General features: G+C 42.2%; 1 pseudogene; it reads right to left on the reverse strand.

The window, feature by feature from the left end:
- Positions 1 to 2,089: 2,089 nt before the first annotated feature.
- LOC136128649 (small ribosomal subunit protein uS2-like) lies at positions 2,090 to 106,679 on the reverse strand (annotated as a pseudogene).
- Between the last annotated feature and the right edge of the window lie 37,500 nt (positions 106,680 to 144,179).

The raw sequence follows: 144,179 nt of genomic DNA on the forward strand, positions 1-144,179 counted from the left end.
GTAGTGCCTGTGAAATCTGTATTATATTGCTCTTCTGAAGTAAGATTTTTCTACACCGGTAGCCTTCGCTGTCTGTCAGTCAGGACCTTCTGGTATAGGTGATGTAAAATAACCGTACAATATTAATGCATGCTATTCCATAATGCTTAGTGAACTGTATGAATATCCCTCAAAGTTATGTTAGTCTTTTTTTCTGACTTGGTTCTTGTCAGCTAGGTTTAAAGGTATTTCACTGAGAATGCAAATTCTGTCTTTTCTTGATTTCGGCTGTTTTCAGTATTTTGGAGGTATACATTTACTTAATTCAGTATTACTTGTGTTTTTGTTTTCGTTTTTGTTTTTTGTTTTCTTTTTCCTAGGGGACAAGCATGGGTGTTTGATTTCAAAAATCAGTCCCTGGCAAGACTTTTGTCTCAAAACGACCATTTGAATTTCAAGAACTCTGCTCTGAAGACACCGAGGACATTTCCAAATGAGGGACATTTTCCTTCACCCTCGACTGAAGCTTTGCTGATCCTGAAGCGTTTTCTTAATGGACAGTGTTCAGCCAGGTACCCATGCTTGATCCGTCTTCACACCAGACTTCCTCATGTAAAAGAAAAAAAAAGAAAAAAAAGAAAAAAAAATCTTTATGAGATCACGTGGCTATTTAGTTTCACGCACAGTTGCAATATTTTCTTCAAAAATAAAACTGTACAAACTTTGGGCCCGATTCATAAGAAAAAGAAATTGGCTATTAACACGGGATTTTTAAAATACAACTTTTTTTTTTTTTGGTCTAAATTTGAAATGACTTGCTTCCCAAATGAAATGTTTCATCTCATTTTTTTTTTTTTTTTCCTAAGCCAGCACTGATCTGCCTTTTATGCCCCAAAGGGTTACATAATCAAATTAGGCGGCCGGGGAAATGGGGAGCAGATACCAGAAATGCCCAGAAAGATAAGGGGGACCACCTGCCCTTGAGCATGGTAACGGGGGAGGCAGCAGCATGTAGGGGTCAGGACCTTGCCTGTGTGCCATGCATCATGAATTTCCACTTGTGGACTCCTGAATCTATTTAATTAAAATAACACAATCTCCGAAGTATGTCTGGACCACAAGCATATGTGGTGGAAGTGCCACCTCTAATCCAACCAGAGCACCTTGAGGGTGGAAAATACTCCCCAGCGTGTGCGATGTGAACTTGTGTCTCTCCACGGCGGTTTCAAGGACAAATGGTGTCCGATGAATGGGGCTGTTTTTACGCTCAGCTTCTTAAAATAACACGAGCTTTCTTCCCTTTTTGATTCTATTTGTGTTACTCTTATTATTTTTAATTTTTTTTAGTAATAGTCTATAATTTAGCACTTTTTTTTTCTCAAACATCTCAACCGAAGGCCACAAGGCCACTGGCTACGTTGGGATGGAGGCTTGAGAGAGCTGCCCTTTCTCCCTGGTCTCCGACTGCCTTTCTGCACTGCAAAGGCATTTGGTAGCATCACCACTGAGGTACTAGCTAGACTCAGAGCTGGAGCTTTATCAGATTCTAGGAGGTCCATAAGGAAGACTTTCAAAGGCAAATACACGACCCCCTCCCCTACTGCCCTGACCTTTTACCAGAACATAGTTCACCGGGGGCTTTTCCCACCACCCTTAGTAATCTGTCTGCTCAAGATACCTCGGTTTTTTTTTTCATTTCAAATTGTGCGGGGAGGGGATTAAACACTTCCAGTGATGAGAGAGCTGTTGTGACACTAAACACCCCCGTGTTAATAAGTTGGCTTGACATTTGTTTTTTATGAGCCGGGCCCCCTGTGCCTCTAGTATACTTGTATTGACTCTCATAGATACCCTTTTAGTTTGACTGTGTTCTGTGAAAATTTGTAATTGGTTGAGAATCACTGTGGGCGTCCATTCTTATTCAACTAAATCTCCACAGGTTTTTTGAGCTGGTGTGGATTAGTTTAACTCTTGTATTCAACCATTAGTGCTACCACCTTCTCACATTACAATACAATTACTGGAAGCAAGTACTGCATTTCCTATGCAACAAAAAAGGAAAATAAAAAATTGCTAATGCTATGCAAGCTGTGTCATCATTTGCTTTAAGTCATACCTGGGTGGTAGTGTTTGAGTGACAGTTACGGGTGTGGATTGGAGTTTCCGCGGAAGACAGACGGTCTTTCTGCACCGTGCCGTTTGCATTATCCTTGACGGATGTCAGGCACCTTGCGCCCTTCACAGGGTCCTCATGGGCCATACTGGCTTTTTTACCTACTTAGGCAGATGCAAAACTTCACACTCACAGAGTGCTTACTGCGTGCCTGATACTGTTCTAAGTGCTTTAGATATTCCGTCAGTTAGGGCCCCAGGCAGGCACCAGGAAAAGGGTTTTCCAACACAAGTATAGCCACCACCCCTGAAGTTAGGGAAACAGAAGTGAAAGGTCGGGTTACTAGAACCTAGGAGCTCCAAGGAGGGACCTCCCACAGATGATGTTTGGATCTTTACCGTGAAGGTCGGCGGCACCACATGGCTCGTACTCGGACCTCTCAGAGGACGTGGGCAGCTGGTGACCGGCGAGCGGTTCACAGCCAAGGGTATCAGCACTTCTGAGGCAGTAAAGCCTGACTGGTGCTGGGAGAATTGAAAGGAGCTGGGGCTGATGGTGCCTCCGTCCTTGGCAGCTGTCACATTGCGGGAAGGAACTGAACCCAGAAGGAAGTCCCTTCTTGCTTTCCTTCCTACTCCTAGGCTCCTGCCAGGGTCTCTCACTGGCTAGATCTAACCGGAGCCATCTGGCAAAGGAGTCTGGGAAATGTCGTGAGAAAACTACCAGCCGCACAGAACAGCATACGGAAGGGTGGGCTTGGAGACCAAAGACAAGTAAATAAATACATATCTTAATCCGTTTAATCCTCACAAGCACGCTGTGGGATCGCTACTATTTCTAATCCCCCTTGTTCAGGTGAAGAAATTGAGGCAGAGAGAGATTCGCTGATTTACCCAAAGTCATTCAACAAATACGTGGCAGGGTAGGATCTGAATCCAAGAAGTCTGGCTCCAACTTCCATCCTGTAATCACTACAATATATTGACTCAATTGTTTATTCAACAAATATTTTTTGAGTACCTATTACGTACCAGGGACTATGCAAAGGGCTGGAGATAGTAAGTAAGTAAAGACCGGGCAACAATTCTTCGGAGGTGTACAGCCTAGGAGAAAAATAAGCACTATTCAAACAAACAGCAGCAAAGGTAAGCATGTCGTTGTGTTAAGTGCTATAAAGGATACGTACACATTGCTGTGAAAGCCGATTGAGACTGGTAAGACAGAAATTAACCAAGCAAAGGGGTGGGCAGCGGGGGAGAATGCTCTGGGCAGTGGCAACAGCATGTGCAGAGAGCCCGTAGTAGCCCTAGGAGGGGGTTGAAAGAAGGCCTGTTTGGATGAAGAGGAGAAAAAGAGAGGAAGTATGGTACAAGGTAAAGCTTCATGTTTAGGTCACAATATTGCAGGGCCTTGCCAGCATATTAGAGATCTTTGTCCTGCCCCCTAAGAGCATCATAAAACATGTATCAGTCAGATTAGGCTAGATCTATGCTGTGACACAAACAGGTCCCAAAGTGCAGCAGCTTACAACAAACAATGAAAGTTTACATCTTATTTTGCTTGTCTGACGAGGGTTGCTGGGACTTCTGTATAGAATCTCCTCATTCCAGGACCCAAGGCGAAAAGCGGCTACCATCTGGACTGTTGCTGGATGTCACATGGGGGAGAAGGAGCATGGCAGGACACACACTGGCTTTTAACAATTCCGTCTGGAATTGACACACACCACTTGCGCTCACATGTCATCAGCCAGAGCACGTCACGTGGTTCGACAGGACCAGGAAGGATAATCCATTCTCAGGGAAGGCTGGAGAACACCACTGCCGATTAGTTGGGGTGGGTGTGGGGATGCAGTGTGGGGAGGGGGCTGAATGGAGAAGGCCAGCGAGAACATACTGCAGCAACCAGAGAAAGGACGCCTGGGCTGTGGCTCCTGTGATGGAGTGGAAGACAAGTGAACAGATCAGAGAGGTTAATGAGGGTGTTAATAGCTACTGTGTATTGACCTCTTTTATGTGCTAAGTGCTATATGTGATTTATCCCATTAAATTTAATATTTTCTCCCTTACTATTGCAGCTTTCAAAAAGGTACAGTCCGTCCTCAAAACATATTTCTGACTCAGGTGAATAGATCAATTTCTCCCATACACACCTTAGAGTCCAAGTTAGAATCAGTTACTACCTTTCGGTTATTACTCTGGCCAGTAGCAGAACTTTGGTCTCTATTATCTGGAGTTAAGACTTGGAGTTAAAGTCACTAACACTGCTCCCTCACTGACATACTCTAGGACAGATTGTTTGTAGGTACCGAGTGGGGGGAAGGCAATGTAGAGATCAAATACAGGGTCAGGCGTAAGACTGCCAGGGTTGAATCTTGGCTCTGTATTTTGTTAGCTCTGTGGTGTTGGCGAGTGCCTCAGTTTCCCCATTGGTAAGATGGGAAGAATAACAACAGTACCTGGCCACCTCACAAGGCTGCTGTATTTGATGAGTTAATATTTGATGAGTTAACATTTGTAAAATGGCCAGCAGTGGCCTGGCCCATTGTAAATGCTATGTGAATGCTGTAACTAAAAAAATAAGTGATTGCAAAATTGTAGAGCTAAGACATTCTTTCAGCTCACTGATGGCATAAGTCTTCTTCCTTGTCATTTCCAGGTCTCTATTTGGTTGAAAATTCTGAGAAAACTTTCATCTAACACCTGCCTCCACTAAGTAGGAAGAAGTAGCATAGAAAGTATTGTTGAAGGTTTGAGGACAGACACACTCGGGTTTAAATCTCGGTTTTTCATTTTATTAGTTCTGCAACACTAGGGGCCTCCGTTCTCCTGCCTGTGAAATGGGCATAAGGATAGTCTCTACCTTATGAGATCATTTAAGAGGCTTAAATGAATGAATGCATGAGAGCACCCAGTACAGTACCAACCACATAACAACTATTATTATTTGCAGCCTGGGGTTGGTGCATCCTCAGGAGAGGAACCCTGACACGGGGAGGGCGATATTGTGTAGTGTCTAGAAGCCTGGGCTTGAAACTAGAGGACTTTGGTGTGAGTCCCACTTTCACCATTTGTGGGCCATATGATATTAAACAAGTGACTACACCTCTCCCTGAGTCTCAGTGGAGAGAAAGGCCCAAATGGGTCAATGACTATGGATGAGAAGGTGTGGGGAAGCACAGTTCCAAGCATCAGGCACTAGGCTACATTGAATAGAACCCAGCTAGAGTCTAGGCCCACCTGGCTCTGGTTTCTGTTTCCCTCAACAGTGTGAATGGCCAGGGAAATCCATTCTCATCAGGCAGGGGAGTTGGTCAGGAGAAGTGGAGCTAGGCATCTTTTTAACCCTTCAAGTTCTAGTTCTTTGTTTTTTAAAAATGGCTAACGTGTAGCGGTCTTACTGGCTTCTGGAGAGAAATAGTTCTTCCCTTGACCTATGAGGAATGAACAAGTTTCCATTTATCTCTGAAACATATAAGGCCATTCTATATTCACTTATTTTTTTAAATTGGGGTGACATTGCTTTACAATGTTGTGTTAGTTTCTGCTGTATAGTGAAGTGAATCAGCTATATGTATACCTATATCCCCTCCCTCTTGTACCTCTTTCCCACTCTCCCCACAATCCCACCCATCTGGGTCGTCACAGAGCACCGAGCTGAGCTTCCTGTGCTTTACAGCGTGTTCCCACTAGCTACCTACTTTACACATGGTAGTGTATATATGTCCATCCTAATCTCCCAGTTCATCCCACCCTCCACCTCCCCCCAACCCTGTGTCGACATGTCCGTTTTCTACATCTGTGTCTCTATTCCTGCCCTGCAAATAGGTTCATCTGTACTATTTTTCTTGATTCCACACATATGCATTAATATACGATATTTGTTTTTCTCTTTCTGGCTTACTTCACTCTGTATGACAGACTCTAGGTCCATCCACATCTCTACAAATGACCCAATTTCATTCCTTTTTATGGCTGAGTAATATTCCATTGTATATATGTGCCACATCTTCTTTATCCATTCATCTGCTGTTGGACATTTAGGTTGATTCCATGTCCTGGCTCTTGTAAATAGCGCTGCAATCTGGCACATTCAGTTTGAATTTCAAGTTCATTTCAGGGAGCCTGGTAAACAAGCAAACAGTACATTTATTTCTATCACATTTAAAATTTTTTCTATTATAGAAGAATACCATTACGTGCAACATAGACAGAATTGATTAATGAACTCCCGTGTACCTGTTATTCATCTCTTACAATTAACTCCTAGGCCCTCTATACTCCATCCACTTCTTGACCACCCCCAGATTATTTTGAAGCAAATCTCATATATTTCATCCATAAATATTTCAGAATACACCTCTAAAAAAACAGACTTCTGTGAAATGTATTCACAATACCATTATCACACCTCAAAATATTAATAATAATTCCTTAATATCAAATAACCAATCAGTGTTCAAATACTCCCAAGTGTCTTATGATATTTTAAATAATTTGTCCAAATAAGGATCCAAATAAAGTCCCTACACTAAGCGGTTGTATGTATCTTAAATATTTAAAGAGAAGGGTCCCCTTCTCTTTTCTTTTCCTTGCAGTTATTCGCTGAAGAAACTGGGCCATTTGTCCTGAAGAGTTTTTCACAGTCTCCATTTTGTGGATTGCATCCCTGTGGCATAAACATGTTCCACCACTAAACTGGAAGCCTATTCTTGACCTTGGAAGTTGACCCAATGGGATTCAATCCCAAGGCTGCCTCATACACTGTTATGGGTTGGATCAAGGAATTCACCTTGTGTTTGTGCCTTGACTCTGGAAGCTGTGGCCAAAATAACTGGGGCAAAGTGAAAGGTGCCCCAGGAACTGTTCTCCACCAACTGCATCCCTAACTGGTTTTTTTCTCTGACAGGGACAGTGGAAGCAAAGGAGAGTCCACCTCAATGGCAAAGAACTCTGTCTCCTTTGCCACTCACTGCTGACAAAAAAAGAAAGAAAGAAAAAAAAAAAAAGCCAGCTTGCCACCTTAAGAACAAAATGAATAATTCTGGTTGAAAACTCAGATAAAACTCTTTCTGTTCTTAGCGCCCTGTTCAGTGGGCATCCTCTTCCCTTGTGAATGTATGCCCCTGGGATAGAAGTCGGTCCCAGGGCAGGGAGGAGGGGCTTCCAATCAGGCTCTATGGGGCAGTGGAGCTGGATTCTTAGAGCCCTGAGATTGCTTCATCTACTTCATCTGCTACCTTCACTTCTACCATCCTGGATTCTGAACACTGGCCTGGGCCACACTCTGGTTCCTAAAACTACAAAAATCTCGTCGTGCAAAGTCATTCAAAACAAACTCGACCACCATTATTGAGTTCCTCTCCTGTGCCAGAAATCGGGGCTGGAGAAGGACATGTATCTGAGATCATCCCAGAGGAACACAGAGTCTAGCAGAGGAAATAGACATGCAAACCAAATGGTTGCACCTTGGCCTAGTAAGAACCAGGGAGACATCACGTGCCAGGTAATGTGGGGTCAGGTATGCCCAAGGGAGAGGGAGAACGGAGAGGGAGCCCAGGGAGGAGATGCACAATGAAGGAATTCAAGGAAGAGAAAGAGTTCAAGACACTGGCTAAAAGATATAAACAGCCATAGCATAACAATAGTGAGAACAGCAACACGTGCCGGGTGAGCCCTTACTTCATACCATACACCTTTCCGAGGGCTTTACATGCGCTCGCACACATAACCCAGCCCCGTGAAGGGGACGCAACTGTTATTCCCATTTTACAGATGAGCATATTGGGGCACATAGTTTCAGTAACTTTCCTTATATTAACGGCTGCCTGTGTGTGACCTCAACGTGCATACAGGGGCTTAGGGGTGGGGCACACTTCTAAACGGCAGTTAGCTCCAGATGTGTCTGGTCCACTGCCCTCTTCTTAGTGCCTAAAACACTGCTTGGCATGTAAAAGGCACTTTGTTGTGTGACAGGACCAGCAATGGATGTGTCAATCAGCTGTCCTTGCCCCTCCTGGTCTACCCTTCACCCTCTCCAAGTACTGTCTGCTCAGGAGGCAGACTGTGCGACCTCATCAATGGGCCTCCTCGACCTCAGGTGTCCAGGGATCAGCCAATTGGAAGCCCAGAGAGCAGATGGAGGGGGTGGGGGTGGGGTAGGACAGTGATGTCAGGGCGTTTATTTCCCTGGCTCTCTCCCCAGGTCCCCGCTGGCCAGCGGCATTCCTTAACAGAAGGTCACAGCCCTTCTCACAATGGCCCTCATTTCTCCTTTTGGGTTCTGATAACGTCTCCCTCTCCTCATTCCCTTCGTCAGGAGGTGGTAAGAGGGCACTGCTCTGTCCTTTGTAATTTCTCTACTTATTGCCCAAACCTTTGTCAATAGCCTCTTTATTAAACCTCTCTCAAATGATCTTGCGCTGAATATGCCGTCTGCTTCTTGCTGGAATCTGGACTGATAGAGTGGTCAAGCCAGAGCAGGCTTCCGGAGTCTTCTTTCTCCTAAACTCCAGCAGAGGCTCAGATTTATTCACAGGATGGATGTCAAAACCATAAATTTTCCCATCTTAGTTTATCCTAGCCTCAGAAGGCTGGACTCAACCTTCAAAGGTCACTAAAGTCCATTTCCCTGCCTCCAGCAAGGAATCCTGCCCCCCCACCATCAACCCCGACTGCTCCTGTCAGAGAGAAGTATATCTTACTTTGAAGATCTCCAGGTAAGGAGATACCATAACTCACTCGAGTGTCTCCATCCTCCCTGCCTGATAAATCTCCCTTCTGTCTAACACGAACCCCTCCTGTTACAGGTGAAGCCCGCTTCCTTTGTCTGCTCCTTGGCAAGAGCTGAACAAAAGATCCTTCATTCTTTGAAAATAGGCACTAAATCATCTTTCCCTTCCTGTAACTCTCAAGTGCAGATCAATGAAAGCAGATATTCTGCCCATGCTGGTCTCAAGTCATTCTAAGAGAACACTACGCTGTAACGAACACTTAGAATAATGAGTTCTAAAAGGTTTGTCAGGGGACAGCGGGAAAGATGGAGCCCAAACCTCCACTGAAGATGGCTGACTGGGCTCCCGACAGGAGAGATGGGGAATTCTTCTCCTTTGATTTACTTGTCTCCTTGGCCATTTATCCTCTACATATTTTCCTCACCCTGAATTCTGGAGGGCGCTGGTTTGCGGGTAGTTACCATCCCTGACAACAGCGGCTGCTGTATAGACAGCTCTTCAGGCCTCTGCTTCTTCCCTACAATCTCCACCCAACTGGGCTTTCACTGGGCTTGAACTGAGCCAGGCAGGAACCAGCAGCAAGAATACAGCCAGGATCTGATAAACCTCAATGCCCACAAACCACTGATTGCAAATGAATTTTTTTTCAAAATTTATTTCAAAAGTTTTCAAAATGTTCTTCCCCAAAACCTGATTTTTAAAATCCCAATTACATATTTTAAACCACTTACCTAGATCTTTATAGTGCTCTTCAGTCCAGCACATTGTGTTTACTCTCATTCCTAGACTGGTAAACATACGTACACAGGGCCTCTGTCTCATTCCCACAAAAACATAAATGATGGATATATGGGCCCTTACTTATTCCTACGTCATTTAGATGCCCAGCCTGAAACCTGAGTCAGCAGGAGAGTAGGTGCTTGGCTTGTGTCACTGGGTCATCCCACTTAATCACTAATCCTCCCAGTAACCCAGCAAAGGAGATGCTATTAGTCCACTTAAAAAGTGAAGAAATTGGGCTTCCCTGGTGGCGCAGTGGTTGAGAGTCCACCTGCCAATGCAGGGGACACGGGTTCATGCCCGGGTCTGGGAAGATCCCACATGCCGCGGAGTGGCTGGGCCTGTGAGCCATGGCCGCTGAGCCTGCGTGTCTGGAGGCTGTGCTCCACAACGGGAGAGGCCACAACAGTGAGAGGCCCGCGTTCGGGGGAAAAAAAAAAAAAAAAGTGAAGAAATTACAAGTCACAGAAAGAGGAAAGTCACCCAGCTAGCAATCGTGAACCACAAGGCTCACCTCTGAACCCTAAAAGGGGTGTGAAGTCTATTTAGAGGAAGAGAAGTGCCAGCAACTAATACTGTGGAATATTTATACCTGAAAGGTGCTCATAATTAGGACTTGTAGGTGCCTTACAACCCTTAAGCTCTTTCAAAATAATCAAAGAGAAATATGAATAATTTTAGCACCACTTGAGCGTGCTAAGTTTTTTAAACAATTCTTGTCCTTTGAGAGTGGGTGGTCAGTACAAACCTTGTCAAGGGAATGATTGGTTACCTCGAGCACCGTTTAGAGTGGGCTGAGTGGGGAGCATGACCCACTCAGGTGTCACTCGTGAGGACACACAACCACATCCATTACACAAGGTGAGAGGAGTCTTGTCCTCACAACGGATCAGTCCTACAAAACTCCCATGAAGTTAGGACTGGGTGAATCCTCAAGCATGGCACAGAAACCCAGGTATCTGCAAATGGCACAGCAAGAGGAAGTCAGAGAGTCACACTCTGTGGCTCACTGCCCCCGCGGGGGACCTGAGCCTCATGGTCTCCAGGGATGGAAAATACACAGGATCTGGACTCAGGGTCGAGTCCGGAGCTGAGAGGTCATGCATTGATGCCTGGTGCAGCAGGCCTCGGTTTGAGTTTCTCCTCTGACACTTTGACACCCCGATTCACCTTAACCATCACATCTCAGAATCTCAGTACTCCTTATCTGTAAAAGGCAGGGGGGTGGTTCTCACAGGGTGATAAAAGTCCTTGTTAAACAAAAGAAGATCATATTAAAGGTTGACAGTTGGATTTTAAGGGCTGAGAGAAATGGAGCAGAGACGTTGTGCCTGAATCTGCCTCTGCCCAGGGGAAAGAAGTCGTCAGGTTCTTCACCCCCACTCCCTGCCATCTAATGACCCAGAAAATACGAGAAAGGGCCTCCTGCCCAGAGATGTATCTGGCTTGCTTCTACTGAGATTAATTGGCCAAGCCCTGGTTTTCCCTTCAGAGAGTGGTGCCTCCAGCCCACACTGGGCCTGGGACTCTTGAGCTGAGACTTCAGGCTGTGATGCCCAGAGTCCAGCCCCCTCTGCACCGCAGGCAACATTCCTCCCTCTGAATGGTTCTGCCCGCATGACCCAAGTGTCACAGAACATTCTCTACTCCTGCTTTCTCAGGTTCTATAAAAAGGTCACTTTGGCGTCTTCCACCTCCTCAACTTCCTGCCTTAACCCATCTTATCGAGGCCGTATTCCCAGTAAATTAGTTCGGTGGAGGTGCCTGGGTGCCTGTTCCTTGACCTTGAAACATAAAAAATGGTAATGTCTCTCTGAAGCAAGGGAACTCGGAACATGGAGTCTCTGCTAGCCTCTTGGGATGGAAGAAGCAAAAAATACCATCCTTATTTCTGGATCTACTACAATAATGAGAGCAAACCTCAGACTGGTATCTCTATAAGTTGGCCTGCATTCATGACAACCAAGTGCCAATAACTGTGCTAAGGGGTTCTTTTGAAAGTATCATCTCATTTGAATGAAAGGTAATAAAATAAAATCTCTGCATCCGAACAGAGATGCCACAGAAATATTAATGACACATGCTCCATTCTGCTCCCTGGGGCCACCCGTTGTTTGTCACTCCTCCACCTCAAAAAGAGACAGCCGTAAATTAAGCTAGAAGTGGATTGATTGCTATGAACAGAGCCCATGACTGAAGCCGAGACCTGGTCTCTTACACATAAAACTCAAGGAGTACAGCTGCCCTTGTCCAAATTCAGGAATTTTCTGAAGAGATCAACCGTTTTCTTCCCTTGTCCAGGGAGAAAATGATATATAAGCTCTAGAAAGGGAAAGGTAGAAAGAGTTTTAGAAGAAAGAGAAGTAGCATTGAGAATTTGCCCATTTGGTGTCCCCATTTGTTTTGAAAGGTTGGGAGGGGAGGCCGGGAAATAAGTACAAGAAAGTCCTGAGGGAAGCGGGGGGCACAATTTGAGAGTGACAACCCTATGTTGCCCTGACGAAGACATGGACATTGGGAGTGTGGGCCTGTGTGCCATCCACAAGAGGCCACCTGGTGAGGCCAAGGGATGCACAACAGAAATGCCGGCGAGCAGGCCCGCGGGAGTGAGAGAGGAAGAGGCATCCTCCATGTGAATCACTCATACTGGGGACTTCCCAACAGCCCAAGGTGCCCCTAGACAGAGCAACCCCCAGGCATTGTCTGTGACAAGAGAGGAGACCATGGGGACAGTAGCATCTCTGGCAACATGAGAACAAGATGCAGGAGAGACTGGAGCATTATGCCTCCCTTTACCCACTGCTGCCCAGCTGTGGTCCTCTCAGTGCCCCTGACATTGGAGCCAACTCCAGAGAGGGAGAGGGGAGAAACTGCAAGTGGTTTTGAACTGGAAGTGGACCTAATCATTCTAAACTTGACAGAAATCACCGATTGGCCTGAATTTACCCAAAAGTGTCTAGATTGAGTTGCTGGCCAAAAAACAGCTTAGAAGCCAAGAATCACAAATGAAACAGAGTTACATTTCTTTTTTACACACCCAAATGATGACTGGGAAACTGCAGACCCTCCACAGCTGTTAGTCACCATGAATCAAGGGAGCCTTGACCTGGAACATGGAGGCTGACTCCCTTCTTGGGATGGGAGAAGAAAAATAATCTAATTGTTTTGATTTTCCTGTAGCAGCAAGGACAAACTACAAACAATATCTGAGTAAATTGTCCCCCAAAATAATAAAGATAATAACAACTGCTACCAAAATTGAGAGCTGTGTGCCAGGCATTTACCAATGTTATTTTGTTTAAACCAATGAAAATACTGCCGGCATTACAATAGAGATGTTGTTCCACATGATTTAGGTGGCAGGAAGGAGCAGCCATCCAATTGTTCTTTCCTAGTAAGCCCTGTAGCTCAGAGTCCCTATCAGCTAAGGTGAAGAGAAAAGGTCATGACTGGAGACCAGGAGTGTGGAGGTATAAGATTCCTGACATGGGTACTGCCTCATCTCCTTATTCTGCTCTTCTGACAAACAGGACTCCAGAACTCTGGCTCCCAATTGAGGTAGAGTGAACCAAGGGCCAGGGCTTGGACATGGCAAGTCAGGCACTTGCTAGGGTGCAAAATTTAAGAACGTGTCCAAAAAAAAGAAAAGATGCTCAACATCACTAATCATCAGGGAAAAGCAAATCATACCCAAAATGAGATATCACCACACACTGTCAGAATGGCTATCAACAAAAAGAACACAAATAACAAGTGTTGGTGAGGGTGTGGAGAAAAAGGAACCCTCGTGCACTGTTGGTGGCAATGTAAATTGAAGCAGCCACTGTGGAAAACAGTATGGAGGTTTCTCAAAAAAAACTAAAAAGAAGATTACCATACAACCCAACAATTCCACTCCTAGTATATTTCAAAAAAAAAAAAAAAACCCAAAAACACTAATTTGAAAAGATACCTGCACCCCAATGTACATAGCAGCATTACTTATAATTGTCAAGGTACAGAAGCAACGTAAGTGTTCATCAACAGAGGAATGGATACAATGGAATACTACTCAGCCATAAAAAAGAATGAAATTTTGCCACTTGCAGCAACATAGATGGACTTGGAGAGCATTATGCTAAGTGAAATAAGTCAGAGAAAGGCAAATACTGTATGATATCATGTATATGTGGAATCTAAATAACACAACAAACTAGTTAATATAACAAAAAAGAAGCAGACTCACCGATATAGAGAACAAACTAGTGGTTACCAGTGGGGAGAGGGAAGAGGGGAGGGGCAATGTAGGGATGGGGGGAAAAAATAAAAAGGGTTATTATAGGATTATATGAAATCATGTGTGTGAAACTTTTGAAAATTGTAAAGCACTATAGAATTTAAAGAATATTTCATTCAACTAAATAAAAGTTAAAACTAGATTTGTGACAGTGAATGCACTTTTTCCTTGAACATAAGGTCAATAAACTTTAAGAAATTTAAGGACTTCCCTGGTGGCACAGTGGTTAAGAATCTGCCTGCTAGTGCAGGGGACATGGGTTCAAGCCCTAGTCCCAGAAGATCCCACATGTCGCAGAACAACTAAGCCTGTGCTCCACAACTACTGAGCCTGCGATCTAGAGCCTGCGAGCCAGGACTACTGAGCCCGCATGCCTGCGTACCTACAGCTCGTGCTCTGCAACAAGAGAAGCCACTGCAATGAGAAGCCCACGCACCGCAAGGAAGAGTAACCCCCAGTCGCCGCAACTAGAGAAAGCCCGCACGCAGCAAGGAAGACCCAACAAGCCAAAAATAAATAAATAAACAAATTTATTTTTAAAAAAAATAAAAGAGGGCTTCCCTGGTGGCGCAGTGGTTGAGGGTCCACCTGCCAATGCAGGGGACGGGGGTTCGTGCCCCGGTCCGGGAGGATCCCACGTGCCGCGGAGCGGCTGGGCCCGTGAGCCATGGTCGCTGAGCCTGTGGGTGCGGAGCCTGTGCTCCGCAACGGGAGAGGCCACAGCATTGAGAGGCTCGCATACCACAAAAAAAATAAAAAAGACAATTAAAAAAGAAAAGAAATTTTTAAAAAGGTGCCCCAAAACTCAGTAATCAAGATAATATTCTAATGAAAATATTTTTAGTAAAAATTAATGCAAAAATATTCAGAATAAACAAAATATCAACACTTCAAATAAAGACAAGGTCAATATTATTGATTTTTCTTTTTGTTTCAGGCTCCAGGATGGCTCAACATGTTACTATTACTGACCCTAAAAAGAAGAAAGAAAACTATATTTATTCACAGGCTGTATGATTGTCTGTGAGGAAAATCCAAAGAATTGATGAAAAAAAAAGTTCCTACAGCTAGTAAATGAGGTTAGCAAGTGCATTTGCCGGCTCAGGGTGCCATAACAAAATATCATTATTTCTCACAGTTCTGAGGACTGGGAAGTTAAAAATCAAGGTGCCAGCAAGGTAGATTTTGTTCTGAGTCCTCTTTTCTTGGCAACCTTCCCTCTGTGTACTCACGTGACCTCTTCTTTATGTGAGTTTAGGAGAAAGAGAGAGAGAAAGCAAGTTCTCTGGTGTCTCTTCTCATAAGGCACTAATCCCGTCATGAGGGCACAACTCCCAAATATCACCAAATGGGTATTAGGCTTTCAACATATGAATTTTAGGGGGACACAAACATTTAGCCCATAACAGCAGGGTCACAGAATATATAGTTAATATGCAAAAATCAGTTATATTTTTATATAATAGTAATGAACAATTGGCATTCAGTTTTAAAAGCATCAATTACAACAGCATTCCCTCCAAAGTACTTAGGTACAAATCTAACAAAATATGTTCAGGATCTGTATGCTGAAAACTATAAAACACTGATGAAAGAAATTAGATAAGACCTAAGTAAATGAATTCACCACGTTCTTGGCTTGGAAGACTCATAGTGTTAAAATGTCAATTCTCTCCGAATTGATCTGTAGAGTCAGTGCAACCTCAATAAAAATCCCAGCACAATTTTTCGGTAGATATCAACAGTCTGATTTCAAATGTTTTGTGGGAAGGCAAAATGACTAGAATAGGCAAAACAATTCTGAAAGAGAGGGAGGACCAAATAGGAGGTTTCACACTGATTTCAAAACTTACTATAAAGCTGCAGTAATCAAGACAGCACAGTATTGGCAAAAGAATAGATACATAGATCAATGGACCCGAACAGAGTCCAGAAGTAGATTCACACGAATGTAGTGAACTGATTCTTGACAAAGGCAAAGGCAACCCAATGAAGAAAGTATAGTTTATTTCAACATATGGTGCTAGAAAATTGGACGTCCACATGCAAAAAAAAAGGGGGGAGGAGGGAGAACCTCGATGTATACTTCACACTTTGTACAAAATTTAACTGAGAATGAAGCAAAAAACTAAATGTATAGGGCTTCCCTGGTGGTGCAGTGGTTGAGAGTCCGCCTGCCGATGCAGGGGACACGGGTTCGTGCCCCGGTCCGGGAAGATCCCACATGCCGCGGAGCGGCTGGGCCCATGAGCCATGGCCGCTGAGCCTGCGCTTCTGGAGCCTGTGCTCCGCAGCGGGAGAGGCCACAACAGTGAGAGGCCAGCATACTGCAAAAAAAAAAAAAAAGGACTAAATGTATAATGTAAACCTCTAGAAAAAAATAGATTTTGAATTTTGCAAGAGCTCTTAGATACAACAGCAAAAGCATAATCCATTAAAAATAATATATTAGTCTTCTTTAAAATTAAAATCTTTTGCTTGTCAAAATATACTGTTAAGAGAAAGAAAAGAAAAGCCACAGACTGGGGGAAATATTTTCAAAGCATATAGTCTAACAAGGAACTTGTGTCCAGTATATATAAAGAACTTTCAAACAGTAATAAAACAATCCAACTAGAAATAGGCCAAAGATTTGAACAGGCACTTCATCAACAAAGAACAGTAAATTTTACTATATGTAAATAAAAATGCACTTCTTAAAATGTAAGAGATTTAGCTAAATCATACTTATATAACATTTTATACCTTTGGATGCATATCTTAGCAAATAAAAAAGGATGAAATCAATGCACTAAGGATCCAACTCAAGAATTATTTGTTTTTTAGTTTTTAATTTTATTTTATTTACTTATGTATTTATTTTTTGGCCTCACCACACGGCATGCAGGATCTTTGTTCCCTTACCAGAGATGGAATCTGTGCCCCATTAAGTGGAAGCATGGTGTCTTAACCACTGGACTGCCAGGGAAGTCCCAATAATTTTTTTAAAAGATCACTAAATTATGCCCAAAGATAGTGGAAAGAAGGGAAAGATAAATAGGAAAAAAATTGAAAGACGAAGCAAACATACAACAGAGGTCAGCAAAGCCATAAATTGGTACTTTGAAACAAACAGTAAGAGTGAATATTCTGAGGAAAATGACCCATAAAAGAGGAGTTTAAATGCACAAATAAGCAACGTCAGGAATGAAAAGGGGGACATAGCTATAGATAAGGTAATTATTAAAAATAATATAGTAAGAGAAGTTTGTGAAATAGTTTTATCCCAACAAACTAGAAAGTATGGGCCAAATGGGTAATTGGACAAATTTCTTTAAAATCCTGACACTAGATAAAATAGAAAATCTAAACTGTCTTATGAAGATGAAAGAAATTTAAAACCTACCCACCAAGAAGAAAACTCCAGGACCTAAATCTCCCAACAGTGACTTCTACCAAACACTTAAAAGGAAGAAATGATGTTAATAGTTCATAATTCTTTTAGAGAAGAGAAAAAGAGAGACCCCTCTATTTTACCTTGATACCAAAGCTTGAAAAGGATATTAAGGGAAAGAAAAATTACAGGCCAATCTCATTCACGAACATAGATGCAAAATTCCTAAACAAAATGTTAACACTGAATCCAGCTTTATAGTAAAAGGACCTATAACACAATGGGTTTAATTTTATTTCAGTAATGCAAGGTTAACTTAGCATTCAAAAATAAAAGTAATTCATCATATCAACAGAATAAAGGAGAAGGTTTGTTTATGATAAATCATTGAGCTATAGATTTTTATTTTGTGCACTTAACTGTATTTGTGTTATATTTCACAATTTAAAAAAATTAGCATAATGAAGGCATTTCAGGCAGACCAGGCTACCTTGAAATTACAACTTACTTTACAGTTAAATTACCTTACAGCTAAAGGTACTGGACAATATGCAATTTTTAAAAGTTCATTGTATGGCTGAGCTTGCAAGGAAGAAAGAGAAATCCTCAGGTTCTAGAAAGACAGCAGAAACTGAGAACAAAGTGGCAGCACCTAATGAGTCTCAGGTAGCCTGCTGGTGGGCATCGGGGGCCTCGATGCCAGTACCAGTGTCGGTGCTAGTTCAGGGTGTGTGAAAGATTAAGAGCTCAATTTTTTTTTTTTTTTTTTCGGTACGCGGGCCTCTCACTGTTGTGGCCTCTCCCGTTGCGGAGCACAGGCTCCGGACGCGCAGGCGCAGCGGCCATGGCTCACAGGCCTAGCCTCTCTGCGGCATGTGGGATCTTCCCGGACCGGGACACGAACCCGCGTCCCCTGCATCGGCAGGCGGACTCTCAACCACTGCGCCACCAGGGAAGCCCAAGAGCTCAATTTTAAGCCATATATGCATGTGAGACATTGACGTCAAGAAGGAGGTAGGTTGTTAAATGTTTGAAGCACAGGATAAAAAAAGGTAGGCTAGAGATTGAAATTTGAGAATCTGGCATATTTGTTGGGTTTAAAGACTGTCTTTGCAGCCTTGAACCCCACAGCACTCTGTGTTTTTTCTCCCCCCATTAATATTGGCATTTTTCCACTTTATGTATCTGTCTTTCCCTCTAGACCCAGGATGGGAAACATTTCTGGGTCCTCAGTGCTGGATACAGAAAAGATACCGCACAAACAAGCTGTTGAACTATTGGCTGTCAAATGGCAGGAAGCCAAGGGAGGAATTTGGTCAGGCTCCAGACACCATGGAAGAGCAGGTGAGCCTGGAAAGTGGGCAGGATGTGCTGGAAAAGGGAGAGCTGGGCCTCTAAGGAGCCACCTGGGAAGCCTCAGAGGAAGGAGTGATGTTGGGCTTCAGAGAAGAGGAGGTTGGTGCCATCTGGGTCCAGACTGCCTCTTCCTTCTGGGGTCTGATTCTCTGGAGGTTTTGTTAATGGACTGGTTAGGATAATCCCTACGCCTCCTACCACCCACCCTCCTGCACTGGCCCTGCGTCCCCAAGGGCATGCCCAAGGGGATATGGTATCAATAACCCACACCCTAAAGTATGATGGAAATTCGCACCTCTTTCGTTATCAGAGCTTCATCTGCTGGAGCAAGTCAGACAGTCTTGGTGCCTGAGACCATAAATATGCTTTCAAATGCCCAGAGCTGTGTATCTCTGGATCTGTGAAAGATACCCTAAAGTCCCTCCTTCCAGAGGAAAACAGCCATTCAGCCGATGCCAGAAACATCCCCACTGCAACCAAAGCCCTTGCGCATGCCAGCTGCTTGCTGCAAGAGCTGTTGCCCGACTCACCCTTCTTTCTCAGTGGCATTTGGCATCATTGCCAACTCCTGAAGAGCCTTCAGTCACACACCTGGACATCTGGGGGTGGCGGTGGCGGGGACACACTAGGCTCCCAGTCCAGGGGGCTGCTTCTTAACCTATTTACTTTTAATCTTTATGGAGGCCACGGCACCACCAGAAACAGCCCCAAACCTGACTCTTTGAAACTGAAGGGAGAATCAGGAAGATCAGTGAGCTACATCCTCCTTTTAAATAACCTGAATATAGCTGGAGGAGGCACCGTTATAATGTTCCCTAAAAAGGAGAAGGATGGATAAAAATAAGCCTACCAAGAATATGTCCCAGACTATAGCAATCAAACAACCTCTGCATAGAGAAAAGAAAAAAAAAAAAGGACCTGGAAGAAATTGATCAAGGTATCTTCCAAAGAATCTATAGTGGACACAGCTCTTCTATTTTCCAAGTAAGTCTATTGTGTGTATGTATGTCTCTTCCACCTATGTCTTGAAAAATGCCAATATGCATTTTGCGGAGAACTAATATGGGCATATTTATTACCCTGTTCTCTAATTTGCCAGACTGAGCAGCACCTCTTACTCAAGTGATTACAACAGCAACAGCAACTCCTTCTACACCAGCCCAGTGCCTGTCTGCGCTAGGCAGGGCGTGGGCTGGGTTGGTACTGTGGAGGTTGTTTGTAACCTTGGTGGCAGCTGTCTCTTGAAGTGCGGGCAGAAGCCAGATTGCCATGGGCTGTATGGCGAGATAGAGCAAGAGAATGAAGGGTAAGTTTGTTTAAGGACAGCTGTAGAAAAGGTTTTCTGCAAGGAGGTTGCATGGCTTTGCTCTGGCTGCCATTAACAAACACCGCAGACTGGGGGGCTTAAACAACGGAAATTTATTTTCTCATAGTTCTGGAGGCTGGAAGTCCAAGATCAAGGTGTCAGCAGGTTTGGTTTCTTTGGAAGCCTCTCTCCCGGCCGCCTTCTCACCGGATCCTCGTGTGGCCTTCCCTCTGCACACACACATCTCATTGTGCATTCAAATTTTCTCTTCTTAGAAGGACACCTGTCACACTGGCTTATGGTCCACCTCAAAGGCCTTGTGCTAACTCAGTCACCTCTTCAAAGGCCTCGTCTGCATATGCAGTCAGGTACTGAAGGTTGAGTCTTCAACATAGGAATGTGGGTGGGCACAATTCAGTGGTAGCAGAGTTCAAGGAAATGTTTTTCTTTTACTACGCAAGTGACAACATTTTTCATGTGGAAAGAGCTCACAGAGGAAGAAAGGACAGTTGGTAGAGGAAAAGTGCTGAGGCCAGGGGAGGGCTGGGATGTAGAGCTCAGGGGAAAGGGAGCCCTGGGCAGGAGGAGGGAGGACCTGCCCCAGTAAACGGAGGGAAGCAAGAGGGTGGAGCAGGTGCAATCTGTGTCTCTATAATCTGACTGTGAGAAGCTGGTGAGTCTTCACATGACAGAGGAAGCAAATGTCTGGGAGCTTAAACTGGAGCCATTTTGTGGACAGTTTGGCCACATATGTCAAGAACTTCAAAAATGTGCATGTGAATTGACCTAGAAATTCCACTTCAATGCATTCATCTTCAGGAAATAATTAGGGATGTGCACCAGGGTCTAGTAATACTAATGGGTAGACAAAAGAAACTACAGTGTTGTTTATCATTTTAAAAGGGCAGAAAACAACCTCAGTATCCAAACATGGAGGGCTAGGTAAGCAATCTTGTGTATGCTCTTAAAATGTAACCTTGAGGGATTCCCTGGTGGCACAGTGGTTGAGAGTCCGCCTGCCGATGCAGAGGACACGGGTTCGTGCCCCAGTCCGCGAAGATCCCACAGGCCACGGAGTGGCTGGGCCCGAGAGCCATGGCCACTGAGCCTGCACACCCAGAGCCTGTGCTCCGCAACGGGAGAGGCCACAACAGTGAGAGGCCCGCGTAACCCAACAACAACAAAAAATGTAACCTTGAGAGTGTATGCAGCCATTAGTTATAGAAGTGTGTTTATTAAGATGGGATGAGGGGCAATCACACAAAGAATGATCATGCTTTTTTAAAAAAGCGATGGATATATATAAAAAAGAAACGAGAACCCATGTGTGCAGGAGGCGGAGCTTAACTGTGGTGATCTCTGGATGGCGGGATTCAGGGGGTTAATTATTCTCTTTTTCTTACCTATAGTTTCTAATTTTTGCCACAGTGAACGTATTATTTAAGCAAGATGGGGGGAGAAACAACCACAATTTTTTTTTTTCAGCACGCAGGCCTCTCATTGCTGTGGCCTCTCCTGTCGCGGAGCACAGGCTCTGGATGCACAGGCTCAGCGGCCATGGCTCACGGGCCCAGCCGCTCTGCGGCATGTGGGATCTTCCCGGACCGGGGCACGAACCCGTGTCCCTTGCATCGGCGGGCGGACTCTCAACCACTGCGCCACCAGGGAAGCCCCCTCAAATTTTTTTTAATGCACCACCTGGATTTCTTTTCAGGGCTATTTTCCACAAAGAAACGAATTTTTTATTACCTCTTAAGAGTTGTGTAAATGATGCTGGCAGGTAGAAAATAATAAAGCTGATATGAACATTCTCCCTGAAGGTCGAGATCCTGTGCTGCGTCCCTGGGGCCTAAGACAGCATTTGGCACACAGTAGGCCTGCAAGTGAATGGTTAAGGACAAAAACGGTTGGATGCGGTGCTGGGGGCAGGGAGGGTTACTAGGCTTCCTCCAAAGTGAGAAAATCACTCTGACAGCAGCCTCAATGTGAGGTGTAAAATCATGCCTTAGTAAAATAACAAACGACCACAAGCCGTGAAGCCCTGATGTGGCTCCAGAGTTGTCAAAATCTAGACTATTCTTTCTATGTAGGTTTTGAGCCTGTGGGAATGTGGGCTCCAACTTCCACCCACTGCTCAGGCTGCTAACCAGCGGGGACTTCAGCCCCCATCAGAGGCAAGGCATTTGCCTTCCAGAAAGCCTTCAAGGCCAGAAGGCTTTGGTGTTGGAGATGCATCGTCCTCAGATATGTTCCATCTTCTTTTTAGGTCTATTGTCATTACCACTATATCCTGAAGGCATTACTTAGGTGTTGTGAACCAACAGCCCTTTAAATTCATGTTATGGGCTGATATGGCTATTTAATCTCATTCTTAGATGTAAATGTTTCTGATGCTATGGAGAGGAAGAGAATGAGAGAATATTATTACAACAGAGGATGAGTCTAATGTCTTCTATCTCCCAGAGACAAGCCAAGACTGGAGATATTTATCTGCTCAGTATTCAGCAACATGGTATTAATTGTCTCTGAGTGTTTTGATGGGTAGTTCGTGCAAGGGTATTAATGAAAACAGCCCCACTTCATTTTAAAATTAACTACTTGTCCATTGAGCAACAGGAGTTGATAAATGATGGCAATAAATTTGTGATGGAAATTTATGTCCTCGTAACTCAGAGCAGGGCCATGGACATGCTCAGATGGGGTGGGGAGATGAGCACCCAAAAGTAGCTTTATCCAAGAGAGTATTTCTCCCAAATACTTACTGAGCCCGTTAGCTGATACCTTCTTTTGGGATGTCACAGGTTGGTAGATACTTGGCTTCCCAGGTGCCGGGGGCAGGTCCCAGGGGAGGTCTCAGACCATCCTGCTGGATGAGATGCTTCCTGATCTGTGAGGAGGTGTTTCCTGGGTGCCTGTTCTGACTCTGCCCATTTCATCCTGATAACTGGGGAAAAGAGCTTTCATGCACCTGCGCTTCTGTAAAGCAGCTCCTCCCAGGTTGGCGCGGTTGACACAACTGCTATTTCCTCAGAGCTGCCCCTTGCTAAGACAATGGGAAAATCTACCCAGACGGACATAGCAAGGCGGGAAGGAAATATTTCTTGCATATTTGTTGTCAGGCTCTGGGCTAGGTGCCTAATTTACATAATTCCATTTAATCTCTACAACCATCTTGAGAGGTGGCTGTTATTAACCTATTATTAACTCTGTTTTAGACAGAAGGAAGTTGGAACTCATAAAACTGAAGTGACTTGCCCTGAGCCCGTGCATCGTGCTTGCCTGGAGACCATGCAACAGGCAGAACGTGAGTTTTGACATCACAGAAGCCAAGTTTGAATCCCAGGTACCCCACTCGCTAGATCGGTAATCTTGAGAAAATTATTTAACATTTCTGTGCCCACAGGTTTTTTGGTTTTCTTATGCTTTTGCCTGTCTACAAAAGATAATAACACAGTCATCATGGGATTCTTGAGCAGGTTAAATTAAATAATAAAATGAAAGTCAACCAGGCTGGGATTCCAAGCCAGGCTTTTCAGAGTCAAAGTTCTTGTCATTAAACCACAGAAACTCACAACCTTGGAGAGACACAGAAGCCAAGGCAGGATGTCACCGCCAGAGCTATCCAGGAGGTAGGCAGGGCACTGAGTATGGGACCCACTCAAGGGCCATGTAGGGCTTGGGTCTGCTGAGAGACAAAGCTAGAGAAGGGTTATGCTTGCCGGGGGTGGGGGCCATAACAAGGTAAGCATCCAAGCATATGGACCAATATATACCTGTCACATGGGAATGACAGAAAAGTACCCCTGAAGAAATTGAGGAACCTCACGGTCTGCGAGAGGAGGAGTCTCTGGAAGGAAGATGAAGGGATAATAGAGAGCCGAAGTTGTGGCCATGGGACATCCCAAAGAGCGTATCCTTGGGGTAACCAGAGGACACTGTCTGCTACCTGAGACTCTGCTGCAGGAAGTCATTGACAGAAGTCATTCTCATTGGAAGTTTTCTAAAGCGGAAGTCATCCAGCTGCTGGAAGACGGGTGGGGGACCGTGATAACGATCAGGAAAAGGAAGTTCATTTCCAGGCCTTGGGATTAACTGAGGGCTCTCAGCGCTAAGGAAGCTCCTGACAGTATGGTTAGGGCCTGGAAGTCCATCTGGAGGTCGAGTACAATCTCGAAGCAGAGAGAATATGGTCCAGTGGGAGATCATGGATGCAGTACCCACTGGTGCAAATATTTAGGATTCAGGAAAAGCAGTGTGTAATTGGAAGCTGCAGTACAGGGTGCCAAAGAAATGATTCCTACCCTCAGGAAGTCCCTTGGGGGAAGACAGTGAACAGGCATTTATGACACAATGTGGTCAATGTTTGTTCCCAGAGAAGCCCGGAGGAAAGGCCCCCAGGCCATCAAGTAGCAGCTGGTTCCTGGAGGAGCTAGGACCAGAAATGGGACTTCAAAACAATGGCAGCTTATCTGGACAGCAGAGAGGATGTCCCCATCATTGTCCTGCTTCAAATCTTGTTCTATTCAGTAACGTGGCTTATATGACGATCCACATTCATGATTCAGCTCCTACCTCAATCCCCAAGCTCCTTTCTCCTCATGCCCTACTTCCCACTTGGTCTACAGCCACATCAATTGCTTGTGGTCACCAACGTAGCCAGACTGCTTTTTGCTTTTGACTGTACACTCCCGTTTGCCTGAAACACTCCACCACCTCTGAGGGCAACTAAATTCTATTCATCCTTTAAGAGTCTCTTAGGACTACTTCTCTACCTTCCCTGTCTGGTATTAAATGTCCCTCGTGGACACCCCTGTCTCTGTCATTGTCTTCCCTACATTGTGTTAGATTTAACTATGTGTTTCTCCCTCACTGGACAGTGCGCTAGTTGATATCAGGAACTATATGTTCTTTTTTATTGTCAAAGTATCCAGCAGTTAGCTATTGCTTCATAAATACGTGGTGCCACAGGTCACCCAGTTAAACTGGAATTTGTATTCAAATTTCAGTTTCAGACAAGCAATGAATAATTTTTTACTGTAAGTATGTCCCAAATGTTACATGGGATATGCTTATACTAAGTAGCATGTGTCTCAAGTATTTCCTGGGACATACTTATACTAAAAATGTATTTGTTATTTATCTGAAATTCAAATTTAACTGGTCATCCCGTGTTTTTATTTGCTGAACTGGGTAGACGTATTTCTCCCATTAAGTTTCTAAAAAGATCAAAGGATGTGGGCAGGAGCATTTTTACTCTGCCGATGGAAAAATGTTCAGTCTGGTGGGGAATTTGGCAAAATATTTTCAAATATGATTGGATAATTGTACAAAGATACTGGGAATTAATTCCAGTATTTTCAATGACCCAAAGTTTGAAACAACTTAAATGGACCACAATAAAGGCTTTGGTAAAATGAAATAGAATTTTCTGTGCAATATACCATCAAGATTAAGAGCACAAGGGGACCAGTGGTTAAGACTCTGGGCTTCCACTGCAGGGAGCGCGGTTTCTATCCCTGGTCAGGAAACTAAGATCCCACGTGCTGTGCGGTGCGACAAAAAAAAAAAAAAAAAAAAGATTAAGAGCACAGGGGGGTCTGGAGTCAAAATGCTTGGGTTCAAATCCAGGCTGCACAGGCTACTATGAGATGCTGAGGAAGGTTACTTAACTATTCTGTGCCTCAGTTTCCACACTTGTAAAATAGGAATAATACAAATGTCTACCATAGAGTTTGGGGAAGATTAAAGGAGTTAAAATATGTGCAGCCCTTACAACAGGGTCTAGCAGATAGTAGTGATCAAATGAAGATCGCTATTATCACCATCACCATCCTTATTGTAGAATACTATGGTACCATTGCAAATGACCCTGTAGATTGGTGTTTATTGACGCGAAAAGATCTTCCCATTATACAAGTGAGGAAAAATCATCAGAGCAGCATACAGCATCCATTTAGCAAATAATTTTTGAGCAGCATCTCTCTGTTAGGTCCACTGTCCAGAAGTTAGCTGTAAACACAGCAAGGAACAAAGCAGAAATGACCCTTCCCCTCATGAAACCTAGAGGATCATGAACAGAGAGACATCACAGAAAATATACACAAACTAAAATGTAACTAACATTCTGATAAGAGCTATAGAGGAAAATAAAGAGAAGAGTGTAATATAGGAAAGACCTAATCATAAAGGGCTAATTTACCTGAAACCTGAAGGATGAGTGGGGTTAGCCAGGCCAGAGCTGGAAGACTTTTTTTTTTTTTTTCGGTACGCGGGCCTCTCACTGTTGTGGCCTCTCGCGTTGTGGAGCACAGGCTCCGGACGCACAGGCTTAGCGGCCATGGCTCACGGGCCCAGCCGCTCCGCGGCATGTGGGACCTTCCCGGACCGGGACACAAGTCCGTGTCCCCTGCATCGGCAGGCGGACTCTCAACCACTGCGCCACCAGGGAAGCCCTGGAAGATTATTTTAAGCAGAGGAAACACTGTGTGTGAAAGCTGTGAAGAGAGGGAAATCTAGATAAGTTTAAGGAACTTGAACAAGGTCAATGTGGTGGAAGCCTAGTGGATGGGTAGGGAGCAGAGCAAGATGAAATTGGAGGGCTAAATAAGGGTTTGATCATATTGAACTTCGTGAAATATCAAAAGTCACATTAAGTGGGGTTGAGTAGTTAGGTGTTTATGCTAAGGTCCCCCAATACAGTCTCACCATCTGTCATTTTTGTTTTGCTTGCTTGAGATTTTGAGCTCTGAGTATTGAAGGGGAAGAACAAAGTTGAAGGATTGATACCACTGGACTTCAAGACTTCATATAAAGTTACAGTAATCAAGACAGTGTGATATTGGTGAAAGAACAAACAAATAGATCAATGGAACAGAAAAGAGAGCCTAGACATAGACGCACATAAATGTAGTCAACTGACCTTCGACAAAGGAGCAAAGGCAATACAATGGAGCAAAGATTGTTTTTTCAGCAAATGGTGTTGGAACAGCCGGATATCCACAGGCAAAAAAAGTGAATCTCTACACAGACCTTTCACACTTCACAAAAATTAACACAAAGTGAATCATAAACCTAAATGTAAAACGCAAAACTGTAAAACTTCTAGAAGACAGCATAGGAGAAAACCTAGATGACCTTGGCATCGGTGATGACATTTTAGATATAACACCAAAAGCACGATCCATGAAAGAAATGATTGATAAGCTGGACTTCATTAAAATGAAAAGCTTCTGCTCTGCAAAAGACAATGTCGAAAGAATGAGAAAGCAGGGCACAGACTGGGAGAAAATATTTGCACAAGAAACGTCTGATAAAAGATTCAGAGCCAAATCTCATTGGCTTCATTAAAGTCACATATCCCCAGGGAGGGGACAGGAAGGATTCTCCCTTCAGCTTCCACCCCTGCTATCGAAAAGCTACTACACAGCCTCTGCTGCCCTGGCTTCCTTCCACCCCCACTGAATCCTGGGACCCCATGCGAACTGTGGCTCCCATCAGTAGCCCCAGCCTCCAGATAGCAGTGGCTACAGCGAAGACGCTGGTGTTCCCCTCGTTGAGGTATTTCTCAAGACTTTGGCAAAGGGGATGTCCTCTGTGCTCTCCTGGGAGACATAGTTAGGGAGTGAAAGGATAAGTTACACATGATAAATTCACTCCAGCATTTCTATCTCTCAAAGTCTTTGGATTCTTTCCTTTACATGATATCAAGGAATTTATGACATCTCAACTCTGTTTAGTGTTGGCCACCATTGAGTCCAGATTTCTGTCAACCAACTGAACAAACAACGGTATCTACTCCCAGCTGTTCGAACTTGCTGCAAAATCTGGAGTCTCTGCTAAGTGCATCCACGTCAATGACTTCAATTTGGTCTAAAATTATGTTCTTCTGTCCTTAGTCAAGAGCCTACAGAATTCATTCCCACACATATTCCCCAGATCCTTGAAGGTGTAAATTAGCAAAGTTTGGCCAGTTACTTGTTATATGCCTTCTACTTGCAGGTTTGACTTTTTACTCCCCACCTTCCCTGTGGGTATTCAAGCTCTGATCCTCAGGACAAGGGAGTGTTGCCGTAAGGCGGTTCATAAAAATAGTCCTTCCACCAGTGTAACTCATTGGGGTAAGGGAGTTCTAGTATCTTTGAGCAAAAATGAAAAAGAGTCAGCAGTCAAAGGAGAAGGGCTGCTTTGGCTAGCACGGGAGAGTCAGTGAGTTCTCTGAGTTGTTCATATACCCTCATTCCAAGTCTTATCCTATCCATGCCTTAACTGTCTCCTGAGAGGCAAGACAAGGCTGAGAACTTGATGATGTAATTCGACAAACCTCAGGTCCCATTTTGAATTTGTTTTCCAGTCTCTCAGCTATGTGGCTTTCAGAGGTTGGACATTCATTTATCAATAGCACTGCCATAGTAGGTTGCTGTGTGTTAATAAATGTTTTAAATGGAGACTTTGGGGTGTTTAAACTTTTTCTCTTTTAGTAAACTAACCACGGCCAGCAGAAGCAGCCACTCTGTCCTGCAGTCCTTGAACTCCTCCTGTCTTGTATACTGTCCTGGGACAGTGGTCTTGAAAGCTTGCTTCTCATGAGCCCTTTGTACAAATGACCACAGGTGATAATTAAGATGTTTTGCTGCCATGAACCATGGGCTTCCAGGTTCCTGTCTCTGAATCCTAAAAAGATTATCATGGTCATCAACTCCCCACTGAGGCAATAAAATCAATCCCAGATTTCCAAGCCCTTCTGATTTGAAGAACCTGCTGCTGCGTTCTCCTCGGTATAAATCTCTGTACTGGGAAACTGCAGGAACGGAAACAGAGTCTGACTAACTTTCATAACAAAGTTCATTGGAAGGTATTGGGTAGCTCACGGGTTTGGAAAATTGTCAGCCCTGCCAAGCAAGGCTAGGCAGCAGGAAAAACTGACCAGGATGTAGCTACAACCAGTAACAAACAGAGCCATCCTGTGGCTGGTCTCATCATCCCTTTGTCTTTGCTTCACTCATTCAAGAGTCAAACTTTTGGGTAGAAGCATTCAATTAATGACCGTAGGTCACGTGCCCTCACTCTAGCAGGGGAGGGGGTGGTAGAGAGAGGGAACGCTTCCCGTTAAGGAAGTGTTCACCAAAACCCAGATGGGGGTTTGGTTTTGAGAAGCCAAAAAATAAGACAAATGACCGGTATCGCGGGATGGTGCTTCCTTTCAAGGGTGTTATATAGCCCATAACGTTGGCAGAGGGGTGCAAGGAGCCTGACCCTTGGTCATTATTCACCTCCATCTGCTCAGTGAGATGTTGCCACTTCTATGTGGTCTTATGTCATGAGCCCACAGAGGTCACCACAGAATCCTCCTCCTTCCACTGGCAAGAGCTCTGGGCAGCATCTCTCTCTGTGCTTGGGAAACCTCCCTCCACCCCTTACCATGCTGTGCTATGGGGAAGTCTGTGAGACCATAGCAGAGCTATTTCTCTAGACAACCCACATGGCTGTTTCTACTCTGGGGTATTTTCCCCTTTCACAGACTCTCCTCAGAGAAGGAGAGAGGGCTCTTGACTTCTGCAATCCTGTCTGGAATTTCTGCTTTCTCCTCTCACTCTGAGCTTGACCTAAGGTGGAGGGTGGGATGCAACATCCCCTCTGTCTAAGCTCTCTGTGTTTCTCCTGTGAATTTCTTACCTTCTCCAGCCTGGAGAATTTTGTTTCTGTTGTTGATGTTGTTTTGTTCTGAAGGTGGGGTAGTCTGGCTTTACATCTAAATCCTTAAATCTTTTACTTATGCCCTGACTTTCCTTAGTTCTCGGCTTAGCCATCCCTCTTCCAAGGCAGAAAACACAGAACACACAAGCTGTTTGCCAAATCAAGGGAAGATTGATAAGATAACAGAAAATGCTGAGAAGAAAAAAAAAAAAAAAAAAAAAAAACGTTAAAATACAATAAATAACTTAAAAGAATATAAACTATCCTGCAACCTTACTGGTTTTGCCTATCTGTATTTTTTATTTTTTATTAATTAAATCAGAGTACACTGTAAATTAAAACCAGATTGGTTGCCTTATGAAATAGTGAGCTCTCCATCAATGGAGGTATTCAAACAGAGGTAGGATGACCATCTGGAATGTAGTAAAAGGAACTTCTCTATTAGTTTAGTGGGAGGTAGGATAAAATGATGTCTAAGGTCTTTTCTAAAGTTAGTATTTTATGCTTTAATTTATTTTTACATTTCTTATTCCACGGATTTTGGCATCTTTTTTTTTTTTTACATCTTTATTGGAGTATAATCGCTTTACAACATTGTGTTAGTTTCTGCTGTATAACAAAGTGAATCAGCTATACGTACACATATATCCTCATATCCCCTCCCTCTTGTGTCTCCTTCCCACCCTCCCTATCCCACCCCTCTAGGTGAACACAAGGCACCAAGCTGATCTCCCTGTGCTATGCGGCTGCTTCCCACTAGCTATCCATTTTACATTTGCTAGTGTATATATGTCCATGCCATTCTCTCACTTCATCCCAGCTTACCCTTCCCCCTCCCCGTATCCTCAAGTCCATTCTCTACGTCTGTGTCTTTACTCCTGTCCTGCCCCTAGGTTCATCATTTTGACATCTTAATGGGACCATTTTTTTTTAACATCTTTATTGGAGTATAATTGCTTTACAATGGTGTGTTAGTTTCTGCTTTATAACAAAGTGAATCAGTTATACATATACATATGTTCCCATATCTCTTCCCTCTTGTGTCTCTAATGGGACTATTTTGAGGTCCCTACTAATTATAAAAACTTAAAATGGCCTCCCTGGTTTCTAATAAATCAATCAACATTTTTAATAGAACTTGTTCTGAATGCCCAAGATTGGCTATTTCCAATTCTGTTGGTTCTGTTGGCTTTGGTACAGCTCTTTCTGTTACAGTGGCTTTATTGTTCTTTTCAGTGTCTTCTGGCCTTTTCTCTGTAAATCTTCTATGAAGTGGGTGTCTGCTTATTTTTCCCGGGTAAAGAGGAAAAAGTATAGCTTGACCCAAGTTTGGGGAAAACATCTTTTAAAACACTGAAGAAGTTGGAGACTTGAGGTAAAGGACCATGTATTTCAGTCCTAGACACAGCTCTTTCTAGCTATGGGGACCTGAGAAATTATTCAACCTCTCTGAGCCTCAGTTTCTCATATACAAAGGGAAGCTAGTCCCTACTCTGTCAGCTCAATCAAAATTAAGCAAAACTGACACGTCAAGGTGTGAGATGATCTAAAAGTCACACTATCATGGCTCTGTCTCCATTTCTCTGCTATTCCTCCACTTTGCCCTCTTCTCTGCGTCAGCTCCCCTTCCCTCCCCCGCTTCCCCTGGTTGCCTCTCCTGTGGTAGCAAGAATGACAGCCGTGTTTTCAGGCCTCTCCTTCATACACTGCATGCCCCAAAGGAGGAAGACCGGTCTCTTCCAGTTGTTACTGTGGATGGAAAAGGAAACTTCCTTCCTGGATGTCCCAGCGGCTGTCTCCTCACGTCTCACCCGGCAAACTTGGTCCCATGCCCATCCTGAAGATCCTTGTGGATCAGAATGAGATAAGCCAAACTATTTAAGCCAATCAGAGACCCCTCTGAAAATGAGGTGGAAGTCATTCCCTCCAGAGAGGGGAGCTCAGCCCAGGAAGGAGCTGCTTTCTGCACCAAGATCTGGGTGCTATTTCCAGGAGAAGATGGAGAAATTGAGGCTGGGGAAGCACCTGCAAAAATGGCCCTATTCTTTTTTGTTTTTTTTCTTTTTTTGTGGTATGCGGGCCTCTCACCGCCGCAGGCCCAGCGGCCATGGCTCACGGGCCCAGCCGCTCTGCGGCTCGCAGGATCCTCCCTGACCGGACCGGACCGGGGCACGAACCCGCGTCCCCTGCATCGGCAGGCGGACTCTCAACCACTGCGCCACCGGGGAAGCCCTGTGGCCCTATTCTTATACAACTCTCTAGGTTGATACAAAAGTCACATAACTGTGAAAATGGCAGTCCCTTGTACTTGTAGAAAGGCCAGACTCCAGCAAGCCAAGTGCCATCAGGGGACCGATTTGATTTCTGATCCTTACCTACCACTTTAGACAATTAATGCAACTTCTCTGAGACTTAGTTTCCCCATCTGTAGAATGGGGGTGCCACCTAATAATGGGACATGCTCACAAATATTCATTTATTATAAATTGTTTTTAATTGTGTCCATGCTGGAATTGAGTCAGCTCTTCTAAAACCAGTTTGGGCTGGTAAATGTGGCGGTCCTGTTTGCAACCTTGAGAAAACCACCCTCGAACAGACCAATAAGTTTCAAGTAATTATGGCACTGAGATTTCAGAGGGAAGCAATGCTTTGTGAACCAGTTTTTTAGTAACATGTAGAAAATCATATTCATGTGTGCATAAGTCATCGTGCCCTGAACTATTAATCTCCACATCTCTGATGCAGAAAGATTAATCTTAGAAGGAGTAACTGGCAACCCATTGCTTCATACTGCAGAGAAAAATGAAAATGTCTTCTGCAAATGTGATTCGTATTACAATACGCATGCGCGCTCTGCGCTATCCGACCTTGTTCAAATGAAAGGAACTTGGTCAACTATTCTGTCGGAAGATATACATATTTTTTTCCTTTTGTATCATTCTCAGAATTGTTAGAAGCTAAAAAAAAGGACTGCTTCTTGCTCACACACTCTTATCTATGAGCCAGGCATTCCCAGGGAGGCAGTATGGCTCGGTGGGATTTTGTCAGATTGTCCTGTTTCAAAATTCTGACTCAACTATTTTCTTAACCTCTTGCAAGCCTTCAGCGTTCTCATTAGGGAAGTTGGGGTGATAACAGCACCCACCTCATTGTTAAGAAATAAGTGAGATAATGCATGTTAAATGCATGAAAAAATAGCCTAACATTTAATACATATTAGCCATCGCTGTTGGGGGATTTCTGAGAAAGAGGAAATGTACTTATATTGGAAAGAGTACGGTAGGTTGATGCTTATTCTGACTTTGATCCTTGTTCCATCATGGCTGGTAGGTTCCAACATATGAGGGTCCAGGAATAAGAGAAAGGGCCCCTGAATCAAGGCTAACGCTTTTCTTTTCTTACCTCCACTTCAGTGCTGCGCTGTGAGGAGTCTTATGCATGTTCCTGGAAAGCCCAACCTGAATGTCCAAGCTCTGTCTACATGCCCACCCAAATGCAAACAGTAGTCCCTATTTTACCCTCTCAAAATTAGGAGTATGTATACCTGTGACAAAGCCTGCCATCACCATTGGGAGATGGACAGGTGAAGAGCCTCTACGAGCCATGAAAGCAGATTGGACCACTTGGGCAGGAATTCCAGGGTGCCTAGTACCAGTAGCATAGCCTATAAGGGGCAGGGAGGAATCTTGGTGGGTGTGTTCTCTTAGCCCCATGGACATTCTGGGAGGGCACAGCTATAGGAGAGCCAGAGACAGGGATCTCTAAAGTGTAGGGCCCAGGAGAAGAACCCGGGTCTGGTACTGGTTTCATCTTTTGGAAATTTATTTTTTTAGAAACGAGTGCCTAGGGCTATATGCTTTTTATTGCTTTTTCTGTTTTGATAACAGCTTTACTGAGATGTGTTACACACCATGCAATTCACCCATTTAAAGTGTACGATTCAATTGTTTCAAGTATATACGCAGAGTTAGGCAACCACCACCCCACTCACGTGACTTCCGCTTCAGTAGTCAAGGGGGAATCTACTCTCATTCCACTCAACATGTCTGGCCAGGGGGAGCGTAAGAAGGGGACACTGGAATTGGCTTTTTCTCGGGGGATCTGTCTTCCCCATGGCCTCTCATAAAATGTGTCGCTGCACTGAGTTTGATTCAAATATTTAAAGATATGAATTTCTGGTACCACATGGCCTCAAAGTGCAACCCAATATCTTCATGAGGGTTCAGTTATGAAATGGTGATTCCCCCCCCCCAATGGAATAAAAAACTGACCACCATGGACTTACTAAGAGATGGTAAGTCAACCTTCAAAATAGTATTTTCCTAAGGGATTTTCAAAGGAAATTTTGACGACATGAAATTTCCACCTTATACACATATCAGGATTTAATTCTCAAGAAAGATGCAACTTCGCCGTAGACGGGAGCACGAAAGCAGCATTTTGTTTGGTCCGGGGCCATTAGATGACCCAGGGTCTTGCAAGCCCTGCCTGGCTGTGACTCAATGTCAGACCTATCAGTGTGGCTGCCTGCAGTACCGGTCTCCTAAATTCCATTCACAGTGCATCTTAGTTAAAAAACAAGCGTCTTCCCCGGCGGTCCAGTGGTTAACACTCCACGCTTCCACTGCAGGGCGTGTGGGTTTGATACCTGGTTGAGGAACTAAGATCCCACATGCCATGTGACACGGCCAAAAAATAAAATATAATAAATAAAAACCCAAAACACCCCTGGCACCTCCATGATTCAGTATCCTCCAAGGAGAGTGAACCATCCTTCAACTATCCAAATATATCAGTTCTTAAGTTGGAATACAGTATTTGAATAGTGAGGAATACCAGTTTATCCAAATCAATTTGGCCGCCGAGTTTCCAACAGCACGTAGTAAGAGTTTGGATAGCAAAAAATTTATCCTAGAATTCATCTGAATTGATTTGGCTCTAGCATTCTGATAGCAAGAGTTTGGGTAGTAGAGATAGCTATATGTTTATTTAAGATTATTATTTGTGTACTTCTGTACTAATACATGGATATCATAAAAATCACACAAAAATAGCCACTTTTAATAGATGAAACGAAAATAAATGCAAATAGCAGTTCCAATCATCGTGCTAGTTTCCTGGGGTGTGTGTCCCACTTTGGAGATCATTCCAACCGGTCAAGAATCAGGAGTGTCCTTGGGTCACCGTGCAGAGTGGCCATAAAACAGCGTGATCTATTTCACTGGTTTTCAGAATAATTCTCTGCTCTTTTATATATTCACAGCTATTAGCCTGCCTCATGCCTGGGGTGACTGCCTTTTCTTCATGTAGCCTCGTTTTATCACTTTATAAGTTTTGATGGTATTAGCAAATTTGTAATAGCTTCTCCCTCTTCTGTTTCACAGTAGGTCAAACATTAGCGTTAAATGGGCAGTTTCTGATTTCTGCTTAAGATAGAATCCTAATTGTGTTTGAAACTACCTTCTCTCTGGGTGGTTTCTCAATAATAATTGCCAAAATGCTGAAAAGTTTCTGTCCTTCAAGAAGGACCAAGATACATCTGGCCTCCTCTTGCCTCATACTGAATTCCAGAGAAGTGTCTGGCCTTTGTTGGCCCCAAGAAAAGCAAGTAGGGGCTTCACCCATGAATGACGGCTGCCAATGTATTTGAGACTTTCAATTCAGTTTAATCAATATTTCTGAAACCTTGCTATGTACAAGGTTCAGTAGTCTGTTTGAATCTGATGTTCCAGTTTATGTTACTATTGGGTTAGAGAAAGGCATTATTTATGTGAAAAATGGCTAATATATAAGAACCAGGCCTTCAGATAGCATGCAGATTTTTTGTTTCATCTTCACGTCCAGTCGCCAGCAAAAGGAAAATTAGCTTGTCTATTATAGTGGTCTTTAAATGTATTTGGGAAGCACAAGGACTTTTCTCTAAAATTGTATTTGGAAACATCGTGTGTGAAAGAGAGGAGAATATTCTGGTTAATGTAGAGGCAGGAGCCCCAGGTCCCACCTACGTGGCCTTCTCTTCCCCCCAGGTCCTGATTCTCTTCTTTGTAGAAAACAGGAAAAGAGCTGGGGCGGGGGAGAGATTGAAACACATGGACTAAAATCTCTGCTCTGTAAAAAAACAATATGAATGTGTGACTTTGAGATGGGTACTAACCACTCTTTGCCTCTGTTGGCTTGTTTTAAAGATAGAACCAATAATATTTACTTACCGGAATGATTATGAGCCTCAGATGAAAAGCTTGGCTTCTTGCTCTACTTCAGTCACTCTGTTCCAAGCAGGCCCAAGTTTCCTGAACAAGAATAAGGGCAGCCATTACAATTGCTCTCAACCCAAGCCAAGGTACACAGGTGAGAAGGAAATTCTGCCTGAGGCTCCTTCTAGGCATCAACACCGATGGGTAAAAAAGAAAAGACGGAAAACTTGGTTATGCCGCCGTAAGATTTATGATCCATACTGACTCCTTCTGTCAGGGAGAGAAACCACAGGTCTGCGGTACCCCAGATGTTCTCCATAAGGTCTTCCTGACGAGTCCACTTTCTCCTAAATGTATTCATAACTTACTTTGTTTCCTTTTTTTTAGCTGTGCTGTGCGGCTTGCAGGATCTTAGTTCCCCAACCAGGGATCAAACCCTGGCCCCAGCAGGGGAAGCGAGGGCTCCTAACCACTGGACCGCCAGAGAATTCCCTACTTTGATTCTAATAACTCAATTTTATGTCTTTCCCTCCTCCTGTAACGGAGCCCTTTTCCCGATTCTCCTTCTCATCAGGACTGCCGCACTCCATAAAAATGATTGTGAATATGCTTTACAGTGATCACAAACTGTTCACATGTGCGTTACTATTCCTGTGTCTTTTATACAAGTTTCCAGTAATTGTACGTATCATGCTTTCTGACGTTCGTGAATCATTGTCTTAGATCAGCTTTGCTTTTCCTTTGTCTTCTTTCAAATATAACTGACCTCTACCTCATCCATTCCCCTGTAGCCCTGGAAACCTGAATCTAAGACACGCCTATATGACTGGTGGCTCTGGAAGGGAGAACTTGGCTTTCATTGCTCTGTCCTTTTCTTCCCCACCAGCTAGTTTTGTTTTCCCGGAGTAAAGGCAACATTCCATACCAGATATGCTGCTGCCTGGGATTCATTTCACTAACAGACCATCCGCCACTTGGAATTGTCCATGATGGGTGGCACAGAGATGCCACAGCCCTTCCCAATCATGAGGGCGGTGGGCGTTCCAGGCCTGGATTCATTTCATGGCCTCTTTCTCCTCTCCATTCCCACGGGTGGGTTTCAGAATCTGCATTGTTTTGAGAAGGAGAAAATGGTCAAGGTCCTGAGTGGAATTGTTTTGAGGGACAGCCACGGGGAGGTAGAACCTGTGAACAAGGAATGTAGGCAGCCGGTGGCCAGAGCTGTGGGTCTCTCTTCAACCTGAGAAACCTCGGTGGGAGGTCCCACACAGGTAGGGGGATGCAGCTCATTGTTCAGACCTGACACTTCCACCCCTACAGCACCAGAGGCGTTTGCCAACAGACCCGCCCCTCTCTGGAAAGGATAAGCTATCGACTGTGAAGGAAACGCAAATAATGGAGGTTATTTCCGTGCAGAGACACCATGAGCCAGGGCTCTCATTTAGGTAGTAAGTCTCAACAGCGAAGGCTTCCCAGAGTGCCTACAAAGTGTCTATCCATTAGGGCCAAAGGAGGTGCTTTGATTCTCCCTCGGAGGGGAGAGCAGTTTAATAAATCACCAAGTGGATGCAGCATCTAAATTCAATAACTGTGAAGTGCAGATAAATCACTGCTGTCAGTGCCGACTTCGGCTTTATTCGTTCAAAACAGTTAAATTCAAACAGCAATACTTCTCTCCAGCATCCAGATACACACGGCTCACAGCCCCCGGCCACTGGGCTAGAATGTCTTCCCAGAGCTGGGCCTCATTCCTGGTTGTCTGTTGGGAAGTGGGGAAGGAGGAAGCAGGTTGAATTACAGCCACAGAGATGACCCATTCGAGTGACAGAGAGATTGCGGAAGCTCAAAGTGAATAATTCATTGTCCTGTCGGCTGTGTGTTAGGTTTCATCCCTGAGCTGCTGATGGAAAGGAGATCAGGCTCTGGCATCTCATTCCAGCTGCACCACTGGGCCTTCCAACACATTATCTGTGGTTGATTTGCTTACCAGCAAGGTGAGGGCATGACACAAAGGTACATGATAGTAGCTGGAAGTTTCATAGATTCAAGTTGAGCCAAGACTGAGAGGATAATTCTGTCTCCTCCCCTAGATTCTTCCCCATAAAATACGGGGCTTTTTTAGCCCCTCCAATCAACCCGAGGTACATTTCATGTAAGATGCAAGAAAGCGTAACCCTTATATTTATAAACATGCCAACCTGCAAATGGTTGGATAGGTATTTGAATTATTGATTGTTAAGTATTTAAGCTGAATTCCTCATCCATCAGTTCTCGTGAGAAGCCAGGGGACAGATTTACGATGCTGGAGTTTTTCTGGTTAGTTGGCAGTTGGCATCTCCATTAATTATGGCCTACACGGTAGGGTCTGTAGTGCTCATTGTAGCGCTCAAAATCAGGGTCTCTATGCAGCAAGAGCTGTTGACATGGAAAGGAAAAGGAACATGCACTCCTGAAATGGTTGCTGCCACTTTCTGAGGTTTTGGTGGGTCTGATTGCATCTCTGACTATAGCATAGTTGAAAGAGCAACTTTTTAGAGGCAGAGTCACCTGGATTTCAGTTCTAGGTCTCTTGCTTTCCAATTCTGTGAACGTGAACAATTTACTTTATTCCTCTGAATCTCAATTTCTTTGTTTAAATAAAAGAGAATGGGGGAGGGATAAATTAGGAGTTTGGGGTTATCATATACACACTACTATATATAAAATAGATAACCAACTGTGTAACACAGGGAACTCTACTCAGTATTTTGTAATAACTTATAAGGGAAAAGAATCTGAAAAAGAATATATACATATATCACTTTGCTGTACACCCGGAACTAACACAACATTGTAAATCAATTATACTTCAATAAACTTTTTAATAAAATAAATAAAAGGGAACAATCATAACTAACTGGATATAAATATAAATATATTCATGTATATACATATATGTGTATAGAAAGATGGGTGGTTAGATAAAGTGTAGTGTAATACCTAACAAATAATATTAAATAGCCACAATTCTTAAGCAATAAAACATAAACTTCATGAGGGGAGAGGTTTTAGTCCAGTTTATTCACTGCCAATCCCCATTGCCTAGAACAGTGCCTGATACAGAGAAGAAATTCAATAAATATTTGTTGAATGAATAAATGAGCACATTCCATGTTCCAGACACTGGCATAGGTGTCCATTTAATCTTATGAGAACCCTAGAAGACAGGTATTATCATTTTTTGAGATAAAGTCTCTGAGACTCTGAGAGGTTAAGTAATTTTCCCAATGTCACCCAGCTAGTAGATGCTCAGTTAATGTCAGTTTCTAACCCCTCTTCTCCTGCTCTCACTAAAAGTTGCAGTGGGTCCTAAGATCTGGCTCTTCTAGGGTTTATGGGCTCTGTGGCCATGGGATCACATGTGGGAAGGAAAGCTCTGTCTCCCTATAGCAGGGAGAAGTCAGAGGCTCCTTTCCCCTTTGAGTTTCACAGATGAAGGCTCAAAACTGAGCAGGCGCCCCCAAACCAGCAGAGCCTGAAGGAGAGAAGATGGGTGCCAACTTGGGATGCTCATGGGAGCTCTGAGGATGGGACAAAGTTGAGAGCACAGAAGGAAAGCCCTTCTTCCTTTTCTGGGCTAAGTCCGTGGCTCAAACACCAACAACATCCTCTCTTTCCTGAAGAAACACGCTCGACTGGCAGGGAGAGATGAGGAGATACTTTTGGCCAATCCTGTTTGCCAACTGGATCCATGAGAAGGATTCGGGGAGGGGCTACTGTTTTTTCTGATAGATGTTGGGATGGGTGTGTGTGTGCGTGCGTGTGTGTGTGGTGTTTAGTGTTGAAACCATGAAGGCAAGGACTGCACTTTATCGTCATTGTACCCCAGCTCTGGGCACAATGTCCAGCACATAACAGGCGCTCAACAACTCTTCATTGAGTAGATGGATCCTGGTCCTGCCTGCAAGCAGTATAGTTACTATGAATTAAGTGCTCTCCATGAGCCATGCATTATGCTCCTTTTCGCCTGAGATATTACCAGGCTCATTTTATAAATGAGGAAACTGAGGCTCCGGAAGTTTAAGTAACACTCCAATGGTCATGTGGCTAGTGAGTAGTATGGGCCAGGGCTTAAACCTTGACTCTCAGACTCCAGCTTGTACCCTTGGTAACAACTATGCCGCTTCCAACACGGTGCTCAGCTACTCCTGATCCAGGGTTTCTCGACCTCAGCACCACTGACATTTGGGGCCAGATAATTCCTTATTGTGGAAAACTGTCCTGTGCGTTTTAGGGGTTTAGTAGCATCCCTGTCCTTTATCCACTGGAGCCACTGGACCCTCCCCACAATAAAAATGTCTCCAGATGTTGTCGCATCTCCCAGGGGGTGGGGGGCAATGTCTCCCCCAGTCGAGAACCACTGTAACCCCTCTGATTCTTCCCTGCCCCTCCATGACAAAGTGTGGAGAAGCCAATCCCTTGGGACTTTGAGCCTATCCAGTTGCCTCCTGGACATTTCCATTTGAATGTCCCTCTGACCCTCAGTCCTAAAACATAGCTCATCACCCTTTCCTGGCTCACATGCTTGTCCTTCTGTGTTCCCTGCCTCTGTTAATGTCAGCACCATGTAGCAGTTGCCCAAGATGGAAATCTGAGTGTCATTCTTATTCGTTCACTCCTTCACCATCAACAACCAATCAGCCCCAAGTCTTGTCTGTTTTATCTGTCTTGTAGCTCTTGAATCTGTCTATTTCTCTATGAATCCACTGCCACCCACCATCATTTCTCACCAGCCTCCAATGGGTCTCCCTGAGCCCCTATTTTGCAGACTTTCCTGTATCTAAACAGATTCTCCATAGCACAGATCTAATCATTCCCGTCTGCAGCTAACACCCTTCAGTGACACTCGGTCTCCTCAGGTTGAGTCTAAGTTTCCTAGCAAGGTTGCTAAGGTACTTGATGAGCTCCCCACTGTAAGCCTGTCCCTTCCCCCTTGTCCTTTGTGCTCCATGCTCTGGCCATGTGGAGCTCTTCCAATACGCCAGGCTTCCTATAGTCTCAAGGAGCAGGGTATGCGACAGGGTGTTCCATTTTCTTTTCCACCGCTGCCTCCTTTCTTGGGGGCTGCTACATGCTCACCCCTTTCTCCATGACTGGCTTTTATCTAAGTTAAGATGAGAGAGGGTAGTAATTCAAGTAAAGATTCAGAAAGGACAGTCTCTCTTAGCATCATAGAGCACAGGAGATATGCTAAGAGGGCTCAGTTGGACAGTCAGGCAGGATAGGGGGTTCAGGAGAGCTAAGGGGAGGGGTCCCAGGTTGCTATAAGAAATAAGGTGGTCTGAGTAGGTTCAGAGTAGGTCTCACTGGGAAGAAGTAATCTGAGCAGAGATACAGAAGTTGAGGGAGTGAGCCTAGCACATACGTGTGGAAAGCCTTCCAGACAGAGAGAAGAACTCAAGCAAAGGCCTTACTGTGTACTTGTGCCCGTTCTGTCTGAGGTACAGCGGAGGTTAATGGTGTGAGCAAGGGGAGACTAGTGGAGAGGAGAGGGTAGGTGGTATTATGCCCCCTGTGCCCAGCACAGAGCTGTTATCCAATAAATATCCAAGTGAACTTACCCAACTGCCCATGACAGATTTAGACATACATCTTCTAGCAAACTTTTTCTCCCAAAGAAGGAACAGAAGTAGGTCAGTGGTGACTGGGAGAGCACCTTCTCTCTAATCTTCTACTTCTCATCTATGAAATAAGGAGGTTGGGCTACCCTGCTCAAAAATGCCATCACAACAGGAAAGGGGATAATCATTTCCATCATGCCTACGTCACAGGATCATTGAGATGTTCCTTGAGAGGGGGAGGGGACCCATTAGTACACTTGGGTCTCTCTACCAATGAACTTATCCTTTCCGAGCCTCAACTTCTCCATCTGTAGAATGGGAGTCACAACTCCCCTCCCACTCCCCTTCCGAGTCCGTGTGAGGTTCTGATAATGCGTATGTCGTACGTTGAAGGTCTATAAGTCATGAAACATTGTGTAAGGTTATTATTATCTTTCTGGTCTGCTTATGCTCTTTCCGGTCTCTGTGGCTTTGCTTCACATGCCAAAGGGGGATGAGCATTTTGTCAAGGAGTAAAAGGCCTGTGGATTGTGGATTATGCTGCCTGAAGACCAAGATGAAATCCAGTTGTGAGTCTTCCACACTGGAAGTGTGGAAGTGTAGGGAGTGTTGCCTAGCAAGAAAGAGTGAGGGCTTTTAGTGTCAGGGATAGCTGGGAGACCTTGGGCAGGTCACTTCTCTGAGTTGCTTGATGACATCCTTTCCCTGAGAACTGCCCTCCTTCCCATCACATAGAAGGAGTCACATTTCTATCATGTGACTGAGCCTCCTCAGCCATCGTTGACTGGACCAGAGCTGGTGACTGATCCTAGCTGGGCCTGTAAGATTCTCTCTCTACAGAAAATATGCCTGGAAGTCAGAACCTGGAATTGGACTAAGAACGGTCATTGGAAGAACTCTAGAACAGAAGGCTTTCAGGTCCTGCTGTTACAATCCTGGAGTTGCCATGTTTCTCCCACAGCCTAAGACCTAGTTGTTCAACTTTGCTTTGAATTCCAAGAGATCCCAATAAATCCTTCCAAAAATGTCTTTTTTATTTGAAGTCAGTTTCAAGTGAGCTCAGTTTCTTGCAGTCTAATGAGTTTCAGCTAGCTCTTAGACAGCCCTGTTCATCCTCCTAGGGATTTCTCGTGACTATCGTCAGAACTACAGTGTAAAGAACGTCCCTGATTTCTTGAAACCTGCTTTGAAATATAGGACAATATTCTCCAGTGTTTTCCAGTGTGTTCCATAATATACACATTTCCAATGTGTTCCATGAAGTGAATAGTATTACATAGATAATGGGTTCCAAGTAAAAATCCGTTTAAGAACATTCAGTTAAACAAATTATAATAGGCACTATTTATTGAGGGCTTGCTACGTGCTAGACACTGTTCTAGGTGCTTTACATATATTAACTTGTTTAATTCTCACAACAACCCTTCGAGGTATGTACCATTTATTTGGCCCATTTTATAAATGAGGAAACTAAGGCACTAAAAGTTTAAGGAACTCGTGTAAGTTCACACAGCTGGTAAAGGGTGGATCTGGGTTTTGAAGTCCTGTGTATGGGTCTAATAGAACTTTCTACAGCGAAGGAAATATGCTGTGTCTGCGTTGTTTATATGGTAGACCCCAGCCACACGTGGCCATCGACTACTTGAATTGTAGCTGTTGGGACTGAGGAACTGAATTTTAAATTTTATGTAAAATTAATTAATTTAAATTTAAATACCCGCATGTGCTAGTGGCAACTGTATTGGACTGTGCAGGTTTAGACTACACAAGCATAGTTGAACAGGCTTCTTTCCTGCAGTACTTCTCAGAGCCTTTAAGCATTAATGAGTACTGTGAAGCTTAAAGAGGAAATAGAACACACCCAAGGGGATATAATCACAGAAAAGATTTTACCACAGGGTGTCTTAAGAGTCAAGAGTTCTACAGAATACAGTGAATAACCAAGGAGATGTACTAGTCAGTGGCCCCCCCCTGGAGTTGACAAATGACTCTGCACCCTCAGGGAGACGTCTGGGGAACTGACCACCCTGTAGCCAGAGCAGATGCCTGCCTATGCAATGTGACAGAGGCTGCTGGGTCTCCAGATGCTTTCCTGAGACTTCTACCATGGGAATCACCCCTCTGGCACAGACACAAAAACATTTGCTCCCAAGAGCACAAAGGTGGTAATAGATCAACCTCATCCCAAACACGTCCTTACTTTACACAGAACGGATGAGTTAACTTAAATTACACAGAATGGATACATTTATTTAAACTAATAAATATATACTTTACAAATACATGGCACTTTTAACTTATAGCCATTGCTACTCAAAGTGTGGTCCCCACTACACTTTGCAACAGCAGCCTTACCTGGAAACTAGTCAGAAGCCTGAATTCATAAGCCCACTCCAGACCTACTGAGTCAAACCCTGGGGGTGGGAGCCAGCACTCTGTGTTTTAACAAGTCCTCCAGGTGACTCCCATGCACATTCAGGTTGGAAATCATTTACATGCATTTGTCTAATTTCATCTTTAGAACTGAAGAAAGAGAGGTCCAGGGAATTTAAATAACACGCTCAAAGTTACACAGCTGGAAAATTACCGAGCTGGAAAGAGAACCCAGCTCTCAACCAGCAGATTGGAATCAGCCCAGTGGTTTTCCAGATATCCTGGGTGGAGTCCCAGCTGCTGTAACCCCCTTCTCTGTGCTTGCCCGGGATTCAGAGGGCGTGGTGGCCATGGAGAAGCAGGGCCAGCGGTGTGCTCCCCTGCACTCTCTACTCTCCTATCTCCACCTCCCTGCCTTACCTCCTGACCTTATCTGGTTTACAAGTACACAGTCAGCGGTATTTTCCATCTTCCCTTCCTTCCCCTCATCCCTCATCCTCCCTCACTGAGGCTTTTGTACATGCCCAGTCTCTCATGTGGGAAAGTAGAAATTTAATAGGTCTAATGGGGGGTAAATGGGGTTTCGTGGTTAGGAAAGGCTGGATTAAACAAAGTAGCTTTCTTTACCACAGGTCTTCTCAGAGCCTTTACTATGTAGTATGTGAAGCTCCAAAACGAGGATATAGCAGGTGGCATTCACCAGCTCAGACGATCACAGAACCTTTTTATCCAGAAAGGAACATTTCAGGAAACTAGTGTTCTGCAGGGGATGGGTCCTTTCCCCATGGCAAGCAGAGCATGAGCCCTAAGTGCATAGGACATGAGTCAGTTAGATTTGGAGGGTCGTGGTAAAGGATGGAGAAAGTTCCAGAATACAGAATTTCCATTCCATCAGTTTTTGCCATCTCCATTGCATCCTCAAATGTAGCCCTATCAGACATCTTTCTAAGGTGCCAAGTTTATTGAGTGGACATGAGTAATGTTAGGGAAATATCAGTACTTGGGGTTGAGGTCCAGCAGTGGGCGCCCCACAGCATTGCTCGGGCTGGGTACTGGAGGCCGCACGGGGCCACATGTGCACCCTTTATTTGCTGGATCTTGGGGAGGTGGGGTGGGGAAGGTCTCAGTTGAGGGTACAGGATAGCTGAGTCAGGGAGGGGTGGGTAGGTATTCTGAAGGCTCAGAGTAAGCGTGTTCTGCCAACTATGGAATTATTCCAGTGTTTGACAATCAATACAGCTTTTAGTTCATGCCAGCTAAGTCTTACCCCTGAATTCAGAAGCAGGCTTCAGGAAGTCTGTATCCTTTCAGGGCTGTATTATCCAAATAAAACAGTATGTATAACATTTGGGGACATGATAAAATACAAAGCATAGGTCTCCACAAAAACAATGAAACTAATCAACTACACACAGTATTAAACACAAGTTATGGTGTTACTGTTACGTAACAATGTATATCCCAAATTTTGGATGAAGATCAATTCTGTTTCATTTTAGGTATCTGTTGATTCTTCCTGGTGGACTCAAAAAGCACATGTTTCTATAGGAGTGGTCACACAGCCCAGGCAGATACCCCTGGCTTGGTTGGTTGCCCATAATAGGACAAAGAATATATAAATTAAACATTGAAACCCTTGGTGCTGGTTCTGGTTCTGCCACTAGCTCTATGGCCTTGGGAAAGTTATATACCTTCTTTGAGCCTTTGGAACATGGGGTTAATCCTAAAATTATATGCATGAAGCAGCTGATAGAACAAATGGATGGTACATAACGTGATTTCAATAAAAGTTACAAGACCTGAAATATTGTTACTAAACCTGGAAAACTAAAAAAAGTCATCTAACAAGTTAACTAATTAACGAAAAAACCACACGCACACATACATACCAGCTCATTTAGGATCACATGCCCCATTTGAGGAGTGAACTGCTGGTTTGGATTTGAATGTGGCAAAAGGAACCTGAGACTAACTGCCTCTACACTTCTGCCCCCTCGCCTTCAGTGAAGGAAAAGCCGATGTACGGGAAGGGAGGTGCCAATCTGAATGACAAAACCTGAGCTGGGAGAAAGCACACGTAATCCCCATGGGCAAGGGCTGACGGACACATAGCATATTAGAAGTATGTATCAGTTAGCATTTGCTAAGTAACCAAAAACCCCAAAACTTAGTGGCAATGACCACATATTTAGCTCATTGTTCTGTGGATCAGAATTGGGGGCTGGGCTCCTGTGGTCTTGACTGGGCTCACTCATGCATGAACAGTTGGATGCAAAGTCGGCTAGGAACTAGCGGGCCTATATGGGCTTTAGTTGAGATGGCTCATCCCTGCTCCACATGGAGGGTCACCCTCCAGCAGACTAGTCCAAGCCTATTCACATGGCAGCTGAGCATGAGAGAGTAGAAGTCCTCAAGACCTGTTAGGTTCAGAACTGGTGAGACATCATCACTTCCACTGCATCTTATTCGTCAAAGCAAGTGACAAAGTCAGCACAGATTCAAGGGGTGGAAAAACAGTCCCCATCTCTTGATGGGAGGAACCTGATAGAACTTTTGATCAAAGTCTCCATCCATCCTAGCCAACAGGTGTCATGCAACCCAGTAGACCCATCTGGGTACTCTCTGCCTGGAATTTGAACATTAACTGAAAGGAACCAGTTGGGATCTTGGGATTAGCAGATGCAAGCTACTATATACAGGATGCATAAACAACAAGGTCCTACTGTATAGCACAGGGAACTATAGTCAATATCTTGTCATAAACAAGGACCTACTGTATAGCACAGGGAACTCTGCTCAGTATTACGTAACAACCTAAATGGGAGAATTTGAAAAAGAATAGATACATGTATATGTATAACTGAATCACTTTGCTGTATACCTGAAACTATCACAACATTGTTAATCAACTATACTCCAATATAGAATGGTTTAAAAAATATCCTGTGTTTAACCATAATGGAAAAGAATGTGAAAAAGAATATATATGTATAACTGAGTCACTTTGCTGTACAGCAGAAATTAACACAACATTGTAAATCAACTATACCTCGATGAAATTAAAAAAAAAAGATCCAGTAAAATTATTCAAAAAAGAAAGAAAGAAAGAATGGAACAAGGAAAGTGATGTTGTGACTACAGAAAGACTCTCCATTTGTTCCTGCTACCTTGCTTGCCCAGTGCAGTCTACCCACTTCCTTTCTCAAGCCTGGCTGTTAGTTTTACTTCAATTCTGTACATTACCGCCTATAGGGGATGCTTTGGTGCACTGCCCAGATCTCCCAGGACTGGAAGTGTGACTTGCTGACGGCCAGGGATAAGTCGCATCCCAAGAATTGCCCTCTGCTCTTTCACCTCGTCCAAGGTTATGCTCCCTCCCTGGCAGGGTCTCCCTTGTGACAATTCTGAAAGGCCATCCCTGTGGGATCACAGTTAACTTCTCCCTCTGCCCAAACCTTCCTTCCTCACTCCCTCATGGGTTTTGTTACTGAGAACACTGTAGAGAAATCTCCAAGAGACTGTTTGCTGGAGGCTCAATGTAAGATATCCTGTATCCCTTCAATACATTCCATTTTGGCCTAGGCGAGTCAGTCAGATTCTGTTACTTACAATCCAAAACTGTTACAAGATATTTCAGTCCAGGATTCTTTTCACTACACTATTTTCTAATTCTTGTTTACTATTGAGTGCCTACTATCCAATCTCTTAAAATAACCCTGCCATGTGAGTACCAGTATCCCCAGTTAACAACGGAGATAACTTTAACTCAAGGGCCCTATGTCGGGGGTCCCCAACCCCCAGGCTGCAGACTGCCACTGGTCCGCAGTGCGTTAGGAACCTGGCCGCACCTCAGCAGGAGGTGAGCGGGGACCAGTGAGCAAAGCTTCATCTGCCCCTCCCTATCGCTCACATTACCGCCTGAAGCATTCCCCACCCACCCCACTGCTGTCCGTGGACCCATTGTCTTCCACGAAACTGGTCCCTGGAGGCAAAAATGTTGCGGACCGCTGCTCTACATGAATCACCTAAGGTGAAGAGCTGATAAAGCAGAGTCGGTAAGAAACTTGACTTTGGAGCCAGGCTGCCTGGGTATGATTTCCACCGCCACCACTGACTACTGACGTCACCTTGGGCAAGTTCCTTGATCTCTTTATGCCTCATTTTCCCCCTCTGTAAAATGAGGGTGATAATTGTACCTGTCTCATCGGGTTGCTGTGAGGATTACTTGAGTTAATACACGTTAAATGTTTAGAACAGTGCCTAACAAACAGTAAGCCTTGCATAAGCGTTCGCTATTATTATTGCTATTGTCGATGCTGGTATTATCAGTAGCAATGGTGTTAATACTGATCTTTCCGATTCCAAGACCTGTAGGTGTTGTGTCTACTATCTCTCCCACGTGAGAATCCTCTTTTTGCCACTTCCCCAGTCCAGCTTGCTCCCAGAATGCCGGAACTCGAGCAGAGAGCCTTGCATCTCTAATGAAAGGGAACAGCCACTCCAGCTCCGCTGACAGGGCTCCTCTTTGCTGGCCTTCACATTTTTCTTTGTTGCAGGTTTGATATACTGCCTCCTCCCCGCTCACTGGCTTTGCTGTAAGTAATTGTCTTCTTGGAGCAACCTGAGAGGTGCTCCTGTTTGGGGAGTCCTGGCCTGACAGGGATGTAATTTGTTAAAGAATATTTATATACAGTAGACTCCCAGAGTAAATGGGCAGTGTGCTACCCAAGGAGCTGGTTTAATTATTAGGATCATTCTCCAGTCTTAATTCTTAATCTGAGGCCTGCCTCTGTTATCTGCACATCTTGTGATGGGATACAAAATAAATATCAGAATCAATAAATTACAAGTTTTCAAGGATGGAGGCCAAACAACAGTAACCTGGTTACTGCGTACCAAAGCCAGCTTCTCCTTAGAAACCTTAATCCTGAAATAAGAAGTCTGAGCAGTGGGACATATTCTTGTTATAGGGCACACGCTGTTCTGAAATGAAAAGAACGTAGGTTGGCCTTAAAATCTGGGACCTTGTAATTATAAGGGGTGACTTGGTTCTTAATGAAAACAGGAGCATTTCCAGGCTTCACCACCTTCTGTTTGGAAATCACAGTGCCAGGCTGAATGTGAAAAACAAAGATTGACTGAGCATCCCTAAGGGTGCCGAAGGTACAAAGGAAAGGGGGTCCTTGCTGTTCTCCCAGCAAGGGAGGTGGGGAGCGAAACAAGAAAAGCATCTTTCCAGGAGGGTCAGAGAGCTGTGGAAGGAACATAAGGAAGGGTGTCTAAAGCCAGCCTGGGGGCAAGGGAGGGCTTCCCTGAGCTGAAGACTCTTAAGATGAGGTTGAGGAGAGCAGGGGCAGAAGGAGCAGAGCAATTTAGACAGAGGAAGACGCTCTCTCAATGGCACCGATGCATGAACAGCTTTGGGAGCTGTGGGAATCTCTTAAATTCATTTCCCCCCACCTCCTCCCCCGCCCTTCCTGCAGTGAGCAAGTTCAGACTCTCCACGTCTCTTACCTTGATTACTGCAGCCGCCTTCTTACTGGTTCTGCTGTCTCCACAGCCTGCATCCTCCCAAATCCACCCTCTTCTGAGTAATCTCATTCTCACCCCGTTTCCCAAAACCCTTTAAAGAGACCTCCCCAACAGGATGAAACCTACTCTGTGTGAACTAATCCTGCTTCCCCCAAGGAGCCTTCTCTCCCACCCTTCCCCTGTCTCGTGCTCTAAGGACACAAAACAAAAATGTGAGTGTCATCTGAGTGCTGAATGCTTTTGTTTTGTATATTATGTATATTATGTATATTATGTCATTTATCCTCATTTTACAGATAGGTCTAAAAGGGAAGCCAACCCCACAGTCATGCTCTTCCTAAGGCTGTAGTTTGAATTAAATTTATGTTCAGACTTTTAAACTAATGATTTAAAAATTGGATAGGGCTTCCCTGGTGGCGCAGTGGTTGAGAGTCCGCCTGCCGATGCGGGGGACACGGGTTCATGCCCCGGTCCGGGAAGATCCCACATGCTGCGGAGCGGTTGGGCCCGTGAGCCATGGCCGCTGAGCCTGCGTGTCCGGAGCCTGTGCTCCGCAACGGGAGAGGTCGCAACAGTGAGAGGCCCGCGTACCGCAAAAAAAAAAAAAAAAAAAAACTGGAGAAATAAAACTATATGTTAGTCATATTAAAATAAAAACATTTATTTGCAATTATTAAATGAATAATCCATGTACTCAAGTCCCCTTAAAGACCTGGAATTGACACCTGACACCATGCTTGGCTTCTGATCACCCGCCTGACCTCATCCCCTATTAGCCCTCCCCCTGCTCTCTGTGCTCCAGCCATGCTGGCCTCTTTGCTCTTCCCTGAATGGGCAGCGCATGCTCCAACTGAGAGGTTTTTTATTAGCTATTCCTCTGTCAGGAAGTGCTTATCCATTAAGTTTTTTCATGACTCATTTTTTCACTTCACCGAGAGCTTTGCCCAGATCTCACCTCCTTGGAGAGGACTCCACTGACCACACTCTCTAAGATATCTCCATCATATTTGATTTCTTTCCTGTTGCCCTTACTCATAGCCTTACCACTATCTGACATACCTACTTGTTTATTTGTTATTTGTCGTCCTTACTCCACAAGGTTCTATAACTGTAGGGTCTACATCTCCTGAACCTAGAACAGTACCTGACATGTAATAGACACACAATTAGTATTTAGGGAATGATCGGAAGAATGGCTCCCAATACTCCAAGGCTTGACTATGACCTGACTGAGAGCATTATAGTGACTAAAACACATGGGTTCACGCAGAAGGTGACCTGGGTTACTGGTGGACTTTGGAAGAACAGGAGAGGTGTGGAGGCAAAGTGGGTAGTCTTCACCTAAAGTGCTTAGGGAGGAAAAAAATGTCTGATAGGGTCATCCCAGGTGCTTTGATGGGTGTCCCATCAGTTATGGAGATGAATACCTTATCTTTTTATCCTGAGCGCCTGGCACAGAGTAGACACTCAACAAATGCTTAAAGTGTGAGGGAATCCTAGAATTTTATGGTTGCCTCAGCCTGCCTCTAGCTGGTACTACTCAAGTTCTGAGTGTAAAGTTGGTCAATGACTTTACAAGTTGTTATTTCCTAAGTATGCATCTTTTCGATTCTGTCCTTAGAGTGGCAGCATGAACAATCTGATTTCTGGTTCCCGATAATGGTAGAAACTTTCTTGTAATTCACAAGGTTGGCTCAGATCCAGCTGTGGAGTCTGGGAAGCTGAAGACTGAATGACTCTTCCAAAGGCCTTCTCTGTAAAAGTGGTTAGTGTTTTGGCAAGCTTGTTGGAGATTCTTCACTACGGAAACCACTTTACTTCTCAGGATGGCTTGAAATAGCTGGATGGTCAGGGGGCACATTCTGTAGCAGAGTTTTTCCATTTACAGGTTTGCGATGGTTTGTGGTGACCTTTAAACCACTTCAATGCAGTGGTTTGTTAAATCAGTGTAATAAGTTACGTACAGCTTTTTAAAATAAAATATATTAGAATAGAAACTATAATTGGTAATCTAGAATCAAAAATGTATTTCAGAAATGAAGGCAAAATAAAGACATTTTTAGACAGCAGATACACACTAAAGAAAATGCTAAAGACACTCTTAGCGGAAGGAGAATGATCCCTCCCAGAAGCATGGAGATGCAGGAAGGAAAGAAAAGGAATAAAAAAGAGAAACAATGTATAAAACATTCAGAGAGTTAAAATACATGACAACAAAGCACAGATTTGGGAGGGTATTAAATGGAGTGAAGGTGTTCTAAGTTTCTTGCATTTCTCGTATTATAAATCTTGCATTTCTCGTATTATAAATCATGTTATATGTAACAATATATAATATATAATATATTTTATCACAGTATTACAGTTATGCTGTTAGATTTAAAAAGTCAAGTATGCATGTTGTAATCCCTAGGATAAACATTAAAATAATAATAAAGGAATGTATAAAAAGCAAGATAATAGAGGGGAAAATAAAACAATAAAAAAATCTTAATCTGAAGAAGAAAAGAAAGGAGAGAAAAAGGAACATAGAAGAGGTGGAACGAATCAAGACCAAATAGGACGATGGTAGATTTCAACCCAAATAAATTAGTAATTTATTACATTTAAATGGACTAAAACTTCTAACTAAAATACAAAGACTGGATAAATCAAACAAAATCCCAATTAAAAGACAAAGTAGGGCCTCCCTGGTGGCACAGTGGTTGAGAGTCCGCCTGCCGATGCAGGGGACATGGGTTCGTGCCCCGGTCCGGGAAGATCCCACATGCCGCAGAGCGGCTGGGCCCGTGAGCCATGGCCACTGAGCTTGCACGTCCGGAGCCTGTGCTCCACAACGGGAGAGGCCACAACAGTGAGAGGCCCGTGTACCGAAAAAAAAAAAAAAAAAAAAAAAGGCAAACTAAAGCAAATAAAGAAAATACTGTATGGTGCTTACAAGAGGTACATCGTAAATATAAGCATATAGAAGGATTGAAAATGAAAGTGTGAAAAAAGAAATACAGCACAAAGCTAACAAACATAAGGGCTTCCCTTGTGGCGCAGTGGATAAGAGTCCATCTGCCAATGCAGGGCACATGAGTTCAAGCCCTGGTCAGGGAAGATCCCACATGCCACGGAACAACGAAGCCTGTGCGCCACAACTACTGAGCCTGCGCTATAGAGCCCGCGCTGTGCAACAAGAGAAGTCACCGCAATGAGAAGCCCGTGCACTACAACGAAGAGTAGTCTCTGCTTGCCACAACTAGAGGAAGTCTCTATGCAGCAACGAAGACCCAACACAGCCAAAAATAAATTTAAAAACTGAATAAAAATAAATAAAAATTTAAATAAATAAATAGGGTGTAGATATACATCATACATCAGGATGTAGATATGTATCAAACAAAATAGATTTTAAGGCAAGAAGTATTACTGGAGATGAAGGGTGATATTTCAAAATAATAAAAGGGTCATTCTGCCATGAAGACAGAGTTTTTGTTCCTAATAACTTGAGTTCAGCATATAAAAAACAAAGCTTGACCTAAAAAGAAGAAATAGACAAATGTAGAATCATAGTGGGACAGTTTTTAAATAAAAGATTTATTGAGATATAATTCACATATCATAAAATTCATTCTTATAAAGTGTACAGTTCAGTGGTTTTAGGTATATTCACAGAATTGTACAACCATCACCACTACCTAATTTTAGAACATTTTTATCTCCTGCAATAGAAACAAAGATGCATTAGCAGTCACTCCCCCGTCCCCTCCCTGCCAAGCCCCTGGCAACTTCTGCTGTCTATAGAGTTGCCGTTTCTGGATATCTCTTTATATAAAAAGAATCATAGAATACGTGGCCTTTTGTGTCTGGCTTCTTTCACTTAGCATAATGTTTCCCTGTGCTGTACAATATATCCTTGAAGTTTATTTTATACATAATACTTTGTACCTCTTAATACCCTACCCCAATATTGCCCCTTCCTCCACCCTTCTCTCTGGTAACCACTCATTTGTTCTCTATATCTGTGAATCTGTTTCTTGTTTGTTATATTCACTAGTTTGTTGAATTTTTCGATTCCACATTTAAGTGATATCATACAGTATTTGTCTTTCTCTGTCTGACTTGTTCACTTAGCATAATACACTCCAAGTCCATCCATGTTGTTTCAAATGGCAAACTTTCCTTCTTTTTTATGGCTGAATAGTATTATACATATATACAAAGATATATATATGTATGTGTGTATGCATATATATATATATATATACACACACATATGCCACATCTTCTTTATCCATTCATCTGTTGATGGACACTTAGGTTGCTTCCATATCTTGGCAGTTATAAATAATGTTATGAACACTGGGGTGCATGTATCTTTTCAAATTAGTGATTTTGTTTCTTTAAGATATATATCCAGGAGTGGAATTGCTGGGTATAAGGTAGTTTTATTTTTAGTTTTTTGAGAAACCTCCATACTGTTTTCATAGTGGGAGATTTTAACAAGTCTGAGTAATGATAGAATAGGCAGACCATAAATAAAATTTAAAAAGATAGGGCTCTCCTGGTGGCACAGTGGTTAAAAATCCACCTGCCAATGCAGCGGACATGGGCTCGAGCTCTGGTCCGTGAAGATTCCACATGCGGAGGAGCAACTAAGCTCGTGCGCCACAACTACTGAGCCCATGTGCCACAACTACTGAAGCCGGCACACCCTACAGCCCATGCTCTGTAACAAGAGAAGCCACCGCAATGAGAAGCTTGTGCACCCCAAGGAAGAGTAGCCCCTGCTCGCCACAACTAAAGAAAGCCCACGCGCAGCCATGAAGACCCAAGGCAGCCAAAAATAAAATAAATAAATAAATAAATAAATAAATATTTTTAAAAATCAAAAAAGATAAAAAAGAAATAAATTACATGAGTGAAACACTTAATCCAATGGATATATATAGAACATTACAATCAACAATTACAGAAAACACATTCTTTTCAAGTGCACTTTAAACAAATGATTGTAAGTTTTGATATATAGTAGTATAAGTGCTCAAATTTTGCTCTGCAAAATTGTTTTAACTATTTTTTTTTTTTTTTTTTTTGGGTACGTGGGTCTCTCACTGTTGTGGCCTCTCCTGTTGCGGAGCACAGGCTCCGGACGCGCAGGCTCAGCGACCATGGCTCACGGGCCCAGCCGCTCCACGGCATGTGGGATCTTCCTGGACCGGGGCACAAACCCATGTCCCCTGCATCGGCAGGCAGACTCTCAACCACTGCGCCACCAGGGAAGCCCTGTTTTAACTATTTTTGGTCATTTACATTTTTGTATAAATTTTAGAATCAGCTGTCAATTTTCAAAAACACCTTTCTGGGATCCTGAATAGGGTTGCATTGGATTTCTGGATCATGTTGGAGAGAATTGACATATAAATATGATACTGATTCTTTCAATCCAGGAACGTGGTATACCCCTATATATTTTTTTTTTCTTCTTTGATTTCTCTAAATTTGTTTTATGGTATAGTGGTGTTTCACTTCTTTCTTTATATGTGTTCATAAATAGTATACACGTTATCTTTTAGAAATATGGCTTTCTGATTTGTTGTTGCTGCTATATAAAATGGCTACGAATATTTGTATATTGACTTTGTATCCAGAGAACTGCTAAATTAATTTCTTAGTTAGTTTTATCTTAGATTCTTTTGGACTTTCTATGGACACAATCAGGTTGTCTGTGAATAATGACAGTTTTCTTCCTTCACAGTACTTATCCTCTTATCCTCTTGTTTTAATGCACTTAGTAGGACTTTCTGTATGATGTTGAATAAAGTTGCTGATAACAGGCATTTTATTCTGATTTTCAGGAAGACGCTGTTAATATTTCACCCGTAAGTATATCTCCTTTAAGTTGTTTTAGGTTTTTTTAAAAAAAACTTTGATGGACTGAGGATGTTCTTACTTCTAATATGCTAAGTTTTTTTTTCATTTGTTATCATAAATGAGTATAGGGTTTTATTAACATTTTTACTGGAATGAACCCATCTTGGTTTTGCTGTATTTCATTTGGGGATTTTGCATCTATGTTTGCGGACAAGAGAGAAAATAAACAAGACTATAAATCCAGAGTGTGATGCGCTGACTGGCAAAAGACTTGATATTAGAGGAAAGCACACCCTAGGGTACTCAGCCTAGTATAAGAGAGTCAGAAAAGACTTCATATTGGACAAGAGCTCTAAGTAAAAGAGTTAGTCAGAGTAAGCAGTAAGATGTGTAGGTGATAGATACGGTGTATTCCAAGCAGAGTCAAGAAAATGTTCAAAGGCCTAAAGGTGGAGAGAATTATTTGTGCTCCAGGAATTGAAAGACATTTAGTGTATCTCAGATAGAAGGGAGAGGTGGCCCAGAGAGTAGGGGAGCCCTGTTATGAAGGAGGCTGGCCATATGAAGATTTGTCTGGTTGGCTTTTTCATTTGCTGCTCACTTTCATTAACAGATATTGATACTGTGACTGATACAGAGGTAGTGTTAGTTCAGTGATTTTTTCCCCCCTCTGCACTAAGTAGTCTCAGGAGTTCTGTAGAGATGCCCATGGACCACATTGGGAGGTAAGGTGGGTGGTAGCACAGGCTCCTCTCCCTTATCATCTATTTTTAAACCTCCATTTCAACTACAGCAGTCGTTTCACACTTACCTGATTTATAAAATGGATTTCTGTGTAATATTTCATCCAAAGGCAGGGTTCTGCTGCTTAAAATGATGTATACGTATATATGAATTAGATAGTTCCCACGAAATGAACTATTATCTTCAGGAACTAAGAAATCTGCCTCTAGCAAAGGACACAAACTCTGTCCTCCAAAGGTGAGCAGGGGTGGGAGTCTCTTTGATAGCATGGCCAGATGTTTCCAACAATGCTGCAAGGAAAACTTGACTTCAGTGTTCCTGGAACTGAATTGCAAAAATTAGAGAACGGAGTGGGGATGAGAGAAAGGGGAAAAGTCAAACACGTGAGTGTGAGTGTTTGTAGGGACCTTAGAAAACACTTATTCTGAAAGAAGGGAAGCTGCAGAAACTCAGATGGTATCCTTCTTAAGAGGACTTTCTGAGCTAAAGCAAGCTTCTCCTTGTTACTTCTGCCTTTATCTCAGGGGCCAAAATGGTGAGCAAAACCGAGCATCTCTCTTCCCACCGAACTTGTCATCACTCTCCCCACATCCCCAGCCCTGACTGCGGAGGAGAGGATAATTTGAGTTTGGCAGAAAATGTGAAAACAGTTCATTTTCCCAGACTTTGAAAAATAGCAATTAAAACCATCCCAAACACCTTGAAAATTAATTAACTCTTTTCCAGTTAGGCTTATCGCCTTGTGAAGACAATGAACTCACCTTGTTAATATACGCTGGAACGTTTACTCATTATTTCCCCGTATCTACCTGTCTTATCTATCTTTATTCAGACTTTTACAAAGTAGTTATTAAATTGTGTGCACCAGTAAATACATTAACTTGGTGCAATTTCGTGGAGATTTATGCACCTGCAAAGTCGAATATATTAAGTTCCCACAAAAGCTTGGCTTTTGGGGTGTGTTCTTTTCAAAGACTCTGTGGGGTCCATTTTCAATGTGGAGAGTAGTGATATGCAGGAACCAAAGTCAATGGTCTTAAATTATTAAAATTCTAAGGACTGGCTACAGATCAGGTCAGGTATTTTAAAACTTACAGTCCATCAATTTACTTTCAGTATTCATTTTAGCCCTGCGCCTTGCCATGAAAGCCATGAGAATGGAAAGCCTGTAACATCTCACTTAGAGCTGACACAGAAGGGAAGTGACTCTGAAATATAGACCCTCTTGGCCTCTAGGGAAGATTTATGTGGCGAGGATCACTCGTCTCAGAGCAAGACTGCAGGTGAGGGGCAGGTCTGCATTATAAATGCTTGGGGTGACTATAAAAACATAAATGGTATCAGGTTATTGATTGTTTTTCTTTCTGGAACCCACAAATTAGAAAAGTCACTGCTAAAAATCACTGGTCTATCCACAAATTTTAATTAAAGCATAAATAAATCATTTTGGTTGCTGCACTTGCATATAAACAAAGGGGGAGATGGCATCCTTACAAATGCTTGTCAACATTTGGTGACTAATGGCTCACAGTGAAAATACAATCTGAAGCAACTGAATTGAAAGCAGATTCTGGAGCTAACTGATATCACATGCAAACCATCTAAAGCTATTACGGCAAGAGGCATTGAAACCACAGATCAGGTTTTGGGTGGTGGGGGTGGGGATGAGGATAATTTTGTTAAGTAGAGCAATACTATTTTTTGTTATTAAATAAAGTGAAGCCCTGTAATGAGATATTACAGCTGCTGCACTTTTGCCACATGATGGAGAAATGGATACCGCACCCCTTATGGCAAACGTTAACCATGTGCTGCGATGATTCCAAACGTTGATTTTATTCCTAAATAAATACATAGCAAGGACTAACATAAATAGGTCTTTAGAAAACGGGGGTTGAAGGGGATGTTCTGAGCATTCCTAGATCCCATTACGTCAAAAAGAAGGAACTGAAATACTGAACATTAAAGGAATTCCCAGGGGATTTCCAACATCGGCATGGGTGCAGGAAGCCTAAACCTGGTATCCGTGTTGTGCTCCAACTTTTGCAGAGTCACGTGGAATGTTCCTCTACAGGCATCACAGGAGAGTGCCCTCAGGATTTCTCTCCAGAATCTGCTGTGATCAGGAGGCAATGAGACACTAGGCCCTGTTGCTGCTAGAGGGGGGGGATTTGACAGAATGACCTGTGGCCAACGCATCTTAATACAAGGCTCTTCCTTGTAGGAAGATGTACCTTATGTGAGTGTTCTTGCAGCAGTACTGGAAGAAGCTCAGAGAGAACGAAAAGTGTGTTGTCTACAGTAACATCGTTTTGTCAAATGTTAGTAAAGGAAGGACAATTTGTATTCTTCATTCATTCATTTATTCCTCCAATTAGGCAACATCCATTGTGTACTTAACCATGTGCCGTGCATGATGTTAGGTATCTGAGAAAATAGAAGGGCTTAATGCGAAGTCTCCATCCTCAGGAAGGATTCAAGTTAAAATAAAATAGATTCAACACAATGTGGTAAATACTTTAATAGCTACATCCTGAGAATACCAGGGGTCCAGAGGAAGGCAAGCTTAACTCTGGGAAAAGTCGTGGGGGCCAAGGAAAGTTTCATATAGTGATGTTTAGGCTGAATCTTGTCATATGAATGTGCACTTGCCAAGTAAAAAGATAAAATTTCCAAATAAATGGAACTTAACATTTTGTGTGTTGAAACTTTTCTCTTTACCAATTGCTAAAAGAAGGGAAATCTTATCTAAAAACAAAAACAAAAACACCGTACCAAAGGCATAGAGAAGCCAGACTATCTAGCTTTAATTTCCAGCTCTACCACTTCCTAGCACTGGAAACTTGGGCATGTTGGTTAGCCTCTCTGTGCCTCAGTTTCCTAATCTTTAAAGTGGGGGTAACAATAGTCCATACCTCATATATTATTTTAAGAAGTAAATGAGACTTAATGCCTGTAAAGATCTTAGAACAGTGGCTAACATGTAAAAAGCACTGTAACCCCACATTAACAGACAGACCCACATTCACACACACTCTCACAGACAACACATAGTTATTATAATTATTATACTTACTTGATAACAAATGTTTATTGAACACAGTTCCCATGCTAGGCACTAAAAATAGGTGGAAAACAGAAAAAGAGTCCCTGCCCCTAAGGAGCTCACAGGTTTCTTTTTTTATTGAAGTATAGTTGATTTATAATGTTGTGTTAGTTTCAGGTGTACAGCAAAGTGATTGTCATACATATATATATCTCTGTTCTTTTTCAGATTCTTTTCCCTTAGAGGTTATTACAAAATATTGAGTACAGTTCCCTGTGTTACACAGTAGGTCCTTGTTGGTTATCTATTTTATATATAGCGGTGTGTATACGTTAATCCCAAGCTCCTAATTTATACCCCCTTCCCCTTTGGTAACCATAAGTTTGTTTTCTATGTCTGTGGGTCTATTTTTGTTTCATAAATAAGTTCATTGGAACCCACAGTTTTAAATCACAATGTTACTGACTGCTAACTCTGTCTTCAAACATGAACGCTCCACCTAGTCACACATGCCACCTCCTTACCTTACAGAACCCTCGCGCTCAACATGTGTATGATCATACACCTCTCTTTCTCCCTAAACCCATTCTTTTTCCTTTACTCCCAGCCATAATTAGTAGCATCACCACCCAGCCAGTTGTCCAAGCCCAGAACTGAGAGATTATCCCTGACTCTTCTCTCTCCCTCACCCGCCAAATCCTATCACCAAGCCTTTCCGGTTTTACCTCTAAACGCTTTTTCAACACTACCTCCTCATCTGCATCCCAACGCTGACTCCTGGAGTTCAAGCCCTCAACACTGCCCTTCTGTTACGACTGCCATAGCCCCTGAACCGGCCTCCTGGTTAGACCGTCAGGCACCCAGCTCCCAGAAGAACTTTCCAAAGTGGAATCTGACCATGGCCTACTCACAGTCCTTCAAGTGGATCCTCATTGCCTGCAGTGTATACCTCATGACACTCGTGGACATTCATGGTCCAGCTGAGTCACATACCGTTATATCAAATGGTGCTGAACACCCCAAACCTCATCCTGAACGACTCCCTGCCTCATGTTTTATCTTCTATCAAGATGGAGCCACTTTTGTCCCCACTGTACTCAACTCCTTCCCCAACCACTTGTATTCCATCCCTCTGGGAAGGCTTCCTCCTCCTGGCTAGTGCCCCCTTTTGTAATCCCATGCCCTCCTGTGCATGACTCTTTCACTGCACACTTCACGTTGCATTGTGGGTAATCATTAATTCTCTGAATCGCTCTTTCTTACTGCACTGCATGGTGAGCCCAGCACAGCTGTTAGGCACAGAGTGGGAACATTATCAATATTTGTTGAAAGAATACAGCGCGTCATCAACTCTAACATGACATTTTTGGGAGATGCACTATTACTTTATGTTCCACTAAGGAAGAGAAAATGCTGCCAATTAAACCGATACTACATATTCTTATCACATCTATTATATGACACATCCAAATTGCAGACATGTTAAAATGGGAAAGATGGGCTTCTTAGAATACGTGAACTATGATAACTAAAACTGTCTTTGTGGCTTTGCCAGAAGAGTGCAGAGATTAAGGCATGGGCTGTGGAGTCAAACTATTTATTAGGTGTGTGAATCTGAGCAAGTTGCATCCTTTCTCTGTGCCTTGGCTTTCTCATTTAAAATAGGGTTAATAATAGTACTATTTCTGCTTTGTCCTGCCACACCATTCCTGCAGTTTGGACTTTGAATGCTAAAGCCATTGCCTTGGGCTTCCCTGGTGGCGCAGTGGTTGAGAGTCCGCCTGCCGATGCAGGGGACACGGGTTCGCGTCCCGGTCCGGGAGGATCCCACATGCCGCGGAGCAGCTGGGCCCGTGTGAACCATGGCCGCTGAGCCTGTGCATCCGGAGCCTGTGCTCCTCAACGGGAGAGGCCACAAGAGTGAGAGGCCTGCGTACCGCAAGCAAACAAACAAACAAAAAAAACAAATAAAGCCATTGCCTTTCTAGAGTGGCCTATTACCTAACTTGGTAGGTAGATGCTTGTTTGTCCAGTGTCATTCCTTTGGTGAACCAATCCTCAACCCATTCATTTTCCTGCCCAATCCATATGACTCTGATGGGACCGATGAGATGACATATGTTTCAGCCCGAAAGAGGTGGGGAGAGCGAGGTAAGAGCAGGGGGAGGGTGTGCAGTCAGAGACAGCAGACCTGACCAATCAGAGCACACCATGCTACTTGGCCACAGTGGCAGACTCAAGGAAAGAAAGAATACTAGGGTTTCGTTGAGGGTTGAAAAAGCTAAAGTACAGAAAGCAATTGTGCAGTGCCTGGCACGTGGGATACACAGAATAGTTATTCATTATTATCATTATTACTTTGGTGAATGAGCTATGATATAATCAAGGCTGAATTAACTACCAAAACTTGTAAGTTTTATGCCAGTATTCTAAATGCACCCATAGATTTTCTGCAGGAACTAGAAAATTGCTTGAATATAAGCTTTTTGAGGACAGAGATCTTTTTTTTTTAATAGTTTAAAAAATTTTTTTAACTTGTCATTTATTTATTTATTTTTGGCTGCGTTGGGTCTTCATTGCTGCACGTGGGTTTTCTCTGGTTGTGGCGAGTGGGGGCTATTCTTCGTTGTGGTGCACGGGCTTCTCATTGTGGTGGCTTCTCTTGTTGCAGTGCATGGGCTCTAGGCACATGGGCTCAGCAGTTGTGGCTCGCGGGCTCTAGAGCGCAGGCTCAGTAGTTGTGGTGCACGGGCTTAGTTGCTCCATGGCATGTGGGATCTTCCCCGACCAGGGATCGAACCCATGTTCCCTGCGTTGGCAGGCAGATTCTTATCTACTGCTCCACCAGGGAAGCCCCAGAGGACAGAGGTCTTTAACTGATTTGTTCACTGATATTTCCTAGAAACCTAGAGTAGAGGCTGGCACATAATAGGTGCTCAAAAACATTTGTTGAATGAATGAACTCTTGTTTTTCTAAGTTCCTCACTATTTAGATGTAAGATGTTATTTGTGTTACTTTCAGGGTGTCTTCCTCTGTCCTTCACCTCTCTCCTTCCTTCCTTCCTTCCTTCCTGCCTCCCTCCTTCTCCTCCCCTCCTTCTCCTCTCTCCCCTCCCCCTCCCTCTCCTCCCCCTTTCCTTCCTTCCTCTCTCTTTTTTCTTTCTTTTGCTTCTTTTACTTCTAGTCTGCTATTACCTGAAAAGCAAAAATAGCCATACTCATTAGAATTGTTTTTCAGCCTAACTAATGCCCCCCATCCCTGTCCACTTCCACTTGTCAATCCCCATGCCTGTCCATCCCCTCCTAAGGTACAACCTCTGCCCACAGGGAAGCCAGGTGTTTCTCCCTGAGCTTATCACCACATCTGAATTGACAGAATCACACAACATCAGAGACCTGCCGCTCACCAGTTTCCTCTATGTTTTGTTCCTGGTGGTCTGGCCCTGAGAGATCACTGCCCTCAGAGATGTTTCCAAGGGCTGGGCATCCTGTTGGTCCTGTTTTGCTTTGGCCTCTCTCCTGATTTGCTTCCATTCCCACCACCCATTCTTTGTTGATGCAAGCCTCAAACTGAAATGGTTGATGCCATCACAGGCCCAGGAACCTCAAGGAGGAGCTCCCTCTCTTGTCACAAGGGAGTGCTTCTTGGAGAGAAGAACGGGTTTCCCTCATACAGGTCTCATTCCAGACCTGCCGCCACCACTAGGAGGTAACACGTGGCTCATCCTCACTGTCTGAGGCCATGGGGAGGTTGGAACTGGCCCACTGCTTACTGGCCAGGGAGACCCCAGGGACAGCATCCAAGGGCAAAATCCCAATAAAACTTCAGTCCACAGGGGTTGACCACAGAGGTGACAACAGGGCACAATGCACTGGAATAGAAAATCAAAATGCTAGAATAACCAAGTTTGATGAGCAGGAGATGAAGCTGGAATTGTTAAGAATAGTAATAACTCTCATCTTTGGGTACCTACTACGAGTTTTACCTATATGATCTCACTTAATCCTCACAGCATAGCATGGCAGAACCAGGCTCAAAACCAGGTTGTCTGCTGCAAAGTCCATGCCCTTAACAATGCACTCTTGAGCCTCTATGTTCTGAGATGCTAAAGCACGGCCACATGGACCTCTTGGAAAAGTCTGCAACTCTTCCTAAGGTTGGGCCTTAGGAATTAAGGGAGGGCCTATTAGGAGAAACTGGAAATCCAGTAATAAATAAGAATGGCCTTTAGACCAAAGAGAGATCACTCAAAATTTGTCAACACCCACCTGGTGCGGAGTGCCTTGCAATGAATGCCAGGCTTACTGGCCTCTTCTGTGACTACAGAGCTTGGGTGGAGGGTGGATCTGGTGCCGTTTTATATGTGGCCCTCTAGAGGCCACATCAACCCTTAGGTTTGCCTGTACACTAAGTAAGAAGTCACTACCATATTACGGTAACAACAACCACCACCAGAAAATAGTGGTTAAGGGTGCTGAACTCTGCAGTCAAACAGCCTGGATTTGACTCCTGGCTCAGGCACTTACTAGCTATGTGGCCTTGGGCAAGTTACTTAACTTCTCTTCTCTTTTCCTCTTCTATAAAATAGGGGAAATAATAATAGTATGTAATTCTTGAGTTTCTCGCAGAGTGTAACTCCTGGAATATTGTGTATGCCCATAAATGTTAATTTTACTTCTACGTGCTCAATGTAATACGTGTTTGTGTCCATTTTCTCATTTAAGCATGTCGAGTCTATGAAGTAGGCACCACCATTTTTGACAGATGAGAAAACTAAGGCACAGAGGAATTTAATAACATGTGTAAAGTCACACAGCTAGTAAATAGTGGAGATGAGTTTTGAACCCAGGCTGTGTGCTCAGAACCACTACACTGAACTGTCCCTGGCCTACTGGCGGGCTTTAGCCATGCATACGCCCCACGCAACCCTTGGCACAAATAATAAATAAGTCGTCCTCTTCGCATCTGCCCTAATGTTTTGCAGCCTCGCCTACTTCATCTTTCAGGCCTGATATTTAGCTCCACCCGCATGTGAGCTTGGACCTCTCATCCAGCACCCCTCCTCAGACACACTGAGTGGCAACCCTCCATGTCTAGCACTCCATCCCTCTGTGTGATTCCTACAAGCAGGTCCTGGAAAGTTTGCTGCTTTCCCAGGTAGCACTGTTTTTTGTACCACCAAAGCCCCTGCCATGCCTTGTGTAACACATTCCATTGTATGGTAAAAATTGTGTCACCTGGTACATTACAGTGTCATGGGGCATTGGTTAGTCCAAAATTCCAGTTAACTAGGAGTTAAATCTCTTCTTCCTACGTTGGGGAGGCAGAAAGAAAACTAACATTCCTGATAGGATATTTCCTTGAGATGTTAATTTTTGTGTTGTTGTGGATATTTGCAGTTTTATAGGGCAAAAAGCAAAAGTTGCATCTGTTGTTGTTAGCATTTGACTCTTTGGTCTTATTATTTGGGGAGGGGGCAATCTGGAGGAGGAAGGAAGAGACTTGGAAGGCAAGAGGAGAGGGTGTGCAGAGATGGGAAAAGGCATAAAAGATTAGCAAATTCCCAGCGGTCTTACTGTGGCCAGAGAGGGGGTTAAGAGCTGCTGTGTGGAGCTTTTTGGGAACCTGGATGTTAGGGGCAGTGACCCCGTCTCACCTGGGTTTCCTCTGTTCCAAGCAGAGCACCTGGACCTGAACCCCTGGAAGGGAACAATGGCCATCTCAGCAGTGACCAGAGGGGTCTCTGGCCTCACAGAAAACTCCAAGAACTTGTCCACAGACCGGAAGGTTCATGACTGAGACTGAATTTCCTTCCAACATAAAAGGGACGGGAGCTCAGAGTTTTATTTAAATTGACTTAATAAAATAAAGATGTGTGATATTTCTTTCTTCCTTAATCTGTAGCCTAAGATTCAACCTGCTACACACATGAGTGCCTACTATGTGTTAGAAAATATAGTGGCACTTCCAAACATATTTTAGCATTTAAACTTCAAAACAGTTATTCTGTGGCAGTCAGGATTTGAACCAAATTTTGTCTGACTGCAAAGTCTGTGGGTATCTTAATAAAATCAAGAGAACTAAAGGAAATAATTTGTAGTGAGAGTGTTCCAGCATTTATGTTATATATGTAACTTTAAATCCTCACAACAAATGTAATGTATTTTAAGTAGACGAACAATTGCTGAGGTATTTGCTCTGGCTGGGATAATAATTACTTGCCTGTTCTCTAGATGACTTCTGAAAAGCCCTGTTTCTACCGCATGACCTCACCTTCCCACAGTCCTAAGTTATACATCTTCGTTCAAAGTGACCAACAGCGATCAACAGAAACGGATGGGCTAAGTCTGAGTTCCAGATTTCCAGAACAGAGACTCTTCCTGGTCCAACATAAGTCAATTGTTAATTCCTGGTCCAATCAGCTATGGCCGGCAGCATGCCATCAAACAACTCAGCCAAGCTAGTTCTCTCTCCCAAGGATTTGTAATTGGGTCTTAGAGAATCTAATTAGCCTGTACTGGCCACTTGAACAAGGACATGTAACTGATGCTGGGAAGTAGCCATAGTTGGCTATATGTGCATGTAGAAGCAGAGGATGCCAACTTGTAAAGATGGAAAAGAACAAAGCAGACATATATATAGAGAGAGAGTGATTAGAGACCATATGCTCACCCTCTGCCCTTCATATGCCTTATTAGAGCATCTAGGAAACTCGCTTACCAGGTCCAATTAGAATGATGTCCCTGCAGAAAATATTATGACAGAGAGATCAGGAGAGTCACCATGGCCCTTGGGTGATGTGCATGTGTGCTGCAGGGCTGCCACGTGAAGGCCGGTTGCTTTGGAATCTTTCTACTGATGGGAATCTGGAAGAGGACATTTGCCAGATCAATAACCATACACCAAGTGCAGAAACAGTGATGATCTACTCCAGTAAACATACAAATTTAGCAAAGAAGCTGCAGTTGGGGCTAATACCTTACTTACAGTAATTCATTATCACCTATCCGGATCCATCTTTTTTTTTTTCAAAGATGAGACAGGTAACTTAAACAGGGATGTGATGGAGACCATCATCCTTGCAACATTTAAGTCCTTTGAGGATAGAACTAATTTCTGCAATACCATAAGGTGAGGATGCTAGTTAAAGGGCTTCTACTTGGTACTTCCTGCTGTATGGCCTTACTCTATATTTCAGTGTAAATGAACCAATGAAACCAATGAAGGATCTGCAGCTGTTAAGCACATCTATCTCAATTATACACTCAGGGAACCAGATAAATAACTGAAGGGTGGATCCTCCAGTGCATTGGACCCAAAATGAGGCAGCCTTGGTAGTACTCCATTTACCTCCTGGCTTCCATAAGTCTCACTCTATACAAAGAGCCATGATGACATCTGGGGTGCTCTAGTATCAGTATCAGCTCAGGCTCCATACCTTACAGCCCTCAAAAATCTGTCTATCCCCCACCTCCCACTCCCATTACTTTTTTTTTTTATAAAGTTCTTTATTTATTTTTATTTTTGGCTGCGTTGGGTTTTCATTGCTGCTCATGGGCTTTCTCCAGTTGCAGCAAGCAGAGGCTACCCTTCCATGTGGTGTGCAGGCTTCTCATTGCAGTGGCTTCTCTTGCTGTGGAGCACGGACTCTAGGCGCGCAGCCTTCAGTAGTTGTGGCACGGGGGTTCTAGAGTGGAGGCTCAGTAGTTGTGGCGCACGGGCTTGATTGTCCCACAGCATGTGGCATCTTCCCGGACCAGGGCTTGAGCCGGTGTCCCCTGCATTGGTAGGCAGAGTCTTAACAACCGTACCACCAGGGAAGTCCCCATTCCCACTACATAATGCCAGCACTTCCTGGCAAATGATGCATGTAACTTTGGGGAAGGATTGGGGGATATTTATCGTATATGCTTACAAGGGCTTTGTAGGTCCTGCCTCAAGCAGATCCTATCTCTCTAATTAAGGGGCTCCAGGCCTATGAACTGAGATTGAAACCTGGATGAAGAAACATGATTTTCCATTGTGACAACTAACATTATTAGCCTTCTGTTTATCAACTCTCATGTTATTTATTTACTGACTTAATTTAAATTTTACAAAACAAGAAAGACCTTGACGTTTGTCCATTTGTTTTTCTCCTAGGACCAGCATGAGCTATGCACCGTCACCACAGATCTCTGTGAGTCAAGGAACCTGATTACTACTTTGGTCTTGCTGCCTGTTATAGAAATTTAACTGCATCTTTCCTCTGATCCTTAAGAGCTGGCACTTGGCCTTGTCCATTTTTGAATTCTGTCATCTCCACTGAGACTCAGCAGCCCAGTTCCATGGTAAATCTTCCCCACCCACCTGTGTCAACCCTGAACTGCAAATTGTCAAAGATGCCAGAGCCCCCTTCTCCATTGCATGTCATATAACCTTAGGGAAAGGAGTGCCCTCTAGGCCCTCTGGAGGACCTACAGGTGGTAAATTCCCAGTTCTCACATAGTAAATCCAGTCTAACATTCCTTCTCTATGACTCTCTGGATGTTATTCTGGAAAATTTCTATTTTTTATTGAATTTTATTTATTTTTTTATACAGCAGGTTCTTATTAGTCATCCATTTTATACTCATCAGTGTATACATGTCAATCCCAATCTCCCAATTCATCCCACCATCACCCCCTTTGGTATCCATACGTTCGTTCTCTACATCTGTGTCTCTATTTCTGCCCTGCAAACAGGTTCATCTGTACCATTTTTCTAGGTTCCACATACATGTGTTAATATATGATATTTGTTTTTCTCTTTCTGACTTACTTCACTCTGTATGACAGTCTCTAGATCCATCCAAGCCTCTACCAATAACCAAATTTCGTTCCTTTTTATGGCTGAGTAATATTCCATTGTATATATGTACCACAACTTCTTTATCCATTCATCTGTCGATGGGCACTTAGGCTGCTTCCATGTCCTGGCTATTGTAAATAGAGCTGCAATGAACATTGTGCAACATGACTTATTTTGAATTATGGTTTTCTCAGGGTACATGCCCAGTAGTGGGATTGCTGGGTCATATGGTATTTCTATTTTTAGTTTTTAAAGGAACCTCCATACTGTTCTCCATAGTGGCTGTATCAATTTACATTCCCACCAACAGTGCAAGAGGGTTCCCTTTTCTCCACACCCTTTCCAGCATTAGTTGTTTGTAGATTTTCTGATGATGCCCATTCTAACTGGTGTGAGGTGACACCTCATTGTAGCTTTGATTTGCATTTCTCTAATAATTAGTGATGTTGAGCAGCTTTTCATGTGCCTCTTGGCCACCTGTATGTCTTCTTTGGAGAAATGTCTATTTAGGTTTTCTGCCCATTTTTTGATTGGGTTGTTTGTTTTTTAAATATTGAACTGCATGAGCTGTTTATATATCTGGACATTAATCCTTTGTCCATTGATTCATTTGTAAATATTTTCTCCCATTCTGAGGGTTATCGTTTTGGCTTGTTTGTAGTTTCCTTTGCTTTTCAAAAGCTTTTAAGTTTCATTAGGTTCCATTTGTTTATATTTCCATGACCCTAGGAGGTGGATCAAAAAAGATCTTGCTGTGATTTATGTCAAAGAGTGTCCTTCCAATGTTTTCCTCTAAGAGTTTTATAGTGCCCAGTCTTACATTTAGGTCTCTAATTCATTTTGAGTTTATTTTTGTGTATGGTGTTAGGGAGTGTTCCAATTTCATTCTTTTACATGTAGCCGTCCAGTTTTCCCAGCACCACTTATTGAAGAGACTGTCTTTTCTCCATTGTATATGCTTGCCTCCTTTGTCATAGATTAGTTGACCAGAGGTGCATGGGTTTACCCCTGGGCTTTCTATCCTGTTCCATTGACCTATATTTCTGTTTTTGTGCCAGTACCATATTGTCTTGATTACTGTAGCTTTGTAGTATAGTCTGAAGTCAGGGAGCCTGATTCCTCCAGCTCCGCTTTTTTCCCTCAAGACTGCTTTGGATATTTGGGGTCCTTTGTGTTTCCATACAAATTTTTAAAGATATTTTGTTCTAGTTGTGTAAAAAATGCCATTGGTATTTAATAGGGATTGCATTTAATCTGTAGATTGCTTTGGGTAGTATAGTCATTTTCAAAATGTTGATTCTTCCAATCCAAGAACATGGTATATCTCCCCAACTGTTTGTATCAACTTTAATTACTTTCATCACTGTCTTATAGTTTTCTGCATACAGGTCTTTTGTCTCCATAAGTAGATTTACTCCTAGGTATTTTGTTCTTTTGTTTCAGTGATAAATGGGAGTGTTTCCTTGATTTCTCTTTCAGATTTTTCATCATTAGTGTATAGGAATGCAAGAGATTTCTGTGCATTAATTTTGTATCCTACAACTTTACCAAATTCATTGATCAGCTCTAGTAGTTTTCTGGTGGCATCTTTAGAATTCTCTATGTATAGTACCGTGTCATCTGCAAACAGTGACACTTTTACTTCTTCTTTTCCATTTGTATTCCTTTTATTTATTTTTCTTCTCTGATTGCTGTGGCTAGGACTTCCAAAACTATGTTGAATAAATGTGGTGAGAGTGGACATCCTTGTCTTGTTCCTGATCTTAGAGGAAATGTTTTCAGTTTTCACCATTAAGAATGATGTTTGGAGACGAGGGGAAGATGGTGGAAGAGTAAGACACGGAGATTACCTTCCTCCCCAAAGGTACACCAGAAATACATCTACACGTGAAACAACTCCTACAGAACACCTACTGAACGCTGGCAGAAGACCTCAGACCTCCCAAAAGGCAAGAAACTCCCCACGTACCTGGGTAGGGCAAAAGAAAAAAGAATAAACAGAGACAAAAGGATAGGGACGGGACCTGCACCAGTGGGAGGGAGCTGTGAAGGAGGAAAGGTTTCCACACACTAGGAAGTCCCTTCACGGGTGGAGACTGCAGGTGGAGGAGGGGGAAAGCTTCGGAGCTGTGGAGGAGAGCACAGCAACAGGGGTGCGGAGGGCAAAGCAGAGAGATTCCCGCGCAGAGGATAGGTGCCGATCGGCACTCACTAGCCTGAGAGGCTTGTCTGCTCACCCGCCAGGGTGGACAGGGCAGGGAGCTGAGGCTCAGGCTTCAGTCAGAGCGCAGGGAGAGGACTGGTGTTGGTGGCATGAACCCAGACTGAAGGGGTTGGTGCACCACGGCTAGCCGGGAGGGAGTCCGGGGAAAAGCCTGGACCTGCTGAAGACGCAAGAGACTTTTTCTTCCCTCTTTGCTCCCTGGTGCGCGAGGAGAGGGGATTAAGAGCGCTGCTTAAAGGAGCTCCAGAGACGGGCGCAAGCCGTGGTGAACAGCGCGGACCCCAGAGACAGGCATGAGATGCTAAGGCTGCTGCTGCCACCACCAAGAAGCCTGTGTGCAAGCACAGGTCACTCTCCACACCTCCCCTCCCAGGAGCCTGTGCAGCCCACCACTTTCAGGGTCCCGGGATCCAGGGACAGCTTCCACGGAGGAGCGCACGGCACGCCTCAGGCTGGTGCAATGTCACGCCAGCCTCTGCCGCGGCAGGCTCGCCCCGCACTCCGTACCCCTCCCTACCCCTGGCCTGAGTGAGCCAGAGCCCCCAAGGCAGCGGCTCCTTTAAACCTGTCCTGTCTGAGCGAAAAACAGATGCCCTCCAGCAACCTACACGCACAGGCGGGGCCAAATCCAAAGCTGAGCCCCGGGAGCTGTGAGAACAAAGAAGAGAAAGGGAAATCTCTCCCAGCAGCCTCAGAAGCAGCAGATTAAAGCTCCACAATCAACTTGATGTACCCTGCATCTGTAGAATACATGAATAGACAACGAATCATCCCAAGTTGAGGAGGTGGACTTTGAGAGCAAGATTTATTATTTTTTCCCCTTTCCCTCTTTTCGTGAGTGTGTATGTGTATGCTTCTGTGTGAGATTTTGTCTGTATAGCTTTGCTTCCACCATTTGTCCTAGGGTTCTATCCGTCCGTTATTTTTTGTATTTTCTTAATAATTATTTTAATAACTTTATTTTATTTTATCTTTCCTTCCTTCTTTCCTTCCTTCCTTCCTTTCTTTCTTTCTTCCTTCCTTTCTTTCTTTCTTTCTTTCTACTTTTTCTCCTTTTATTCTGAGCCATGTGGATGAAAGGCTCTTGGTGCTGCAGCCAGGAGTCACTGCTGTGTCTCTGAGGTGGGAGAGCCAACTTCAGGACACTGGTCCACAAGAGACCTCCCAGCTCCACATAATATCAAACGGTGAAAATCTCCCAGAGATCTCCATCTCAACACCAGCACCCAACTTCACTCAACAACCAGCAAGCTACAGTGCTGGACACCCTATGCCAAACAAATAGCAAGACAGGAGCACAGCCCCACCCATTAGCAGAGAGGCTGCCTAAAATCATAATAAGTCCACAGACACCCCAAAACAAACCACCAGATGTGGACCTGCCCACCAGAAAGACAACATCCAGCCTCATCCACCAGAACACAGGCACTAGTCCCCTCCACCAGGAAGCCTACACAGCCCAGTGAACCAACTTTATCCACTGGGGACAGACACCAAAAACAATGGGAACTACGAACCTGCAGCCTGCAAAAAGGAGACCCCAAACACAGTAAGATAAGCAAAATGAGAAGACAGAAAAACACATAGCAGATGAAGGAGCAAGATAAAAACTCACCAGACCTAACAGATGAAGAGGAAATAGGCAGTCTATCTGAAAAATAATGCAGAATAATGATAGTAAAGATGATCTAAAATCTTGGAAATAAAATAGACAAAATGCAAGAAACATTTAACAAGGACCTAGAAGAACTAAACATGAAACAAGCAATGATGAACAACACAATAAATGAAATTAAAAATACTCCAGATGGGATCAATAGCAGAATAACTCAGGCAGAAGAACAGATAAGTGACCTGGAAGATAAAATAGTGGAAATAACTACTGCAGAACAGAATAAAAAGAAAAGAATGAAAAGAACTGAGGACAGTCTCAGAGACCTCTGGGACAACATTAAACACACGAAGATTCGAATTATAGGGGTTCCAGAAGAAGAAGAGAAAAAGAAAGGGACTGAGAAAATATTTGAAGAGATTATAGTTGAAAACTTCCCTAATATAGGAAAGGAAATAGTTAATCAAGTCCAGGAAGCACAGAGAGTCCCATACAGGATAAATCCAAGGAGAAATACGCCAAGACACATAATGAAATACAAAAATGAAATACAAAGAAAACATATTAAAAGCAGCAAGGGTAAAACAACAAATAACACACAGGGAATCCCCATAAGGTTAACAGCTGATCTTTCAGCAGAAACTGTGCAAGCCAGAAGGGACTGGCAGGATATATTTAAAGTGATGAAGGAGAAAAACCTACAACCAAGATTACTCTACCCAGCAAGGATCTCATTCAGATTCGATGGAGAAATTAAAACTGTTACGGACAAGCAAAAGCTGAGAGAGTTCAGCACCACCAAACCAGCTTTACAACAAATGCTAAAGGAACTTCTCTAGGCAAGAAACACAAGAGAAGGAAAAGACCTACAATAACGAACCCAAAACAATTAAGAAAATGGGAATAGGAACGTACATATCAATAATTACCTTAAATGTAAATGGACTAAATCCTCCCACCAAAAGACACTGATTGGCTGAATGGATACAAAAACAAGACCCATATATATGCTGTCTAAAAGAGACCCACTTCAGACCTAGAGACACATACAGACTGAAAGTAAGGGGATGGAAAAAGATATTCCATGCAAAAGGAAACCAAAAGAAAGCTTGAGTAGCAATTCTCATATCAGACAAAATTGACTTTTAAATAAAGACTATTAGAAGAGACAAAGAAGGACACTACATAATGATCAAGGGATCGATCCAAGAAGAAGATATAATAATTGAAATTTTTATGCACCCAACATAGGAGGACCTCAACCTATAAGGCAAATACTAACAGCCATAAAAGGGGGAATTGACAGTAACACATTCATACGAGGGGATTTTAACACCCTACTTTCACCAATGGAGAGATCATACAAAATGAAAATAAATAAGGAAACACAAGCTTTAAATGATACATTAAACAAGATGGACTTAATTGATATTTATAGGACATTCCATCCAAAAAAAACAGAATACACATTATTCTCAAGTGCTCATGGAATATTCTCCAGGATAGATCATATATTGGGTCACAAATCAAGCCTTGGTAAATTTAAGAAAATTGAAATGGTATCAAGTATCTTTTCCGACCACAATGTCATGAGACTAGATATCAATTACAGGAAAAGATCTGTAAAAAATACAAACACATGGAGGTTAAACAATACACTACTTAATAACGAAGTGATCACTGAAGAAATCAAAGAGGAAATCAAAAAATACCTAGAAACAAATGACAATGGAGACACAACAACCCAAAACCTATGGGATGCAGCAAAAGCAGTTCTAAGAGGGAAGTTTATAGCAATACAATCCTAACTTAAGAAACAGGAAACATCTCAAATAAACAACCTAACCTTGCACCTAAAGCAATTAGAGAAAGACAAACAAAAAAACCCCAAAGTTAGCAGAAGGAAAGAAATCATAAAGATCAGATCAGAAATAAGTGAAAAAGAAATGAAGGAAACAATAGCAAAGATGAATAAAACTAAAAGCTGGTTCATTGAGAAGATAAACAAAATTGATAAACCATTATCCAGACTCATCAAGAAAAAAAGGGAGAAGACTCAAATCAATAGAATTAGAAATGAAAAAGGAGAAGTAACAACTGACAGTGCAGAAATACAAAAGATCATGAGAGATTACTACAAGCAACTCTATGCCAATAAAATGGACAACCTGGAAGAAATGGACAAATTCTTAGAAATGCACAACCTGCCAAGTCTGAATCAGGAAGAAATAGAAAATATGAACAGACCAACCAAACGCACTGAAATTGAAACTGTGATTAAAAATCTTCCAACAAACAAAAGCCCAGGACCAGATGGCTTCACAGGCGAATTCTATTAAAACATTTAGAGAAGAGCTAACACCTATCCTTCTCAAACTCTTCCAAAATATAACAGAGAGAGGTGCACTCCCAAACTCATTCTACGAGGCCATCATCACTCTCATACCAAAACCAGACAAGGATGTCACAAAGAAAGGAAACTACAGGCCAATATCACTGATGAACATAGATGCAAAAATCCTCAACAAAATACTAGCAAACAGAATCCAACAGCACATTAAAAGGATCATGCACCATGATCAAGTGGGGTTTATTCCAGGGATGCAAGTGTTCTTCAATATACGCAAGTCAATCAACGTGATACACCATATTAACAAATTGAAGGAGAAAAACCATATGATCATCTCAATAGATGCAGAGAAAGCTTTCGACAAAATTCAACACCCATTTATGATAAAAACCCTCCAGAAAGTAGGCATAGAGGGAACTTTCCTCAACATAATAAAGGCCATATATGACAAACCCACAGCCAACATCATCCTCAATTGTAAAAAAGTGAAAGCATTTCCACTAAGATCAGGAACAAGACAAGGTTGCCCACTCTCACCACTCATATTCAACATAGTTTTGGAAGTTTTAGCCACAGCAATCAGAGAAGAAAAGGAAATAAAAGGAATCCAAATCGGAAAAGAAGAAGTGAAGCTGTCACTGTTTGCAGATGACATGATACGATACATAGAGAATCCTAAAGATGCTACCAGAAAACTACTGTAGCTAATCAATGAATTTGGTAAAGTAGCAGGATACAAAATTAATGCACAGAAATCTCTGGCATTCCTATACAGTAATGATGAAAAATCTGAAAGTGAAATCAAGAAAACACTCCCATTAACCATTGCAACAAAAAGAATAAAATATCTAGGAATAAACCTACCTAAGGAGACAAAAGACCTGTATGCAGAAAATTATAAGACACTGATGAAAGGAATTAAAGATCATACAAATAGACGGAAAGATATACCATGTTCTTGGATTGGAAGAATCAAGATTGTGAAAATGACTCTACTACCCAAAGTATTCTACAGATTCAATGCAATCCCTATCAAACTACCACTGGCATTTTTCACAGAAATAGAACAAAAAGTTTCACAATTTGTATGGAACACAGAAGACCCTGAATAGCCAAAGCAATCTTGAGAACGAAAAACGGAGCTGGAGGAATCAGGCTCCCTGACTTCAGACTATACTACAAAGCTACAGTAATCAAGACAGTATGGCCCTGGCACAAAAACAGAAAGATAGATCAATGGAACAAGATAGAAAGCCCAGAGATAAACCCATGCACATATGGTCACCTTATCTTTGATAAAGGAGGCAGGAATGTACAGTGGAGAAAGGACAGCCTCTTCAATAAGTGGTGCTGGGAAAACTGGACAGCTACATGTAAAAGTATGAGATTAGATCACTCCCTAACACCATACACAAAAATAAGCTCAAAATGGATTAAAAACCTAAATGTAAGGCCAGAAACTATCAAACTGTTATAGGAAAACATAGGCAGAACACTCTATGACTTAAATCACAGCAAGATCCTTTTTGACCCACCTCCTAGAGAAATAGAAATAAAAACAAAAATAAACAAATGGAACCTAATGAAAATTAAAAGCTTTTGCACAGCAAAGAAAACCATAAATCAGACCAAAAGACAACCCTCAGAATGGGAGAAAATATTTGCAAATGAAGCAACTGACAAAGGATTAATCTCCAAAATTTACAAGCAGCTCATGCAACTCAATAACAAAAAAACAAACAATCCAATCCAAAATTGGGCAGAAAACCTAAATAGACGTTTCTCCAAAGAAGATATACAGACTGCCAACAAACACATGAAAGAATGCTCAACACCATTAATCATTAAAGAAATGCAAATGAAAACTACAATGAGATATCATCTCACACCAGTCAGAATGGCCATCATCAAAAAATCTAGAAACAATAAATGCTGGAGAGGGTGTGGAGAAAAGGGAACACTCTTGCACTGCTGGTGAGAATGTGAATTGGTACAGCCACTATGGAGAACAGTATGGAGGTTCCTTAAAAAACTACAAATAGAACTACCATATGACCCAGCAATCCCACTACTGGGCATATACCCTGAGAAAACCATAATTCAAAAAGAGTCATGTACCAAAATGTTCATTGCAGCTCTATTTACAATAGCCCAGAGATGGAAACAACCTAAGTGTCCATCATCAGATGAATGGATAAAGAAGATGTGGCACATATATACAATGGAATATTACTCAGCCATAAAAAGAAATGAAATTGAGCTATTTGTAATGAGGTGGATGGACCTAGAGTCTGTCATACAGAGTGAAGTAAGTCAGAAAGAGAAAAATAAATACCATATGCTAACACATATATATGGAATTTAAGAAAAAAAATGTCATGAAGAACCTAGGGGTAAGACAGGAATAAAGACACAGACCTACTAGAGAATGGACGTGAGGATATGGGGAGGTGTAAGGGTAAGCTGTGACAAAGCGAGAGAGTGACATAGACATATATACACTACCAAACGTAAAATAGATAGCTAGTGGGAAGCAGCCGCATAGCACAGGGAGATCAGCTCCGTGCTTTGTGACCACCTAGAGGGGTGAGATAGGGAGGGTGGGAGGGAGGGAGACACAAGAGGGAAGCGATATGGGAACATATGTATATGTATAACTGATTCACTTTGTTATAAAGCAGAAACTAACACACCATTGTAAGGCAATTATAATCCAATAAAGATGTAAAAAAAAAAAAGAAAAGAAAAGAATGATGTCTGCTGTGGCTTTGTCATATATGGTCTTTATTATGTTGAGGTAGATTCCTTCTATGCCCTCTTTCTGGAGAGATTTTATCTTCAGTGGGTGTTGAATTTTGTCAAACAATTTTTCTGCATCTATTGAGATGATCATTTGGTTTTTATTCTTCAATTTGTTAATATGGTGTATCTCACTCATTGATTTGTGTATATTGAAGAATCCTTGCATCCCTGGGTTAAATCCCACTTGATCATGGTGTATGACCCTTTTAATGTGTTGTTGGATTCTGTTTGCTAGTATTTTGTTGAGAAGCTTTGCATCTATATTCATCAGTGATATTGGTCTGTAATTTTCTTTTTTTGTAGTATCTTTGTCTGGTTTTGGTATGAGGGTGATGGTGGCCTTATAGAATGAGTTTGGGAGTGTTCCTTCCTCTGCAATTTTTTGGAAGAGTTTGAGAAGGATAGGTGTTAGCTCTTCTCTAAATGTTTGATGGAATTCACCTCTGAAGCCATCTGGTCCTGGACTTCTGTTTGTTGGAAGATTTTTAATCACAGTTTTGATTTTGTTAGTTGTGATTGGTCTGTTCATATTTTCTGTTTCTTCCTGGTTCACTCCTGGAATGCTATATCTTTCTAAGAATATGTCCATTTCTTCCAGGTTGTACATTTTATTGGCATAGAGTTGCTTGTAGTAGTCTCTTAGGATGCTTTGTATTTCTGTGGTGTCTGTTGTAACTTCTCCTTTTTCATTTCTAATTTTATTGATTTGAGTCCTCTCCCTCTTTTTCTTGATGAGTCTGGCTAATGGTTTACCAATTTTGTTTATCTTCTCAAAGAACCAACTTTTATTTTTATTGATATTTGCTACTTTTTTGTTTATATTTCATTTATTTCTGCTCTCATCTTTATGATTGCTTTCCTTCTACTAACTTTGGGTTTTGTTTGTTCTTTTTTCTCTAGTTCCTTTAGTTGTAAAGTTAGATTGTTTGTTTGAGATTTTTCTTGTTTTTTGAGGTAGGCTTGTATTGTTATAAACTTCCCTCTTAGAATTGCTTTTGCTGCATCCCATAGGTTTTGGATCGTTGTGTTTTCATTGTCATTTGTCTCTAGGTATTTTTTGATGTCCACTTTGATTTCTTCAGTGATCTCTTGGTTATTTAGTAACATATTGTTTAGCCTCCATGTGTTTGTGTTTTTTCCGTTTTTTCCCCTGTAATTGATATCTAATCTCATATCGCTGTGGTCAGAAAAGATGCTTGATATGATTTCAATTTTCTTAAATTCACTGAGGCTTGATTTGTGACACAAGATGTGATCTGTTCTGGAGAATGTTCCTTGTGCACTTGAGAAGAAAGTGTAATCTGTTGTTTTTGAGATGGAATGTCCTATAATTATCAATTAAATCTATCTGGTCTATTGTATCATTTAAAGCTTGTTTTTCCTTATTAATTTTCTGTTTGGATGATCTGTCGATTGGTGTAAGTGAGGTGTTAACGTTTCCCACTATTATAGTGTTACTGTCAGTTTCCTCTTTTATAGCTGTTAGCTGCTGCCTTATGTATTGAGTTGCTCTTATGTTGGGTGCATATATATTTATAATTGTTATATCTTCTTCTTGGATTGATCCCTTGATCATTATGTAGTGTCCTTCCTTGTCTCCTGTAACATTCTTTATTTTAGCATCTATTTTATTTGATATGAGTATTGCTACTCCAGCTTTCTTTTGATTTCCATTTGCATGGAATATCTTTTTCCATCCCCTCACTTTCAGTTTGTATGTGTCCCTAGGTCTGAAGTGGGTCTCTTGTGGACAGAATATATATGGGTCTTGTTTTTGTATCCATTCAGAGAGCCTGTGTCTTTTGGTTGGAGCATTTAATCCATTCACATTTAAGGTAATTATGTATGTTCCTATTACCATTTTCTTAATCGTTACGGGGTTTTTTTTTTTTTTTGTAGGTCCTTTTCTTCTCTTGTGTTTCCCACTTAGAGAAGTTCCTTTAGCATTGTTGTAGAGCTGGTTTGCTGGTGCTGAATTCTCTTAGCTTTTGCTATTCTGTAAAGCTTTTGATTTCTCCATCGAATCTGAATGAGATCCTTGCCGGGTAGAGTAATCTTGGTTGTAGGTTCTTCCCTTTCATCACTTTAAATATATCATGCCACTCCCTTCTGGCTTGTAGAGCTTCTGCTTGGAAATCAGCTGTTAACCTTATGGGAGTTCCCTTGTATGTTATTTGTCTTTATTTCCTTTTTGCTTTCAATAATTTTTCTTTGTCTTTAATTTTTGTCAATTTGATTACTATGTGTCTCGGTGCATTTCTCCTTGGGTTTATCCTGCCTGGGACTCTCTGTTCTCCCTGGACTTGGGTGGCTATTCCCTTTCCCTTGTTAGGGTAGTTTTCAAATATAATCTCTTCAAATATTTTCTCTGGTCCTTTCTCTCTCTCTTCTCCTTCTGGGACCCCTATAATGTGAATGTTGTTGCGTTTATGTTGTCCCAGTGGCCTCTTAGTTTGTCTTCATTTCTTTTCGTTGTTTTTTCTTTATTCTGTTCCTTGGCAGTAAATTCCAGCATTCTGTCTTCCAAGTCACTTATCCATTCTTCTGCCTCACTTATTCTGCTATTGATTCCTTCTAGTGTATTTTTCATCTCAGTTATTGTATTGTTCATCTCTGTTTGTTTGTTCTTTAATTCTTCTAGGTCTTTGTTAAACATTTCTTGCATCTTCTCAATCTTTGCCTCCATTCTTTTTACGAGGTCCTGGATCATCTTTACTATCATTATTCTGAATTCTTTTTCTGGAAGATTTCCTATCTCCACTTCATTTAGTTGTTTTTCTGGGTTTTTATCTTGTTCCTTCTTCTGGTACATAGCCCTCTGCCTTTTCATCTTGTCTATCTTTCTGTGATTGTGGTTTTTGTTCCACAGGCTTCAGGATTGTAGTTCTTGCTTCTGCTGTCTGCCCTCTGGTGTATGAGGCTTTCTAAGAGGCTTGTGCTAGCTTCCTGATGGCAGGGACTGTTGGTGGGTAGAGCTGGGTGTTGCTCTGGTGGGCAGTGTTCAGTAAAACTTTAATCTACTTGTCTGCTGATGTGTGGGGCCAGGTTTCCTCCCTGTTGGTTGTTTGGTCTGAGGTGACCCAGCACTGGAGCCTACTGGGCTCTATGGTGGGGCTAATGGCGGACTCTGGGAGGGCTCACACCATGGAGTACTTCCCAGAACTTCTGCTCCCAGTGTCCTTTTCCCCATGGTGAGCTACAGCCACCCCCTGCAGGAGACCCTCCAACACTAGCAGTTGTGTCTGGTTCAGTCTCCTCTGGGATCACTGCTCTTTCCCCTGGGTCCTGATGTGCACACTACTTTGTGTGTGCCCTCCAAGAGTGGAGTCTCTGTTTCCCCTACTCCTGTCAAAGTCCTGCAATCAAGTCCTGGTAGACTTCAAAGTCTGTTTCTCTAGGAATTCCTACTCCTGTCGCCGGACCCCCATGTTGGGAAGCTTGACGTGAGGCTCAGAACCTTCACTCCAGTGGGTGGACTTCTGTGGTATAAGTGGTCTCCAGTTTGTGAGTCACCTACCCAGCAGTTATGGGATTTTATTTTATTTTGATTGCTCCCCTCCTACCATCTCATTGTGGCTTCTCCTTTGTCTTTGGATATGGGATGTTTTTTGGTGAGTTCCAGTGTCTTCCTGTTGATGATTGTTCAGCAGTTAGTTTGGATTCCAGTGCTCTCGCAAGAGGGAGTGAGCACACGTCTTTCTACTCTGCCATCTTGAACCAATCCTGGAAAAATTCTATTTTTTGTATTACTAATTTTCTCCTCAGCTATGTCTGATCTGTTGTTTAACCTGTGAGTTTTTTTATTGTAATTATTTTTTAATTCCAGAAGTTCTACTTCATTATTTTCCAAATATAATAAGTTATTTTTACAATTGCCTCTTTCTTATAGACATTTGAAAGTTTATCTTTTATTCTTTTAAACAGAAGATTGGTTCTTCCATGTCTGATAATATCATACCTGAGGCCTTTGCTTGTCTGTCTCTACTGTCAGTTGTTCCTGCTAGTTCTTGGTTTTGGTGACTTCTTTGTGCTTATTGATTTTACTTTGGACTGCTCATTTCCCTTGGAATACTATTTGTGGGGATTCCTTGAAACCTTGGACAGAAGTACATTCCTCAGAGAGAATTTGTGTCTCCTTCTACCAGGGAGCTGGGAACACTACCATCTGGGACAACTTTAAAGTTAATTCACAGCTTGAGGTTTTTAGATCTCTCACAATGTGAATACAAACGTGAACCCAAGCATGAACTAGCTTATGGTCACAATGCCCTCAGGGACTTCTCCCCACTATTCTATCAGAACCCAGGCAATACCCCATGCAGTCACCAGGAGTCAGAGGGTGTGAAAGTTTAGTTCTGGGTCACACTTACACTGAGGGTTTGGCAATTTGAAGGGTCCAGTTTTGTGGGAAGTATCTTCTCTTAGAATCCCCACCTAGAGAAGACCCTGGGCTTTGTCTTCTATTCTCTGTGCCACACATACAGGGGAAAACAAAGCTCAAGGGCAAAATATTCAGCAAATGCCCTCAGGGCAAAAGCTTTCCCTGAGTGTCACTTTCAGTTCTGGGATCCTGTCAGAATGTGGCTGTGTAACTTCCTCCTACTCTACCAGCCCTTAGAAGCTTTCAAGTAGATTTAAAAGATTTTTTTAATCTAGCGGTTTTAGTTGTTTTCGTCAGGAAAACCATCTAGCCTCTCATATGACTGACAATGGAAATTTCATGATTTTTTTGAGATCAGGGAACCCAAAACTACCAAAACCCATGATAGTCTATGTTCAAGAAGAAATTAAAAAAAAAAAAAATATATATATATATATTTCCATGTGGCTCACTTTATAGTTCACTAGGTGCTAACATCTTACCTCCTGTCCATCTTTTCCTCTCCTTTCCAACATCAACCAGCCTAATTCAGGCTTCATCACTTTTAGCAGCCTCCTATCTGATCCCTGACTTCCAGCTTCGCTCTCCAACTCATCTTGCCAGAATAGCATTCCTAAAAACAATTCAGCCACCTCACTCCTTTGTATACAGATATCCTATAGCTGTCCATTGCTTATCAGATAAAAATCACTCTTCATCCTAAGAGGGAACACTTCTCTACATGAAGATTCACGTTTATATAGCTTGACTCCTCAACACAGATAAAAATATACATCTGCAAGACTTAACTCAGCACTGATTTCTTCTCTGAGTTATTCTGTATTACCCTTGGTCTCTATTATTTTTCTTCCCTGGGCAATGAAGAAATTTATGTAGTAACACACAATCTATTACTCTTTTTTTAAAAAAATAAAATTTTTATTGGAACATGATTTTTATTGCAGTTGATTTGCAATGTTGTGTTAGTTTCAGGTGTACAGCAAAGTGAATCAGTTTTACATATACATATATCCACTCTTTTTCAGATTCTTTTCCCACATAGGTCATTACAGAGTATTGAGTAGAGCTCTTTCTATTATACAGTAGGTCCTTATTAGTTATCTATTTCATATATAGTTCTGTGTATATATCCATCTTAACCTCCCAATTTATCCCTCCCCTCTTTTCTCCCCTGGTAACCATAAGTTTGTTTTCTACATCTGTGACTCTATTTCTGTTTTGTAAATAAGTTCATTTGTACCATTTTTCAGATTCCACATATAAGCAATATCATATATTTGTCTTTCTCTGTCTGACTTACTTCGCTCAGTATGACAATCTCTAAGTCCATCCATGTCACTGCAAATGGCATTATTTCATTCTTTTTTATGGCTGAGTAATATTCCATTGTATATATGTGCCACATCTTCTTTATCCAATCCTTTGTTGATGAACACTTAGGTTGCTTCCTTGTCTTGGCTATTGTAAATAGTGCTGCAATGAACATTGGAGTGCATGTATCTTTTCAAATTATGGTTTTCTCCAGATATATGTCCAGGAGTGGGATTGCTGGATCATATGGTAGTTCTATATTTAGTTCGTTTAAGGAACCTCCATACAGTTCTCCATAGTGTTTGTACCAATTGACATTCCCACCAACAGTGTAGGAGGGTTCCCTTTTCTCCACAACCTCTCCAGCATTTATTGTTTGTAGATTGTTTTGATGATGGCCATTCTGACCGGTGTGAGGTGATAATCATTGTAGTTTTGATTTGCATTTCTCTCATAATTAATGACATTGAGCATCTTTTCATGTGCTTTTTGGCCATCTGAATGTCTTCTTTGGAGAAATGTCTAGTCAAATCCTGTGTCCATTTTAAGATTGGGTTATTTGTCTTTTTATTACTGAGTTGAAAGAGTTCTTTGTACTTTCTAGATACAGGTCCCTTATCAGATATATGATATGCAAATATTTTTCCCATTCTGAGCACTGTCTTTTCACTTTTGTGAGTGTTGTTTGCAGCCAAAATTTTTAAAGTTTGATGTAATGCAATTTATCTACTTATTCTTTTGTTGCTTGTGCTTTTCATGTCATATTTAAGGAACTATTGCCTAACCCAGTGCCATGAAGATTTGCCTCTATATTTTCTTCTAAGAGTTTTTATAACAGCAGCTTTGAAGTCTTTGTCAGCTAGGCCTACCATATGGGCTCATACAAAGGCAGTTTCTATTGCCTGCTTTTTGCCCTGTTCCTTTGCATGTTATAGAATTTTTATTGAAGACTAGACATTTTAGATAATATGTTGTAGTGACTCAATATTAACCCCCCCCCCAACCCTGGTTGTTGTTGTTTGCCTGTGTGTTTGTTTCATGACTTGGCTGCACAAACTCGACAAAGTCTAATTCTACTGCCATATGCAGCCTCTGAAACCCCTCCTCAGACCTTTCTCCATTTGTTTCTGTCTTTTATCTTGACTTCCTAGGGGTCACCCCTGGGTTGGCATGAACTACTTGTTGGTGAAAGGTTGTGCTTAACCCCTGTAGGTAGGTAGATGTTTACCCTTACTGGCACAAAAACAGAAAGATAGGTCAATGGAACAAGATAGAAAGCCCAGAGATAAACCCACGCACATATGATCACCTTATCTTTGATAAAGGAGGCAGGAATGTACAGTGGAGAAAGGACAGCCTCTTCAATAAGTGGTGCTGGGAAAACTGGACAGCTACATGTAAAAGTATGAGATTAGATCACTCCCTAACACCATACACAAATATAAGCTCAAAATGGATTAAAGACCTAAATGTAAGGCCAGAAACTATCAAACTCCTAGGGGAAAACATATGCAGAACACTCTATGACATAAATCACAGCAAGATCCTTTTTGACCCACCTCCTAAAGAAATGGAAATAAAAACAAAAATAAACAAATAGGACCTAATAAAACTTCAAAGCTTTTGTACAGCAAAGGAAACCATAAACAAGACCAAAAGACAACCCTCAGAATGGGAGAAAATATTTGCAAATGAAGCAACTGACAAAGGATTAATATCCAAAATTTACAAGCAGCTCATGCAGCTCAATATCAAAAAAACAAACAACCAAATCCAAAAATGGGCAGAAGATCTAAATAGACATTTCTCCAAAGAAGATATACAGACTGCCAACAAACACATGAAAGAATGCTCAACATCACTAATCATTAGAGAAATGCAAATCAAAACTACAATGAGATATCATCTCACACCAGTCAGAATGGCCATCATCAAAAAATCTAGAAACAATAAATGCTGGAGAGGGTGTGGAGAAAAGGGGACACTCTTGCACTGCTGGTGGGAATGTGAATTGGTTCAGCCACTATGGAGAACAGTATGGAGGTTCCTTAAAAAACTACAAATAGAACTACCATATGACCCAGCAATACCACTACTGGGCATATACCCTGAGGAAACCATAATTCAAAAAGAGTCATGTACCAAAATGTTCATTGCAGCTCTATTTACAATAGCCAGGACATGGAAGCAACCTAAGTGTTCATCAACAGATGAATGGATAAAGAAGGTGTGGCACATATATACAATGGAATATTACTCAGCCATAAAAAGAAACGAAATTGAGCTATTTGTAATGAAGTGGATAGACCTAGAGTCTGTCATACAGAGTGAAGTAAGTCAGAAAGAGAAAGACAAATACCGTATGCTAACACATATATATGGAATTTAAGGGAAAAAATGTCATGAAGAACCTCGGGGTAAGATAGGAATAAAGACGCAGACCTACTAGAGAATGGACTTGAGGATATGGGGAGGTAGAAGGGTAAGCTGTGACAAAGTGAGAGAGTGGCATGGACATATATACACTACCAAACATAAAATAGATAGCTAGTCCGAAGCAGCCGCATAGCACAGGGAGATCAGCTCGGTTCTTTATGACCACCTGGAGGGATGGGATAGCGAGGGTGGAAGGGAGGGAGACGCAAGAAGGAAGAGATATGGGAACATATGTATATGTATAACTGATTCACTTTGTTATAAAGCAGAAACTCACACACCATTGTAAAGCAATTATACTCCAATAAAGATGTAAAAAAAAAAAAAACAATGAATGTGTATGTAGTTTGGAGGTTTCTATCACAATTCAGGGAGTTTCTTTTTTTGCCCAATGTCCTGTGAGGCACTGTAGTGTGGAGGCTCCCTCTCTTATCCCTTCTGAGCGGTACAGCCTTGGGCATTCACACAGGCTTCCAGATGGCCACGGATACGTGTGATTTTTATTTTTAAATCTGGCTTTTTAGGAGTAACCCCTGGGTCAGAGTAGCTTATTGCTCAGTCACCACTGGGTCAGAGGCTGTGTTTAAGCCCTTTGTGCTAGTGCAGCTTCTGCCCTAGGTTAATAGCTCTGCATACAACTTGAGAGATACTTTCAAGTCCACCCCACATCCCACTCTGATTGTTTCTGGACCGTGCCGCCTAGCACATGAATGCATCCTTCCTGACTACACAATTGACTGTGATCCCAGGAGGCGCTCCTCAGCTGTCTTTCTCTGCTTGCTTCTACTACACTTCTGCTCTGCCATTGTTCTTGTACAATGGAGCTACCAGCCTCCTTTTAATTGCTCTCCACCAAGATCCCCATTGGTTTTACCACTGCTTTAGGTATGGGGTGCTCCACACTGTTTCAAATGAAGTCCATCCCTCAGGCAGAGCTGTGGCATTCTTCAGTCCTTATGACCCACCTTTGCCCTGAGCAGAACCCCTATGCCACTGCAGCAGAGCTGGGGACAGATACTTATTTTTATTAAAATGACACCTTCGCTCTATGAGTGAGCACTGGATGAAGTGGTAGCCCCTGAACTTCTTGGCTTTCCCCTCCTGGCATGGAACCTCCACCCTCCAAGCAAGTTGGGATGGGGGTGATAGGGCTCCAGTGTTCTCAGCCTCTGCACTCAGAGGAGAGCTTCCGTCCTATGCATTAGAGCTGGGTGAGGAAGGGAAACTCCATCCTTTTAGCCATGCTTGCCCAGAATAGATCTTCTGAAACATGGGGCCGTGGAAGATACGAAACAGCAGCCTGCCCTTCTGTGTGGGAAACTTTAGCTCCAAACTGGGGGTTGGAGGGAGAGGGGGCCCCTGTCTTCGTGGCTGCACATGGCTGGAGCAGAGCTTCTATAACATGAAGCAGCTATAGAGAGGGGTAAAAGAGTGGATTCTGGCTCAGATGTCATAGACTCTCACTGTTCTTACCAAGATTTAGTAGATTTTTTTGAATGAATCTTTCTCTCTTTGCTGTATGCCTTTAGGACAATTTTCAGAGATTTTAAATGCTTCTTTTATCATTTTCACCAGTGATTTGTTTTTCTTACTCCTCTAGTCTGAAAGTTTTGAAGCCACACAATCTATTATTTGGTTAGAGAGAGATAGACTCTATTCATTCACTTGACAAATATTTATGGAGTATCAACTATGTGGCAGGCAATGATTTTGGTACTGGCTGACCTCTGTTAACTTACTGTTTCAGAGGTTTACACATGTCTAGCACTCAGATCTCTAACAGTGGGGAGTGAGCCCAAAGGAAAGGGACATGCCTATTTGGTCTTTGTAAATCACTATGGTATGCAACACAAAGTGAAGTCTATTCTTTTGTTCAATTCGTTCCTTCCTGATGTCCCTACTTGACTAACAGCACATTTTCAAAACTGCATTTTTCTGAAATGCTCATTTCCTCTTGCCTTTATATAGCAAATCATTCTGGATTTTCTATTATTTGTCGCTGATACCAAAGTCACTGTGTCACCATCTTTGAGTACCCAATGTGGATTAGGTCTTTACATAGGCAGTGCCACCAAGGCTAGCATTAATCTCATGGTTGAAGTATTCCTATCCTATTCTGCAGATGGGAAAGCTGAGACTCAGACAGCTAAAGGGACTCACCTAATGTTATAGCAAGTAATTGCAGAGCATAGAGTTTCTGCCACCAAAAGTAGCTGTCTTTCCTTCATGTCAACCTACCCTCATTTTCGACTTCTGAGAGCTTCTCTCAGAACTACAGCAAGTTTAAGAAAAAAGGTTTTCAACACCTTGAGTCATCTACAACAGCACATGCTTTGAAAGTCTGCTGATTTTTCCCAAAGCATATACATGATCTGCCTCTTCATGCTTGTTGCACACAAAATGACTAATGAAGAACCAAAGGAGTAAAAAGGAGGGACCTCGTTACACCACCCCAAAACCCCCAAATGACCCCAATAAGGAAATGATCTGGCTGATTTACAAACATGTAGCCTACAAAATGGCAAATATAACTCAACCACAACCAATCTGGGCCTCGTTAGCTGAGTTGTAACAAGAACTTATGAATATCATTATGAAACACTTATTTAGGACAAGAATTTTGCTGAATTCAGAATTTTATCCTGCAACAACAACAACAAAAAAAATCAGTTAGGAATGGTGAAGCATATCTACGTCTCTGGTTTTGGGTTTTTTTAATTGAGCAACTGGACAGGTACATGTAAAAGTATGAGACTAGATCACTCCCTAACACCATACAACTAATACTTGAAGATTTGAGCATCTTCAAAACGCTGCATCCTAAAGATCTGAGTCCTTCAATAGGATTTGAGTGGGTCAGTTGGATCTTATTGGTTGGTTCCTTTAAACTAATCTAATCTCACACCTTCTCCACCAACCTGCAGAATCAATAAAACAAGGAGGGGTAAAACTGGAAAGAATTTGAGTGGAAGCCTCTGAGGAAAATGTGGGCTTGTTTCCTTCCGTGGCAGGAAGAAAAGTTGACATTTCAGTAAATTGTATTAGACTATAAACTTATTAGGTGTTAGACTGCTTATCCCCTAAGTTCTATAAAACACCTGAAATAGTATTACTTACCTATCAGGAGGTCTTCAAGTATTAGTTTATTATTGCAGCCCAAATCTCCCCTTCATTGCCATAGCTGATGGAACCAGGGGTTAAGTCACTTTAAAGGTTTGCCCCTAAATCTGCTCTATTACCAGTCTTCATCTGCCATATGGCTTATTCATACCTTTTTTTTTTTTTTCTTTTGCATCTCTCTGGAGTTCCAACATGGGGTTGGAATGTCTCACGTACAGTCTGAGCTGCTTTCTGGTCATCTCTCCCTTCCCTGTCTTCTGGCCGTTGTTTCTGTTGTCTAGAGTGTGCTGTTTTTCTGCTCAAGCATATTGATGCCCTAAGGGTTGGGTTGAGAGGGCCCCAAATGCTAATTCTTTCCCCATGGAGGGTAAGTTGCCTATGCCATTTGGGGCATGGAGAGATAGACTAGAATTATGGCCCTTGAGACAGCTTACTCTTAGGAGTAAGGGAAGAGTTCAGCTGCCAAGGCCACTTTTTTCTTACTAATCAGTTAAGCTTTTCCAACTCTCCTGGGAGGGAAAAAGGGACAGTGAGTGGCTGAGAGTGTGACTTTCACTGAGTTCATTCCACAAAGAAGAAAACTTCAGGAGTGATGGAGAAGCATTTACCCCCTAATGCCCTGCAGTGTTTTGCTGAATGCCCTCAACATGGTAATGCTGATTTGCCCTTGGCCTCTAATGCCACTGGGGCTCCTAGGTCTAGATCCCAGGGATTCATCTCTCCCTCTGACCACTTCACCCCTCTCTCCTTCCCCTTTTCATACACTGTTCTTTTCATAAGAAGGAAGCCTACAGCCAAATCAGGGTGGGAGGATGGCTAGAGTCATAATTCTACCAAGTTTTGTTTTGTTTTCCATTTTATAACCAGTGTGTTGAATGTTCTAAACTCAGTAGAGCACAAACATGAAAAATATTATTTGTTCCAGTGACTGCCCCTAAAAGGAGCTGTTGAATCTCACTCTCTCTTCCCTAAATGACATTTTAGGAAAAACTTTATGCTCATTTTCAGATATTTAAAAAAATGCAATATAATACAATTGATCCAGCTTAAACCTTCAAAATCATATCCAACTTAATCATCTTCCTCCCAACTCAGGAGACTCATTGTCTATTGTGGACGGGAGTGTGCTTTTCTCTTTCACTTTTCTTCCTTTCTTCCCTTTCTTCTCTAGTGTTTTTGGCCCTTAAAGAAGAGTGGGGAAGAGGGAAGCAAAATTCTTCTATTTAAGTGGTGCTCTTTGATCCTTCTTCCCTTGGCAGTCAACACCCAGGCACAGCAGAAGCCTAAATGCTGGGTCTCCCATTGGGCTCAACACTTGGAGTTCTTAATGGGATCCTGCAAGGGCCTCACACTGCACAGTGCCTCCTGTGGGAGAGGCACCCTGGCATGATTTCTTATAATCCTCCCTCCACCCTGAGTTCCCCTTCTCATTGGTAAATCCCACATTTTTCTGGATGGAATACCTGGAAGACAGCTTAAGACTTATATGGTCACCTTAACTAAACACAGCAGAAGTTTGTTACATTCTCATAAAACAGAATTTAGCTAGGTGAGCTCTCTAGCCTGGGTGGGCTGTTCTGCTCCACAGAGTCATTCAGGAATCCAGGTTTCTTCATCTATATCTGCATTTCAGCCTGCAGAAAGGGGAAAGAGGAAGTCAGACTAAGTAACTTTGTTTTTTCTTTCTTTTTTTTTTTTTTTTTTTTGCAGTACGCGGGCCTCTCACTGTTGTGGCCTCTCCCATTGCGGAGCACAGGCTCCGGACGTGCAGGCTCAGCGGCCATGGCTCACAGGCCCAGCCGCTCCGCAGCATGTGGAATCTTCCCAGACCGGGGCACAAACCCATGTCCCCTGCATCAGCAGGCGGACTCTCAACCACTGCGCTACCAGGGAAGCCCACAACTTTGTTTTTAAAGTGATGACTGGTAGTTTCCATACATCATTTACACTTCCATCTTATTGGCCTGACTTTAGTCACATGACCATATCTAATTGCAAGGGAGGCTGGGAGAATGTAACCTTTGGTTGGGTAGCCATGTGACCACCTGAAACTTTGGAGGTTTTTTAATTACTAAAAAAGAAAACAAAGAGAATGGATGTCAGGGCAGAGTTTAGCAGTCTTTGCCTCAGGCATGTATGAGTACGTCCTCATGTTGTACTCCAAACCACTGTCTTCAGGTTCTGTTGCCAAATGTGGACCATGGCACCAGACTTCTTCCTCGTTTCCTCTAGACACCCAACACCCCTCCTTGCAATGTCTTCCTGCTCTCATTTTACCATGCATCAAACATATCTGTAGATACTGGAACCCCAATTGTAGACAAGTTTCCACATTCTTACTGTGACACATGCAGTTCAAAATCACTGTGGTAAGTGACATAGGTGTAACCTTAAGATGTTCTGGGAACACATAGCAGAGACACATCTAACTCACGTGGAGAGGGCAGAGCTGGAGAAGGCTGACAGCAACACCTGGGAAGAGTTCTGAAAGAGCAGGGGTTCATCAATGCAAAGGCATTATGAGCAACAAGAAGAGTGTGTGCAAAAACCAGGAAAGAGAGGGAGATAGTGCATTTGCAGAATAGCAAGTAGGACACTATTGCATGAGAGTCAAGTTTGGGTCAGAATGGGGGGTGTTTTTAGAAGATGAGGCTATGAAGGTAGGCAAGAAGCAAATGATGAAGGCCCTTGTAGACTCCAACTGTATCCTGAAGACAAATGGGATCTAATGTAGAGCTTTAAGGAGGGAAGTGACCCAAATGGATCTGCATTTGCAAAAGACAACTCTGATGGCTGGGTGAAGGAGGTATTGTAGCAGGTAAGATTGGGTGCTGCTAGAACAGTTGGGAGGTGATTAGAGAAATCCAAGGGAAAAAATTAACAGCCTGAAGTAGAGTAATGACAGGTCTGCCTCCAAAGCTCACATTCTTTCCATGCTAATGCTGGTTTTCTTCTCTATTTGTTTGTTTGTACAATGTCTCATTCCACAAAGGATATGGCATGACTTTCACAAATTCACAAGTACAATTAGTGAATATGAATCCCAGTCTGCAAAGTCAGGTATATAAAAAGTATTGTATTCCTTTGTTTTCTATATGTCAAACTTAATATCTAATCCAAGCCCACTCCTACTGGGTAGGTGGGCTGGCCACCCTTCCCACCTGGCGTCTTGCCACTTTTGTGAGCTCTGCTTCCCTCTGCTCTCTCTAAGGCCACAGATCCAAAGACTATGAGAATCACTTTGGCTTCTGGAGGAAACCCTCCTCTTTCCAAGTTTCCCTCAAAAGCCCTTTCTCTCCATGCAGGACACTTAGCTCATCCTCCTTAAAGATTTTAGGCTTTTCGGGCTTCCCTGGTGGCGCAGTGGTTGAGAGTTCGCCTGCCGATGCAGGGCACGCAGGTTCGTGCCCCGGTCCGGGAGGATCCCACATGCCGCGGAGCGGCTGGGCCCGTGGGCCATGGCCGCTGGGCCTGCACGTCCGGAGCCTGTGCTCCGCAATAGGAGAGGCCACGGCAGTGAGAGGCCCGCGTACAGCACAAAAAAAAAAAAAAAAAAAAAAAGATTTTAGGCTTTTCTAAACGAATCCAGAAAGGGAAGTCAACCATAATTTTATCACCTGTAAAGCAAGAAAGCACAGAACTTGCATGCTACTTTCAGAGAAGAAGGAAGAAAAGAAAAGTCATGAATTAACGTGTCAAAAATGGTCCTTTCATGATATCATGTGATCATTTCACATATAAGCAATTCATGGTGAAGGGAAAATAAAATAAAATAAAATTAGTGAGACAGCTAGTGCTTTGAAAGCCACAATGTCAGCTCTGAGCTATCTAGTGACCAAAGCAAAATGAAGACACAAACTAATATTTCAACTGCTCGTGGCACCCACTAAAGAAAGCACATCTGTTTTTCAGAAGCAACATGGTTTTACCTACCTCTGGGAGGAGAGGAAAGCTTCTCCACTGGATCCTTATGGAGTAGACACTGCATAATGCAGGCACCACCATGTTCAACAACATCCTTCCAATAATTACTTTTGTCTAATAACAATATAGGTAGCAGAGACTTAAAAAAAAACCACCTTATAAATGGTCTCTGAGCTCAGCGTGCCCTGGACTAGTCAGGAACACAGGTAAACAGACAATTGCAGCATGTTGTTAAAGTACCATGGTGGAGGTGTTGTACAAAGAGCAAAGGAAACACTTTTTCAAGTTCCTAGAAGAAGGAAGGATAGAGGGAGCCCAGCACCCAAAGATCATGGGGGCTGGGATGAGGATGGAAAATGCTCAGGTCATAATAAATAGAAAAAATACAATCTCACATTCAAAACAAACTTATACAAAGTACTGAAAGGAAGTACACTAAATTACTAGTTGTTATTACCAGGTGATCATATTGTAGATGATTTTTTATATTTTGCCTTGAGCATATCTATATTTTCAAATTTTATGATAAGAAATTTATTAATAGTTAGAGACTAGTTTTAGCTGTAACAGAAGACCCAATAAAAGCAGTTTTTAGTTTCTGTCACACATGATGTAATCCAGAATGAAATGATATGAGGTCTGGGATTTGCTTCAAAATAATGTGGGGCAGAGGAAAGGTGGACAGGGGCATAGATGAGTCAAGACTGGTCATGAGTTGCTAATTGTTTAAACTGGATGATGGTTGGGTTCCTGGGGATTCATTATGCTGTTCTCTATTTTAATATATTCTTTAAATTTTGTATAATAAAAGACTGAAAAAGCAAACAAATAAATAAGGAAAGTGACCTTGGCACATTAACCCCTCCCTCGTTCTGTTCGCTCATTTGTAAAATAGAAACAATAAAAACACCCACTGCATAAGATAGTTGTGTGGATTAAATGAGTGAACATGTGTAAATTGTTCATAACAGTGCCCAGGACTTAAGTCATAATAATGATTGTATTATGATTGCTTAAACCAGGGACACAATGACCTCTTCAAGATCTCAGTTTCCATCTTTCTCCTCTGCCATCTCACGTGTGTTACCTGCTTTCATGGTTATGTGATGCTGAAGCTGTTCTAGGCATCACCTCCTTCTGTCGCCATGTCTAGAAGCAGAAAAGAGGTGAGGGTCTTTTTTGGTGTCCTCTTTTAAGACTCAGGAAACTTTCCAAGAAATCCCCTAACAGGTTTCCCTTTCCTGTACTTCTCATTGGCCGGGATTGCATCATGTACCCATGCCTAAATGAGTCACTTGCCAAGGGGATGGATCTGCCAGGTGAGCTTAAACTAATCAAAAACTTATACCCTGGAGCTTTGTGAGGGCCACTATAGTATACAGTAAACAAATGCCAGAAGGAAGAAAACCATGGCTCTGTTAGGAAGGAAGAAAGTGAAAAAGTGGCTAATGGACAGTCAACAGATAGTAATTTCTCATGCCATGTTAGAAAACAGTGAGTAGTTTTGTGGGTCTGGTGCCTAAGATAATGTAAAGAACAGGAAAAGAGATGTCAGGTGATGGCAGGTGATAGATTGGGTGCCAGCCAGGAAACACTGCATTTTTTTCCTATAGGGAGTGGAGAGCCAGGAAGACTGAGGCATAGAAACTAAGGAAAGCACAATAAGGAAAAATATTACTAATTTTATTTTAACTCTGAATTTTCCTGAAGATGGTGTGTAATTCTATGCACATCATATGCAAATGCACTTATTACTCCCTCAAATATTTTACACAACTGGATGTGGTCTTTGCAAAAACAAACAAACAAAAACAAACAAACAAACTAAAGCTTGGTGGAAATAATGGACTAGTGGACTCAGCAGTAATATCTCTAAGCGGGGAAGCAAGCTAGCCTTGGATTTGATATTTACATCTTAACTTCATTTTCTACTAAGACCTTTTTATTTTTTTAGCTTCTCTACTAAGTTCTTTTATGATTTGCCTTCAAGGACCTGGTGAATATCCACAGTCCCACCCCAGTGTCTACCCTAGGTGCTGAGTGTAATCATGTGAAGATGAATTCCACATGAGTCTTTTGAAGAAGACAGAGCCTTTTAAAGTATCATTTAATTACAAGTGAGAAATGCGTTATTTGATTCATTAAAGAAGACCATCAGGCACAGAGGCTAAACTCAAGCTGATGAAGGCTTTTCAAATTAAGATGCTGGGAGCTTCATTATTGGAATAAGTGTTGCTTACTGGAGGGCCTGCACATGTGATGAAATGCAAATGGGTCAGGAAGGAGAAATTAGGAAGTATGCTTGTCACTTATGAGACTTTCTTGTATTTCTGAACAAGAAAGCATGATATCAGCCAGATCTTAGCTGAAAAATGGAAGCTTATGATTTTTGTCTCCATGAAAGTCAAGCTGCCCCTTCTCTTCCATTGGCAGAAGTAGTGTACAATGAGAAAGGTAATAAGTGCTTCCCATGGATCTGGTATGTATGAAAATGAGGATGTTCTTCTTGATGCACAGAACCTTGCATAAGTTAAGTATATACTCGAATTTGTTGAATAAATGAATATTACCAACCCTGGTGTAAGCCAAATTCCAAGCCTGAGCAACTGAAAAATCAAAGTATATATTACATGGATCGCTAATTGTATCCTTCTTGTTATGTATAGAGGCTTTTAATTTAAAGCCTCTGTATGCAGTTACTATTCTAGGCACTGGGAACACAATATTGAATAAAACAGCAAAACTCTCTTTTCCCTTGGAGTTTACATTCTGATGGAGGATGATATAAAACAAGCAAGATAAACATGTAATATATATCTTATGTGTAGGTAGTGATAGATGCTAAAGAGATAAATAAAGTAATTAAGGGGACTAGGGAAATTGGAAGGTGGTCAGAAAGAATCGCAAATTTCATATGTGGCCAGGGAAGGTCTCAGTTACATGATGACTGATAACCATTAATATCATAGTCCTGTTGATCAATATTTCTGGTTCTTCTTCTGGGCACATGATAGATTATATTTCCTTGCTACTTTGGAATTAGAGATGCTCAGTCACTTGCTTTGGCTGATAAAATATGAGTAGAAGTGATTTGTGCTATTTTGGCACATAAGCTTTAAGAGCTAGTATAAGATTCTTCATGCTTTTCCTTCCCCTGTGCCACAGCAATGGTCCAAAAGTGCTGTTCCATCATCTTGGGACCTGGAGTGAGGATAACATGGGGCAGAGCCCAGCCACCCCAAAATGGGCATGCATTATGACTTGTTTTAAGCTGCTGAGGCTCAGGGGTGCTTGTTACTGAAGCATAACCTAGCCCAACCTATCTGATACAATGACAATTGATTAAAGACCTGAAGGAAGTTGGGGAGCAAGAAGTGTGAATATTTAGGGAGGAGCACTCCCAGCATGGGTAATAGTGCAAATGCCTCAAAGTGGGAATACGCTTAGCATTTTAGAGTCAAATGAGTGAGGAAAAACAGTAGTAGAAAATGCAATCTGAGAAATGATGGACCTCCAGATCATGTCGGGTCTTGTGTACCATTGTAAAGACTTTAATTTTTTCTGTAAGTGAAATGTCAGTCATTAGAAAAGGAATAACATGATCTGACTTAAAAATTTTAAAAACATTCCACGTGGTTGTTGGGGATAAATTGAAGTGGGAGTAAGATAGGAGCAGGGAGAACAGTAAGGAGGCTTTTGCTTTAAATCTAGGTGAGAGAGGAGAGTTGCTTGACTCACTGTAGTAGCTGTGGAGGTGGTGAGAAATGGTTGGATTCTGGATATATTTTTTATATAAAGCTGATATAATTTACTGGTGGATCAGATACAGGTTGGAAGAAAAAGAATGGAGTCAAGGATGACTCCAAGATTTTTGCCATAAGTAAATGGAAGGCTAGAGTTGCTATTTCCTGAAATGGAGAAGACTGTGGTAAGTTTGTTGTGGAAAGCACAGGACCTCAATTTTGGACAATGTTGAGTTTGGGATGCTCTTTAGACTCCCAAGTAGAGATGTTGAGTAGACAGGTCCATGATGGAAACATAAATCTGGGGTCCACTGGTATATAGATAGTATTTAAAATTATGAGGCTCGATAATAGCACCAAGGGGAAAAGAGTGGAGAGAAAGGCATAGAGGTCTAAGGATTGAGCTTCTTAACTGAATGCTAAGAGATCAGGGAGATGAGGAGAAACAGCAAAGCAGGATGAGAAGGAGCTGCTAATGGGTAAGAAAAACAACAAGAAAGTGCATTGAAGAAAGACGTTCAGCATGTTAAATTCTACAGATAGGTCAAATGAGATGAGGTTGGAGAATTGAGCATGGGATTTAGAAAATAGTGGTCATTTGTAACCTTGATAAAAACAGTTTGCCTGGAGTGATGTGCCAACAGCCTGATTGGACTATGCTCAAGAGATAATAGAAGAAAATAAATGGAGACAACTCCTTCAAGGAATTTTGAAAAGGGAGTAATAAAAAATAAAAAAAAGGAACTTTATTGGACAAGAAATGGAGTCAAGAGAAGGTTGGGAAACAGATGGGAGAACTAACAGCAATTGTGTAGGCAAATGGAAAAGATCTACTAGAGAGGAAAAGATTGATAATGCTAGAGAGAGAGGGGAGATTGCAGGAGCAGTGTTCCCACATAGACAAGAGGAGATGAGACCTAGTGCACAAACAGAGGGGATGGCTTTTGCTAGGAGTTCATCCAGGAGAAATATGCACAGATGCAGAGAGGTGGTTGCATATGGAGATGGGAGCATGTGGAAGTTATTATCTGAGTGCCTGTGTTTTCTTAGTGACATTGGAAGCAAGCTCATGAGCTCAAAGTAAGGGTGGCAATTTAAGGAGAGATGAAAAGGTATAAAATGGTGGTTGAGGAGAGTGGGAAAGTGAATGGATTCAGAAAATAGACTGTGACTGCCAGGCAGCATTAAAGTGAGTAAACAATAATTCAAGGGAGACCAATGAACATGTTAGTGTGGTTTTCTCAGGCCACTTTCAGCTGTGTGGGTAGATAAAGAGATGGGTTTACACAGGGTGGTGGTTTGCCATAGCAGTCTGATGAGGAAACAAAGGGGCAAGACAGCTGAGGATTTATGCAAGGGTGCCATGGTGTCATAATTAGCGATGGAATTTAAGTTGACCATTGAGGTAATGAGCAAGGTTAATTATTATAAAATACATTAGGATCAATGAATTGTGAAAACAGTAGTAGTGGCCATGGCTGACTGAATGCCTACAATGTACCATCACTGGGGTAGGTGTTTAACATTAATTAATGCTAATTTACAACAACCTTGTAAGGTGGGTTTTATAATTCCAAATGTATAGATTGCTAATAGACTGACCTCACATATTGTGACCACAAGTGAAGCAATAAGAGATAGTTGAAACTCAATCAGTTATCATTTCAATATCAAATACACAATGCATATATTCAATTTCAATATCAATAACAAGGGTTATGTGACTCTAGGAACCTGGAAAAAAATGGGAAGGTACTTACAGATGTTAAGGTTTTGCCAAAGAAATGCCAAACCCAACCAAGAGACTGACTTGGGTAAGAGTTACAGGCTTCCTAGAGCATACACATAGAAATATGTATAAATTGACTGCAGGGATGAGAGCGACACAAATAGCCACTTCTTGAAATTGATCTGCAACTATGAATAAAGTTCAGCACATCCAAGCAGAGTCAACAGGAATCCAGTCAGCATCCTGGCTGAACTCTGGAGTCTTTGGTGACAAACAAGCAAACTCAGAAAGGCAACCCACGTATGACACGGGGAGATACACTGGTTTTCTAAGTGAGGTGTGAGAGGAGTCAGTCCAGGTAGCTGAAGTTCCAGGTCTCTCAGTTGAAAGAAACCTCAGTGACTTTTGATGATATTTGTCTAAACAAATAGAGAATTGTTAAATGTTAATCTTTAAGGCTGAGGAATCTATGCAAGTTTTACATATTTCTAATGTTTACATGACTTTGGCCAAATAAAGTGACAGACTTGTGAATCCAACTTACATTATGTAATTGAATACCTAATTAAACTTGTGATTTTCATTTGAAGTCTCACTAAGTTTATCTACTGTATTAGAATATCTGAGAGCTACAGTTACCCACATTTCTAAGCTTAATTTATTAGACAAGGTTTTTTTTTAATTAAGGAAATTTTATTTGTTGTCAGACAACTGAAATCCCTAAGAAAGGGATGAAATACATTAAACCTATAAGTGCACTTTAAAATATTTAAAGACGTTTAATTAACCAAGTTTGTAAATGAAAGTCAAATGCTAGTCATAGGCTTCCTCAAAAGTTATTGTTAAAATTTACCAGCCTTATCTCACTCCCTCTTGAGAGAGCACCAGAATCACAACTAACTGCTGAACAATCATTGACAGGAATACACTGGAACTCACCAAAAAAGATACCCCACATCCAAAGACATGTTGGGTGACCGTTTGGGTGACTGGTTGGGTGACTCGCAAACTGGAGAACAATTATACCACAGAAGTCCACCCACTGGAATGAAGGTTCTGAGCCCCATATCAGGCTTCCCAACCTGGGGTCCTGCAATGGGAGGAAGAATTCCCAGAGAATCAGACTTTGAAGGCTAGCGGGATTTGATTGCAGGACTGCAACAGGACTGGGGGAAACAGAGACTGCACTCTTGGAAGGCACACACAAAGTAGTGTGTGCATGAGGACCCAGGGGGAAGGAGCAGTGACCCCACAGGAGACTGAAGCAGACACAACTGCTAGTGTTGGAGGGTCTCCTACAGAGGCGGGGGGTGGCTGTGGCTCACCACAGAGACAAAGACACTGGCAGCATAAGTTCTGGGAAGTACCACTTGGTGTGAGCCCTCCCAGAGTCCTCCATTAGCCCCACCAAAGAGCCTGTAGGCTCTAGTGCTGGGTTGCCTCAGGCCAAACAACCAACAGGGAGGGAACCTAGCCCCACACATCAGCAGACAAATAGATTAAAGTTTTACTGAGCTCTGCCCACCAGAGAAACACTCAACTCTACCCACCACCAGTCCCTCCCATCAGGAAGCTTGCATAAGCCTCTTAGAGAGCCTCATCCACCAGAGGGCAGAAGCAAAAAGAACTACAATCCTGAAGCCTGTGGAACAAAAACCAGATTCACAGAAAGATAGAAAAATGAAAAGGCAGAGGGCTATGTACCAGATGAAGAAACAAGATAAAACCTCAGAAAAACAACTAAATGAAGTGGAGATAGGCAACCTTCCAGAAAAAGAATTCAGAATAATGATAGTGAAGATGATACAGGGCATTGGAAAAAGAATGGAGAAAAAGAATGAGAAGATGCAATAAGTGTTTAACAAAGATCTAGAAGAATTAAATAACAAACACCCAGAAGAATTAAAGAATAAACAAACAGAGATGAACAATACAATAACTGAAAAGAAAAATACACTAGAAGCAATCAATAGCAGAATAACTTAAGCAGAAGAAAGGATAAGTGACCTGGAAGATAGAATGGTGGAATTCACTGCCACAGAACAGAATAAAGAAAAAAGAGTGAAAAGAAGTGAACACAGCCTAAGAGACCTCTGTGAAAACATTAAACACACCAACATTTGCATTATAAGGGTCCCAGAAGGAGAAGAGACAGAGAGAAAGGAACCAAGAAAATATTCAAAGAGATTATCATCAAAAACTTCCCTAGGGCTTCCCTGGTGGCAGAGTGGTTGAGAGTCTGCCTGCCGATGCAGGGGACACGGGTTCGTGTCCCAGTCCAGGAAGGTCCCACATGACGCAGAGCAGCTGGGCCCATTAGCCATGGCCGCTGAGCCTGCGCATCTGGAGCCTGTGCTCCACAATGGGAGAGGCCACAACAGTGAGAGGACCGTGTACTGCAAAAGAAAAAACAAAACTTCCCTAACATGGGAAAGGAAATAGCCACCCAAGTCCAGGAAGCACAGAGAGTCCCAGGCAGAATAAACCCAAGGAGAAACATGCAAAGACATACAGTAATCAAATTGACAAAAATTAAAGACAAAGAAAAATCATTAAAAGCAACAAGGGGGCTTCCCTGGTGGTGCAGTGGTTGAGAGTCTGCCTGCCAGTGCAGGGGACACGGGTTCAAGCCCTGGTCTGGGAGGATCCCACATGCCGCGGAGCAACTGGGCCCATGAGCCACAACTACTGAGCCTGCACATCTGGAGCCTGTGCTCCGCAACAAGAGAGGCCGCAATAGTGAGAGGCCTGCGCACCGTGATTAAGAGTGGTCCCCACTCGCCGCAACTAGAGAAAGCCCTCACACAGAAACAAAGACCCAACACAGCAAAAATAAATAAATAAAAATTAAAAGCAACAAGGAAAAAAATGACAAATAACATAGAAGGGAACTCCCATAAGGTTAACAGCTGATTTCTCAGCAGAAACTCTATAAGCCAGAGGGGAGTGGCACAATATATTTAAAGTCATGAAACAGAAGAGCTTACAACCAAGATTACTCTACCCAGCAAGGATCTCATTCAGATTTGATGGAGAAGTCAAAAGCTTTACAGATAAGCAAAAGCTAAGAGAATTCAGCACCACCAAACCAGCTCTACAATAAATGCTAAAGGACCTTCTCTAAGTGGGAAATACAAGAGAAGAAAAGGACCTACAGAAACAAAGTCAAGACAATTAAGGAAATGGTAATAGGAATATACATATTGATAATTACCTTAAATGTGAATGGATTAAATGCTTCAACCAAAAGACACAGGCTCGCTGAATGGATATAAAAATAAGACCCATACATATGCTGTCTACAAGAGGCCCACTTCAGACCTAGGGACACATACAAACTGAAAGTGAAGAGATGGAAAAAGATACTCCATGCAAATGGAAATCAAAAGAAAGCTGGAGTAGCAATACCCATATCAGATAAAATAGACGTTAAAATAAAGAATGTTATAGGAGACAAGGAAGGATACTACATAACGATGAAGGGACCAATCCAAGAAGAAGATATAACAATTATAAATATATATGCACCCAACATAGGAGCACCTCAATACATAAAGCAAATGCTAAGAGCTGTTAAAGAGGAAATCGACAGTAACACAATAATAGTGGGGGACTTTAACACCTCACCTACACCAATGGACAGATCATCCAGACAGAAAATTAATCAGGAAACACAAGCTTTAAATGACACAATAGACCAGATAGATTTAATGGATATTTATAGGACATTCCATCTGAAAACAGCAGATTACACTTTCTTCTCAAGTGCACAAGGAACATTCACCAGGATAGATCACATCTTGGGTCACAAATCAAGCCTTGGTAAATTTAAGGAAATTGAAAACATATGAAACATCTTTTCTGACCACAACGTTACGAGATTAGAAATAAACTACAGGGAAAAAAATGTAAAAATCACAAACACATGAGGCTAAACACTATGTTATGAAATAACCAAGAGATCACTGAAGAAATCAAAGAGGAAATCAAAAATTACCTAGAAACAAATGACAATAAAAACACGACAACCCAAAACCTATGGGATGCAGCAAAAGCAGTTCTAAGAGGTAAGTTTATAGCAATACAATCTTACCTCTCCTCAAGAAACAAGAAAAATCTCAAATAAACAACCCAACCTTACACCTAAAGGAACTACAGAAAGAAGAACAAACAAAATCCGAAGTTAGTAGAAGGAAAGAAATCATAAAGATCAGAGCAGAAATAAATGAAATAGAAACAAAGAAGACAATAACAAAGATCAAGAAAACTAAAAGCTGGTTCTTTGAGACAATAAACAAAATTGATAAACCTTTAGCCAGGCTCATCAAGAAAAAGAGGGAGAGGACTCACATCAATAAAATTAGAAATGAAAAAGGAGATGTTACAATGGACACCACAGAAATACAAAGCATCATAAGAGACCACTACAAGCAACTCTATTCCAATAAAATGGACAACCTGGAAGATATGGACAACTTCTTAGAAAGGTATAACCTTCCAAGACGGAATCAGGAAGAAATAGAAAATATGAACAGAACAATCACAAGTAATGAAATTGAAACTGTGGTTAAAAACCTTTCAACAAACAAACGTCCAGGACCAGAAGGCTTCACAGGTGCATTCTCTCAAACATTTAGAGAAGAGCTAACACCCGTCCTTCTCAAACTATTCCAAAAAATTGCAGAGGAAGGAACACACCCAAACTCATTCTACAAGGCCACCATCACCCTGATACCAAAACCAGAAAAAGATACCACACGTACAAAAAAAATTACAGACCAATATCACTGATGAATATAGATGCAAAAACCCTCAACCAAATACTAGCAAACAGAATCCAACAACACATTAAAAGGATCATACATCATGATCAAGTGGGAATTATCCCAGAGATGCAAGGATTCTTCAATATATGTAAATCAATCAGTGTGATATTCCATATTAACAAACTGAAGAATAAAAACCAAATGATCATCTCAATAGATGAAGAAAATCTTCTGACAAAAGTTAACACCCATTTATGAGAAAAACTCTCCAGAAAGTGGGCATAGAGGGAAACTACCTCAACATAATAAAGGCCATATATGACAAACCCACAGCAAACATCATTCTCAATGGTGAAAAACTGAAAGCATTACCTCTTAGATCAGGAACAAGACAAGGATGTCCACTCTCGCCAATATTATTCAACATAGTTTTTGAAGTCCTAGCCACGGCAATCAGAGAAGAAAAAGAAATAAAAGGAAAACAAATTGGAAAAGTAGAAGTAATACTGTCACTGCTTGCAGATGACATGATACTATACATAGATAATCCTAAAGATGCCACCAGAAAACTACTAGAGCTAATCAATGAATTTGGTAAAGTTGCAGGATACAAAATTAATGCACAGAAATCTCTTACCATCCTATACATTAACAACAAAAGATCAGAAAGAGAAATTAAGGAAACAACCCCATTCACTAATACAACAAAAAGAATAAAATACCTAGGAATAAATCTACCTATGGAGACAAAAGACCTGTACTCAGAAAACTATAAGGCACTGATGAAAGAAATCAAAGATGATACAAATAGATGGAGAGGTATACCATGTTCTTGGATTGGAAGAATCGATACTGTGAAAATGACTATACTACCCAAAGCAATCTACAGATTCAATGCAATCCCTATCAAACTACCAATGGCATTTTTCACAGAAGTAGAACAAAAATTTCACAATTTGTATGGAAACACAAAAGACCCCAAATAGCCAAAGCAATCTTGAGAACGAAAAATGGAGATGGAGGAATCAGGCTCCCAGACTTCAGACTATACTACAAAGCTACAGTAATCAAGACAATATGGTAGTGGTACAAAAACAGAACTATAGATCAATGGAACAAGATAGAAAGCCCAGAGATAAACCCATGCACCTATGGTCAACTAATCTATGACAACGGAGGCAAGCATATACAATGGAGAAAAGACAGCATCTTCAATAAGTGGTGCTGGGAAAACTGGACAGCTGCATGTAAAAGAATGAAAGTAAAACACTCCCTAACACCATACACAAAACTAAACTCAAAATGGATTAAAGAGCTAAATGTAAAACCGGATACTATAAAACTCTTAGAGGAAAGCATAGGAAGAACACTCCTTGACATAAATCACAGCAAGGTCTTTTTTGACCCACCTCCTAGAGAAATGGAAATAAAAACAAAAATAAACACATAGGACCTAATGAAACTTAAAAGCTTTCACACATCAAAGGAAGCTATAAACAAGACGAAAACACAACCCTCGGAATGGGAGAAAATGCTTGCATACGAATCAACGGACAAAAGATTAATCTCCAAAATATATAAACAGCTCATGCAGCTCAATATTAAAAAAAAACAAACAACCTTATCCAAAAATGGGCAGAAAACCTAAATAGACATTTCTCCAAAGAAGACATATAGATGGCCGAGAGGCACATGAATAGCTGCTCAACATCACTAATTATTAGAGAAATGCAGATCAAAACTACAATAAGGTATCACCTCACACAGGTCAGAATGGGCAGCATCAGAAAATCTTCAAACAACAAATGCTGGAGAAGGTGTGGAGAAAAGGGAACCCTCTTGCAGTGTTGGTGGGAATGTAAATTGATACAGTCACTCTGGAGAACAGTGTGGAGGTTCCTTAAAAAACTAAAAATAGAATTAATATATGACCCGGCAATCCCACTACTAGGCATATACCCAGAGAAAACCATAATTCAAAAAGACACATGCACCCCAATGTTCATTGCAGCACTATTTACAATAGCCAGGTCATGGAAGCAGCCTAAATGCTCATCGACAGACGAATGGATAAAGAAGATACAATGGAATATTACTCAGCCATAAAAAGGAATTAAATCGGGTCATTTGTGGAGACTTGGATGGACATAGAGTCTGTCATACAGAGTGAAGTAAGTCAGAAAGAGAAAAACAAATATCGTATATTAACGCATATATGTGGACTCTAGAAAAATGGTACAGATGTACCAGTTTGCAAGGCAGAAATAGAGACACAGATGTAGAGAACGAACGTACGGGCACAAAGGCAGGAAAGTGGGGGGAGGGGAGTGGTGGGATGAATTGGGAGATTGGGATTGACATGTATACATCAATATGTTTAAAATAGATAACTTAAAAAACCTGCTGTATAAAAAATAAATAAAATTCTAAATAAATAAATAAGATAAAATTTAAAAAAAGTTTACTAGCCTTATAAATGGATTAATAAGATTTGAAGCTGATTTTAAAAGCTTAAAGAACAATTCGAGTTTTCAATTTGTAACTTTAATTTTAAAAATTAATTAAAAAAACCAAAACTAAGCCTCTGGTTAATCTTTCTAGGCACTAAAACTTCCCTTGAGGATGCCAAAAAAACTCCTAGCAACAGAGATGAGGAAACTGTGGCAGGCAGTTACTAAGTGGCAGAGCTGGGATCTGGAGTCCTGGAGCTGCAAAAACTTTTATGCTTTTATCATCACTCTTCATCGCCTTCTCCTGACAAATAATTAGACAACAGTAACATGCAATTAACATAAAGACTTGAAGGGTTCATTCTTTCTCCCATGTCCTGCAATGCCTCAGGGTTATAATTATATAATTATCCCACAGTACAGAGTGAGGTGGAGTAGGTGTTTAAGGATTGGACTGAATTAGTATGACTTTAATTATAACATACCCTGGAAATGGCTTTTCTTACTAAATCCCTAGTAAGACGGGGCTGAGGGCTCCCGTCTTGTGCAGGAACTTCTGGGCAGGCACAGAGGCACCTGCACCTTCAGACCCATCTGTGACCGCAGGTAGAATACAGTGAACTTGGGAGCTGCAGCAGTCCATTCACCCTGATGCTCCTCCTTGGCCATGGCCTTCTCAGCATGGCCTGCTCTTCCTTTTCAGTCTCTCCAGCACCTCTGTAGAAGCAGAGATCAGGTGTGACCTCCCAAGGTGTGCACACGGGATGGTACCACGCATGTGCAGAACTTCCTGGGTCAGGATCTACCACCTAAGACCCACTGAGTGAACTCCCTTGTTGCTGCAAGGATGGCAGTGTCCACAGGGCGCAGAGGAGAGTCTGTGTTACAGGGAGCAGTGGTAGGTGGGTTCACGTACAACACCTCTGTGAGAGGCTGGTCATCAGCCCTGGCATCAGTAACCCCCAGAAGACGTGGCCCCTGGAAGGCTGCCTGGATCTGGGTAGTGAAGGTTCCAGGAGTGAAGTGGACAGCAATAGGAGTGGCTCCAGTGACAGCAGCAAACTTCAGCACAGCCCTCTGGCCAGTGTTCCTGGAAGATATGACACTGATCAGTCAGTTTTTAAATGGTAACAATGGCACAAGCCATCTGCAGGAGCTTCTCCCAGGTCCCCTTCAGATCTATAATGTAGATGCCATCACTTTTCCTTTAGGAGATGTATTGTTCCATTTGGAAGTCAAGGTTTGTACCACCTAAGTGGATTCCTGCTGCTTGGAATTTGAGGACATCCTCTTCCTTCATCTGTGGGACATCAAGGGTTCTAAACTTTGTGAACGTTTCCCTTTAAGTTACAATGAGAACCCAAGACAATGCTGTACGGGTAAGTGAGGAAAGGCTGCATTACCTTTCATTGGCAAGTCTGAAGTTTTCTTCATCCATCAACAAGCATGGGATCTTGAGAGCAAACTGGATCCAGAAGGACAATGTCACTTTCAGTTATAACATCAAGTTTCATTGAGCCTAAACCAAAGTTTCAGTCTCACTCTCAAGTTAAAATTTCTGTTTTTCCCAACATCCCCTGATTTGCAACCCTCAACATAGGCCTGAGTCATGGGCAGGAATCTTCAGCAGCGAATGAGAAGTGTATGTCTGGATGTATTCTCCTCACTTCTACTGGATCTCCAGATTTGGGGCAAAAGAGAGGGTAAGAGGAAGAAGAGAGAGAAACATCCTTTTCTAGTGCTGATGTTAATGTTTTATGTCTCCCTCGGCTACTCCTGCCTGTCTCTAGAGGCTTCCATACCCTGGTCTTTGGCCAGTTGCCTGTGGATTACTTGGAGGCACCCTGAGGACCTACACACTGTGCAGCCCCTGACATCCATGTGAGTGACACACAATCCAGCTGATATCTTACCCTCCTCCACTCTCAGCTTTTGTAATCACCTTACTGCCATTTTCTGCTGGGATGACCTTCCAGGGACTTTAAATCCAGTTACCTTCAAAATATCCTCTGGGCCTGTGGAAAACTCAGGCATCCCTCCCATGCTGAATAGTGGTGTCCCTGCTCCTCTGTGGCTTTTTCTCCTGCTGTTGCCAACTTCTCCTCTGGCTCACACCTTCAGGGTGCTCAGACAAGCCATGGTGGGCTCACATATGCCTCCACCTACAGGGAAGGGATCATGTGTCAAAATCCCAAGAACTTTCTCACTCTCCTCTGCTTGGGAGGCAGCACCTTCATGGGCCTGAGACTGTCTATAACTCAGCCAGCATCCAGAGAGGAGTGAGAAGCCATGTTCCTCTTCTTGCAGGCATCCCCAATTTCTTGGAGTGGTTCTCTTAGAGCTAGTCTCATCTGACCTGAGAAGTGAGTAACTCATGGGGAACGGAGGAGTGATGACACAACAGTCATATGCAACCAACAACTCATTAGTAAGAAGTTCCTACTTAAGCAAACTGAATTTGAGTTTCTTACCTTTTCTTATATAGGTGGTGGGATATTGCGAGGCTATCTGGTCTACCTTTTAACAGCGTCTGCATATGTACCTAGCATCTACATTTTAGAATGTGAGGGTTCTTTCAGCTTTGCAGCTATAGCCCAAAGTCCATGACAAAAGGAGCCCCATTTAACATCCTGTTAAATAAATTTAAATAAATATAATATTTTACCAAATTTGGATCACATATTTTATAACTTCCTTTTTCTTACTTAAAGATGTATTGCAAAATTTCCCTTGTTACGAAATGTGCTCTGAAATTCAATCTCTCACAGCATCAGTAGTATTCAGGCTTGGTCTAAAAGGGTGAGTCACAGTTTTCTAGGGAGAGAAAAGGGAAACCTCTATTAAAAGATAAAGAATCAAGAAAGAACATCAAATGTTTTGGGAACCGGGAGGAGGAGGAAGGGACTTGATCTACACAATCCTGTGAAATTGGAGGGTAAATACTTATTACTGCTATGATTACTATTATGATTCATTTTATTTTCAAAAGAGGAAACTGAGGCTTAGAGTAAGAGATCTGTCAGTGGTAAAGCCAGAATTCAAAGTTAAGACTTCTGGAACCTAAGAGGAAACTGAATATAAGAAGGAAAGTTAGAAATCTAGGAACCCAAAGTCATGACAAGGAGAAGGGGTACACTAGAAGTGAGAGGGTGAGAAGGGAAGGAAAATCCTCTCTCCGTTTCCAATTCAATCCCCTTTGTTCTCAGAGAGGCCTGGGAAGTTGACCACCAACTTCCCTCATCTGATGAGTAAAGTGTAATAAATGTATGCTTTTCCTTTTTGTAGAAATGTGAAGTCATTTCCAAAATTAGCCCTGTCCAACTGTTAAAATCCCCAAGTTCCCAAACTCTCTCAACAGGAAACAAGCAGTGGACATCCAGATGTTTCTCCTCCCAGTGTTTGTGTACTGTTTGCATTTATCTTTTTCTTGTCAAATCATGACTTTATGAAATGCTTTATTATGGTGATTGGCCATATGCACAGAAGTCCTAGGAAGGGGAACTGAGGGCAGCCTGGGTACGGGGAGACACATAGCTCCTTAGCCGATGGTCCATCTCGGAAAACCATTTCTGAGAGCCACACTTTCAGCAAATGCTCAGAGTTAAGGAATTCACCAAGTATGTGACTCAGTTGAGACTCTGCTCCTTTTCTTTATGAAGAGAATTAGCACAAGGAACAACCCTGATGAACCGCCCTTTGGAGGTAAGAAGGAGAAGGATCTGCCTGAAACTAATGCAATCTACCCAAGGCTGTGAATACCAGAAGGACATATTCCTGCAGGAAGAGAGGTGAATGGAAGATGGGATGGTAAATAATGAACAGACTATCACCTTGGGTATCATTAGTTATCTCTCACCTTGTGCCAAGGAATGGGCTATAAAATGTCAGAATTTTACATACACTGCCTCTGTTAATCCTCAGAACAATCCTAAGAAGGAAGTCCTATTTTCCTGCCCTGTTTATGGATGAGGAAACTGAAACCAAGACAGGTTAAGAAACTGAAAATGTTATACATCCGGTAAGTGGCTGAGCTGGGAATCCAACCTAGGTCTCAGTCCAAAGAGACTATGCATTTAACTCATCATTATGTTGTGAGTGCAATGGACATAATTCTATCATATAAAAAAAAAAAGGGGGTGGGGACACTTTTTGTTCTGATTCTCCAAGGAGGAGATGGGATTTTGCCTCAGTTTCTAACAACACCAGAACTGTCTCTGTTTTTCTCTCTTTTAGTAACATTTTAATGAGGGTCTTTCTCTTCCTTCCTCTATGGCACCATTTTGCTTAGGCATTGGGGTCACTTTTGATCACTTTTCTCGTCTTGTTTTTAAGCTGGCATTGTTTCATTATTTCTTTGAATCCCAAAGAAAGATATGAAAGGCAAACAGCGCATACCTGACAGGTCACGGCGATTAGCAATGGAAACAACAGACAAACAAACAAAACAAAACAGCTACAGGATTAGATCCTAGAAGCCTTTCTCCTGCCAGGTAACTGGTGACTTTCAACTCATATCACACTGGATTATTTGATCTTTTTTCCTACTTTTAAATTATGATCTTAGCCAAAACTCCATGTTCTTTGTCCCACTAGTAAAGTGAGGGAAGGAAGAAAAAACAAAGATAAATATAACCAACTTTATTTGGATCTGCTATGTCTCATTAGCAATCTTATGGTTTGGGTATAGAGTAATACTTAGTCCAGAGAAGGCAGTTGCTCTTTCTGATTTTTTTTTTTTTTTTTTTGTGGTACGCGGGCCTCTCACTGTTGTGGCCTCTCCCATTGCGGAGCACAGGCTCCGGACGCGCAGGCTCAGCGGCCATGGATCACGGGCCCAGCCGCTCCACAGCATGTGGGATCTTCCCGGACCGGGGCACGAACCTGTGTCCCCTGCATCGGCAGGCGGACTCTCAACCACTGTGCCACCAGGGAAGTCCTGATTTATTTTTTAAACTAAATGTTTAATTGTTTTGTCCCCTTTGGCCTCATTAGAGAAAGGTCTATATCCTCCATGCACATACTGTAAGAATGGGCATCAACAGAAGTCAAACATCTGCTCACCAGACCTGCCCCTAAGTCTTCTTCTTAAGCACCAGGGGAAGAATCTCAAGTTAGTCTCCAGTTTGACTTTGCAAGAATGCTGCAGAATCCTCTGTAGTGTTTTTGCCTCTCACCTTTCCTGGGAGTTTATAGGGGGCTTTGAAGTTCCTCTGAACAAACAGTGTCTCTGTGTTTCACTATTGCTAAGCCAACCCTGGGGCCTTGGTTCCATCGGCTCCTTATTAAGTGTTTAGTAATTCCAGTTTCCACCTTTTGGTCTGGCTTGCTTTGCGCACATCTGGAGAGAATTAGCTCCCAGGCCTCTGTAACATACCCATTTTGTGGTTCTAGGGAGAATTGTGTGCTAGGGGATGTTACTGCCGTTAACGAGCTTTCTTTATGGCGTTTAACTGTAAAAGGTACCCTCATTAATATCAACAGACAAAGAGAAAGTGAGGCTGTTCCACCTCTATTTAGCTCTTGCCTTCTTGACTGTGTGTGAGCCCTTCTTGCTGAAAAAGAAAGAATAAATATCACGAAAATGGGAATGAAGTGCAAGATAAAAAGAGTACATCATAAGAATAATAATAACAATAATGTCGACACTTGAAACGAGTAGAAGTCTATCCCTGCCCGATTCATGTGCCTACATGTGCCTTTTAAGCTCTTGAAATGTAGCTGGTATATATGTATTAAGGTTTACTGTAAGTATAAACCACACTCTAGATTTGGAAGACTTGGCATAAAAAATGTAAAATATCTCAATAATTTTTACATAGATTATATTTTGAAATGATAATAATTTGGAGATATAAGGTTAAATTTAATTTTACCTGTTTCTTTTTAGTTATTTAATGTGGCTATTAGAAATTTTTAAATTACATAAATGGTTCATCTGTGTGTTTTGTGTCATGTTTCTATTAGACAGCAGTGCACTGAAGGACCAGACAAATGATTTAACAGGATCTGACTCTGGACTTGCAAAAGTCCTGTGACTGGGGCTTCCCTGGTGGTGCAGTGGTTGAGAGTCCGCCTGCCGATGCAGGGGACACGGGTTCGTGCCCCGGTCTGGGAAGATCCCACATGCCGCGGAGCGGCTGGGCCCGTGAGCCGTGGCCGCTGAGCCTGCGCGTCCAGAGCCTGTGCTCCGCAACGGGAGAGGCCACAACAGTGAGAGGCCCATGTACCGCAAAAAAAAAAAAGAGTCCCATGACTTAGAATCCATATGACATCAAAGTGAACAGGAGAGATGTCAAAAGAAGTATTAAGAAAATGTCATCCTGAATCTCAACAAACAGGAAAAGGTGGCTATTGGAAACTACTGACTGGTAAGCTTTTCCTCAGTACAAAATTCTAGAATCAATTATTAAGTACAACATTTATAAGCAAATTAGAAAACAAGTAGATGAGTACAAGAAACCAGCTGAGTTCACTAAAAACCAGGCATACCACATCAAATTCACTACCATTTTTGATGAAATGGTTGCACTGACAAATCTAGGGAATTATATAAACATGCCTGATTTTAGCAAACTATTAGACAAAACTTCTCATGACATCCCTGCAGACAAATTTCAGACAGTTGTGTTGGATAATAGTAATTAGGTAAAATCACAACTGGTTGAATATTTGTATTTAGTCTTTAAATTTTACCTATAGGAAGGTCTATAGGGGAGCTCACAAAACTAAAAATTAATTGAATTATATGATGGTTATCAAAATCAATACTCAAAAGAGAATGCATCAGTAATGGGAACATGGCATACAACCACCATAAATGTAAAGTGCTTAGCTCGTGAAATGAATTGTGTGGATACAACACTAAGGTAGCCTGGCTTGAAAATAATTAATTAATGACAAGAATTAATTTCTTTAACTAAATGTGAACCATGCTTGTGGAAAAATATCACGGGAAGTAGTAGTCTCACTTTATTGTACTTAATTGGCTAAATCCAGAATATTTTGTTCGGCTCTTGGATAACGACAATGGTGGGGGGTGGACAGTCTTAACAATGAGAAAATGAAGGCCCTACATGGAGGCTGACAAAGAGGAATCATGGTGGCTGTGACATGAGAGCTGTGCTCGATGCCATCACTTGGAGAGTGTGGACATTCTGCTTTGCTACAAAATACAGGCAGATCCCAGAACAATTAGTGGAAGTTACAGGAAAGGTAGGAACAGACCATTGTGAAGAATTTTTGGAGCACTCCATGGGGAGAGACTGGGTTCCTATGGCAATCGTTAGGAATGTTAAAGAAGATACTTCTACACTGGAGGGTGATCGAAAGAAGTGAGATCTTTAAATTTCCAATTCTAAAATCAGAAATCCTATTAGTATAGGGAGTCTTTAAATACTCTATACATTTCTGCTTTGGTGAGATCAAGCTAAGTATCATCTGGAAGTTTCTTGAAAATGATGAGGCACCAGAAATTAGACTATCAGGAAACCTTGTACGTTCTGGCTCTCTGTGTATGTTTGGGTGCGGGGATGAAGCAAAGCCCTGCTTTATAGGATTAACCAATTTCTGTGGTGTAAATACTCCTACCACAGCAAATTTTAAGCTACCCACAGTTTAACAACTGGCTCACAAATTTCCTGGAAGTTTGACATGGCTTTCACAGTCAGTATGAGCTGGCTCTAGTTATCGGCTACTAACCCATCACCTGGTGGTCAGAATGTGGTGTCAGCAAGACAGATTCGATCAATCAAATGTTGGGTATTGTTTTTTGTTTTTTCATGTTTGCTGTGGGTCACACACTATGAAAATTGTTAACATGTGACATGATATTTTCCCTCAAAGAATTTAAGGCCACCTAGTAGGGGAGGAGAATGGGTTGGGGGGACAAAGATTAACACACACAGAACAAATAGAGTATTTTAGGACATAGTACAGGAACTGATCATATAGATCTATGCTGGTAAAGCTGTGAAGGCACAAGAGCTAATGTTTATTGAGCGTTGAAATGCTCCATGTGCAGTGCGAGCCACTTTTCATAACTCAAGACTCATAATCTTAACCCTGTAAGGTTGCCATTGTGCCATTATATGAGTGAGGAAGCAGAGCTCAAAAATATCAAGACACGTGGGCTTCCCTGATGGCACAGTGGTTGAGAGTCCGCCTGCCGGTGCAGGGGACACGGGTTCGTGCCCCGGTCCGGGAAGATCCCACATGCCGCGGAGCGGCTAGGCCCGTGAGCCATGGCCGCTGAGCCTGCGCGTCCGGAGCCTGTGCTCCACAGCGGAAGAGGCCACAACAGTGAGAGGCCCGCGTACTGCAAAAAAAAAAAAAAAAAAAAAATCAGGACGCGAACCTGAGGCCACACCACTGGTAGGAACACAAGACCCGCTGAATCTACACATCCAGTTCATTCCACCGTTCTGTCCTTTGCCTCTTCAGGGAAGGAGGAGGTAAGCCTGGGGTGGTGTGGCTCCTGGCCCTGGCTGACGCAGAAAGCAAGACAAGGCCGACGGCACGGGGGTCATGCTCCCAATCTCCACCCACGCACGCTGAAAGGCTGCTCCCCTCTGCTCCATCAAACTGCCTGGGATGTCGATTTTGAGTTTTTATTAAAAGTTCCAGCTGTGTGAGTTAGGGCAGTAAATAGCTCCCTGAGCCTCAGTTCCTCTTCTTCCATAAAATGAAAGGAAATACTATCTAATTTACACTTTGCTGAGATTAAATGTGTTAATTTTACAAAACACCCAGCACAATGGCCAGCACAGAGGGAGCATTCCATAAATATTAAAATCCTTTCCCTCTACACAGCTGCATGGTTCTCACCCTAGCTGGACTGTTGTATGTGTCTTTATGTCTTTAGCAATTAGCACAGTGCCTGGCAGAGTCTAGGTAAGCCTTGTTCAGTTACAGCAGTGATTCATTCCTCTGGGCCCAGAAATCCTTTTTACATTAAATAAAACAAATATATATACACACACGTAAAGATCCATTCCAATGCTGAGAAGTCAGTGTATACTTTTCTCGGGGCTGGTCGTTCCATACAAATGAGGACATCCTGATGGTCCGCTCTGCTCAGCCTGAAAGCTGCCTCTATCTCTTTATTAACTTCGACAAGGTGTCATCTTGCTGCCATGATCTTTCCATTCTAGGGAGTTGTTTGTCCCATTACAGTAACAAGGGATGGCGCTGAGGTTGCCACTAAGAGTCCAAGGAAGAGTGTCATAATGGAGGCTAGAGTTCAAGTATGACAGCTCAAGGCAAGTTCAGTCAAGGAAACCAGTGGTGAAGGTCACGGGGCTGTTGGTGAGGCCCTCGGATTTTTACTAAGGACCTCATGTCCATCACTGCAGCCTGAGAGGTCTGACCAGTAATTGCACAGACGGGAGCCGGAAACCTGAGGCTTGTCACGACTCCAGGGGATTTGAAGAGAACAGAAAAGTGGTTGGCAAGAGACAAACTCCATAAGATCAAGCAAAGGCACCCAACTGTGCTAATTCACTCTTTGCATTAACTCATCTCCCCCTATCCAGAGCTGCTTACCAGGGTGTGCCTATAGGCAGGCGCTGCCTCACCTGTGCACGCAGGAACCAACTATGAAATCCACCTATGTATGTTCTGTGGAATCTGGCTCTAATTTTAGCAGACAGCACGAGCTGTCCTCTGGTTTTTATTAAAATCCATAAGTAAGAGAGTAATTCATACTCCAAAATGTTACAGACTTACTATTTACATAGTGAGACGATTGAAAACTGTTTTGTTGTTTTCTGCTTTTCTCTGTTTGGCAATTGTTCTTTAATGAGCGTGGAATACTTTTGTATTTTTTAAAAGTAAACATTTTTTAAAAGAGTAAGAGTTTCATGTCAGAAACAGAAGAATAGACACAAAAATTTCTATCACTAAAGGCTTTGAGAAGCATATTCCTAGAGCTCTGATGATCAGAAAGTCGACTTATTGGGGCATTTTCCTCCACTTTCTGTAAATCTGAGTAAACTTTGTTCTGGGACTGCCAACTGAAGATTGAGAAATACACATTATAATTAGAGGGTTGAATAATCGGTCGAATTCCCTAGCACCTACTGCCATTTGAGTTCTAGGTGAAGTGCTTGGAAGATGATGGCTTTTCAAAAGCTGGGTTTTCTCAGCATGGAAGGACAGGATATGGGACAGGTCTTGGTCCAATGTTTGTCAAGCATCAGCTGTGTGCTGAGCACTGTTCTGGGCACTGAAGATATAGAGATCATTCATGTCTTCACTCTAGCTAGGAAGGTAGATATGAAAGCAATATCGCAGTACCAGGGGGTGACTTATGTACAGAGGGTGTGGTGAGTGCTCAGGGCAGGTTTCACAGAGCCCGGGACATTTCAAAAAGCTTCCTTTTAGGGTAGGAATTTGCTGAGCAGACTAGACATGGTTGGGTGGTAAAGGAGTGGTTAGAGATACAGGGAATCTGGCAGAGAGAAAAAATGAAAGTATGATCAGGACCTCGGGAAAAACTCATTTAAAATTCTCCAACACACAACAGTTCTTGTCCCAAATAAGAACTGAGGCTAGTGGGCCATTCTGAGCCCCGATTCCACCCAACACCTATTAGTCCTGCCATGTACTCAGTATAAGTATGGTGATGATTAAAGAAAACCACGTGACATCATCGTCCAAAGTCACTTGATGATCAGAGAGTTGTCTTACTGTGGTGCTTCCTGTCTTTTTGTTGAATGTGTAGAGCAAAAGTGAAACTCTGAGGCTGCCTATTCAAGAATGAGAAATTGCATATTAGAATTAGCATAACAAATACTTACGTTTTGTATAACCTATCAGAGATCCTGGAATGGCTTTTCCTGAAAGAATTTACAATCTGGACACTGTCCCACCACCTAGGCAGGCGGGAAGGGAAGGGAGTGTTGCCACCAAAGTTGCTTGCTCTGTCATCGGCGGCCTTCCAGCCCAAGAAATAAAAATAATCGCAAGGTAATTTTAATCTTTACTGAGTTCTGTTGAAACATATCAAAGAGAATCCCAAATGCACAGCAAAACATCTTAAAATTGCCTTTCCCATCTCTCTCTTGTCGTATATATCACACATTTATGGCTCCCTCCTCCCAATTCTTTCCTCCTTCTCCCGGTATCCCTCCAAACTCTCTTAAACCCAGCGACAAGAGCACTTGTCTTCTCTCTCCCAGCTCCCGTCCCGCCTTTCTGAATTTATTCCTCCTGAGACTGGTAGCTCCCTCTCCCTTTTCTAAAGTAAATCAATTTCACCTTTCCGGCCCTATACTCCAATCAACACCACAGTATTTTTATATTTGTGGAAGAAGTTTAATAGGCAGAATGGGGGGATGCTTTGCAGAGGCTAGAATACCCAGGGGAATGATTTGTTTTTCTTGTCATCTGAACAGCAAGCATTTTTAGCCTCTGCTGGCAAAGTTTCTCTGTGGTGGCTCCCATATTTTAGGCCTTGCTCACCCTAGAAACGTAAGCCTTCCCATACCAGAGAAGCTTGATGTAAAATGATCTTCATGAGCCTCTTTTCTGGAACTTGTCTTCCTCTTTACTCATAGAAAATTTGAGCCTCCTCTCCTTTACACCTCAAAGGTAGCTAACTATAAGAATATTATTCATGATACAACAAAAAAAGAAGCAGACACATATATAGAGAACAAACTAGTGGTTACCAGTGGGGAGAGGGAAAGGGGGTGCTATATAGGGGTAGGGGATTAAGAAGTACAAATTATTAGGTATAAAATATGCTACAGGGCTTCCCTGGTGGCACAGTGGTTAAGAACACGCCTGCCAACGCAGGGGACATGGGTTCGAGCCCTGGTCCGGGAAGATCCCACATGCCGCAGAGCAACTAAGCCCGTGTACCACAACTACTGAGCCTGCGCTCTAGAGCCCGTGAGCTGCAACTACTGAGCCTGCATGCTGCAACTAGTGAAGGCCGTGCACCGAGAGCCTGTGCTCCGTAACAAGAGAGCCACCGCAATGAGAAGCCCGTCACCGCAACTAGAGAAAGTCCGTGCGCATCAACGAAGACCCAACACAGCCAAAAATAAATAAATTTATTTAAAAAATAAAAATTAAAAAATAAAATAAGCTACAAGGATATATTGTACAATACAAGGAGCATAGCCAATCTTTTATAATAACTATAAATGAACTATAACCTTTAAAAATTGTGAGTCACTATATTGTACACCTGTAAATTATATAATATTGTACATCAACGTCAGTTAAAAAAAAGACACCATTCATGTAGTGCTTGTCATCCCCACAAACTCCAAGGGCAGGGGCCTTGTCCACTAGCGCTGTCCGTGGAAAATGCCACGCACACATTTCTTACTGTAGTTAGTATTTGTTGAAGTGGATTGAACGTGAGCATAAGTTTCTCAAAGGGCCTTTCAGCCTGTTGTCACTGACGTGAAACCTGGAGCACACACGATGTATCTCCCCATGTCTCAAGCCACCCTAAGAATGGGTGACCTGGAAGCAGTCTTCCCCTCACGGGGTTTCCTCCGATATCAACACTGCAAGCCGAGGGTCTTTAAGGACAGAAAAAAGCCATTTGCTTTTCCTTTCCTCTGAGAAGCGACCAGGTGCAAAGTTTTCCACCCAACTCCTGACTTCTCTGAGCCCACTCTGGCATTTGAAGAGTTAATCTGTTGCCACCTAGTGGCTCTCGGCCAACCTGCGGGACCCCCAGCTCACAGAGGAGGAGGGGCGAGGGTGGTGGGGTGAGGTTGCCTTGGTGAAGGGACAAGGTTCCACGGCGGCTTTGTCTTCCCACCCCCGAGTACTACTTAGAGGGGTTGGCTTTTTGAAAACATATTCCCTTTCTCCTCTCCCTCCCTCCCTGCCCTGCAACTGGGGCCTGTTTCCGCTAGACCTGAGGCAAAGCAGTAGTGCAGGCTAGGATTTCTTGCAAGTTTTCCGCTGTGGGGTGCCGCAACAGCTGTGACCCTGGCTTGATTTTGATGTAGACTTCAAGGGCACCGTCCCCAGCAGGGGGAACATTTTTACCTCAGGAGCCTATTCACATTGGTAGCCTTGGCAGGGAAAGTTCCAGAAGCTTTGATTACACAAATACCTCTGCTAAGTACAGGCCCAGTCTTGGCAACCTGTGGAGAGAGAATGTGCACGTGGGCTGATTAAACCAAACGACCGTTTCCTTTGCTGGGGCGGGGGGCTGAGGGTCTTCAGCTTGGAAATGATTTTTTCCTTGGCTGTGTTGCCTGGAAACTTGGAGGGTTTAATTAGGACTGGGGAGGTTTTGGGCTTCTGCAGCTGCCTCTGCTCTCCCCCAGGGTTACTGAGTGTGTGTGTGTGTGTGTGTGTGTGTGTGCGTGTGCGTGTGTGTGTGTGTGTGTGTGTGTGTGTGTGTGTGTCTGGCAGTGCAGGCCAAAGCCGTCTGGAGAAGTAAATTGTGTACCACGGCAAATGTGACCCTTTTTATTTCAATCGATTTTAGTTAACAACTTTGAACCTTGTAAACCACAGAGAGGCTGCGTGCGGTTTACATATCGCGTATTGGAGCTGGACAACTAGGTGGAAGTGGTAGCTCTTACCTTCTTACCTACGTCCCTCAAGGGCCAATCTTTGAAAAGTTTTCTCAATGTTCCCAAGTATGCCCAGGAAGAAGGGCCCTGGGTCCATGTCTCCCTGGCTCTGTGAGTTCCAAGGGAGAAGTAAGGCAGAGCCCAGTCTACCCCAATGCAGTTATCTTACTTTGTTAGGAAAAATCAACAAATTAAAATACAATCTATTAATCCTTTATTGACCTCAATGTACTTTATTCATCTCAACATTACCAGTTAGTTATTCTCCCGTTTGGAGATTTTGAAGAATTGAGGAGAAACATTTATTTTCTTTTCCATTTTTCTTTGGTATGTGTGTATGTTTGTATTTATTTATTTTTCAACTACAAATGTTATACATATGTATGTTCCAGTTATAAAAGAGTTAGAGACAGAAGTATAACCTCTCTTGCTCAAAGGAAGATTTTCCGGCTGGAGTCAAGGTTGATCTAGGCACATTTTGGCCCATCTCTTCTTCCTTTCCTCCCTCTTTTCTTTGCTCCCTTCCTTTTCTCCTCCTTTCAGTGGAAGATTCAGAAACATAGTCTCTCCCTTTATTGAGTCCACAGAATTGAGCTATAGCATGCCATGTGTGTTAGTTCCTAGGGCTCCCATAACAAAGTACCACAGATTGGGTGGCTTAGACAACAGAACTGTGTTGTCTCACAGTTCTGGAGGCTAGAAGTACAATATCAAGGTGTCAGCAGGGTTGGCTCCTTCAGAGGGCTGTTAGGGAAATTCTGTTCCATGCCTCTTCTCTAGCTTCTGAGGGCAACCTTTGGTGTTCCTTGGCTTGTAGATACATCACCCAGATCTCTACCTTCAACTTCACATGGCATTCTCCCTGTGTGTGCATCTGTCTCTGTGTCCAAATTTCCCCATTTTATAGGAACACCAGTCATTTTAGATTAGGGCCTACCCTAATGAACTTACTTTAACTTGGTTGCCTCTGTAAAGACCCTATCTCCAAATAAGGGCTCATTCTGAAGTAATTTACGTTAGGTCTTCTACATCATTTGGGGGACCCAGCTCAACCCATAACACAAGGTAAAGCAACAGCTATGTGTACTTGGTACTGCGGTCAAATCCAGAAGGGAGTACCAAAAAAAAAAAAAAAAAAAAGCCAATAATGGGATATATTCGCATAACTACTTTTTTCTTTTCCTCTTTATTTTTTAAATTTAATTAATTAATTTTATTTTTGGCTGTGTTGGGTCTTTGTTGCTGCGTGTGGGCTTTCTCTAGTTGCAGCGAGCAGGGGCCACTCTTCGTTGAGGTGCGTGGACTTCTCATTGCGGTGGCTTCTCTTGTTGCGGAGCACGGGCTCTAGGCACATGGGCTTCAGTAGTTGTGGCTCACGGGCTTAGTTGCTCTGCGGCGTGTGGAATCTTCCCAGACCAGGGCTCAAACACATGTCCCCTGCATTGGCAGGCGGATTCTTAACCACTGTGCCACCAGGGAGGCCTTCCTCTTTAAATTTAATGTTTATTTTCATTAACATTATACATATATGAAAGAGTCAACTATTTTTATATGGCTTATTATGAAAAGTAGGAGTTAACAAGCCATGCAATGCTTCCCACCTCCATTGCACACTCTCCAAAGACAATCTCTTTCAACTTTTCTGATTCTGTTAATATTTAACTATAAGTTTCCAAATAACAGATTTATGTTGCTACATGATATTTCAATTATAGAAGTTATCTATTGGCTTCCCGACATACAAGATGGGGACTTAGCACTCTGTAGGTCACACACACACACACACACACACACACACACACACACACACACACGTAGTGTTCCATCTGACCGATATAGTGATGTTGTAACTCAGTTAGATCAATATCTAATGTTTCCATCACCGTGACTGTGTAAATGCTGTAGGCAGCTAATTTGTGTAGGATATCGAAAATATTTTTCCTTTCCTGCACATTTTTTCCACCTAGAGTGAATAATTGGCTTGTTTTTTCCCTTGCTTGGGTTTTAATGACCTTATCCTTAATCAAATCTAAATTCTGCCCCAGTTGTGTAAAAACACATTAGTAATTATTGATTTCTTTTTCTTGAGATCTCTCCCAGAGCTTCCCCAACTTGGCACTGGGGGGGTTATATGACTAGACTGTTTCCTAGGGAACCCTCCATGTGGGCCTTTTCTCCTGGACTAGTCAAATGTCCAGAGAAGACTCTTCAATCCCCTTCTTACAGAATACATGTCTGGCTGCTGTGCTCTGGAAGCTGAGTGGGGGAAGAAGGCTGGAGTCCAAATATTCAGTCAGCCCATCAATATTCCTTGAATCCCTCTGTTTTCAGCACAGTGATCTCCCATACCTCGACCCTCCCTGCATCCCCAGTTCAGAAACCCCCTGTTTACCATCTCCGGGAAATAAATCTCTGCTGTCATTTACTGCTGAGGAAGTCAAGTGACTGCATGGCATGGGGAGAGTGGGAGTGGAGGCAAGGGAAACTACCTGCTTCTACACCCTTTCTGCCAACCCTCCTGCTCCAGCCCCACCTTTACTCTCACTTCCAGAGATCCCAGAAGCACCAGTTCCTGACTATGCTCTCTGTCCCCAAGTCCCTCTGGGGGTCTCCCCACAAGAGGCTTTGCAGGTGGCTTTGTCCGCCTTGTCTGCTAGCTCAGCCACCAGCCCTTCACAGGTTTTGCTGTTTTTGCCTCTTCCATCCTCATTGCTCTGTGTTAGTGGGTTTCAGGAAGAAAGGGAGCTAAGTATATGTGTCCAGTTTGCCAGCCTTAACTCTAAAGCCATTCTTGTCCTTTCACCATCATGTTCTGGAGACAGTTTCAAACACCAAATGAGTGATCCAATTCCTGAGCTGTCTAGAAGTTGTGGGTGACTTTGGGGAGAAGAGAGGACCTTCATCATGCTCTGTGTGATCTACAAACAGGCACACGTACACACACGAGTGCACATTCAGCCCAACTCTTCACTCTACATCATCTAGAGCCAACCTGGGCTGAGTATTTGGAATCAGCTCCAGATTCTTATTTTGTTCTCCATGTAATTTTCTTACATCCCCCAATTCTCTCTTTCCCCCCATCTCCAATTTGTTCTTGTCACTACGGCCAAAGTGTTCCTTTTAAAAATGAAAATCCTATTATCATGTCATTCCCCTACTTTAATGTCTTTACATTACTTTTAATGTCTTCTGTTTACCCTTAGAATAAAGTTCTGTACTCTATTCTTGTCCTATAAGTCCCCACCCAACAGCTTGGGGGGCTTATATTAATCTCATATTGGTCTCCCCTCCCCGGCTAAGCTGTGGCTTCCTTAGCTATTTCTCAGTTCTGTTAGGCCTTTGCACATGCTCTATACTCTTTCTGGAAAGCTCTTGACCTCAGCCCCCTAAAGACTCTATTGGGGAAACATCATTTACCCAGGGACACCTTCTCTGACTGTGTCTCAGCCCCTCCTTACATACACTCAGCTAAATCCTGCATTATACCCTCCCATGATACCCTATACTTTTGCTTTGATAGCACTTTAGTTACATGTCCAAGCTAGACTGGAAGCATCCTGAACACAGGACCTTTTTCTGTCTTGTTTACATCATCACCCTATTCCCTAGCACAAGATCTGGCCCATAGCATGTATTCATTCCATCAATACTTATTTAATCAACTGTACTTTTCACCTTAGAGTTTTCTAATCTTCACTCCCATCCTCACCCCAGCATACTCTCCCTTCTAAATGTACTGGTTTAATAGCAGAGAATATTAGTTAAATATTGAAAGTGTTTGGCCTGGAAAGATAGTCATAATTCCCTTCCTGGAAAACTGGGCGTGGTGCCTCCCTGTCTCTCTCCCTTGTGGAAAACAGCTCTCGTCTTCAGGACACTGGGGCAGGTGACCAGGTGTCTCTCAGCTTATTCTGCTGGCTCTCAAAGCAGAAGGTCCCCAAGATTATAAAGAGAAAGGGAAAGACTTGATTTTTGTTTTTCATAGGCAATCAGGGAAGTTGGTCGTGGTCGTATAGTGAGCAAAGTCATGAGGGTTCTCATAAAATAAACTGAATGGAGGTCCCCGTTACAGAATTACAGTTGCAGCCTGATGTGTAAAGGTTGCCCCTGAGATTTTTCTCATTGTTTTCCTTATATGAGAAAAAAAATGCAGCTCACAGTATGCAATAATTGGAAGTTTGACACTGAAACTATTTGTTTCCTCATCTGTAAAATGAGAAAGTTGAACTAAGTGCCCTCTAAGGCTACTCTGAAACTCTGTAACCTTATTCTGAGCCTGTATAAGAGCTGTTCACAAGAACTTCTAGGTTTCTGAAAATACATTGCTCTTGAGGAAATCAAAGATTTATTGGAAGGTTTTAAAAAATATATAAACACCTTCATGAACTTGGCAAAGAATCAGGTGAAGAAAAGTGTGGATTTTCAATCTGCCAACAACGGTGCCATTCTAAAGAGTTCAAAGGTCAGCATTTTAGTACTCACACACAACTACGTAAAGACTAGAAGGGCTGAAGCCTTCAGCAGCAGCTTTTGAACTTTGTGTCATTGCTCAGAGGCAAAAAGAAATACCTGCCTAACTGCAAAAGATTAAGTAGCCAAGACCTTTTAAAAAAATAAATAAAGGTACCGTGTGATACTTGGTATTATTAGTAGTAAATATTTACTCCCTTCAACATTCCATCATGGGCCATCACTTTCCTCCCCCATTGATGTTGGGTTTGCTTTGGCCACTGAAATGTTTGTGGACATGAAAAACATTGTGCTTTCCTCAATTTAGCTTCAATCTTGTGCACTGGTCACCTGCCGTGGGATACCCTGGGTAACTACTGTCTGGAGTCCAAAATAAAAAATATGGAGCAAATATAAGCTAAATTCACAGACCCTCCCAGCTGAGCTCAGCCTAACTCAGCTGAATCACAGTTGATCTGCAGACCTTTGAGCATGAGAATAAATGCTTGCTGTTTTAAGCCACTGAGTTTTGAGATGATTGTTACACAGCATTATTGTGAAAAAGCTGACTAATACAAGATGCAGTGTGGGTTCTCATGAGATATAACATGATGGTTAAGGTATGGTTTCTGAAATTTGGCACATCTTGGTTTGAATCTCACTTCTGTTATTTACTAGATGTGAAATGTCATGCAATTGACTTAACCTCTCTGAGACTCTGTTTTCTCATCTGCAAAATGAAGATAATCACCAACCTCATAGCACTGTTGTGTAGATCAAATGACCTAATACATACCAAGCAGCTAAGACAGTGCCTGGTACATACTGAGGAGCCAGTAAATGTTTGCTATTATTAACAATAATAATTATTATAATTTCTATAAAATAAATCTTACTTTCCTGTTAACTTACATTATAAAACTAGATATAAAGACTTATTTGGAATATTTGGTGAAGAAGGATGAAGAAGATAAGTATTCTACCTCATGGCTGATAAGTTCATATGATATTTAAAAGGTACATTGTCTACCAAGCAAGTGTGTCTGTGTGTATAAAAGAGTTTTGAATTACTTTGCAACAATTTCCCAAATCTGAGCTCCTTTTACAGACAGAATTTACATTTCCATGTCCCCGAGTCTAGGATATGAAGTGTGGTGTCGAGTACTAACAATCTATGTCTGACTCTACACTCTCAGCACCCAGAATCGTTCCTAAGAGTTCACATCTAATAAATAGTACATTGCTGTGGTTCCTTGCTTTCATGTACTTAACAAACATTTATTAAGTACTAGGTATTGCACTAGGTACTAGAAGTAGAGAGATAAACAGACATGGTCCTGTGCTCATGGCCATCATACTTTAGCTACAGGTTGCAAAACTGTTTCACTCTGGTGTCAACTCAGGGATTTGGAGGGGCTGCTCAGAGCACTAGTTAAAAACAATTCTAGGCAGCACTTGATCTTAGTGGGGAAAAGAGTCATGGGTTTGGAAGGAGTGAATGGTTTCGAATGTCTGCTAATCCAGGTTTCGCTGGGGACAGACACATATACAACAAAATATAGTTTAATGCAGTAAATGCTATTTGTGAGATAAGAACAAAGTGGCATCGCACACAGAGCAAGGAGTAATTAATTTTGCCAGGAGGGGAGTGGAGTAAGGAAAGGCTTAATTGAAGAGGTGAAACTGTAGCTGGGCTTTGGTGGATGACCAGGAATTTAGTAGGTGATGAAGTGGGAAAAGATGGTTTCAGGCCAAGAGCAAAGGCACAGAGGTGTATTAGTACATGGGGTGTTGAGGGAACAGTGAGTAGTCCTGTTTGGTTAGAATGTGGGGTGTGGGGATGATGCTGGTAGGAATGAGTTACAATAGGGGGTTGGGACCAGTCTGTACTGCTTTATTGTGTAAGCCATAGGAATCCCCGAAGGCTTTTCAGTTAGAGCATGATATGGCCAAATATGTGTCTTTAAATGGTTACTCAAGAAGAACTAGATTGGAGATAAAGAGAGAAAGAGACAAGCAGCAGAGAGGAGGCTATTGCAGTTATGCAGACAAGGGACCTGGGCATTTAAACTAGGGTGGTGTGGAGTGGGGGCCAAGAGAGAGGAAATAACATCATCAAATAGCACAAGGATGCTCTTCTCTCAAAAATGACCTAGTATTAGGGCTTCAATCAATATAAAGCAAATTTAATGGTCTAATTTTTTCATAGCTCTTGTTCTAATGTTACTGTTTGAATATGTCATTAAATCACACATATAAAGGGAGCCAGATTTTAAAATTTATCCTTGAGTCAAGCCTGTAAAGTAGGTACTAAAATTTCCATTTTACAGAGGAGAAAACTGAGGCCCTGGGATTTAAAAAGCCCGCAATCAGTGATCTTCGACTACACATCTTCTAAATGTCAAAGCTAGCATTTGAACCCAGGGCAACTTGACTCCAGAGTCAATGTTCTTAATCACTACTCTATACCATGTGAACAATTAATTCTCCAGTGTTATGGTCCATTTCCAATAATTGTTACATCTCTCATATACCTCCTCTTTTCAGTCTGATATATCTTGACCCAGGAGACAAGCCAGTGAGTATCTGAGAAGTATTGAAGGCAGGAGGAAAGTACCTCTGAAATACTACAAATAACTTGGACTTGAAGTCAAAGAAAAACTATTGATTTTTTTTTCCTGAGTACTTGAGAGATTTGTCAAGTAATCTCAAATCTCTTATTCTGTGGGAATCAATGCATTAATCAATCCACAGGCACTGTACCTAGCACTGTGCTGGGGGAATAAATCACCCTTGACTCAGTCCTCATTAGAAACACAGGGGAAAGAGCCCAGGACTGTGAGAGAGGAGACAGTTGGGAGCCCTGGCTCTGCCATGAACCTGCCCTTGGCCTTGGACAAATCACTTCACCTTTCCAGGCCTTCCTTTCACCATTGGAAATAGCCCCAATGATGGCAAATGTCCTTATCATTCCTACATTTTTGCACCCGCCTTACAGGATTAATTGAAGGAAAAATAAAAGAGCAATTAGTATTGGACAGAAAATTGTGGTACTAAAACACACTAAATTGAACGACTGTTTTAGCAATCACTTGGCGTCTTCTGAAACAGCCTCCTAAATATGCAGGAAGAGTGTTTATCATTCCTACTCCTGTGGAGCCTGACACTTCACCAAGAGAACAGGCTTTACAATGTCGCGCTTTCTCAAAAATTGCTGCATTTGAAATCTTGCGGGATATTTAAAACTTGTTTTTAGAGGACCTGAGGCACTTTGAGTTTCTCAATGCTTTATCCTTCTTTCCTTTTCATCTTGCCTGGAGAATCCCCAGTGGTGATTTTTTAAACATGGTTATGTACTTCATCGAGGTCTTTGGAGTTTGGGGAGTGCAGAGTTTCCTGTGAGGCAAAATATTTTGAACAGTGGCTGCATGGGCTCACTGTTTCCTGGAGCTAAAGACTGCAAATCGATTTCTGCGGCCCACTTCCAGAAGGAGACAGTGGGGGTGAGTGGGAACACGAACTTGCTTTGTCCACCTAAACAGTGCCGTCAGATTTCTCAAGTCATCCTCTTGGCTTTCGGAGGAACTGCAGGAGCAATTGTTGAGCCTCGCCAACAGTGAGATTCCGCTGCCTTCCAGCTCTAACAATCAAGAGACAAGTCTCCAGAGAGCACAGGCTCCAAGCAGTTATTAGAGATGATGGCATTACCGGAGCGCTGGGGCCGCCTGCCCTGCCCTACAAAATAAACGGTCCTCTTACGGCTTCACACTATGCTTTACTCCCTATATTAACACAGGAGCTGACAGATCGGGTGAGAGGCTGCAACTTGTATTTTGGAGGGCATAAGAGATGATTGTGCTCGTTCTAATTCCAGAGCTGATCTTTTTAGCAGATTATGATGGATGACTCTCCACGGTGGTCAGTGCCTCCTGTATATATTTTAGGTGGAATGCTTTCTTTTGACACATACTTTACAGAGACATAAGTGTATCCTATTTTAATTAATGGAAGAAATGATTCATTCACAAGTGGAAGGTTTAATTAAAGAAAGGGTCAGCATGGGTCAGCCATGAATTGCAAAATATCACTGATGTTTATTATACTCTCCACCAACTCTGCATGCTGTCTGGAGTGGTACACGGCAGTAAAGGCAGGCCCTGGAAAGAAAGAAAATGAAGTTTAATTAATTCATTCATTCAACTAATATTAATTGAGCACCTACTGTGTTTTAGGTGTTGTGCTAGGCTCTGCAAATAAAATGGTGAACAATCAAACATGATTTTTTGCACTTATGCCAGGGACAATGCAGTTGGGGGCACAAGAAAACTGAGGAACAAACAAATAGAACACTATTATTAAAGACGGTAACATGTTTTCTGAAGGAAAAAATCGTTTTGGGCTCTTCTCCTTGCAGTGTTTGGGTATTGTTTTTTAAGAATTTTAATACCCCACTTTACAGTGGGTACATTTAACTTTGGAATATATCTCTGAAGACAATCTGACCCAAGTCTGCTAGATGAAGTATCTTATTCTTAGAAACAGCAGTTATACATACTGAGTTACAAAATATGTAGCTTGTCACAGTAGCTCCTTCCTATGAGGAGAGAAACTTTATGCTTTAGAATCAGACAAACCTGGATTCAAATCCCGGCTTCTCAGCTTAATTGCTTTCTGGTCTATGATATTACTTTGTTTTTCCGACCTCAGTTTCCTCGTTTACAAGGAAGAATAACAATACATAAGGCATTGAGTCATGTGAAAAAATACATGAATAGTACCTAGGGCATAGCATTCTTTTTAATCAACATTAATATTTGTAATTTATCTTCTTACATTATTATTATTAGGAGTAATATTTTTCCCTCTCTTTTGCAACTTTTTGATTCTATGTTTGTTCTGGTTGTTCATGCTATTTTCTTATCCCCTCATTTGATGACAGAGGTCATAATTTTTAAAGCACTGGACCCAGTCTGATATACGCTTAGTGATCAATAAATAACTGTCGAATGAACGGATAAAATTCTCTCTCTTTTTGGAACTGGGTAGAGAATAAGCTGATAGTAAACAAAGTCTCTCAAAGGCTTCCCATAACACTTGGAATAAAGTCTATATTCCTTATCATGGCAAACAGGAACCAACATGCCCTGACCTTTCCAGTCTCATCCAACACCATTTTCCCTCCTGTACTCAGCTTGAGCCACCAGCCTTGCTTGGAATGCCCTTCCTCTAGAACTGTGCATGGCTCACTCCTTCCAGGCCTTCAGCTCTCTGTTCAACTATTTTCTCTTCCTGGAGACCTTCTCTGACCACCTTGCCTATTCACTTTCTATCTCCTCACCCTGCTTTATTTTTTCTCAAAGCATTATCACTGTCAGAAATTACATGATATATTTCAGAGTTTACGAATTTGTTGTCTATCTCCCCCACTTAGCACATGTGAACTCCTGAGAGCAGGAACCTAGACTGCTGGTGTCCAGCCCTAAGTCACCATGATACTGAATGAATCAAACAAATGAAGTATCTCTTTTCATTTTTGTAGGGAAATATATATATATATATATATATATATATATATATATATATATATATATACTATCCAAATAGTTTCTATAGTACAGTACTCTACAAAACATAAGAAATCTTTCCCCCCAAATTTTTGCTTGCAGCATTGAATTTAATTTTTCACCACAGAATGACAGGAAGAGGGAAAACCAACTATTCTAGTGGTATGGAAAATGAAGACACAGCCAATAGGAGGTCTCCCAAAGCCCCAATTTTAATAGGATTCCTACACATTTTACTTTCTCACCATGAGTCTGGCCCTCCTTGTAAGTTGCTTCCTTTGTGCTTAAAAAAGTAGTTACTCCTGTTCTCAAAGCCAGCAAACATAGATTTTCTTTAGTTTTCACATGATCTGGCTCAAAACAGCAGGAAACTTGAATGTTTCGTTTGGCGTCTTTCACTGTCTGGGAACAGAACTGCAAACAAGAGAGGAGTCTCCTCTTGCCCAGGTGGTCCTAGCGCTGGAGAGGACAGGCCAGAACCGTGTCCTCCACCATGCGGTCCAGGGACTGGAGGGAAGGTGAGGACCCTGGAGGCGTCCCTCGGAGGGCAGGCCAGAGCCTGGGTGTGCGAGCGTGGTGTTGCATGGTATGAGGGCTTTGCTGGCCTCGCCTGTCTCTCCAAAGAGCCAAACAATGCCGGCTGTTCCTGGCAAGGCCGAGCCTGGCTTACTCAGATTCGTGTTTTAGGAGAGGTGCTTTGGGGTAACTGAACAGGCTCCATTTCCACCATGAGCACATCAGCCCTGGTTTCCGCTGTGCAAAAACAAAATTCTCAAAAATGTTACCGTATCAAATCGATGTGGCTTTTGTTTTATAAACAACTTTTTTTTTTAGTCTGTGGAAACTGTAATAAAGACCAACACCATATCCAGTTGTTTTCCAGAGAACCGACTCCACTTGGGAGACTTTCTTTCAGCATGAGGGGCTGCTCTTTTTTTTCTAGCAGATATTCCTAAAATTTGACTCCGTGTGGTCAAGGAGTGGATAGCACAAGGGGTGGCATAGCAGTGGATCCTCAGCACCTCAGCTTGGAACCGTGGGCTTCTTTCTGCTTCTGAAAGAGGGCTTCAGAGCCACTAATGGAGCACTGGTGGGAGACAGACAGTCAAGGAAGTGATCTCACAGAGGAGCTCAGTTCTGCTGGAGAAGGGGAAGACTCCCTCGTGAAGGAGGCCATGAATTTGGGGCCCACACATCGCACAGGCAATGAGAACACTTCACGAAGGCTGTTATATTCCGAGATGCCTGGAAGACTCCCTGAAGCTCATTGCTTCCAAATGCCTTCCTTCTTTCAGTACAATTTCATTGAAGACAATTAAGATGAAAGCTTACAACAGGACGTCACTGATTTTCCAACACAAAACAGGCAAGGGTGATAATATTAATGGAACAAATACATTCTGGGAGAAAATTCTTATTATTTGCACACATTAAAATTCACAAAATAGAGTTGAGCACCAGAAACCTTTCCCTTGTGACTGACAAACCATGGGTTATCTGCAGTAATCCACTGAGGACGGATCCCATCCAAAACCCACTCCAGTGGAGAATCGACAACTGAGGGAATGTGTGTAGTACATTTTCACTCCCAGATTTCATGAAGAAATGGTTAAAACTCAGCCCTTTTCAAATCTGGCTCTGTCACCTACTAGTCATGCCTCAAATCCCACATCTATATAATATACTTATCTAAATGTTTTGTTATGAAAATTAAATGAGATAATCTGTGAAATTCCTTGGCATAAGGTCTGACACTTGGTCAAGTGCTCAATAAATGTTATTTGTAAAAATAACTATTATAACAATTGTAATTTATAACATTATTATTAAAATTAACATTTGTTTGTAATGATTCCTATCCATTTTATTCTATATTTTCTTCCATTTTTCACTGCCTTTTGAATTCAGAATGTCTGGTAACCTGCATATTAAGTGGTAAAATACAAAATAACTGTTCCTCAACACGAATTTCTCTGAAAAATACTGTAGGTTATGCTACAGATTCCTGTAAGCATTTTTCTAATTTGAATAGCAAAATAACACTAAAATCAGCATGCTTTTCTATCTAGACTATAAGCCCCCTTTTAGCATCTTCTTTACTATTCTCTCTTCAGCTCCTAGCACATGGGGCTGCTCAAAATACGTTTGTTGAGTAGATAAATGTTCTTTAGTCATACAAGAGAAAAAACAACAACAATAAAAACAACAACTGCTTGAGTAGCCTCTACTTCTCTTCCATCTAACACTTTTCCAACAAAGAAATTTCCCTGGTTAGTATAGAAGTTCTAAGATAGAGGTGATCATGGGCAAAGGAAACTCTGTTCTTGTATTTCATTCTTCCTGGTGGTCTGTGTTAAAAATAAGGTCACTCCGAAGTGACCTTAGAGTGACCTTTAGAGTGGCATGGACATATATGCACTACCAAATGTAAAATAGATAGTTAGTGGGAAGCAGCCACATAGCACAGGGAGATCAGCTCAGTGCTTTGTGACCACTTAAAGGGGTGGGATAGGGAGGGTGGGAGGGAGATGCAAGAGGGAGGAAATATGGGGATATATGTATATGTATAGCTGATTCACTTTGCTATACAGCAGAAACTAACACACCATTGTAAAGCAATTATACTCCAATAAGGTCACTCTTAGGAAAAAGCTATCTGATTGCCTAGTGCCCCTCCTTTGATATGTCATTTGAAATACTGACATTATTTTCATAGTGTCTTTCTTAAATTAGGGTTGGAATTCTTTTCTCAGCATCATCCTTTTCTTTTCATCCATTCTAGGAAAGAGCTGTCATTGTCTCATGTCCCCAGTAATTGGATAAGTGATTCTTCCTAACCTTGAAACAACTAAGTAGAAAGTATACACAGTGACCTTAAAATGGACAGCCCTTGCCTTTTCTAATTGGCATGTGTATTCTAGGACTCTTTGAACAATACTTTGAGTTCCTAAACCTTCTTAGAAAGGGGTGTGTGTGTGAGTTGTTGAAAGATGGGGAGTTGGTGATAGAGGGATCCACCTCCTTCATTTCTAGCTAAGTGACAGGGCTTCCACTTGGCCACATGGAGAGAGCAACATGTTGGCACATATAACTATGGCCTGAATGCTGACTTGCACTGCGAAATCTAGAAGCTGAGAAACAGAATGACTGGCCACTTTGATGGTGGAATCAGGAGAGGGCTGCTGAGCTGGGGAAAGTCCTGCACACCCTTAATTTGATGAGACAAGGGATGAGTATTTCCCATGGACCAGATGTGGGAAATGCTGAAGAGAGAGCTAAGCTCCAGACCTTTTAAGATCTGTCCAGTTGAACCTCCTGGGAGAAGGGACTCCAGCAAGTGTGAGTCCATGGAGAATGGCCCCTCTTGAGCCAGGGTCTGCAGATAGGAGAAACATCAAGCCAAAGGAAAATGTGCATTGAAGTTGCAGTTGGAAGGCCCAAATGGGAACTTCCAGAAAAGCCCTGGAAAACACTCCACTGGAGAAAGGGATAGCTTTAAACATTTGTCAGGGCCAAGAGCATGAGGCCATCCTATGATAGAACCAACTCAAATAAGGGTTTTCTTGACCTTTATCTCTTCTTCCCTCCCTTGCTAACAGACCATAAGAGTCAGAAATTGGATAGCAGGCTGGGGGTTAGGGAAAGGGAGAGCCAGGAGGAAGAAAAATGCAAGGCCTCACAGACCCTATACCCCCTTGCTCAGTATGACATATTTCATTTTTTGTTGGAACATGATCTGATTTACATTTTAGAAAAATTATTCTGGCTACCTTGTGGAGAAATGACAGAGAGACAATAGAGAAAACACAAAGACCAGATGCAGGCCTATTTCACTTGTCTGCAGGAGGCATAAGGATGACTTGGACCAGGGTAACCAAGTGGAAGTGTTGAGAAGTGATCGAATTCAGAACACATTTTGAAGCTGGCAAGGACTTGATGCCTGTGAGGAAAAGAGAAGAGTTTTCTCTGACTACAACGTTTTTGACCTCAGCAATTCTTTGAGTGAATGAATCCATTACTGAGTGAATGAATGAATTGGGAGTCATTAAAGAGTTTTCAAGTAATCAGGTCAGATTTATATTTCAGAAACCTCACTCTAGTGAGGTTTAGTGAAGGATGGATTGGGGACTGAAAGCCAGGTGACTAATTGGAAGGCTATTGCAATAGTCCAGGGGAAAGACATTGAGGTTCTGAGCTCAATGTCTAGGTAGTAGGTATGGAAAGGAAGGGATAGATCAGAGAAATATTTGGGATATTAAATTATTAAAGTGTGGTGATATGATAATTGTGAAGGAGGAGAAACATAATGGCTTCCAGTTGCCTGGGTGAATAATAGTTCCACCCTAATGATGAAGAACATGGAAGAAAAAGGTGTAAAGGAAGAAAAGAGAGGATAGATGTTATGATGGTTAATTTTATTTGTCAACTTGATTGGGCTAAAGGATGTCCAGATAGCTGGTAGAACATTATTTCTGGGTGTTTCTGAGGGTGTTTCAGAAGAGACTAGCATTTGAATCCATAGACTGAGTAAAGAAAGGTTGCCCTCACCAAAGAGGATGGGCATCATCCAATCTTTTGAAGGCCTGAATAGAACAAAAAGGTTGAGGAAGGGTGAATTTTCCCTCTGCTTGAGCTGGGACATCCATCTTCTCCTGCCCTCAGACATCAGTGCTCTGGGTTCTCGGGCTTTTGGACTCAGACTGGGACTTACACCTTTGGCTCCCCTGGTTCTCAGCCTTTGGGTTTGGCTGGAACTCCACCACTGGTTTTTCTGGACCTCCAGCTTGCAGACAGCAGATCATGGGACTTCTTAGCTTCTATAATGAAGTGAGCTGATCCTTCATAATAAATCTCTTTTTATATTTATGTGTATGTGTGTGTGTATGTATATATATATATATATATATATATATATATATATATATATGAGTTACTCTATCTCATGCTGGAATAACACTAACAGATCATACACACTCTAGAGCTCCCTGTGGAATTGGCTGAGATTTTGTCAGGCTTGCCATCACAGTTGGACTTCTCTCTCTGCCCAATCCTGCTTCCTCACCTGCCTGCCACAGGTGTTGATCCCTAATAAACATCCTGCATGTCAATCTCCATCTCACTCTCTGCTTCCAGAGAATCCAACCTGTGACAGTTGACACCAGGAGTGGTCCAAAAGAGTAGGTGATTATTGGGGTTTGGGAGCTGAATCACTTACTGGCTGACTGGCAAGAAGGACTCCACCACTGGTGGTAGGTAGGAGACAGACAGACTCTGGCAGTGGGTGTTGACCCTGTTGTTCACAAGCTCCTGGATTGTGAATTGAAACGATGTATCAGAGGAGGGGATGGTATTAGCTGGTGTAATGCATTAGGCATTTGAGATGTATGGGGTAATTACTAATTATTAGGACAATGGGATTGGATACTTCTTGCTAACTGTAATTGATACACTGGAAAAAGATAATGAAAAGCAATGAGAGTTAAACAAGCAATTGCAAAACCAACTGTGAAAGCCAGAGGGGCTCCCTGGTAATATGATGAGGCTCTCATTTGCTACAGTAGGAGGACAGAGAAAGATGAGGCTTAGGCCCAGGACTTCATAGTCAAAGTGGCTGAATTCTAGAAAAGGTTAAATTACCAACCAAAGCATACATGTTATGCAGGGTTAGGGCCCTGGTTGGAAAAAAATTAAAACCTCACACTTGGGATTGTCTGACTGAATGCCCCTTCAAATTTTGAACTCCTAGACTCATCTGAACTCTCTCCATCTTGAGAAATGGCCCACTGTCCCTAGTAAGAATGAGAACTCCCCCATGCTTGAAGACAGTACAGAGAATTCTGCCCTGCAAGACAATAAGTGCCCCCTCAGGACGTTTGCCCACCTCCCCTTCTTGCCAGTAGGCCTATAACTAGGATTGGGTCACAGCAATGCAGCTGGAGATGTACTAGGTCTCAAAAAGAAAGGAAGCAACTCTTCCCCAAAGGCGCAACAAGACATAACCAATATGTACAGCAGAAGCTGTGGAGTAGTTGTGGAGCTAGATTCTGAGGGTGCATGATCAAGGGGACTGGAACATAATATTGGATAAGGTTGAGTTTACTGATTCGGAAGCACTCTGCTAAAATACAAGATATAATACACTGACGAGGACTCCAAGAGATGATACAAACTCACTTCTAGGACAGCTCCTAAAAGTATTGGGAAAAGCAATGGGCCCCATTAACTGAAATCAAAATGTCAGAATCACTATTCCAGATGGTTGAGAAAGTTGTTTAAAAGGTTCACAGAAGTAGGCATGCTGGAATGGATATACTTAATAAGGCTAGAAGACTCACCAAATGGTTGTGCTCCATGAGAAGGCCAAGAAGATACACGATTTACCAAGACCAGAAAGAATGTTCTGGTGAGAATGTCAGAATGCCTCAAAGACACAAATGTGACCTTATTACCCACTGCTTAAAAACTCTTTAGTGACTTCCCATTCTATTGGGCATCATGGAAATGTTCCAGAGCCTTGTCCAGTAGGCTAAGTCTCTCAGTGGGAGAGGCCAGTTCAGAAATAGACTCACATAGCAATGGGCATAATGGGATCCCCAAAGCAGTAGAGGTTAGGTGGTGGTGCTTAACTGCTTGAAGTCGAGTGGACACAATTATAATGAGACCATAGTTAGAGCAGTGGCCAAGAGGGCTTGACCTGCAGAGATTTATTAGCATACTTAATAGAATATGGCATCCCTCAAGGCAAAAGAGATGGACAGCCAAAAAGTGTCTTAATCAGATTTTACCTCCAAAGAAATTAAGGATAGATGATCAGGGGGCTGAAGGCAGTTACCCTCATTTTAAAAAGGCACAGTATCTTGTCTAGTTTCTGGACTTGAATCTATTTTCAGACCCAGACTCACTAATTCAACAGGAGGCCAGGTCTCCAGGAGGAAGAACCCTGTAACACCCCAGCAAATGGTAATGATTTCCCTGGTCCTTCTCCAAAAGGAATAATGGCCATGTAGGACCTAATTACACACTGAGGAAAAGGAAATACCCAAACATTTCAAGGACTATCGGACACAGTATGAATAATCAGAGATCTGAATCATCATCATGGAGCCTCTCTTAGAGTAGGGGACTATAGGTGCCAAGTAATAGATGGAATCCTGGCAAAAGTCCAGTTTACTCTGAGTTCACTGGGTCCATGACCCACCAGTGGTCACTTCCCCTGTCCCTGAATTTATAATTAGATTTGATATACTTGGTGCCACTCCCATATTGGGTCCTTGATCTATAGGATAAAAGCTACCGTAGTGGCTAAAGTCAAGGTCACTGAAAATGCCCTACCCACACCCCATCCAAAAGAGTAAATCAGAAAAAATATCACGTTCCAGAGGGATGGCAAAAATTAGTTGAGTAATCTATTGTCATCATCTAGGAGCCATCTGGTCTCTGCAAGGACTAGAGTGGGGAATTAAATGAAGATATGGTGGGACCTCCATGAGGAGGCTACCAAGCCAAGTGAGAAGTAGTGGCAAGAGAGGAGGGAGGAAACCAGGAGCCATGAAAACCAAGGGATGAGAGCATCAATACCAGCAGAGAAATATAGTAAGGTCTGAAGGTGTCCACTGAAATTGGTAAATAATATATCACTAATGACCTTAGAAATAGGAATTCTAGCCAAATCAGTCATTTAACAAACATTCATTGCATATGTTACCTACTGCTAATAGGTGGTTGAAATAGATATGATCCCTTAACCCATGAAAATGTATAGTCTAGTGCAGGGGTCCCAAACCCCTGGGCCGCAGACTGGTACCAGTCTGCAGCCTGTCACACAGCAGGAGGTGAGTGGCAGGCAGGTGAGCAAAGCTTCATGTACAGCTCCCCATTTCTCCCCATTGCTCGCATTACCGCCTGAACCATCTCTCCCCCGCCCCCTTCATGGAAAAATTGTCTTCCATGTAACAGTCCCTGGTGCCAAAAAGGTTGGGGACCGCTGGTCTAGTGGATAGTGGTGAAAGCCAAATTTGTGTGGAATAAAAGGAAAGGAAATAAAGTCAGTAAGTGTGTATTACTTAAGGTTTGGAGATAATAGAATTATAAAAATATATGGACACTTAGAGCTACAAGTCCACACCCAGCTCCATAAGCACATATTCATGAAGCCCAAAAAGAACCCCTTAGCTCATTCCTAGTTGTTTTCCGTGTGAGAGGGGCCAGCTTACCTACCCTCAAACATCTTGATCCTGAGAAGCTGATTCTTGAGCCAAGATACAAAGGATTAAGTGTGAAGTGTTCAGGGGGCTGCGGGGCTGAAGGGGGAGTGTTTCTCTCTTCCAGTTACTTTAGCTGGGAGGGAAGAGAAAATTCTGTGGCATTTATGTCTGATACCTGCAACTTTCTTGATGAGATAGAAGCCAGAACCATCTTAATGGTTGGGTGTGGGCTTCACTGTATCTGGGCAGACAGGTCTGGGTTGGCTGTATTCAACCAAAGTAACCACAGGTTTCTTCTCAGCCTGAAAAATGGAAACCAAGCTAGGTATTTCAAACAGAGGGGACTTAAGACAGAGAATTGGTTACAAAGATGATGGAAAGTTGCGAGGGCAAAAATGGCAAGCAGAGGTAACCCAAATATTTGTAACTACAGAAAGCAGCTATGAGTCAAAGGCTTTGGGAACAAAAGAGAAGAGAGAGGGCCTAGAAGAGGTCAGAAGAGGCCCCCACATACATGCTGGTGCTCAGAACTCGGGGAGGGTGTGGCTGGCTGGTGCTGGTACTTTTAAGAGGGAACAATGCAACTGGTTTGGGGAGTGCCAAATGAAGCTGGGAACTGAAGCCATAGCTATACTTTGCTGCTGTCTTTCCTGTAGTGACACCAACACTAGAAATAGAAAAAGTTCTTCTACTTCCTTCCATCTTCCAATGTCCCTCCAGTTCTCCCCACTGACAGTCCATCAGCTAATAGGAAGCCACCTGGCAAAAGTTTCTCAGAAGCATAGTTTGCAGACCCTGACCCCAGCATCACAGAGAAGAACATAGAGGAGTGGTTTTGGAGCTGAACAACAAGAGGTAAACACCACGACCATACCAGAGAAAATGGGTGACTGGAGGGCCTGACCTTTTTGGCTTAAACAAAGAGACTGGTGCACTAGAAGGCCAGTACATGTAGGTGCTTGTACAGCCAGCAGGTATGAGGTATGACCAGGCATTTATCTTCCTCTTTGTTGGCTGGTACTGGCAGTTGCCAAGATGCCACAGAGCCTGATTACAGTGAGAATATAGCATTGGCAAGGGTAATAAGCACATCTGGCTGGTGCCACTTGTGGTCCCAGAACCTACATCCTCTGTGCAAAGGAGTTCAGGTAGACCACCACAGTCTCTTCCTCATGGTTAAGATTTTCCTAGGTAGAAAAGCATTAGAAGAACTTTCTAGGGCAGCCAGACCATATGAACAAAATTTAGAGGAGAATAAATTATACGGCATGTTTGAAAGATAGTCAAAGCCTCTCCTCCTTTTTAACTTTCCTTTACAAGATGGGAAGGAGACTTTAAAAATATTTTTTAATCTATAGTTTTCTTATGTAGCAGAGGTAGCTAATTAGAAAATACAATGTGAAAAATATCCCATTCTCAATATCAGTTGAAATTATAAATACTTAGGAATAAATTTAAGAAATGTGCATAACTTGTCTATGGAGGAAAACTTTGAAAATTTAAAGGACCAAAAATAACACTGGAATATGTGGAGAGATAAAGTCTATTGGAAGTTTAAATATTATTAAAATATAAACTATTCTCCAACTTATCTAGATGTTTAGTAAAGTTATCCCCAAAAAATCACTTGACACATGCTTAAATATCCTGAAAATTAATCATTCTCATGCAAGTTGATGATGTTTGTACTCATATAATTTGATGAGAACATGAGTTGATAAAATTATTCTAGAAACAACTTGGCTGTGTGAATCAAGGATTCTTTTAACTATCTATATATTTTGATCGAGAATTTTAGTCTAAAAATTTATCTAAAGAAATAATCAGACATGCTGATAAAATTTGCCTCCAAGTATGTTCATTATAAGATATTCATAATTTACAAAAACTAAAAACACCCTACAGATCTAGCTATAAGAGAATGTTAAGTAAACTATATACTCAATAGATATTTATACAGAAAATTAGAAAGTATTATCCATGAGTATTCAAAGATTGGGGGAAAGTTTAGGATAAATATTAAGTGAGAAGAACATAATTCAACATTTTATATAATGAGATTCATGTGTGCACATATGTGTGTGTATATGCATACATATGCTTCTACATACATAGACAAAATTTGGAAAGAAATTCACCAAACAGTTATCAATGGTTAATCCTGGGTGATAAAATTATATGAAACTTTTACTTTACTCTTTATATATTTTTGTTTTAATTTTACCATGAAAACATTTAATAAGAAAAATGAAATCATTTCAAAAAGAGGGAGAGATATTTGACTTCCTCCAATTTTTCTTTCAAAAATTCAATAAGTTCTTAAGTGCCAATATGTGCCAGGCACTTTTTCACAGTGCCATTTGGAGGTTAGACCACCTGGATAAGAGTTGAGTATCTAGATCAGAGAGTGGTAGGAAATGGGACTGGAAAGATGGGTTGGACCAGGTTGTTCATGGCCTTGTAGGTCAGACAGGTCAGAAAGCTTGGACTCCATCTTGCAAGTTTTGAAGTGTCTGAGGCGATCCTTATGAAGAAAAACTATAGGAGAGACCTTCAAGATGGCGGAGGAGTAAGACGTGGAGATCACCTTCCTCCCCACAAATACATCAGAAATACATCTACACGTGGAACAACTCCTACAGAACACCTACTGAACGCTGGCAGAAGACCTCAGACCTCCCAAAAGGCAAGAAACTCCCCACGTACCTGGGTAGGGCAAAAGAAAAAAGAATAAACAGAGACAAAAGGATAGGGACAGGACCTGCACCTCTGGGAGGGAGCTGGGAAGGAGGAAAAGTCTCCACACACTAGGAAACCCCTTCACTAGTGGAGATGAGGGGTGGGCTGAGGGGAACTTCAGAGCCAAGGAGGAGAGCGCAGCAACAGGGGTGCAGAGGGCAAAGCAGAGAGATTCCCACACAGAGGACTGGTGCCGACCAGCACTCACCAGCCTGAGAGGCTTGTCTACTCACCCATCGGGGTGGGTAGGGGCTGGGAGCTGAGGCTCCAGCTTCGGAGGTCAGATCCCAGGTAGAGGACCAGGGTTGGCTGAGTGAACACAGCCTGAAGGGGGCTAGTGTACCACAGCTAGCCGAGAGGAAGTCCAGGAAAAAATCTGAAACTGCCTAATAGGCAAGAGACCATTGTTTCAGGGTGTGCGAGGAGAGGAGATTCAGAGTACCACCTAAACGAGCTCCAGAGACCGGTGCGAGCCACGGCTATCAGCATGGACACCAGAGATGGGCATGAAATGCTAAGGCTGCTGCTGAAGCCACCAAGAAGCCTGTGTGCAAGCACGGGTCACTATCCACACCTCCCCTCCCAGGAGCCTGTGCAGCCCGCCACTGCCAGGGTCCCGTGATACAGGGACAACTTCCCCAGGAGAACACACGGCACGCCTCAGGCTGGTGCAATGTCACACTGGCCTCTGCCACCGCAGGCTTGCCCTGCATTCTGTACCCCTCCCTCCCCCCAGCCTGAGTGAGCCAGAAACCCCGAATCAGCTGTTCCTTTAACCCCGTCCATTCTGGGCAAAGAACAGACGCCCTCAGGTGATCTACACACAAAAGCAGGATCAAATCCAAAGCTGAACCCCAGGACCTGTGCGAACAAAGAAAAGAAAGGGAAATTTTCCCCAGGAGCTTCAGGAGCAGTGGATTAAATCTCCACAATCAACTTGATGTACCCTGCATCTCTGGAATACCTGAAAAGACAACCAATCATCCCAAAATTGAGGCGGTGGACTTTGGGAGCAACTGTAGATTTGGGGTTTGCTTTCTGCATCTAATTTGTTTCTGGTTTTATGTTTATCTTTGTTTAGTATTTAGACCTTATTATCATAAACAGTTTATTAATTTGGTTGCTCTCTTCCTTTATATATATATATATATTTTTTTTTTTTCCTTTTTCTCTTTTTGTGAGTATGTATGTGTATGCTTCTTTGTGTGATTTTGTCTGTATAGCTTAGCTTTTACCATTTGTCCTAGGGCTGTTTCTGTCCGTTTTTTTGTTTTGTTTTATTTTAGTATAGTTTTTAGCACTTGTTATCATTGGTGGATTTGTTTTTTGGTTTAGTTGCTCTCTTCTTTCTTTCCATCTTGTTTTTTCTTTACTTTTTTTTACTTTTTAATTTACTTTATTTTTGATAATTTTCTTAATTTTTAATTTTAATAACTCTCTTTCTCTCTCTCTCTCTCTCTTTCTTTCTTTCTTTCTTTCTTTCTTTCTCCCTTTTCTTCTGAACCGTGTGGTTTACAGGTTCTTGGTGCTCCAGCCAGGCGTCAGGCCTGAGCCTCTGAGGTGGGAGAGCTGAGTTCAGGACACTGCTCCACGAGAGACCTCCCAGCACAAGTGATATCAAATGGTGAAAGCTCTCCCAGAGATCTCTGTCTCAATGCTAAGACCCAGCTCCATCACTGACCAGAAAGCTACAGTGCTGGACACCCTATGCCAAACAACTAGCAAGACAGAAACACAACACCACCCATTTGCAGAGAGGCTGCCTAAAATCATAATAAGGTCACAGAAACCCCAAAAAACACCACCAGACATAGTCCTGCCCACCAGAAAGATGAGATCCAGCCTTATGCAGCAGAACACAGGCACCAATCCTCCCAACCAGGAAGTCTACACAACACACTGAACCAACCTTACCCACTGGGGGCAGACACCAAACACAATGGGAACTACGAACCTGTGCCTGAGGAAAGGAGACCCTAAACACAGTAAGTTAAGCAAAATGAGAAGACAGAGAAATACACAGCAGATGAAGGAGCAAGGTAAAACCCCACCAGACCAGTCAAATGAAGAAAAAATAGGCAGTCTACCTGAAAAAAAATTCAGAGTAATGATAGTAAAGAAGATCCAAAATCTTGTAAATAGAATGGAGAAAATATAAGAAACGTTTAACAAGGACCTAGAAGAACTAAAGAGCAAACAAACAATGATGAACAACACAATAAATGAAATTAAAATTTCTCTAGAAGGAATCAATAGCAGAATAACTGAGGCAGAAGAAAGTATGTGACCTGGAAGATAAAATAGTGGGAATAACTACTGCAGAGCAGAATAAAGAAAAAAGAATGAAAAGAATTGAGGATAGTCTCAAAGACATCTGGGACAACATTAAATGCACCAACATTCGAATTATAGGGCTCCCAGAAGAAGAAGGGGGAAAAAAAAAAGGGACTGAGAAAATACTTCAAGAGATTATAGTTGAAAACTTCCCTAATATGGGAAAGGAAATAGTCAAGTCCAGGAAGCACAGAGAGTCCCATACAGGTAAATCCAAGGAGAAACATACCAAGACACATATTAATCAAACTATCAAAAATTAAATACAAAGAAAAAATATTGAAAGCAGCAAGAGAAAAGCAGCAAATAACATACAAGGGAATCCCCATAAGGTTAATCAGCACAAACTCTGCAAGCCAGAAAGGAGTGGCAGGACATCTTTAAAGCGATAAAAGAGAAAAACCTACAACCAAGATTACTCTACCCAGCAAGGATCTCACTCAGATTCGATGGAGAAATTAAAAACCTTATAGACAAGCATAAGCTAAGAGAATTCAGCACCACCCAACCAGCTCTACAACAAATGCTAAAGGAACTTCTCTAGGCAGGAAACACAAGAGAAGGAAAAGACCTACAACAACAAACCCAAAACAAATAAGAAAATGGTAATAGGAACATGCATATTGATAACAGCCTTAAATGTAAATGGATTAAATGCTCCAACCAAAAGATACAGATTGGCTGAATGGATACAAAAACAAGACCCATATGTATGCTTTCTACAAGAGTCCTACTTCAGACCTAGGGACACATACAGACTGAAAATGAGAGGATGGAAAAAGATATTCCATGCAAATGTAAATCAAAAGAAAGCTGGAGTAGCAAGTCTCGTATCAGACAAAATAGACTTGAAAATAAAGACTATTACAAGAGATAAGAAGGACACTACATAATGATCAAGGGATCAGTCCAAGAAGAAGATATAACAATTTAAAATATTTATGCACCCAACATAGGAGCACCACAATACATAAGGCAAATGCTAACAGCCATAAAAAGGGAAATCGACAGTAACACAATCATAGCAGGGGACTTTAACACCCAACGGACAGATCATCCAAAATGAAAACAAATAGGAAACACAAACTTTAAATGATATATTAAACAAGATTGACTTAATTGATATTTATAGGACATTCCATCAAAAAACAACAGAATACACTTTCTTCTAAGTACTCATTGAGCATTCTCCAGGATTGATCATATTTTGGGTCACAAATCAGGCCTTGGTAAATTTAATTGAAAATGCATCAAGTATATTTTCCAACCACAATGCTGTGAGACTAGATATCAATTGCAGGACAAAATCTGCAAAATATACAAACACATGGAGGCTAAACAATACACTCTAAATAACCAAGGATCACTGAAGAAATCAAAGAGGAAATCAAAAAATACCTAGAAACAAATGACAATGAAATCATGATGACCCAAAACCTATGGGATTCAGCAAAAGCAGTTCTAACAGGGAGGTTTATAGCAATACAATCCTACCTCAAGAAACAAGAAACATCTTAATTAAACAACATAACCATACACCTAAAGCAATTAGAGAAAGAAGAACCAAAACAACCCAAAGTTAGCAGAAGGAAAGAAATCATAAAGATCAGATCAGAAATAAATGAAAAAGAAATGAAGGAAACAATAGCACAGATCAATAAAACTAAAAGCTGGTTCTCTGAGAAGATAAACAAAATTGATAAACCACCTGCCAGAATCATCAAGCAAAAAAGGGAGAAGACTCAAATCAATAGAATTAGAAATGAAAAAGGAGAAGTTTCAACTGACACTGCAGGAATACAAAGAATCATGAGAGATTACTACAAGCAACTATATGCCAATAAAATGGACAACCTGGAAGAAATGGACAAATTCTCAGAAAAGCACAACCTTCTGAGACTGAACTAGGAAGAAATAGAAAATATAAACAGACCAGTCACAAGCACTGAAATTGAAACTGTGATTGAAAATCTTCCAGCAAACAACAGCTTAGGACCAGGTGAATTCACTAGCTTCACAGGTGAATTCTATCAAACATTTAGAGAAGAGTTAACACCTATCCTTCGCAAACTCTTCCAAAATATAACAGAGGGAGGAACACTCCCAAATTCATTCTACAAGGCCACCATCACCCTGATACCAAAACCAGACAAAGATGTTACAAAGAAAGAAAACTACAGGCCAATATCACTGATGAACTTAGATGTAAAAATCCCAACAAAATACTAGCAAACAGAATCCAACAGCACATAAAAAGAATCATACACCATGATTAAGTGGGCTTTATCCCAGGAAGGCAAGGATCCTTCAATATATGCAAATCAATCAATGTGATACACCATATTAACAAATTGAAGGAGAAAAACCATATGATCATCTCAATAGATGCAGAAAAAGCTTTCAACAAAATTCAACACCCATTTATGATAAAAACCCTCCAGAAATAGGCATAGAGGGAACTTACCTCAACATAATAAAGGCCATATATGACAAACCCACAGCCAACATCATTCTCAATGGTGAAAAACTGAAAGCATTTCCTCTAAGATCAGGAACAAGACAAGGTTGTCCACTCTCACCACTATAATTCAACATAGTATTGGAAGCTTTAGCCACAGCAATCAGAGATGAAAAAGAAATAAAAGGATTCCAAATTGGAAAAGAAGAAGTAAAGCTGTCACTGTTTGCAGATGACATGATACT

This window comes from Phocoena phocoena, chromosome 1 (assembly GCF_963924675.1).
Source record: "Phocoena phocoena chromosome 1, mPhoPho1.1, whole genome shotgun sequence".
Classification (NCBI taxonomy): domain Eukaryota; kingdom Metazoa; phylum Chordata; class Mammalia; order Artiodactyla; family Phocoenidae; genus Phocoena; species Phocoena phocoena.